Raw genomic sequence first — 129,944 nt, forward strand, 5'->3', positions numbered from 1 at the left:
TATTTCCTAATTTCCCTTTGCAAGTGTTCAAAACAGAATATGTTGTGCCCGTATCTACTAAAAATTCAACCTTATTGTCTCCCAGCTTAATTATAGCCAGAGGCTCAGCTGGGTTCTCCTCTGGTTCTCTTCAGTTGTCTAGGGTCATCATCCTTGCAGCTTCTTGCCGACTTGTCTTCAGTTTAGGGCAGTCATTTTTCCAAAGTCCCTCTTCCCTGCAATATGCACATTGATCTATCCTGAGAGGTGCATTAGGTTCTCGGTTACCAAAGTTTCTAAAACCTCCTCTTCCTCTGGCTTGTCCTCTTCCCCTGGCTTGTCCTCTTCCCCTTACTACATTCCCTGTTAAAAGAGCTATTAGACTGCTCTCTCTACCTTTATCTTTCTTTTCTTTTTTCTTTTCTTTTCTTTTCTTTTTTCTTTTCTTTTCTTTTCTTTTCTTTTCTTTTCTTTTCTTTTCTTTTTTCTTTTTTCTTTTCCTTTTTTTTCTTTGTTCTTCTTCCTTTTCTCAATTGTTATAAACTTTCCATGCTACTTCAAGCATTTTATTTAAATTTCTAGAATCCTCTCCCTCTAACTTTTGGAGTTTTCTTTTTATATCAGGTGCTGATTGTCCCATAAAAATCAAAGCCAATTGTTGTTGTTCTGCCTCAGTTTCCAATTTTAAATCAGTGTATTTTCTAGCAGTCTCCTTTAATTTTTCCAGGAACAAAGAGGGAGATTCAGTCTTATCTTGTCTTACCTCATATAATTTAGACCAATTTAAAGCCCTTGTCATTGCATGCTTTACTCCATACAGCACCCTTTTTTGGTATTGATTTAACCTTCTTCTATGCTCTATGTTATTCAGATCCCACTGGGGATCTCCCGAAGGAAAATTCTGCTCCAAAGTTCCAGGGAGAGTTTAATTCATGTGTGCTGCCTCTGCCTGTGCTTTTGCAACTTTTAAATATCATCTGCTTCTCAGTACTATCCAATAAATTATCCAATATTACCTGTAGATCATTCCAATCAGGATCCTGAGTTCTAATAATTCTAATTTTCTCTACCACTCTTCCTACCCTCTCTGGATCTTCTCTGTATACCCCTGCTGCTTGTTTCCATGCCACCAAGTCCATGATGGAAAATGGCACCTTTACATATACTGGCCTGTTCTGTCCTACTCCCTGCCTCAAAGGGGCTAACAATAGGGTTTGTTGTCTAGTTCTTCAAGACACTGGAGTATGAACCACTACTTCTTCTATCTCATCCCCTATTCCACTACTGTCTAGTTCTGCTTCAACACTTCTTTCCCTTACAAGTGAAGGAGAGAAATTCTGTCCCTGCTTTGGGGGTGCTACTTCTAGTTCTAATTCCATTTCATCCTCTCATGGTACTGTACACTTAATACACCTCTTTCCAATATCATGAGCTGAACAACAACTATTTGTTTTCTTATTTTCAGAAGTTAACGCCATCACCAAATTATCTTGACTGATTAGCTTACACTCATTCTGCCAATCTGTTCATTGTCTCAAGTAAAAGAATAAATCTACATATGGAACTTCATTCCATTTACCTTCTCTTCTACTAAACAACATTAACTGCAAAATAGTATTATAACTCAAAGTTCCATTCTTTGGCCATTTTTCCTTATCCTCCAAAACATACAAAGGCCACCAATGATTGCAATAATCAATCATCTGGCTTTTGCGTAAATCATCATGCAAATCACCCCAATGTGCTAACACCCCAATGGCGATATTTTTTGTATCCTTTCATCCATTGTCAAATTTACAGAAGTTTTGCTCTTAAACAATTTCACAAATCCTGATACCATTATGACAAAATATTCAAAAGGTAATTACCAAAACAAACCAAAGTCCACCCCAGCAATAGTTTTCGTTTATGACTTATGGGCAGACACCTAGGCTTCCAAATGCAAACGGGTTACCCTCTTAGCCCCAACCCTGCGTAGCTTTCACTGCACCTTACAGGCAGGCTTTCCAAACCAAATTCTGAAAGAAGTGCCTTACCCCTTTCTCCACTGCAACAGTTTCATCACAAAATGTTATCAGATTGGTCAAGCATTACTTCCCCTTAGTGAATCCTAGCTGACTACTCCTGATGACCTTCTTGTCCTTCATGTGCCTCTGAGTGGTTCCCAGAATTAGAGGCTCCATCACTTTCCCAGGGATCAAGATAAGGCTGACCAGCCTATAGTTCCCCAGGTCCCCCTTCTTGCCCTTCTTTGAATATAGGAGTGACATTTGCTTTCCTCCATTCCTCAGGCACCTCTCCCATTCATCATGATCAATCAAAGATTATTGAAAGTGTCCTCACGATGACATCTGCCAGCTCCCTCAGCACTCATGGGTGCATCCTTTCGGGGCCCATGGACTTATGTATGTCCAGTTTGCATAAGTATTCCCTGACCTGAGTGTCTTCCACCAAGGGTACATCTACAGACAGATAGGGGCAGCCTCACACTAGCAGGCCCTGGTCCTCATGGGGGACTTCAACCATCCTGACATCTGTTGGAGGGACGGTACGGCCCGGCACAAGCAATCCAGGAGGTTCCTCGATTGTGTGGAAGACAACTTCCTCTTTCAAGCAGTAGAGGAGCCGACGAGGAGAGGTGCCATGCTGGACCTTGTGCTCACCAACAGGGAGGGACTGGTTGGAAATGTGACACTCCAGGGCAGCCTTGGCTCTAGTGATCACGAGATGGTTGAGTTTCAGATCCTCAGGACAGTGAGAAGAGCATGCAGCAAGCTCACTGCCCTGGACTTCAAGAAAGCAGACTTTGGCCTCTTCAGGAACCTCCTTAGTAAAGTTCCATGGGATATAGTCCTAGAGGGCAGGGGGGCCCAAGACTGCTGGTTGATATTCAAGGATCACCTGCTACGTGCTCAAGAGTGTTGCATCCTGACTAGAAGAAAGAGCAGCAGGAGGGCCAGGAGACCTCCATGGATGGATAAGGAGCTGCTGAGGAAACTTAGAGGGAAAAAAGAAGCTTATAGAAGGTGGAAGAGAGGACAGGCCTCCTGGGAAGAATATAGGAGCATTGCCCGGGAAGCTAGGGACCAGGTTAGGAAAGCTAAGGCCCAGCTAGAATTAAGTTTGGCAAGGGATGTAAAAGATAACAGGAAAGGATTCTATAGATACATAGCAAATAAAAGACAGACTAGGGACAATGTGGGCCCTCTCCAGAAGCTATCAGGAGAACTGGCTACCATGGATTTGGAGAAGGCTGAGGTTCTTAATGACTTCTTTGCCTCAGTCTTCACCAGCAAATGCTCTGACCACGCCACAAAAGACTTGGAAAGCAGATGCAGGGACTGTGAGAATGAAGACCTTAGGCCCACTGTAGGAGAGGATCAGGTTCAAGACCATCTTAAGAACCTGAACGTGCACAAGTCCATGGGACCTGATGAAATCCATCCACGGGTCCTGAAGGAGCTGGCGAATGAAGTTGCTAAGCCACCGTCCACCATATTCGAAAAATCCTGGCAGTCAGGTGAAGTTCCCGATGACTGGAAGAAGGGTAATATAACCCCCATTTTCAAGAAGGGGAAGGTGGAAGACCCGGGGAACTACAGACCAGTCAGTCTCACCTCTGTGCCTGGCAAAATCTTGGAGCAGATTCTCCTGGAAAACATGCTAAGGCACATGAAAAACAACGAGGTGGTCGGTGACAGCCAACATGGCTTCACTAAGGGGAAATCCTGCCTGACCAATTTGGTGGTCTTCTATGATGGAGCCATGGAACTGATGGACAGGGGCAGAGCAGTTGACGTCATCTACCTGGACTTGTGCAAAGCGTTCGACACTGTCCCGCACGACATCCTTGTCTCTAAATTGGAGAGACATCAATTTGATAGATGGACCACTCGGTGGATAAAAAACTGGCTCGATGGCCGCACGCAAAGAGTTGTGGTAAACGGATCAATGTCCAGTTGGAAACCTGTAACGAGTGGTGTCCCTCAGGGATCGGTGCTGGGACCGGTCCTGTTCAACATCTTTGTCGGCAACATGGACAGTGGGATTGAGTGCACCCTCAGCAAGTTTGCCGACGACACCAAGATGTGTGGTTCGGTTGATATGCTGGAGGGAAGGGATGCCATCCAGAGGGACCTTGACACGCTTGTGAGGTGGGCTGATGCCAACCTTATGAAGTTTAACCAAGCCAAGTGTAAGGTCCTACACCTGGGTCAGGGCAATCCCAGGCACTGCTACAGGTTGGGCAGAGAAGAGATTCAGAGCAGCCCTGCGGAGAAGGACTTGGGGGTGTTGGTTGACGAAAAGCTTAACATGAGCCAGCAGTGCGCGCTTGCAGCCCAGAAAGCCAACCGTATCCTGGGCTGCATCAAAAGAAGCATGACCAGCAGGTCAAAGGAGGTGATCCTGCCCCTCTACTCTGCTCTTGTGAGACCTCACTTGGAGTACTGTGTACAGTTCTGGTGTCCTCAACATAAAAAGGACATGGAGCTGTTGGAGCGAGTCCAGAGGAGGGCCATGAGGATGATAAGAGGGCTGGAGCACCTCCTGTATGAAGACAGGCTGAGAGAGTTGGGGCTGTTCAGCCTGGAGAAGAGAAGGCTGCATGGTGACCTCATAGCAGCCTTCCAGTATCTGAAGGGGGTCTGTAAGGATGCTGGGGAGGGACTCTTCCTTAGGGACTGTAGTGGTAGGACAAGAGGTAATGGCTTCAAACTTAAACAGAGGAAGTTTAGATTAGATATAAGGAAGAAGTTCTTTACAGTGAGGGTGGTGAAGCACTGGAATGGGTTGCCCAGGGAGGTTGTGGATGCTCCATCCCTGGCAGTTTTCAAGGCCAGGTTGGACAGAGCCTTGGACCACGTGGTTTAGGGCAAGGTGTCCCTGCCCATGGCAGGGGGGTTGGAACTAGATGATCTTAAGGTCCTTTCCAACCCTTACAATTCTATGTTTCTATGATTCTATCTTTCTTGCTCTCTGCGGCCTGGGATTCCTGAAGGCCAGTCTTGCTAGTAAAGACTGAGGCAAAGAAGGCATTCAGTACCTCATCTTTTTCCATGTCCTGTGTAACCATGTCCCCCATCTGTTTGAACAATTGCCCACCTTTTCCCTAGTGTTCCTTTTGTTGCCTGCATACTTAGAGAAGCCCTTCTTGCTGCCCTTGACATCCCTTGCCAGATTCAACTCCAGGTGGGTTTTGGCTTTCCTAACCTCATCCCTGCATGCTCAGGAAATATCTCTCTATTTCTTCCAGCTTTGCCATCCTCATTTTCACCCTCTGTATGCTTCATTTTTGTGTTTGAGTTTGGCCAGGAGCTCCCTTTTCATCCACACAAGTCTCCTGGCATTTTAACCTGACTTCCTGTAAAAGGTGATCCTTGAATATTAACCAGCTTTCTTGGGACCATCTTCCCTTCAGGCCCTTATCCCATTGGACGATGACAAGTAAATCTCTGATCATGCCAGAGTTTTCTCTCCCCAAATTCAGGGTTGTGAGCTTGCTTTTTACCCTCCTCTTTAAGATCTTTACTCTCTCATGGCCACTGCATCCAAGGCTGCCTTTTGCCCTCATATCCTCAACAAGCCCCTCCTTGTTGGTGAATATGAGATCCAACAAAGCACCTCCTCATTGGCTTCTCTGTCACTAGGGTCATGAAGTTAATTAGCACAGGTAATTTCTTCTTGCAGAATGTAAAGCCTGATTCAAACATGCTTTGTGTTTAACCTTATCCTAGCTAGTGTGTATCAAATTGCCAATTAATGTTAGGTAGTCTAAATGTCAGCACTGTTGCATTTCTGATTTCCAAACAGGTAAAATAGGGAAGCAATTCAAAGTAATCCAATACATCATGGCAACAAGGAACAGTATTTCTGCCTGCATCAATGGAAAAATACTGAAATAAAATTCTACTCAAGTTTATTTGAGTTCAGTCACTCTTTCCTCTTCAATCTTCAGCCTTTTGGCGGTTCAGTATAAAACTAGACATTTCTTTGTGATGAGACGTCTGATGAGCTTCATCTCTTTTATGGTTAGAATCATCTAATATTGATCTTGTATTTCTATACCTTATTAGAAACAGAAGGCTAGGTGAGACTTCCTGTGCAATCTAGTTTACCCTCTATAGTCTCTAAGAATCATCATCTAATCCTGTTTATGTCCAGAACTTTTGCTGGAAGGAGGTGGCCTGATTGTCACAAGGTGTCATGGTTCATTTGGATCTCACAAATTTTTGGGGTCAACATACTCTGAATGAAACTATTTCACACACTCATTAGGTAAAAATTGAAAAGAGCTTAATCCCCTTTTAACAGACAGGTCTAACTTGTTACGTTTCTAATTTGTTACCTCATTGATTCATGAATTCGCTAACTCTAACTCCAGTAACTCCTGCATCTATGAGCAAAATAGTTGCCTATCTGATGGTGAGAGTGCTCATTCTTAATCTTCCATCATGGTGTGATCGTCCCCTGTATTATACCAGGAAGCACAAGAACCTCAGCAGTCTGGCAGCTCCAAAAGCTTTTTGGGTAAGCTGACATATTTATGCTTTCCAACCTGGAAGCTTGGTCTATATGATTTCCATAAGTTATTGGATTCTGCAGAAACTGCCAGACAGTTATTATGCAAAAATGCAGGCGTTATCAGCTGCAGGTGAAAATGGCTGCAGGATAGTCATTATCTTTTCCTGTCCATTGCGTCCTGCTGTGTCCTGAAGTGTTGCTGTGACCTTCACCTAATGGCACACCCCCCCCGAGGGGAAAAAACCACAAAAAAACCCCAAGTGATGCACAATACAGCTGCTCACCACCTGCTGACAGATACCCAGCTCGTGCCCAAGCAGTGATCGGCCCCTTCCAGCCAACTGCCCCCAGTTTATATACTGCTGAGCATGACATTCTAAGGTATGGAATACCCCTTTGGCTAGTTTGGGTCAACTGTCCTGGCTATGCTCCCTCCTGGCTTCTTGTGTACCTCCTCACTGGCAGAGCATGAGAGACTGAAAAGTCCTTGGCTTAGGGTAAGCACTACTTAGCGACAAGTAAAACAGTGTATTATCATCAACATTATTCTCAGACTAAAGCCAAAAAACAGCACTGTACCAGCTACTAGGAAGAAAAGTAACTCTATCCCAGATAACACCCGGACAGCATGGAAGATGGTGGCTATGATATCAATATGGGGAGGACCAGCAGATCCATTATGTCACATTACTGCCAAAGCGCCAAGGCAAGCACCATGTGCTTACCATGGTGAAGGTGACCACCAGATGGTTAGAAACATAAGCTGGAACCAATGCTACCACCCAAAATACTATCCTGGGACTTGAAAAGCAAGTTTAGTAGTGGCACAGCACCCTAGAAAAAACTGAGTCAGACAATGGGAATAATTTCCAAAACAACCTCATAGACACCTGGGCAAACGATCATAGAATCATAGAATCATAGAATGGTTAGGGTTGGAAAGGACCTTAAGATTGTCTAGTTCCAACACCCCTGACACCTCACACTAGAGCATGTCACCCAAGGCTCAGTCCAACTTGGCCTTGAACACTGCCAGGGATGGAGCATTTATCACTTCTTTGGTCAACCTGTTCCAGCGCCTCACCACCCTCACAGTAAAGAATTTCTTCCTTATATCTAACCTGAACTTCCCCTGTTTAAGTTGAAACCCATTACCCCTTGTCCTATCTCTAAAGTCCCTGATGAAGAGTCCCTCTCCAGCATCCTTGTAGGCCCCCTTCAGATACTGGAAGGCTGCTATGAGGTCTCCACGCAGCCTTCTCTTCTCCAGGCTGAACAGCCCCAACTTTCTCATCATACAGGAGGTGCTCAAGCACCTCCTCTGGACTTGCTCCAACAGCTCCATGTCCTCCTTATGTTGAGGACACCAGAACTGTACGCAGTACTCTGAGCGGGGTCTCACGAGAGCAGAGTGGCAGGATCACCACTTTCGACCTGCTGGTCACACTCCTTTTGATGCAGCCCAGGATACAGTTGGCTTTCTGGACTGCGAGCACACACTGCTGGCTCACGTTCAGTTTTTCGCTGACCAACACCCCCAAGTCCTTCTCCACAGGGCTGCTCTGAATCACTTCTCCGCCCAACCTGTAGCTGTGCCTGGAATTACCCTGACCCAGGTGTAGGACCTTGCACTTGGCTTGGTTGGTCTTTTTGAGGTTGGCATTGGCCCATGTCTCAAGCATGTCCAGGTCCCTCTGGATGGCATCCCTTCCCTCCAGCGTATCAACCGAACCACATACCTTAGTGTCGTCAGGAAACTTGCTGAGGGCACACTCAATCCCGCCGTCCATGTCGCCGTCAAAGATGTTGAACAGGATCAGTCCCAACACCTACCCCTGAGGGACACCACTTGTTACCAGTCTCCATTTGGACATTGAGCCGTTGACCGTAACTCTCTGCATGTGGCCATCCAGCCAATTCTTTATCCACCGAGTGGTCCATCTATCAAATTGATATCTCTCCAATTTAGAGACAAGGATGTTGTGCAGGACAGTGTCAAGCATTGCTTTCACTCAAGGAGCATGGAACTGACTGGATGTAACATATTCCCTATCATTTACCAGCCTCCAAGAAGACTGAATGATGTATTGCACTGTTAAATACCATACTGAGATGTATGCTGGGATATTCAAGCACTGGGATGCAAATTTAGCAGAAGCCACTTGGCTGCCCCTTGTCTGCTTAAAACTAGAGGATCTGCTAATCCACCTGGCCCTGCCCAAACAGAACCCATACATGCTGTAGAAGGAGATAAGGTCCCTGTAGTACACATAAAGAACTGTCTGGGAAAGGCAAACCCATTTGTAGGATTGCTTTCACTCAAGGACCTGGGTGTACTTAGTGGGTAATGCAGGAGGATGGGGAATTCCCATGTGTACTTCAAGGAGATTTTCCCTTGGGGGAAAATAGCCCATGATTTGAGTCATGTATTCTAGGAAGTATTACAGCAGGAACCACCTGAAGCAATTGAGGACTAGCCTAGTAAGAAGCTGGACAAGTGCAGCAGTGATCTAACCTGAGCTGGCTTTGGCATGGGCACCCAGTAATAACTCAGCACAAGATGCCACCTCTCCTGTCCTGAACAACCCCCATAACAGATGCATTACATAGTATAAGACCTGGGGATGATGCAAATGGTATGGAATAAGGGGTGGAAATTTTATTATGTCTGGCTAGGATGAAGTTAACTTTCTTCATATCCTGTATGGTGCTGTGCTTTGCTTTTGTGACAAAACCCCAGTGCTATTTTATTCTTGTCTTCAAAAGAAAGAGTAAAATCCCCAAATTTGGTCAATAATTTAAAAGAGGAAGTATTTGAATTTATGCCTCTCTTCTGGGTCAGGGCAATCCCAAACACATATACGGGATGGGCAGAGACTGGATTGAGAGCGGCCCTGCAGAGAAGGACTTGGGGGGTGTTGGTCAATGAGAAGCTCAACATGAGTTGGCAGTGTGTGCTTGCAGCCCAGAAAGCCAACCATATACTGGCCTGCATCAAAAGGAGCATGGCCAGCAGGTCGAGGGAGGTGATTCTCCCCCTCTACTCCACTCTCGTGAGACCCCACCTGGAGTACTGCATCCAGCTCTGGGGCTCCCAACATAAGAAGAATGTGGACCAGTCCAGAGGAGGGTCACAAAGATGATCAGAGGGCTGGAGCACTTCCTATGAAGACAGGCTGAGAGAATTGGGCTTGTTCAGCCTGGAGAAGAGAAGGCTGCGTGGTGACCTTATAGCAGTCTTCAAATACCTAAAGGGGGCCTACAAGAAATCTGGAAAGGCTTTTTCACATGGGTATGTAGTGATAGGACAAGGGGGAATGGCTTTAAAATGAAAGAGGGTAGATTTAGATTAGATATAAGGAAGAAGTTCTTCACTATGAGGGTGGTGAGACACTGGAACAGGTTTCCCAGAGAAGTTGTGGATGCCCCATACCTGGAAGTGTTCAAGGCCAGGTTGAATGAGGCTTTGAGCAACCTGGTCTAGTGGAAGGTGTCCCTGCCCATGGCAGGAGGGTTGGAACTAGATGACCTTTAAAGGTCCCTTCCAACCCAAACCATTCTATGATTCATATTCCATAATGCTGGAAAAGATGCAATTTACAGGTTGAAGATCCTAAAGTACATAGACAGCCTTCTACCTGTGCCCAGTAGGACCATTTTTGCTATCTTGCCCAAAGTAATTTTCCAGAAGGCTCTTAACTCTGAAAACAGGCTGCTTCAAGCATGGTTCTGAGGCAAAACCACAGGAACAGATTACCACAAATGGGGCACAGTGAAGAGGCAGAAAGTCAGGCTTAGGATGCAAGGACCTGGAAGCTCTACAGGGCAGCAGAGTAGATTTGATGTCTGCATATATAGGGAGTTAAGCTTTAAAGAAGCCTCAAAACCTAAGTTTTCAATACTCACAGTGAAACCACATCACAATCTGCATTTCAGATTTTCTTCTGAGATGGATTTTTACCTACTTGAAAAGAAATAACAGACTTAGAATGGGATAGGACTCCCTAAGTACCACTGAGCATTGAGATAGAGCCTTCCTTACCTGTGGTTAATCACCTTGCAAAGAGTGAGCTATGCATGGGACAGGACCAACCATAATGTGGCCCAGGGATTACAGGATTATTGTTTCCGAATTGAGCATTTCTCTCTCCTTATAGCTATGGTAGAGAGCCTTGTAAAAAGCCATCGGTCAATTCACTTGCCATTATACCTTGCTGGAGACTGCTTTCTCACTGTTATCCCACTAGTGAGAAATATCCAATAGTCCTTTGACAGTTAATTCTGCTCATTTATCCTGTCAAGTAGTCATTCAAGATTAATGGCTAATCTCAGCCACAAAAAACCCCCAACAAATAAGATAGAAAAATAAACTTGAAATCCCATTGATTATTTATAAAATGTTTATCAGAGATATAACCAAACAGTTTATGGGAAAGTGGAAATATATATGAAAGAAGAATCCATGGGATACAATTTTTCTCTCTTTAGCAGCACTGTGCAGACTTTCTCTTGCTCTTTAATCATCTCAGTGGAAAAAAGTCATCATCACCACTTTTCTTTGCAATTTGGATCCTGTATTGAATGCAGAGGTTTTTACTCCATAAAGGAACATCTGAACATAATATGGGAGGTGAAAGATATTTGAGGGAGATGACTGCATGCATCACAAATTTACTACAGTGGTTTTTTTTAGCACTGATGACGAATTTTCCTTCCTTCCACTCTGTCCTGGGTTCAGCTGTAGCAGTCATTTTTCTCCTTCTTAGTAGCTGGTGCAGTGCTGTGTTTTTGACTTTCAGCCTGGGAACAATGCTGATAACACCGATGGTTTTAGTTGTTGCTAAGTAATGTTTACTCTGACCAAGGACTTTTTCAGTCTCATGCTCTGCCAGGGAGGAGGGGAAGCCAGGAGGAAGCAGAGACAGGACACCTGACCTAAACTGGCCAAAGGGGTATTCCATTCCACAGCACGTCATGCCCAGTATAGAAAATGGGGAGACTTACCTGGAAGGCCAGATCACTGCTCGGGTCGGGCTGGGTATGGGTCGGCGGGTGGTGAGCAATTGTATTCTCTCTCCTAGTTATTTCCCTTATCATTATTATTATTGGTGGTGGTAGTAGTAGTTTTGCATTATACCTTAGTTACTGGACTGTTCTTATCTCAATCCATGGGATTTACATTCTTCCGATTCTCCTCCCCATCCCTCTGGGAGAAGAGGGGAAGAAGTGGGGGGAGTGAGCGAGCGGCTGTGTGGTTCTGAGTTACCAGCTGGGCTTAAACCATGACACACACACTACTATAGTCTATAAATCTTGGGCAATTCAGCTCTCCCCTTTCACACTAACATTATTTTTGAACTGTAAAAATTCTGATATTGGAGCACACGTGAGGTTAATTTAGGCCATTTGCCTACATAGTTTGACTATTTTTTAAAATACGAGATGTTCCATATGTGTTACACTAATTCTATGGAAGCCAAAATACTATGCATCTTCATCTATGTAGTCTTGTTTCTTAATATGTAGTTAAGGGACCAGCAGAATGTTGTTTTGATTTATAGCAGTCATTCAGGCAATAATTTTATTAAGGGATGTTAAGAGGGCAGGCACCACCTCCAGCAGCTCTGGCCCAGGACTCAGGACTTCCTCCTTCCTGGCCACTGGACCCCAGCCTGGTTTGCCTGGGGTCTCTGCCCAAGCTGAGGAATGCTTTTCCATTTGCAGGTTCATCCACTAGCAAAGATGAACACATATTCCAGAGACACACAAACACACGCAGACTGACACAAAGGGCACTGACACAGCTGGTTACACAGACTGCCACAGACAAGGCACTGTCTTCAACAGCACCTACATACAGGACCCACATAAACCAAACACAGACAGCCAAGTCCCCTTCCTGCCCTTCATCTGGTAGAGATAGAAGGTCACTAGTGAAGGCACACACACAATGCTCTGTAGAGTCACAAACATGCACATTTGTGGATCCCTTGAGTATGGCACAGCCCTCTCTGTCCATCCAGTATCCCTGCCCAGATCCCAGGCCCTCTTACCTGCTTCACAGGTTCCAATTCAATGGCAAGTCCACCTTGAAGTTTGCTAAGGAATTGCACACACACATAACCATGCACACCAGGTTTGTGGAAGATAGATACAGACACTAGGCTCACACGGGCTCTGACCTGCAGTCCTGCTCCAGCTGCTGGTGCTGAGCCCCTCATTCACCTCACTCATGATTCTTCATAGTAGCTTGTTTTCAGGACACACCCCCCCCCCCCCCCCATTCCCACCCCAGTGGCTGGAGATTAAAGACCCCCACTCACTCCAGTAGCTGGCCCTGAGACATTCACTTGCTCTGGTAGCTGGCACTACAGGCCTGGGGTGTCTACACCATGGTGTGATTCCAGTAGCTGGCACCCAGTCCACTCACACCAGTTGCCGAAAAGTAGTTTGCACCCCAGGCACAAAGTCTGCAGGACCCTCCTTAGATCCAGAAAGCTATGTCCCCTCAACTACTGAGGCTAGGACCCTCACTTGCTCCAGTAGCTGACACCACAGGTTGCAGGGTGCCTGCATCCCCAGTCTGACTCGAGTAGCTGGCACCAAATTCCACTCACACACACACAATGAGGTCTTACCAATAGCTGGCACTTAGTCCAGCATCCTTGTAGGCCCCCTTCAGATACTGGAAGGCTGCAATGAGGTCTCCACACAGCCTTCTCTTCTCCAGGCTGAACAGCCCCAACTTTCTCAGCCTGTCTTCATATGGGAGGTGCTCCAGCCCCCTCATCATCCTCGTGGCCCTCCTCTGGACTTGCTCCAACAGCTCCATGTCCTTCTGTCATGGTTTAAGCACAGCTGGCAACTCAGAACCATGCAGCTTCTCACTCACTCCCCCCTACTTCTTTCCCCCCCCCGCTCCTTTCCCTCCTGCTCCCGGAGGGATGGGAAAGACAATTGAAAGAATGTAAATCCCACGGGTTGAGATAAGAACAGTCCAGCAACTAAGGTATAATACAAAGCTACTACTACTAATACCAATAATAAAAATGATAAGGGAAATAACTAGGAGAGAGAATACAATTGCTCGCCACCCGCCGACCCATACCCAGCCCGACCTGAGCAGCGATCTGGGCCTTCCGGGTAACTCCCCCCGGTTTATATACTGGGCATGACGTGCTGTGGTATGGAATACCCCTTTGGCTAGTTTGGGTCAGGTGTCCTGTCTCTGCTTCCTCCCAGCTTCCCCTCCTCCCTGGCAGAGCATGAGACTGAGAAAGTCCTTGGTCAGAGTAAACATTACTTAGCAACAACTAAAAACATTGGTGTGTTATCAGCGTTGTTCTCAGGCTAAAGTCAAAAACATAGCACTGCACCAGCTGCTAAGAAGAAGAAGAATGACTGCTACAGTTGAACCCAGGACACCTTCTTATGTTGAGGACACCACAACTGCACACAGTACTCCAAGTGGGGTCTCACGAGATAATAAATAATTTATCACCACAGCTTAAAGCACACTTTATGCTACTTTAAATGCACATTCAAGTTAAATCAGTGGAAATTTACATAGACAGGCACTATTTTGGCAGGGGAGAGGGCCGTTTGTTTTATTTTTTACCATGTCCTGCTCAGGTTTCTGAGCACCAGGCAGACTTCCTCCCCCCTTACCATCCTTGAAGGTCCCAGGCACCTGGCCAAGCAGGTTGTGATGACTGTGGCACAGAATAGGGAAGCGTACCAGCACACAGAGCACAGTCTATAAAATCAAACAGTTAGAAGTTCTGTAGGACTTGGACCAGAACTGCTGCTGGAAAGCAAAACTTGTGATCCTCCAGTGGTCAGGGACACCTCCACTGTCATCTGCTTCTTCTAAGAATGGAGTGACTTGTATTCTTTTGCATATTTTGAGTCTAGATTATGATTGTTATATTGATATGGCAAGTCATGCATTAAGATTTGACTACCTCTGCAGATGATCCAGGTGATTAGAAACCATAAGCTAAACTGTGCTATAAAATAAGTGCTACACTAATTATAAACTACTTATAACTGTAACTACTTACTTACTTTTATACTGTAAAATTGTGCTACACTGATTCTGGTTATTAAAACACCTGTGCTACTCTGATCACAAGATTCTATGCTGATCATAAAATTCTGCTAAAAAATAAAGCTTTAATTGTAACTACACCTTAGTGTCACCATCATTCTGCCAAGGATCCCCAAAATAACTTGTCTGACCCCGTAGTGGATGGCCACACGCAGAGAATTGTGGTCAACGGCACAATGTCCAAATGGGGACCGGTAACAAGTGGTGTCCCTCAGGGGTCAGTGTTGGAACCGATCCTGTTCAACATCTTTGTCAGCAACATGGACAGTAGGATTGAGCGGTGGAGGGAAGGGAGGTACCTGGACATGCTTGAGAGGTGGGCCAAAGCCAACCTCATGAAGTTCAGTAAAGTGAAGTGCAAGATCCTACACCTGGATCTGGGCAATCCCAGGCACAGCTACAGGTTGGGCAGAGAAGAGATTCAGAGCAGCCCTGTGGAGAAGGACTTGGGGGTGTTGGTCGATGAGAAACTGAACATGAGCCAGCAGAGTGTGCGCTCGCAGCCCAGAAAGCCAACCATATACTGGGCTGCATCAAAAGAAGCGTGACCAGCAGGTCAAAGGAGGTGATCCTGCCCCTCTACTCTGCTCTCGTGAGACCTCACTTGGAGTACTGTGTACAGTTCTGGTGTCCTCAACATAAGGACATAGAACTGTTGAAGCAAGTCCAGAGGAGGGCCATGAGTATGATCAGGGGGCTGGAGCACCTCTCCTATGAAGACAGGCTGAGAAAATTGGGGCTGTTCAGCCTGGAGAAGAGAAGGCTGCGTGGAGACCTCATAGCAGCCTTCCAGTATCTGAAGGGGGCCTACAAGGATGCTGGAGAGGGACTCTTCATCAGGGACTTTAGAGGTAGGACAAGGGGTAATGGGTTTCAACTTAAACAGGGGAAGTTTAGATCAGATATAAGGAAGAAGTTCTTTACTGTGAGGGTGGTGAGGCACTGGAACAGGTTGACCAAAGAAGTGATAAATGCTCCATCCCTGGCAGTGTTCAAGGCCAGGTTGGACGGAGTCTTGGGCAACCTGGTCTAGTGTGAGGTGTCCCTGCCCATGGCAGGGGGGTTGGAACTTGGTGATCTTAAGGTCCTTTCCAACTCTAACCATTCTATGATTCTATGACTATTTTCTTCACTTCTCATCACCTAGAGGTTTGGATAATTCTACATATCTTTTCTTTTTTTTCCTAATTTAGTAAAATAAAATTTAAATTTTAATTAAGTGCATTAATTCAAAGCAGACAAATATATCAGATGATAGATAAACACTGACGAACACTTCTACTGTTATTTGCTGCTGAACTACTACTAACAGTGTGAGATATAGTGTGTTCTGGAAATAAGAGGGTCCCTCACAGACTTGCATAAAGCTCTGAGGAGGAATTTTCCTGCTCTTGTTGAAATACAATTTAAGCATTATGCTTTACCTCAGTCAAATTCCATCTTATCAACATTCAGAAAAGAAAAAAGAAAAAAAAAATTGACATAGCAAGCAAACTTATTTCATAGGGGAAAGTATTATACCAGCATACATGGCTCAACTTTAAAATACTAAGTCTTTTTTAATTAATACCAAAGAAACTGCTTCTTCACAATCTGAAGTCACATCACTACATTTTGCTCATGAGAATAACATTTACAGTCATGAGTTGCACATAAAGGATTTATTTTAAATGCTTTAAGGATAGAGTTACATCATAATTATAAAAATTACTTACAGAATTAAGTAACAGATTTAAAGTGTTCATACTTCTATATGCAGAGAAAATAAAAATAATGAAGCTGAGCTCTAAATATGAAGTCGTTACCTAATTTTAAAATGTGAACACGAAGACCTTTGAACTATACACTTACCAAGAACCATCCTAATTGCACTAATGATGTAAAATACAAAAAGCACAGCATTTTCAAGGAACCCAAAACTGCTTTTTCCATAATTCTTTTGCCCTTAAGCAACTGCAGTCTATTGTATCTGAAGATAAAGCCTCCATTTTTAAATAATTAATTTAAAGAAGGCTTATACCTATTGCAATAAGTAGAATTTTCCCCAAAGTATTTCAGTCTTTATGTAGTCCAACTTAGTTTAGGGTTTGGCACTCAAAAAAAAAATTTAATGTTTTACTTATCGATTGTGATTTTATTTATTCTTGAACAGAATGCATGGTCCCTTCAAACGCTGTATGACACATACAAGTGGAAAATTACCTTCTGTTGGCACTATGTTTGCCTCACCAGTGCATTTAATTCTACTAACAACCATTCAAACAGCACAATAAGAAAATTCACAAAAAACTGAACGCAAAATAAAACCAGAACAAAACCCAAACATTATAACATGCAACTTTAGTTTGTTACATTGAACATTCTAACCTTCTAAGCATGCAAAAAAATAATGGTCTGAATTTAAGTTTGGTGGTGGGGTTTTATTTTGTGTGTGTTTGGGGGTTTTTTGGTTGGTTTTTTTGCTGTTTTTTTTTACCTTTTAGAAAGTTTTATATGGCAGCTTGACATCATGCACACACACAATATACAACAATACTACAGCAGGTAAATGAGAGGCCAATAACCTTTATACAAAGATCCATGGCTTGTGCCATCACAAGACCTATGATAAATTTGGAAAGTAATTTGAACCCCTAGAACAAGGGACCAACATGTAGTAGTTACTAAGGTAATACAAGCACTGCATGCAGATCTGAAACATGAGCCTAAAATAAAGCCCAAAGCAGATGGCAGGGAGTGGAATTAGTCTCAAGTCTCAAAAAGGTGGTGTAAGCTATTAAAAAAAACAGCCACAAAACCAATACCACTCCCCTTAAGAAAAAAGATGAAAGGAAAAAACCCCATGCAACAGACAATGGGGACATCTAAAAACAAACAGAAAATTTGATAGTGTATAGATTATATTCTAATTAGCAAAATATGTTGTGTATTAGAGTGGCTTGCATAAAACCCACAAATGCAAGTCTAATGCTAAAAATGTTCCAGTAGACGTAAAACTCAAATATTTCAAAACAAACCTTGTATTCCTTAGATGTAAACCCCAAAATTCATTTTACTAAGTAATTAATGTATTTTGTGTGTAATCGATACACTCATTCTTGTGCCACAAATATCAACTTGGGCTCATGGAGCCAGGCTCAGCTTTGAGATTTACATGCAGGACTCTTAAGAGTCAATAGAAAGCACATAACAGATCTGCAGGATGAAAGCACTGTGTTGCAAATCTGCTCACTTTGTTCAAAACACAATGAAAATTTACTGACTCAGGTACTTAGTGCTTAAAGACTGGATTGAGAAGCTGTGAACTGAAAGACAATAGCCTGCCTTTGGTTGCCCATGATGAAATACAGGACATACATAATGCAATATAGTAGCAAGGGACAAAAAATTAAAATACTATATTTACACAATATTACCATTTAACATCATAATGAGGCACAAGCCTTAAGGCTAAAATATGAAATCAGGCAAAAAAAAATGGACAGAAAGGGACTTAAACCACTGAGTCTTTGATATCAAGAATACCCACAATAGAGGTCAGACCTCTGATCTCTCTGTCAGTACCTCTCCTGCATCCTTCCACTAACAGCATGAGGTTGGATATCTATGTATTCCTTCTTTCCATCAATAGTGTTGACTATTCACATTCTTCACATACTGTATTTCTGTGTAGTGCTTTGAAGCTTGTAGAGCTCTGCTTTAACATGACAATTCTGTTGCTGCGTCGATCCTTGTTACAATTCTGATGCTTTTAGAAGTTGCTACACTTAAAAAACAAATACCCTAACCTTGATTTACAACTATCTTGCAAGATTACAACTGTGAAAGGATTCTGCTATTGTGGGCTGCAATTTACATCCACATTCTAATGCAGACGAATGAACCACTGAGACTGTCTATAGCTCCCACTAGATAGTACACCACTGGCATGTAGAACTCTAGTGTTCATAGAATGAAATTCATGTTAACAGCATACCTCAAAGCAAGTACAACACATTTAAACTGTAGATTTGTCTGGACACCCCTCATATGGAAAAGCCAGAAAAAGAATACATTGAGAAGATGCCTTCTTGAACCAAAATGGTTAAAACCAATAGCAAAACCCAAAACAAAACAAATGAATACAACAGACTGAGCAGAAGGCAACAAATATTTCTCCTCTAAAGGAGGTCTTCAGCGTAAAAGGACCCCCCACCCTCATAAGAGTGTATTTACCATGTAAAAGATTAACTACTATTAGGTTTTTAAGTCCACACTCAAACGTCCAGGTTGCTAGGTTCTGATATTAAATGAGAGACTATTGATTGCCAATGCGTAGTCTAAAATCTTCTTAAGTAGCACATATACTGTTAAACTTGTGGCACCAAGCACTTGGGTTCTGCTAAGAAATGTGTATAACAAAACAGAGTACAACATTTGGGATTAAAGGCAGCTTTGTTGTGTGTATTTTACTGGCTTCTACAACTTGTAAACACAGGCCCTTAACCTGCATTTTCTAATTAACTGGTTATACAGATTAAATATATTTTTAACATTTAAAGCCTTTTCACTGAAAGGTGCATAAATCAAACACTTGATATCCCACTGCCCTGTGAATAGTAAAAATGCACAAGTATTTCCATGTACTGGAAGCTCTTAAGCTTAATTTGAAATAAAGTGTAGGATCACAGTAGATCGATGTTACTTGGGTTAGGCACTCCTTAGTGCTGAACAAACTGTTTAAACCTTTCAGAAGAGTCACCTCTGTCCCAACTCAGAAAACAAGGACTGCCAGTAACCAAGAAATTAATGTTACAAAAGAAGGCATATCAAAAATAGCAAGCTACACTTGCATGTGGCAGTTGAACAGGTGAGTGCAAGGTTGAAGAAAAAGTTAAAATATATGAGAAAATCTAGATTACAATACTAGATTGACTTCACACAGCTTGAATTTGCAGCTGTTTTTTGCTTTTAACTCCCTCCCACCCAAATATATTGACTTCCTTCAAGAAAAGGAGTTCTCTTATGCAAAATGTGTGATGTTCACATAAATTTGTATTATTCAGAACAAAACAGTTTTGCTGGCAGAGACCATGGGTTCACAGGGACATTTAAGCTTTCATTTAACTGAAAAACAGTCAAGTCTTTGTGTCTACAAATTTTACATTTAATAGTTCCACAAATTTGGCAGAAGTTCATGATGATGTCTAGGATGTCTTCACCAAATCATAGACATAAATATGGAAATCATCATCAAACTTGATGAAATAGACAGATGGTTTGGCTTCAACTTGATGAATGACCATGCCAGTCCGTTTTGAGCCATCTTCTTTGGCATATTCCACTTGTTTGCCCACCAGGCTGTCCACAACTTCACCTGGTTCCCGTTCTGCAGGAGGTGAATCATCTGTAATATGAAAATACAATGTACTTTGGTAGACATTTATGGATTTTTTCCAATGTACAAACCTGCAGAGCCTTCTTTGAAAGTTAAGAAACAGTCACAAGTTTAAAACACAGAGTATGTCTAAAATGAGCTGTTCAGACAAGCACCTAACTATTGCCGTGCTTCCAGAAAGTACAGTCACATTTTTTTTTATATTTTTTTTTGGGGGTAATACTTATTTCAATTTTATGAAGTAAAAATAGCAATTCAATTGGTTAGAAAAGTAAATCTTTTGACATGAAGGTTTACACACCAATTACAGAACATGTTTGTAGATATTGAATTTAAGCCCCAGCAGAACAAGGCACTGAGTCTCTTTAACAGAAATGCAGGTGTGCTAGAACTACTCCCCACACACTTTATCCAAAATGTCAATGCAAACATTCCATTACAACAAGAGCACATCTTTTCCAAGCTAAGTGTAATCTCCTTAATCATTAATGCTGTTAAAAGGGCTTTTGATTTCACGCTAGAATGGATACTATTGGGAAGTCTATATTATTTGCTTTTCTAGCAAAATCTACCCAGAAGTATCCTTAAGGACACAGAGGTAAGTAGTAGATAGTCTCAGGGAAAAAAGAGTGTATAAAAAACTTAATTCTTAAATATGAAAAGCATAAGCCTCTTTTCTGTTAAAAAATCTAAGTGTAATCTCTTCCACAATAGTATGTATATCTTTATGAGAATTAGGAATTATTATGGAAAAGGATTTTCCAGTATTTACTGCATATTTCACCACTGATTCAAGTAAAATATTTCAGAAGTTGTTTAATACAGATGTATTTGCTGTTGTGCTGTAACCTTTGATACTTAAAAAGATTCTTGTTTGTCAACTCTCTTTTCTGTTCATAAACCATAGGCCAAACAATAATACAAAGAGACGAAGCTTCCCGGAAGAAAAAAGTAACTGGCCTACTTACTGGAATCAGGCATAATGCGAAGGTCACCTTCTTTATAATCATCTAATAGTTGGTACATGTACAAGACAGGATCTTTCTCATAGGTAATATAAAACCATGTGTTCATAATAGGAGCTCGAGCCAAGACCATCCCCCTCCATTCATCTTTTGAGCCATCCTCTGTCTCAAACATATGTTCCACAGCTTTGCCAATCATTGTGTCTGCCAGGTGGGCATCACTAATTCGAGATGAAGCTGAAATGGTAGCAGTTCATAAGTATGTCCATTCAAAAGTACAGAAATAAGTCTTTGTAAAAATAATAATCTTTATCCAGATTCATGAATAAATTTGTTTGAAAGTTAGTCAATTCACATACAGAACAAATATTGTCCATTCCAGAGAGTTGAAGACCAAAGAACTGCAGAACTTGAAAAATTATTTTAACATGTTAATAACTTTTATAGACATTTTACATCATTGTACAGCCCCCCCCCCCCCCCCCAGTAATGCAAAGTAAAAAGGGAAAGTAATATAGGCCACAGCAAAGAATAGTGTCTGTGTTTTAAATATTTGTATTGTGGGGGGAGAGGAGGAAGAGAGGTTAAATCACAGAGCAGCTGTATGAAGTTATTAATGAAGGTGTTTGGTTTGGTTCCCCCTAACCCCATTCTAGAGACTGCTACTGATCTCTGCAGTCAGGAAAAACAAGAAGTTATTCCATTCAGAAATAAGCAATTACTAGGGAAAACTTTGAACTTTACAGTTTGGAAAAATCTGCAGTTTAACAATTCAGTGCTAATTCTGAAAGCCAATAAAGCCTTCTTACTATTCAAGTTATTTCACTTAGAAAATGCTTTTTTCCTCTCCGTTTGTATTAATACCTAGGGAAAGCACATGAAAAAACCTCCAACCAAACACATAATTACTGTCAAACACACAAGACAGCATAGCTAGGACATTTCTCAGCTGGCTCAGAGTTTAAATTTTAATAGAAATATCAATGTTACATGTACGTAAGCTTGTTAGGGATAAGATTAAACAAGAAAAAAATACAGAATTTACTGCATGCCATTTAAAGACAAAAGACAGCACTATGCACTCTGGTATCATCAAATCTTTGTGAAATCAAGAAAAATTAAACAGAACATTTAGATTATCTGCCATGTGATTAAAAGTAATTTAATAAAATTTAAATGTTCTGACAACATATGCGCATATAGGAAAAAACCTCTTACCAACTCTGTCTGGGAGGACTTCAAGTGCTGACACTCTTTCATCTTTGTGCAGTTCTAGTCCATACACACAATCAAATCCATCATACTTAATAAGATAGAGGGAGGGATTTACAGGAACTTGATCAAGAACTGTGCCCTTCCACTGTGTTACAGGTCCACTCCCTTCTTTCCAGCCATGCTGTATTCTGCAGCCTACAATGTTTCTTCGTGGCTGAGAAATAGGTTTGCTTGGTCCAACATTGTTTCTATGCTTTCTGTACACAGATACAAACATAACATTAAACAAGTATATACTCAAAATTCTACTCTGGACAAGAGCTTTATGCTGGCAACATATTATTATATGTTAATAAAGATACATCAAATTCTAACATGTACAGCTTTGTGCACCTTATTCAAATTAGGTTATAAAGCATATTACATTGTACTGGAAAAAGAAAACAAAACAAAAACACAACAAAAAGTCGTGGAAGACTTTCAATATTTTGTATAAGGTTGCTTTCCTAATAGCAGTTTCTAAAACTAGCTTGCTTAAGCCAACAGGACTATTTTAGCCATTGCTACACTAAACATCAAAGGTAAAACTTGTTTGTTAAAACCCTAAATCAGGCCTCAAAGAGCAATGCTACCTAACAGTAGTATACTTTTGCTACTTTGTTGCTCTCTGCAGAACAGTAAACGTAATTCCCTTACCCCAGGAAGAAGTAATCAGTGGAAACATTAATGGTGGTTGACTAAAATTCTTCAAAGCATTTGTTTTCCCTAACCTGTGTTGTCACCCGAAGGAAACTTCGCTTCCCTCTGCACTTACAGGTATCTTTGACTTCAAGTGTTTTTAAAGACACATGATAGCGACAATATTCTTCTAACATTCCATTTTAGTACAACTCAAGAAAAATGATATGCAAAGGTCACAGAAATAGAAGAGGTACTCTTTAAAGCAGATAATAAATTAAATATATTTTTTACCTTTCCTTTTTTTAATTCAACCTGCACAGAAAGATTCCTTCTGGTGAAGGTCAGTTGCTCTGATAAACAGTCATGTAAGCTATTTGACAGTTTCAACCCACTAAAACAGTGTTACACAAGTTTTATTCTACTCAAAAAAAAAAACCAAACCAACAAAAAAACCAAATGGTAACTGACAGTTCATAAAACATATGAAGAAACACGTGAACATTATGAAAGTACACTGGTGATAAATGTATATTATCTTTATTTTATCATGTTATAATATGCATATTCATTCCTAAAATGATATTTAGAGGGTTGTCTGATTAAAATTCTCACGAATCTTAGCTAATTCCAAACTAAATTTCTGGATTAGTTACCAGTTATAGTATACTTCATTTAAACGTCAATAAAATATACACATCACTAGCACGCTTAAAAGTAACATCAGTTGCAGAAAACAACATCCATCCTTAAATTAGTGACAGTGATCAAAGAGAAATGTCTTCAGGAAAAATGAAAGCTCACAGAGCAGCCCATGTATGACAGAGATCCAAAAGACACAAATAGTAATCATATCAGTAAAGTATCATAATTAGTCTTAAAGTATAATAAAACCAGTATATAAAATTAGTAATGCTAAAGTTGTAATCATAACTCTATTAAAAAACAATATGTACAATTCCTTCAGCATCTCGTCCCAGCTCCGGACTTTCATTCTCCATGAAAAGCGTAGCAGAGTTCCACAGTATCTTTTGGCAAATTTAACTTTTGTGATGATTTAACCATATCAAGAAGGTCAGTCTGCATTTATAATCTGAGTTGTCAAAGTGAGAAGTATTATAGAAATGTTAACCTCTTCCAGTTAAGAGGCACTCCCTTGCAAAGTTGGTTCTAATTTTCCACAGAAACTTGAACACATGTTAAAAAACTAGTTCTTGCTCAAGTCTTACTTTTTTTAAAAATTATAATAGTCTTAGTAATATTTTATTATGAAGAAATGAGATGAGAGATCTGGTTCTTGGGCACAATGAAAATGAGTTTGCTTTGCATGCAATTAATTTATTTAGTTTTAATGAATCTTAATTCAATTTTAAGGCATCCTCAGAGAATAAAACCAACTCCTACTGAAGATAAAAAGTTAAAGTTGAAAAAGGTAAAATAATACTGTTTAACCACAGTGTCAATTTCTCTTTCTGCCTGTAAAGCATAATCATAACATTTAAATTTGCACGATTAAGCGTAAAGCTTCAGTCATTTGAAAAAGACTACATAATTAAGTTTAAATTGGTAACTACCTTCTAAAATGCCTTGGAGAGAGCAAAAAACATAAATGCAGTTACAAATCAAGCAGCAGATACGTATACTTGCAGTTCAAGTTTTTAGTTGTCTGAAGGCTGTACTACTGGACAGCCACTCATTTTCAATTGTAGTGGTTCATATAAGCAAGAAATATGATTTTCAAATTAATAAATTGCCAAAAAAAAACCCCTTTTTTTGTGTGCATCTGAACATGTAATAAGAAAGAAAACATAGCTTTCTAACTGACTACAAATAACAGAATCATAGAATGGTCAGCCTTTAAAGATCATCTAGTTCCAACCCTTCCACCATGGGCAGGGATCTTTCACTTGATCAGGTTGCTCAAGGCCCCATCCAACCTGACCTTGAACCCTTCCAGTGATGGGGAATCCACAACTTTTCTGGGCAACCTGTTCCAGTGTATCACCACCCTCATCATCAAGAATTTCCTCCTTATATCCAATCTAAACCTACCCTCTTTCAGTTTTAAACCATTACTTTCTGTTTTGTCACTACAGGACCTGCTAAAAAGTTTGTCTACATCTTTCTTATAGGCCCCCTTTAAGTACTGAAAGGCTGCAATAAGGTCTCCCCAGAGCCTTCTCTTCTCCAGGCTGAATAACCCCAGCTCTCTCAGCCTGTCTTCATAGGAGAGGTGCCCCAGCCTTCTGATCATCTTTGTGGCCTTCCTCTGAACTCACTCCAACAGGTCCACATCCTTCTTATTTTGAGAGAACCAGAGATGAATGCAGTACTCCAGGTGGGGTCTCATGAAAGCATAGAGGGAGAATCACCTCCCTCAACCTAATGGCCATGCTGCTTTTGATGCAGCCCAGGATATAATTGGGTTTCTGGGCTGCAATTGCACATTGCTGGCTCATGTCCAGTTTTTCATCCACCAGTAGTCCCCAAGTCCTTCTCTGCAGGGCTGCTCTCAATCCATTCGGCCCCCTGTCTGTATTGATATTGGGGATTGCCCTGACTCAGGTGCAGGACCTTGTACTTGGCCTTGTTGAACCTCGTGAGATTCACATGGGCCCTCTTCTAGAGCTTATCCAGGTCCCTCTAGATAAGCTTTAAACCCCATCCTTTCCCTCAAGTGAATCAAATGCACCACTCGGTGTCATCTGCAAACATGCTGAGGATGCACTCACAATCCCACTGTCTACGATGAAGATATTGAACATTACTGGACCCAGTATGGACCCTTGAGGGACACCACTCATTACTGGTTTCCACTTGGACACTGAGCCATTGACTTTGAATCCAGCCATTAGCCAACTCCTTATCCATCTAACAATCCATCTGTCAAACCCATCTCCCCATCTCTCTCCAATTTAGAGGGAAAAATGTTGGGGGGGGATCATATCAAAGGCCTTACAGAAGTCCAGGTAGATGACATCACTTGCTCTTCCCTTGTCCACTGATGCAGTCCCTCCATCATAGGCCACTAGATTAGTCAGGCATGATTTGCCCTTGTTGAAGCCACGTTGACTGTCTCAAATCGCCTCCCTGCCTTCCGTATATTTCAACATGTCTTCCAGAAGGATCTGTTCCATGATCTTACTGGGCACAGAGGTGAGGCTGACTGGTCAGCACTTTCCAGGGTCTTCTTTATTACCCTTTTTCAAAATGGGTGTGATAATATAAAAAAGGGGGGTGTAATAATAGCTACCAGTGTACTTCATATAAGATAATAGTAACTTTCTCAAACCTCATTTTATATCAATAGAATGTTGTTTCTGTGATAAGCAGAGTAACATATATATACATAACCTTTTGAGATGCTATAATCAGAAAACTCAAAATGTTTCCTTTCTATTAGAATTATCTTCAAAATTCCACAGTTTTGTTCGTAAAGAATGGGATAACATTTCAATCCCCTGGACATTCAATATTTCAATTGCCCTACAATATAAAAAACATACAGAGCCAGGAAAACCAGATAACACCAAGCCCTAAAAACAGTTCTTGATGCATCAGCTATGCCCTCATTGTAAATGGCTCCTCAACTGCAGTAAGTTTCAGACACTCTTATTTCATAGAAATCATAAAATCATTTAGGTTGGAAAAGAGCTTTAAGAAGATTGAATGCAACTGTTAACCTAACACTGCCAAGTCCAACACTAAACCATGTCCCTAAGTGCCACATCTACACCTCTTTCAAATACCTCTAGGGATGACGACTCCACCACTTCCCTGGGTAACCTGTTCCAATGCTTGACAACCCCTTCGGTGGAGAATTTTTTCCGAATGTCCAATCTAAACCTGCCCCGGCAAAACCTGAGGCCATTTCCTCTCATCCTATCACTTGTTACCTGGGAAAAGACACTGACACCCACCTTGCTACAACCTCCTTTCAGGTAGTTGTTGAGAGTGATAATGTCCCCCCTGAGCCTTCTCTTCTCCAGGCTAAACAATCCCAGTTCCCTCAGCCACTCTTCATAGGACTTTTTCTCTAGCCCCTTCACCAGCCTTGTTGGCCTTCTTTGGATCTGCTCCAGCACCTCAATATCTTTCTTGTAGTGAGGGGTCCAAACGTGAAAATGATATTCAAGGTGCAGTCTCACCAGTGCCAAGTACAGGGGGACAATCATTTCCCTAGTCCTGCTGGCCACACTATTTCTGATACAAGCTGGGATGCTACTGGGCTTCTTGGTCACTTGGGCACACTGCTGGCTCATATTCAACCAGCTGTCAACCAACACCCCAAGGTCCTTTTCTGCCAGGTAGCTTTCCAGCCACTCTTCCCCAAGCCTATAGTGTTGTATGGGGTTGTTGTGACCCAAGTGCAGGACCCAGAACTTAGCCTTGTTGAAACTCATACAATGGGCCTCGGCCCATCAATCCAGACTGTCCAGATCCCTCTGTAGAGCCTTTCTACCCTCAAGAAGATCAACACACCCACTCAACTTCGGTGTTGTCTGCAAAGTTACTGAGGGTGCACACGAACCCTCTCATGCAGACCATTGATAAAGATATTAAACAGAACTGGCCCCAGTACTGAGCCCTGGGGAACAACACTTGTGACCAGCCTCTAACTATATTTAACTCCATTCACCACAACTCTTTGGGCCTGGCTATCCAGCCAGCTTTTTACCCAGGAAAGAATTCAGTAGACCTGGCCCTTCTTGTAGATGGGCATCAAATTTGCTAACCTCCAGTCAACTGGGACCTCCCTGGTTAGCCAGGACTGCTGATAAATGATGGAAAGTGGCTTGGTGAGCACTTCTTCCAGCTCCCTTGGTACCCTTGGGTGGATCCCATCTGGCTCTATAGACTTGTGTGTGGACTGTGCAAACTGCCATGCCATGCCCTTGCTGACACACCACACCCTATTGGCTCACCCTGGTCATTAGCACTCCCTAGGGGCTTTTTTTATATGTGTGAGGGCAGCTTGGCTGCCCTTGGTCTTAGCCCCACCCAGGTTTTTTCAGCAGCTGTCAGGTGAGCTGCAGGCTCCTAGCATCTCTCAGCTCCCCCCAAGGTTTCCCCAGTTCAGGAAACCCCACTGTGCGCCACACTAGAGCGGATCATGCCGACACCAGAGTTGCTCACCTCAGCAACTGAGTATTTATCTTGAAGGCATTAAGCTGCTAAGTAAAATCTCGTTACATGGAAAAGTTTTATTAGCAGAACCAGATCATGAAAAGTTCACAGAAATTTAGAAAATAGTCAAATGAAGCAGAGTAACAATGGTCAGTATAATTTTTCTATTTCATGGTGCCATGTAGAAAAGTTATAAAAAATAGAGCCCAAATGTTAATGTTATTACAGACTGTCACTAACAAGGGATCGCATGATCAGAGAACTGTTATAAACTATTTTTGCTCAATATTCAGACTATGAGGCACATTACTAAAGACAGAAGTTTTAAAGTACTTTCTGTACTCCTTCAAAAGCCATCATTCAGTTGTAAAATTAATTTTCTTAGGATTACAAGTGCATTGGGTATACATGGCAAGGTTTTGGTAGCAGACAGACACACACGCAACTACACCTGCAGGGGTGGCCTCTATGAAAAGAAGTCGGGGCTGCCCTGTGCCAGACGCAAATGGTTCCATCTGGCTTGGCAATGGCCCCATTGCAGGGCAAAGTTGAGCCAATCAGTGAAGTTGGCAGTGCCTTTGTGAAAACATATTGAGGAAAGGGCGAAAAAAACCCCACTAGACAGGGAGAGGAGGGGAAAAAAGTGTGTGTGTGTGGGGAAGTGTGAGAAACAGCAGAGGGAACACAACACCAAGTTCAGAAAAGGAGGTATTCCATGATGCTAGAGCAGATGTCCACACTGCAGCCTGTGTAGGACCCATGCTGGAGCAGTTGGATATTTCCTGAAGGAACTGTGGCACATGGAGAACCCACGGAGAACCCACAGAGAACCCATGCCAGAGCAGAGTTTTCCTGACAGGACTGTCTCCCCTAGAAGAGCCCATGCTGGAGCAGATTTTCTTGACAGGAACTGCAGTTTGTAGAGAACCCATGCCAGAGCAGGGGGAAAGTAAGTACAAGAGGGAAGGAACGGCAAAGCGCAACTGTTATGTACAGACTGTAAACTCCCTTCCCCGATTTCCCCTGCACCACCCTAGAGGTGGTGAGTGGTAGAGGAGTCTGGAGTGAAGAATTAAAGTTGAGCATGGGAAAGGGGGTAGGAAAGGTGTTGTCAAGCCTGTTTTGCCCATGACAGTAACTGGTAAGCAATCTCCCTGTCTTTATCTTGACCCATGAGCTTTCTCATTCTATTTTCTCCCCCTGCCCCACTGAGGAGGGGAAGAGAGTGGGTGGGAGTTTGGCCCATAGCCAAGCATAACTCACCACCAGAAGTTAGTTTAGTGTGATCGGAAATTTACAGGGGATAAGTACAGTGATAGTTAAACTGCAGATAAAACCTTCACCTCAAAGTCCTTGAACTGCCAACTACGAGAAACCTGGAGAGCATAAGGAAGATTTTATACTTACACTGTTTTGTGCACTCTTTCCTTATGCACCAAGGGTGGAAAGGATGAGAGTCAAGAGACTACTGACTGATCTGACACAGATAGGGTCAGCTTCATATACACAGATATCATCACTACCCATTGAACACTCAGAAATGCCCTTTTGCATCTGACCTATAACCATGGAACTTCCTTCAAAAAGGGTCAATAGATAACTATAATTTTAGTTAAGAGTTCAAAAGACTAATCCACACAGCTCATTTTATCCCTTCCTCAATTACTGGACAATGCCCTGCATCCTGGTTTCAGCTATAACAGTTATTTTTCTTCCTAGTAGCTGATGCAGTGCTGTGTTTTGGCTTCAGTCTGAGAACAATGCTGATAACACACCAATGGTTTTTTTTTGTTGTTGTTTCCTATTATTATTATCATCAGTATTGTTATTGTTGGTATTCTTTTTATTAGCACCATATTTACTTTATTTTAGTTGTTAAACTGTTCTTATCTCAACTTGCGGGTTTTGCATTCTTTTGATTCTCCTCCCCATCCTGCCTGGGGGGGGGGGGGGAATGAGCAAGTGGCTGCGTGGTACTTAGTCGCCAACTGGATTTAAACCATGACAGTCCTTTTTGGCGCCCAATATGGGGCACAAAGGGTTGAGATAATGACAGATCTGACCAGTGTGCTAAAACAAATTTGTTATAACATTCACTGTACTGGTTTATTAGTCAGTGGTCACAATGTTGATTTATTTCCTCTCAGAGTTGTTGTGCTTGATCTCAGAGTTGGGTTATGTCATATCTTACTTGCAGTATGCATTTCCTGTTTTGGTATTTATCACCCTTGGGGTCTGGGGTAAGGTTCTTGTTTTGTTGTACTTCATAACAGTGGCTTGTGATATGACAGAACTGCTGGTCATGAAAGTGATCTGGTATGTGTTCTCAGCATTGCCATCCCCTCCATACTTTGAGAGCCATGTAATGAGAACTATTAATAATCATACCTCTACTTTTTCTCCTCCGAGAGCCAACTAATGGAGGAGATATTCCCCCACATCTCCCCCACTAGGCTATTTACAGCAGCATTTGAGAAGTGTGAATATTTTGAATATTCTTGGGATGCTGAAACCAGCCTGGCCCTATTGCTAGGAATCAGAACATTGTTGAATATGATTCGGATATTGCTTAGGATTAAAAAAACTACATGTGGCTATTTGTACTGGGTTCAGCTATAGCAGTCATTTTTCTCCTTCTTAGTAGCTGGTGCAGTGCTGTGTTTTTGACTTTCAGCCTGGGAACAATGCTGATAACACCGATGGTTTTAGTTGTTGCTAAGTAATGTTTACTCTGATCAAGGACTTTCTCAGTCTCATGCTCTGCCAGGGAGGAGGGGAAGCCAGGAGGAAGCAGAGACAGGACACCTGACCCAAACTAGCCAAAGGGGTATTCCATACCACAGCACGTCATGCCCAGTATATAAACCGGGGGGAGTTACCCAGAAGGCCCAGATCGCTGCTCGGGTCGGTCTGGGTATCGGTCGGTGGGTGGTGAGCAATTGTATCCTCTCCCCTTGTTATATCCCGTATCATTATTATTATGGTGGTGGTAGCAGCAGTAGTTTTGTATGGTACTTGAGTTACTGGACTGCTCTTATCTCACCTGTGGGAGTTACATTCTTCCGATTCTCCTCCCCATCCCTCCGGGAGCAGGGGGAGGAAGAAGGAGGGGAGTGAGCGAGCGGCTGCGTGGTTCCGAGTCACCAGCTGGGCTCAAACCACAACAGTTCTTTGTGGCGCCCAAAGTGGGGCTCGAAGGGTTGAGATAACGACAGATCTGACCAGAGTGTGTCTAATCATATTTGTGATAAGCATTCATTGTTACTACTCATCACAAAGTTGATTTATTTGCTCTCAGAGTCATTTCGCTTGATCTCAGAGTTTCAGCATGTCGTACCTTACTTACAGACAGTATTTGCTGTTTTAGTGTTTATCAGCCGGGGGACCTGGGCTAGGGTTATTGTTTCACTGTACTTCATGGTAATAACTTGTAATACAATAGACTCATTGATCATGAAACTGCTCTGGCTTGCGTTCCCAGTGTGGTCATCACCTCTATACTTTCGGAGGTATAAAATGAAATTTTTTAGCAATTACGTATCTTTTCTACTCGGAGGGTCAACCCACAAAGGAGACATTTACTCACACCCCCTGCTCCCCCACCAGGCTATTTACAACAGCATTTGAGAGTTCTGAAGGTTTCGGATGGCCTTTGAATACCCTTGAGACCTGCCTGCTGATTGTGCTGGGGATCAGCATGTTGGCACACATATGGAGTGTGTTTTACCCATGGCCATCCCACCCTGGGAACACCCTCTTTCGTCTGATCTCGAAAGGTAAGTGGTATCGGGTTCAAATCTGGTCTGGGGTTAGACGACGATATAGGAGGACCACCAAGAGATTCTCCCTGAGGCTGGACAGTCATGAGTGGCAGGGTGTGTGGGATAGTATGGGCAAGTATCTAGGCCAGTGGGCCCCTCCAGTGCTTTAGAACTTCACCACTGAACAAGTGCAATATCCGGGAAAACAAGTAAAATGCTTAAATGAGGTGTGCTGTCGTCCTGGTTATACCAGAGAGGGACAACTCGCTGCAACGTGCTGGGGCTTGGCCTACGCCTACAGAGCCCTGCTCAACACTATCCAGCACCTTCAAAGGGAAAAAAATGTCTCTGGATATGATGGCAAAGCAACAGAAAACGCAGCTACTCCAACTCCAAGTACAGCAGCTACGCCAACCCCAGCGACAAGCAGAGCAGCTACTCAAACCCCGACAGCAATAGACAATGCAGCTCTCGGTGCTACTCAACCACCAAGCACAACAGCTGCACCAACCCTGGCAACACACACTGCAGCCACTCCAACCACAGTGACAGACACTGCAGCTAAATCAAATGGCCAATTTGTGACAATATCTGCTGCCTCTGTAAGCAAAAGCAAATGAGAGACACAAAAAGCAATCCGTGTAGCAAAGAAAGATGAAGTCCCAATGCAATTACTACATGCAACAGCATCTGAACAAGAGTTACTACTACGTGGGTCAGAGGAAGAGGAAGAAGAAGAAAAAGAAGAGGTAACTTCTCGACACCAGACCTCGACCGAGCTGCGGAATATGCGAAAAGATTTCACCCGTCTTCCAGGGGAGCACATTGTCACCTGGTTGCTCCGATGCTGGGACAATGGGGCCGACGGTCACGAACTAGAAGGTAGGGAAGCCAAGCAGCTGGGATCACTTGCTAGGGAAGGAAGAATTGACAAAGTGATGGCAAAAGAGAAACGAGCCCTCAGCCTTTGGAGGCGGCTCTTGGCAGCTGTGAAAGAAAGGTTTCCCTACAAGGACGATATTGTGAGTCACTCAGCCAACTGGACCACGATAGAGAAAGGCATCCAGTCCCTGAGGGAATCAGCCATTCTAGAGATGATCTATTGTAGGCCGGATGCCAGGAAAGCATCAGTAGATCCAGATGAAGTTGAATGTACATGACCCATGGGGCGGAAACTTACACGGAGTTCACCATCATCATATGCCCACACATTGGCATCAATGACCTGGAACGATGTAACACCACCAACAGTGGATGAACTGATTCGTCAACTCCGAGAGTTCGAAGACAATCTCACCCCTTCCATCATTTCAGCTGTGGAAAAACTGTCCCAGGAGTTCAAACATTTGACAGATGATTTATCCGATCTATCCAGCTCCCGACGTGTGCCAACCCATGTCTCAGCTATTAACAGAAGGCGCCCTACTGCTCGAGAAAGAAAATATAGGAGGTACACGCCACGGGCCACCCTATGGTTTTACCTGTGGGATCACAGAGAAGACATGAGAAAGTGGGATGGAAAACCTACCTCAGTTCAGGAGCAACGTCTGCGTGAACTGAAGAGGATAACAATGGTCAAGGATGATCCTCCCAGGAAAGCTGCTGCTCCAGTCTCTGGTGAGCAGTTTCCCAGATGGAGTGGAAGAGCTGATTTTACTCCAGCTCCTCTGATAAGGGATACTAATCCCTTTCTACAAGACATAAGAGGACAATCTTATGATCACTATTAGAGGAGCCCTGCCTCCAGCCAGGGGAAGGAGAGGGACAATTGGGTTTACTGGTCTGTGTGGATCAGAATGCCTGGCACATCAGTCCCACAGAAGTATAAGGCTCCAGCAGATACCGGTGCACAGTGTACCCTGATGCCATCAAGGCATCAAGGGGTGGAACCCATTTATATTTCTGGAGTGACAGGAGGATCCCAAGAGTTGACTGTACTGGAGGCTGAAATCAGCCTGACTGGGAGGAAGTGGCAAAAGCACTCCATTGTGACTGGTCCAGGGACTCCATGCATCCTTGGCATAGACTATCTCAGGAGAGGGTACTTCAAAGACCCAAAAGGGTATAGATGGGCTTTTCGTATCAGTGCCTTGGAGACAGAGGAAATTAAGCAGCTGTCCACCTTGCCCGGTCTCTCAGAGGATCCTTCTGTTGTGGGGTTGCTGAAGGTCAAAGAACAAGAAGTGCCAATTGCGACCACAGCAGTGCACTGGCGGCAATATCGCACCAACCGAGACTCCCTGATTCCCATCCATAAGCTGATCCGCAGACTGGAGAGCCAAGGAGTGATCAGCAGGACCCGCTCACCCTTTAATAGCCCCATATGGCCAGTGCGAAATTCAAACGGAGAGTGGAGACTAACAGTAGACTATCGTGGCCTGAACGAAGTCACAACACCATTGAGTGCTGCCGTACCAGATATGCTAGAACTTCACTATGAACTGGAGTCAAAGGCAGCCAAGTGGTATGCCACAATTGACATTGCCAATGCATTTTTCTCAATCCCTTTGGCAGCAGAGTGCAGGCCACAGTTTGCTTTTACTTGGAGGGGTGTTCAATACACTTGGAACCGACCCCACCGGGGATGGAAACAGAGCCCTACCATCTGCCATGGATTGATCCAGACTGCACTGGAACAGGGGCAAGCTCCAGAACACCTGCAATACATTGATGACATCATCGTGTGGGGTGATACAGCGGAAGAAGTTTTTGAGAAAGGGAGGAAGATAATCCAAATCCTGCTGAAGGCCGGTTTTGCCATAAAACGGAATAAGGTCAAGGGACCTGCACAGGAGATTCAATTTTTGGGAATAAAATGGCAAGATGGATGTCACCAGATCCCCACAGACGTGATCAACAAGATAACAGCAATGTCTCCACCAACTAACAAGAAAGAAACACAAGCTTTCTTAGGTCTTGTGGGAGAATGTACTGGAGAATGCACATCCTAAATTACAGTCTGATTGCAAGCCCTCTCCATCATGTGACCCGGAAGAAGAATGATTTCAAATGGGGCCCTGAGCAACAACAAGCCTTTGAACAAATTAAATGAGAGAGACTTCATGCAGTAGCCCTTGGACCAGTCCGGGCCAGGCCAGATGTGAAAAATGGGCTCTATACCGCAGCTAGGGAGAATGGTCCTACCTGGAGCCTCTGGCAGAAAGCTCCAGGGGAGACTCGAGGTCGACCCCTTGGCTTTTGGAGTCGGGGATATAAAGGATCCGAGGCCAGCTACACTCCCACTGAAAAAGAGATACTGGCAGCCTATGAAGGGGTTCGAGCTGCTTCAGAAGTGATCAGAACTGAAGCACAGCTCCTCCTGGCACCCCGGTTGCCTGTGCTGGGCTGGATGTTCAAAGGCAGGGTCTCCTCTACACATCATGCAACTGATGCTACATGGAGTAAGTGGGCCGCACTAGTTACACAACGAGCTCAAATAGGAAATCCCAGTCATCCAGGAATTCTAGAAGTCATCATGGACTGGCCAGAGGGCAAAGAATTTGGGATGTCACCAGAAGAGGAGGTGATGCGTGCTTACGAGGCCCCACCATATAATGAACTGTCAGAGAGTGAAAAGCAATATGCCTTGTTTACTGATGGGTCCTGCTGTGGGAAAGCATCGGAGATGGAAGGCAGCTGTGTGGAGTCCCCTGTGAAAAGTTGCAGAAATTGCTGAAGGAGAGGGTGAATCAAGTCACTTGGCAGAGATGAAAGCCATCCAGCTGGCCTTGGACATTGCTGAACGAGAAAAATGGCCAGTGCTTTATCTCTATAATGACTCATGGATGGTGGCAAATGCCCTGTGGGGGTGGTTGCAGCAATGGAAGCAGAGCAACTGGCAACGCAGAAGTAAACCCATCTGGGCTGCTGCAATGTGGCAGGATATCGCTGCCCGGGTGCAGAACCTGGTGGCGAAGGTACGCCACGTAGATGCTCATGTACCCAAGAGTCGGGCCACTGAGGAACACCGGAACAACCAGCAAGTGGATAAAGCTGCTAAGATTGAAGTGGCTCAGATGGACTTAGATTGGCAACATAAGGATGAATTATTCTTAGCCCGCTGGGCCCATGACACCTCAGGCCATCAAGGCAGAGATGCAACATATAGATGGGCTCGTGATCGAGGGGTGGACTTAACAATGGACACTATTGCCCAGGTTCTTCATGAATGTGAAACATGTGCTGCAATTAAGCAAGCCAAGTGGTTAAAGCCTCTCTGGTATGGAGGACGATGGCTGAAGTACAAGTATGGGGAGGCCTGGCAGATTGACTATATCACACTCCCACCAACCCGCCAAGGCAAGCGCTATGTGCTTACCATGGTGGAAGCAATCACCGGATGGCTGGAAACATATGCTGTGCCCCACGGCACTGCCCGGAACACTATCCTGGGCCTTGAGAAACAAGTCTTGTGGCAACATGGCACCCAGGAGCGAATTGAGTCAGACAATGGGACTCATTTCCGGAACAACCTCATAGACACTTGGGCCAAAGAGCATGGCATTGAGTGGGTATATCACATCCCCTACCATGCACCAGCCTCTGGGAAAATAGAACGGTACAATGGGGTGTTAAAATCTACACTGAGAGCAATGGGTGGTGGGACTTTCAAACACTGGCATACACATTTACCAAAAGCCGCCTGGTTGGTCAACACTAGGGGATCTGCCTAAAAAAAGTTCGCTTTTACTTGGAGTAGCATCCAGTATGCTTGGAATCGACTGCCCAGGGGTGGAAATGCAGCCCTACCATCTGACACGTACTGATCGAGAACCTGGTAGTGAAAGTACGCCATGTAGATGCTCACATACCCAGCAGCTGGGCCACTGAGGAACATCAGAACAACCAACAGGTGGATCGAGCTGCTAAGATTGAAGTGGCTCAGATGGATTTAGATTGGCAAAGTAAGGGTGAATTATTTTTAGCCTGGTGGGCCTGTAACCTTAAATCTTAAACTAACAATAGTGTGTGTGCCTTTAACATAGTAGAACAGTCCAAACTGTTCTAACTTGCTAACATGTAGAGAGAAAGGAATGTTTGGCTGATGGGGGAAGGAACATCATGGGACCGATAACAACTAAGGAGACAATAAATAAGACCAAGGATGCCAGCCTTCAAGATAGCAGTGGTACCCAGCGTGGAGAGAGACTGGAACAGAACAGAAGCAAGGACATACCAACTGCTAATTCGGCACTAGGACCTCGCAAGTGTGCGCAAGCACTGAGGTCATTTTGTAAACACAGTGAGGAAGACTATCAACGACCACCAAAGACCCTCACTCAGCAAGAAAGCGCATGCATAATTAGGATGCAAATATTATAATTAGTTCCTGGGGAAAGCTATGAATATGCGTGAGTATGCTAAATATGTAGCTGCTCTCGGCAAGTATCGGGCGTGCTCACCTTTGTGAAACGATTCACTTGTGCGCCCAGCACTGCAATAATGAATGCCTGCTTTCTAAAACTCCAAATTGAGTCATAGAGAGTTTCTCTGACTGACTTTTATGGTAACAGGCCCATGACACCTCAGGCCATCAAGGCAGAGATGCAACATACAGATGGGCTCGTGATCAAGGGGTGGACTTAACCACAGACAGTATTGCCAAGGTTCATGAATGTGAAACGTGCTGCAATTAAGCAAGCCAAGCGGTTAAAGCCTCTCTAGTACAGAGGATGACAGCTGAAGTACAAATATGGGGAGGCCTGACAGATTGACTATATTGCACTCCCAGCAACCTGCCAAGGCAAGCACTATGTGCTTATCATGGTGCAAGCAACCACCGGATGGCTGGAAACATATGCTGTACCCCACGCCACTGCCCGGAACACTATCCTGGGCCTTTAAGAAATAAATCTTATGGCACCATGGCACCCCAGAAAGAATTGAGTCAGACAGTGGGACTAATTTATGGAATAACCTCACAGACACTTGGGCCAAAGAGCATGGCATTGAGTGGGTATATCACATCCCCTACCATGCACCAGCCTCTGGGTGTCCTGGGTTCAGCTATAGCAGTCATTTTTCTCCTTCTTAGTAGCTGGTACAGTGCTGTGGTTTTTAACTTTCAGCCTGGGAACAACGCTGATAACACCGATGTTTTTAGTTGTTGCTAAGTAATGTTTATTCCAACCAAGGACTTTCTCAGTCTCATGCTTTGCCAGGGAGGAGGGGAAGCCGGGAGGAAGCAGAGACAGGACACCTGACCCAAACTAGCCAAAGGGGTATTCCGTACCACAGCACGTCATGCCCAGTATATAAACCGGGGGGAGTTACCCGGAAGGCCCAGATCACTGCTCGGGTTGGGCTGGGTGTCGGTCGGCGGGTGGTGAGCAATTGTATCCTCTCCCCTTGTTATTTCACTAATCATTATTATCATTGGTGGTAGCAGTAGTGGTTTTGTATTATACCTTAGTTGCGGGACTGCTCTTATCTCAACCCGTGGGAGTTACATTCTTCCGATTCTCCTCCCCATCCCTCCGGGAGCGGGGGGAGGAAAAAGGGGGGGAGTGAGCGAGCGGCTGTGGACCCACCAGCTAGATATCTTCAGGTCGCCAGCAACTGACCCTGACTTCCCTCCAATCATCACTCCAACAAAGAACGAATTTTGCAAAACCAGACAAGCTCAGCAGTGACCAAACGAGTTTGGTGGTGTCATCAGCAGGCAACGATCCAACACTACACACCGTCCCTCCTGCCCTGAAAGACTATTACAAGAGATGGAGCCTGACATCATGGACTGGATGAATTCCGCAATTTTATAGGGATTGATCCATGGACTAAGGAATGATATCTCTGTGTGTGTATGTGTGTTTATATATATAGATATATCTGAGGAGACAGGAAAAGTGATGGTATATTTAGGAAGTGTGGGACCCGAGCACGACGTAAATGGTATGGAATAAGGGGTGGATACTGTCCTGGTTTCAGCTGTAACAGTTATTTTTCTTCCTAGTAGCTGGTACAGTGCTGTGTTTAGTCTGAGAACAATGCTGATGACACACCAATGTTTTAGTTGTTGCTCAGTAGCACTTGCTTGGGGGAGTTCCCCAGAAGGGATCCATCGCTGCTCCAGGACAGGATGGGTATTGGTCAGCGGGTGGTGAGCAATTGTATTGTACATCACTTGTGTTTCCTGTGCTTTCATTTATTTTCTTGTTTTTCCTATTATTATTATTGGTATTGTTATTGTTGGTATTTCTATTAACACTATATTTTACTTTATTTTAGTTATTAAACTGGTTTTATCTCAACCTGCGGGTTTTACGTTCTTTTGATTTTCCTCCCCATCCTGTCCACGAAGAGGGGAAGTGTGTGGGGGGGTGGTGAGTGAATGGCTGTGTGGTATTTAGTTACCAGCTCGGTTTAAACCACAACACCCTGTTCCATCCTGTTGGCTCTTCCCTCCTTCATGAATTTCTGAACCTAGTTTAGGATCTCCCCTATGGCCCTTAAGTGCCAGTAGACTTGCTCCTCTTTTTCTTTAAGTGAGGAATGTAAAAGTCATCATAACTAAATCAATGACAAAGGATGCATTACTTATTCATGGTATGCTGTAACAGCTCACAGTAATATCAGCATACATTTTTAATTAGTGATTCATATCCCACTTGTTTACTATAAACATATCTACAGCTCTACTTACTGTTAATTCTCAGAGAAGTCAGTGAGCAGCACACAAAGTCATCTTGGTTTGGTACAAAAGAAAACCTTTAGCAAACAATTCTTAAACAATTAAACTAGGCTAAATTAACATAAAACTCAGTTGGGGCTTAAGTTAAATGCCTCAAAATCATGTGACTTAGGAACATGACTTAACATGCCCCATAAAAGCCTTTATGCTAAAAAATATACAACCTATTTAGGTATTTAAATAAGTGTGTATCAACACAAGAATAAAGATAAATCTAGCCACCCTCAAGTACAAAAGGCAACCCACCTCTGATAGTCTTCCCATCATACACTCCTTTCTCTGAGCGGTTGAAAAAGAACAAGAGAAATTAAATTTTAACTCTACCTGTCTCTAGACAAATAAATGTTTATCTTTGCCTTGTAAGGAGATAGACAAGACTGAATAGTGAAGAGTTCGTGGAAGGAATTAGAGCAGTTTTACATCAGGTGTTGCATCTAGGAAACAGTTAATACTAATCCAAATGTTAATCACAGAATATATTTCTGCCAGACAAATTGCTTTGGATCTATGCATGTTGTATATCACCACTATAGGACTTCATACTCAAAATATAACTAGTAGCATTTTAATAAATTTCACCTTCCCACAGCTTATTTTAGAGTTCACCTACCAGAGATGTAGCCAAATGCAACATCTAGCTAAGGTCAATCATGTCTAAGCTATTACCTCTATGTTCTCACATTTACTCATTTAGCTGGTACTATTTAGTACCAGCATTTAGCTGGTACTATTTCAAAATGTAGTAGAGAGAATACATGCCACGAATGTATAGGATAAGCAAGTATCCTTCAAACAAATAGCAGCTGCCTTATACAAGTACTTCAGTATGTTCTTTATTATTAAAAAAAAATAAAAGGTGAAAAATCCTCTTCAAAAACTAAAGCTCTAAAGAATCCTAGAGTACATGTGCCCCCCAATTTCCAGCTTGCAACCTCTTGTCTCTGAATTATAAATTACAGAATTGTATCGACAGGATAATTTCTCTCAGAGTAACATTCAAAATTATGTTTAGAACTCTACCAATGGTGCATTCTTTCCCACTGTCCTCCTAAAAGAATTAACGCGTGACTCTACACACATACACTGAATACTATTCCACATGATTTTCAAGAGCAAAATGAGTGGAACAATACAGATATATTTCTAGAACAGTACCTCCAGTTATTGAGAACTATACTTTAGGAAAGATATTGGCAACTTACTTGTGGGAGGTTCTTTTCTTCATCATGCTTGCAGAGACTCCTGCATGACCTACAATATAAATGATGGAATTACTGAACAATGAAGTGTGTTTATACACAATGTCAAAAAAGTATCTTACAGAAAAGTTCTCTTTTTCAAGTAAAAAAAATTAAACACTTCATGTTTTGACTGATCAATTAGCTCCTACAATGGAAGGAGGCTCAGAGGAGACAAGCAAGGGCTATATACTCACAAAGCTAAGTGAAGATTTAGGGAATGACTGATGAAAAACTGTTACAAAAAGCTGAACTTAACACAAAGGAGACAAAAGAGGTAGTCTTTGTTCTAGATAAATGGCTACAACAGTTGAGGGAAACAAATGGCTGTGTAACTGCCCTCGAGTTGGTAATAATAATAAGCAGCAGCAGCAAATACATATGTTCCTGAGCTAGCGAGGACAAAATGGGTGGGTGTATATGTGGCTCAGCCAAACTGAGTATAAAAACTCATTATAGAGCCAAAACTGAGTATAAAGACTCAGTATAGTGTATACGGTATAAAAACTGTACAAGTAACAGAAAGAATTTTGAAAAGAGCAACAAACTTGAGCTGATTTCAACCCACTTATTCCTTTCCAATGACTTGGGATGCCCAGCATCACAATGGAGACCAGTAATGAAATCACATTTGTATTGTAATTCAAATGTATATTGCAACTGCTATACTCTGCTAAATGTAGTTTGTACTGTGATTTAAGTAAATTCCTGTATCATTCTGCTAAATCAAAGTCCCATGTAATGTCAAATAACTTCAAAAAACCCGAAGTTGGTATTAAACATTAAACCCTCTACATATGGAATATCTAAATGAACTCAGTCAGTGTTGGACACATGTATGTTATCAGTAAAAAAAACAGTCATGTATCTGTAGAAACATGTTCAGAATTTTATCTGTGGATGTTTAAATTCACACCTACAGAGAAATACTTAATTGAGGTTTCTCTACAGATCCAAACAAATTATTTAACATTATGTTCTTGTTCCAAGCATAGCTTTGGCATATGTATTTTGAAAATTAATTTTCATAATAGCAATAGTGTCACACAAGAATTACGCACTGAAAGTGCAATTAGCCTTAAAAGTTTTCATAAATATTTTAATCTTAGGATTTTCAGATGGAGAAAGAGGATATATATCAAGTGACAGAAATGGCAGAATTAAAACAAGACTACATATATATTGTTTCCAACACTCACGCTTGTACTGAATCAATGAAAAGATGCATTTACAGTTTTAACAACAGCTGGAATTTTAAGTTTTCAAAAATGAGGCCCTCTGAGAATAGCTACAGTAAAGATTCTATTTGCAATTTTTGACTATTAAAAGACCAAATAAATAGAACTTCACTTTGAACATGTTTATAAGAACTATCAGCTAGAAATTAAAATAAAAGATATCACAAAAAGTTCGAATAGAAATCCAAAAGACCTTGGGACTTGACTGCAACCACTAAACAAGCATTCTCACGATATCATTAACCACCTCTTAGTCATATAAGGAAAAAAGTTTAAAAACATACTTCTAAAAAAAAAAAAAAAAACAACAAAAACTTGAACACAGAGATTTCATGATTTCCATTACTCGTTGATAAGACAAAGTAAGATTTAACTAAATCAGCTCAAGTAGTTAAAACACTATAGAAAAAATACCCACATGTTCAGCAGGGTGGTTCAGCACAAAACTTGTTTTTTGTCCTCTGCTCAGAGACTCTGAATCTTATACATTGCAACACATTTAGCCTTACAAAACCAAAGGAACTCTACAGGTACACAGAAGGAAGATCTACTACTGAAGCTCCAAAAACCACAAAGGGGAAGCTATGAATGCTACTCAGAATGAGTGTTTGCCCTGTTCAGTAACTGCTCACCTTAGACACCTCTTATTTTTTATAGGACTCAAGCTCTACAGCCAGATATCTTTTCTGACCCCCCGAGGAGGAAAAAAAAGATATGTAATTGTTAAAAAATTCCATTATATACCTCCCAAAGCATAGAGGTGATGAACACGCTGGGAACGCAAGCCAGACCAGTTTCATGATCAATGAGTCTATTGTATTACAAGTTATTACCATGAAGTACAGTGAAACAACAACCTTAGCCCAGGCCCCCCAAGCCGATAAACAGTAAAACAGCAAATACTGGCTGTAAGTACGGTACGACATGCTGAAACTCCGAGATCAAGCGCAACAACTCTGAGAGCAAATAAATCAACATTGTGATGAGTGACCATTAATCCGAAACAATGAATGCTTATCACAAATACGATTAGACACACTCTGGTCAGATCTGTCATTATCTCAACCCTTCAAGCCCCACTTTGGGCGCCACAAAGAACTGTCCTGGTTTAAGCCCAGCCAGTAACTCAGAACCATGCAGCCGCTCGCTCACTCCCCTCCTTCTTCCTCCCCCTGCTCCCAGAGGGATGGGGAGGAGAATCGGAAGAATGTAACTAACTCCCACAGGTTGAGATAAGAAGTCCAGGAACTAAGGCATAATACAAAACCACTACTACCACCACCACCAATAATAATAATGATAAGGGAAATAACAAGGGGAGAGAATACAATTGCTCACCACCTGCTGACTGATACCCAGCCTGACCCAAGCAGCAATCTGGGCCTTCTGGGGGAGTTTCCCCCCAGTTTATATACTGGGCATGACGTCCTGTGGTATGGAATACCCCTTTGGCCAGTTTGGGTCAGGTGTCCTGTCTCTGCTTCCTCCTGGCTTCCCCTCCTCCCTGGCAGAGCATGAGACTGAGAAAGTCTTTGATCAGAGTAAACATTACTTAGCAACAACTAAAAACATTGGTGTTATCAACGTTGTTTTCAGACTACAGTCAAAAACACAGCACTGCACCAGCTACTAAGAAAGAGAAAAATGACTGCTACTGCTGAACCCAGGACACTCACTTATGTCCAAAACTTCTCAGCTATCCAAATACAATCTCCATGCATGAAATGACATGCACCAAACTAACAAATATTTACAACAACACTGAACTAAGAGTTTGAGAGGAGACTACCCTTTTTTGCTGTCAAGTGAAAATGAGCTTGACAGCTCCTGACTGATTTCGAGAGCTTGCTTGTTCAGGTACCTAGTTCTAAACAAAAGCCAACTGAATACTGCTCAGTTTCTTGTGTTGGTAGCTTAAGGTAGTGCCCAGTCTAATACAAAGTTATGGCATTTATATGAACAACGAATACAGCCTACTTACAAGAAGAGATGATAACAAGGTACATGAAGATCCCAGGACAAGAAAGACATGGACCTGTTGGAGTGGGTCCAGAGGAGGAGAGCCACAAAAATGATCAAAAGATTGGAACACCTCTTCCTATAAAGAAAGGCTGAGGGAGTTGGGATTGTCCAGCCTGGAGAAGAGAAGGCTCCAGGGAGACCTTACTGTGGTCTTTCAATATATAAAGTGGGCTTATATGAAAGATGGAAAAAGACTTTTTACCAGGGCCTGTAGTAATAGGATCAAAGAGGGGTAATGGTTTTAAAAGGAAAAAGGGTAGATTTAGACTGGATAGAAGGATGAAATTATTTATGATGAGAGTGGTGAGACACTGGAACAGGTTGCCTAGAGAAGCTGTGGATTCCCCATCACTTGAACTGTTCAAGGTGAGGTTGGATGGGGCTTTGAGTAACCTAATCTAGTGAAAGATGTCCCTGGCAGCAGCAGGGTGGTGGTGGAAATAGATGATCTTTAAAGGTCCCTTCCAACCCCAACCACTCTAGGATTTTAACAAAATCATACTAATACTGACTACAAGCCTACTTGGCCATAATACACATGTATTTTGCACTGTCTGAATACATTAATGTCTTGAGGAAATGCAAACTCCTTCAAAATACATCTCAGCTTAAACTGTGCTGCACTTCACATCCTCTGAAACTGTAAAATAAGTTCACTGAACAGTGAATATTTCTCTCCCATAGCAGCTATAAATAGGGAGATGGAACAACACGAAATCCTTATGTTTAACATCTTTTAGTTTTATCCTTACAGAGTAAGGCCCAAACCAAAATTACTCAATGAATCTGCCTGTCTGAATCTATTCAGGCAAACTACCTCAGCAATATAGTTTTTACAATGTAAATGAAAAAAAACCCCCACAAACAACACACAAAACCCAAACACTCCCCCCCCCCCAAAAAAAATAAAGCAACAACCCAAAAAACCAAACAACGCAAGAACAGCACAAACTATTTGCATGGTCCAAGTTCTATAGCATCCAGATGATTGGAATTGTATTTAAACTTTAAAGGCGTGGAGGGGGTGGTGATTAAGATGTCACCTGTACTACTTTATTTCTCACTCTGAAAGTATTTTCATTACTACTAAAACAATATACCAATGAGCCTTGCAATCATTAGTGAGGATTTTGACATCAAGACAAGTCCAGTGATAAAGCATCATAAACAAAGTGCTTACACAGATCAAGCACATGTAACAAAGCATGTTAAACATACAAAACAACAAATCTCCCTGGCTCATGCCCTTTTAAGTCACAAGAAAACTAACTATACAATCAACTAGGTTGGAAAAGACCTTTAAGATCATCAAGTCCAACCGCTACCCCAGGACTGCCAAGTCCACCACTAAACCAGGTAACTAAGGGCCTCACCTACACATTTTTGAACACTTCCAGGGACGGTGATTCCACCACTTCCCTGGGAAGCCTGTTCCAATGCATGATCACCCTTTTGGTGAAGAAATTGTTCCTAATATCCAATCTTAACCTCCCCTGGTGCAGCTTGAGGCCGTTATCTCTTGTCCTATCACTTGTTACTTGGGAGAGATCAGCCACCTCCTTGCTCCATCCTCCTATCAGATAGTTGTAGGGAGCAATAATGTCCCCCCTGAGCCTTCTCTTCTTCAGACTAAACAAACCCAGTTCCCTCAGCCGTTCTGTCAGGGTCCGACTGGAGAAAACCCCAGTGTCAGACCCTGTTTCATTCATGATCCCAAGAGGGAAATTAAGATGCAAACGAGGTCAAGTACTGTAATCGATTAGTAAGTTTATTACAAAAAGACAATTATAAAAAAAGGGAAATTATTGTAATAAAGGGGATAGTGATAGGACAGATTGGAAAAAGGATGGAAATGAAGCAAGGATTCAGGGTGCAGAGAGAGAGAGAGAAATAGTCACCACCATGGACCCAGCGGTGTCCTGGGGATCTGTCATCATCGTCGTCAGTGGAGGGAGTTCTTCAGGGTTCGTAGCCAGTATTGGAGCAGAGTGTCCCCCAAGAGTCCATAGTAGTCGTTGGAGGTGGATGTCCTCGTGGAGGCGTCCTTCTGGAGTTGTCCCCTTGAAGGTACCCCTGGAGGTGTCCTGATGGAGCTGCCCTCATGGCGATGTACCACGGAGGGTGTCCCTCAGGGTCCATAGTAGTTGTTGGAGGTGGATGTCCTCGCGGAGGCGTCCTTCTGGAGTTGTCCCCTTGAAGGTACCCTTGGAGGTGTCCTCATGGAGTTGCCCTCATGGCGATGTATCACGGAGGGTGTCCCTCAGGGTCCATAGTAGTCATCGGTGGAGAGTGTCCTCACGGAGGTGTCCTCCTGGAGTCATCCTCATGGCAATGGCTCCTTTTCGTGATTACTTTTTCCCCCTTTTATAATGAGTTTGGGGAAGTACCTCTGTTCTTCATGTCACTTATTACATGTTCCTGGTGGACCAGTTTCCCTGGTCTTGCAGTCAGCTCTTCAACTGCACCTGTCTGCAGCAATTCTGCACCGATTCCCTAATGGACGGAAGAGTCTTAGCTCTTTCCCGCTCATCCCTCAGGCAATGGACAGTGGAATCCCAGTTCAGCTCCTCACACCCTTCTCCCAGGCAATGGATATTGGAGTCTTATCTCAACTCCTCCCACCCATCTCTGAGACAAAAGATAGGTGGAATTCCATCTCAGTTTCTCATACCAATCTTTGAGACAATGGACACCGGAGCCTGATTTCAGATCAGTCTCTCACAAGTTCCTCATAAGACTTGTGCTCCAGGCCCTTCATCAGCTTCCTTGCCCTTCTCTGGACCTGCTCCAGCACCTCAATGTCTCTCTTGTAGTGAGGGGCCCAGAATTGAACAGAGTATTTGAGGTGCGGCCTCTCCAGTGTCAAGTACAGGGGGATTATAACTATCCTAGTCCTGCTGGCTATGCTATTTCTGATACAGGCCAGGATGCCATTGGCCTTCTTGGCTGCCTGGGCAAAAGCTGGCTCATGTTAAGCAGGCATCGATCAGCACCCCTAGGTCTTTTTCCATCGAGCAGCTTTCCAGCCACTCTTCCCCAAGCCTGGAGCATTGCATGGGGTTGTTGTGGCCCAAATGCAGAACCTGGCATTTTGCCTTATTGAACTTTATACCATTGGCCACAGCCCAATGTAATGATACTAAACAACACTAGCCCTAATACCGAGACCTGAAGGACACCACTAGTGACTGGTCGCCAAGGAGATGTGACACCACTTACCACCACTCTTTGGGCTCGGCCACCCAGCCGCTTTTTTACTCAGTGAAGAATACACCTATCCAGGCCATGAGCAGCCAGGTTCTCCAGGAGAATGCTGTGGGAGACAGTGTCAAATGCTTTACTAAAGTTCAAATAGACAAGGTCCACAGCCTCTCCCTCATCAACCAGGCAGGTCGCCTTGTAATAGAAGGACATCAGGTTTGGACAATCAGGACCTGCCCTTCATGAACCTGTGCTGACTGGGCCTGATCCCATGGTTTTCCCACACATGCTTTATGATCTCATTTAGGATCAACTGCTCCATGACCTTCCCTGGCACTGAGGTCAGGCTGACAGGCCTCTAGTTCCCAGGGTCCTCCTTCCTGCCCTTTTTGTAGAGAGAGGCATCACATTGCCCAACCTCCAATCCTCGGGGACCTGCCCACTAGACCAGAACTGCTGATAGATGATGGAGAGTGGCTTGGCGAGCTCCTCCACCAGCTCTTTCAGCATTCTTAGAGAATCATAAAACGGTTAGGGTTGGAAAGCACCTTAAGATCACCTAGTTCCAACCCCCCTGCCATGGGTAGGGATACCTCACGCTAGACCATGTTGCCCAAGGCTCAGTCCAACCTGACCTTAAACACTGCCAGGGATGAAGCATTTATCACTTCTTTGGGCAACCTGTTCCAATGCCTCACCAACCTTCACAGTAAAGAACTTCCTTATATCTAAACTGAACTTCCCCTGCTTAAGTTGAAACCCATTACCCCTTGTCCTATCACTAGAGTCCCTGATAAAGAGTCCCTCTCCAGCATCCTTGCTGCTATGAGGTCTCCACGCAGCCTTCTCTTCTCCAGGCTGAACAGCCCCAACTTTCTCAGCCTGTCTTCATAGGACAGGTGACCCAGCCCCCTTATCATCCTTATGGCCCTCCTCTGGACTTGCTCCAATAGATCTATGTCCTTCTTATGATGAGGACACCAGAACTAAACACAGTACTCCAAGGGGGGTCTCATGAGAGCAGAGTAGAGGGGCAGGATCACCTCCTTTGACCTGCTGGTCAGGCTTCTTTTGATGCAGCCCAGGATACGGTTGGCTTTCTGGGCTGCGAGTGCACACTGCCAGCTCATGTTCAGTTTCTCGTCAACCAACACCCCCAAGTCCTTCTCCACTGGGCTGCTCTGAATTGCTTCTCCACACAACCTGTAGCTGTGCCTGGGAATGCCCCGAACCAGGTGTAGGACCTTGCACTTCACTTTACTGAACCTCAAGAGGTTGGCATTAGCCCACGTCTCAAGCATGCCCAGGTCCCTCTGGACGGCATCCCTTCCCTCCAGCGTATCAACTGAACCACACAGCTTGGTGTCGTCGGCAAACTTGCTGAGAGTGCACTCAATCCCACTGTCCATGTTGCTGACAAAGATGTTGAACAGGATTGGTCCCAACACTGATCCCTGAGGGACACTACTCGTTACTGTTTTCCAACTGGACATTGATCCGTTTACCACAACTCTTTGCATGTGACCATCCAGCCAGTTCTTCATCCACTGAGTGGTCCATCTATCAAATTGATGTCTCTCCAATTTAGAAACAAGGATGTTGTGCAGGACAGTGTCGAACGCTTTGCACAAGTCCAGGTAGATGACGTCAACTGCTCTGCCCCTGTCCATCAGTTCCGTAGCCCCATCATAGAAGGCCACCAATTTGGTCAGGCAGGATTTCCCCTTAGTGAAGCCATGTTGGCTGTCACCAACCACCTCGTTGTTTTTCATGTGCCTTAGCATGCTTTCCAGGAGAATCTGCTCCAAGATTTTGCCAGGCACAGAGGTGAGGCTGACAGGTCTGTAGCTCCCCGGGTATTCCATCTTCCCCTTCTTGAAAATGGGGCTTATACTACCCTTCCTCCAGTCATAAGGAACTTCACCTGACTGCCATGATTTTTCAAATATGATGGACAGTGGCTTAGCAACTTCGTTCGCCAGCTACTTCAGGAGCAGCCATGCACCAGCCTCTGGGAAAATCGAACAGTACAATGGGCTGTTAAAAACTACACTGAAAGCAATGGGTGGTGGGACTTTCAAACACTGGGATACAGATTTACCAAAAGCCACCTGGTTGGTCAGCACTAGGGGATCTGCCAACAGGGCTGGCCCAGCCCAGTCAGAACTTTTACGTACTGTAGAGGGGGATAAAGTTCCTGTGGTGCACAGAAAGAATTTGTTGGGGAAGACAGTCTGGGTTATTCCTGCTTCAGGTAAAGGCAAACCCACTCGTGGGGTTGCTTTTGCTCAGGGACCTGGATATACTTGGTGAGTAATGCAGGAAGATGGGGAAGTCCAAAGTGTACCTCAGGGTGATTCAATTTTAGGGGAAAACAGCCAATGAATTCAATGATATGCTGTTGCCTGCTATATAACACTTTTATAGCACTTAAGCTAGATGCACATCTCCACCACTCTGGGCTTTGAAAAGAAGATATGCGCTGTCATGATCATCAGCGGAGAATAAAGACATGGGAAAAAGCTGGCAGCAGCATCAGAACTGTCCTCAGGTCACCATCGACTGACCCTGACTTCCCTCCAATCATCACCACAAGAAAGAATGAACTTTGATGAAACCAGATGAGCTCAGCAGTGACCAGACGAGTTCAGCGGTGTCCTCAGCAGACAACAACCCAACACTACACACCGTCCCTCCTGCACTGAATGACTCTTACAAGAGATGGAGCCTGACATCATGGACTGGATGGATTCAGCAACTTTATAGGGATTGGTCCATGGACTAAGGAATGATATCTCTCTCTTTGTGTGTGTGTGTGTGTATGCATATATGAGATAAAAAGTGATGGTACATTTTAAAACATGGGATCTGAGCATGACATGAATGGCATGGAATAAGGGGTGGATACTGTCCTGGGTTCAGCTACAGCAGTCATTTTTCTCCTTCTTAGTAGCTGGTGCAGTGCTGTGGTTTTGACTTTAGCCTGAGAACAATGATGATAACACCGATGTTTTTAGTTGTTGCTAAATAATGTTCACTCTGACCAAGGGCTTTCTCAGTCTCATGCTCTGCCAGGGAGGAGGGGAAGCCGGGAGGAAGCAGAGACAGGACACCTGACCCAAACTAGCCAAAGGGGTATTCCATACCACAGCATGTCATGCCCAGTATATAAACTGGAGGGAGTTACCCGGAAGGCCCAGATTGCTGCTCGGGTCAGGATGGGTATCGGTCGGTGGGTGGTGAGCAATTGTATTCTCTCCCCTTGTTATTTCCCTTATCACTATTATTATTGGTGGGATTAGTAGTAGTGGTTTTGTATTATACCTTAATTACTGGACTGTTCTTATCTCACCTCGTTCGAGTTACATTCTTTAGATTCTCCTCCCCATCCCTCCGGGAGCAGGGGGAAGAAGAAGGGGAGGAGTGACCGAGCGGCTGCGTGGTTCTGAGTCACTGGCTCGGCTTAAACCACGACACTAAGGAAACAAAGGAGCTGTGCAGAGGACTTCTCTTTCTCAATTTAGAATTCCAAACATCTTGTAGAGTTTCTTTATAAAGACCTTTATTTGTAAATGTATGATGTTCTAAGTCTTACTATATCTTAACGACATCTGAGAGTAGATAAAAATATTATTATATTAATTTTTAATGTATATGTTGCTGATTATCTCCGTTAGTAGAGAATGCGAAACATAACAAAAAACCTTGCTTACACAAATTATCCTGAAACCTCTAGTACCACCTAAATAGCTTGTGATAAAAGCATGATTCGCATCAGTCATTTCCTGTCAGAGTGCCCAATTCAAAGACAGACATTTAAAAATTTCTCAACAATTTCAAGGGCAATATGTTCACACAAATCTTTAAATTGAAAAAATAGTGTATCAAGTCTTTTAGGGTCAAGTACAGTTTGGTCTCAAGCAATAATGTGACTTCAAAGACGCTAACAGTAAGAGAACAATACTGGAGAGTTATCATATTCTATAGAGCATATATGTCGTTTTATGGATTTTAGTTCATACCCTTTACCTTCTGACTATGGAACAACAAGTGCTACTGTTCTAACCAGCACATTCCATGAAATTCCATATTTTAGACATCATTCAAAATAAACTCTGTACAACTAAGTTGCCATGAATATGAATGCAGAAGTTAATACTGAAAAACAAAAAAACGGAACACACAAACTGATTTGGTTTGGTTTATGTTTCTGGGTAATAAGGAGCAGAGTCAAACTGTGACAGAACAAGTGTTGTGGTTTAAGCCCAGACGGTAACTCGGAACCACGCAGCCGCTCACTCACTCCCCTCCTTCCTCCTCCCCCCGCTCCCGAAGGGATGGGGAGGAGAATCAGAAGAATATAACTCCCACGGGTTGAGATAAGAACAGTCCAGTAACTAAGGTATAATACAAAACAACTACTACCACCACTAACAATAATAATGATAAGGGAAATAACAAGGGGTGCTGATGACACTGCCGAAATCATCTGGTCACTGCTGAGCTCGCCTGGTTTCATCAAAGTTCATTCTTTCTTGTGGTGATGATTGGAGGGAAGTCGGGGTCAGTTGCGGGTGACCTGAAGATATCTAGCTGGTGGGCTATAAAAGTGTTATAGAGCAGGCAACAGCATACAATTGAGTTCATTGGTTGTTTTCCCCCAAATTAAATCCCCTTGAGGTACACATTGGACTTCCCCATCTTCCCCCATTACCCACCAAGTATACCCAGGTCCCTGAGCAAAGGCAACCCCACGAGTGGGTTTGCCTTTACCTGAAGGAGGAATAACCCTGACTGTCTTCCCCAACAAATTCTTTATGTGCACCAGAGGAACAGCCCATTGCACCATTTGATTTTCCCGGAGGCTGGTGCATGGTAGGGGATGTGATATACCCACTCAATGCCATGCTCTTTGGCCCAAGTGTCTGTGAGGTTATTCCGTAAATTAGTCCCACTGTCTGACTCAATTCTTTCTGGGGTGCCATGGTGCCATAAGATTTATTTCTTAAAGGCCCAGGATAGTGTTCCGGGCAGTGGCGTGGGGCACAGCATATGTTTCCAGCCATCCGGTGGTTGCTTACACCATGATAAGCACATAGTGCTTGCCTTGACGGATTTGTGGGAGTATGATATAGTCAATGTGCAAGGCCTATCAATATTTGCACTTCAGCCTTCATCCGGTATGCCAGAGGTTTTAATTGCTTGGCTTGCTTAATTGCAGCACATGTTTCACATTCGTGAATAACCTGGGCAATAGTGTCCATCGTTAAGTCCACCCCTCGATCACGAGCCCATCTATATGTTGCATCTCTGCCTTGATGGCCTGAGGTGTCATGGGCCCACGGGGCTAAAAATAATTCATCCTTATGTTGCCAATCTAAGTCCATCTGAGCCACTTCAATCTTAGCAGCTTTATCCACTTGCTGGTTGTTCTGGTGTTCCTCAGTGGCCGGACTCTTGGGTACATGAGCATCTACGTGGCGTACCTTCACCACCAGGTTCTGCACCCGGGCAGCGATATCTTGCCACAGTGCAGCAGCCCAGATGGGTTTACTTCTGCGTTGCCAGTTGCTCTGCTTCCGTTGCTGCAACCACCCCCACAGGGCATTTGCCACCATCCATGAGTCAGTATAGAGATAAAGCACTGGCCATTTTACTCGTTCAGCAATGTCCAAGGCCAGCTGGATGGCTTTCACCTCTGCAAACTGACTCCATTCACCCTCTCCTTCAGCAGTTTCTGCAACTTGTCACAGGGGACTCCACACAGCTGCCTTCCATCTCCGATGCTTTCCCACAATACAGCAGGACCCATCAGTAAACAAGGCATATTGCTTATCACTCTCTGACAGTTCATTATATGGTGGGGCCTCGTAAGCACGCATCACCTCCTCCTCTGGCAACATCCCAAATTCTTTGCCCTCTGGCCAGTCCATGATGACTTCTAGGATTCATGCACGACTGGGATTTCCTATTCGAGCTCGTTGTGTAATTAGTGCAGCCCACTTACTCCATGTAGCATCGGTTGCATGATGTGTAGAGGAGACCCTGCCTTTGAACATCAAGCTCAGCACAGGCAACTGGGGTGCCAGAAGGAGCTGTGCTTCAGTGCCAATCGCTTCTGAAGCAGCTCGAACCCCTTCATAGGCTGCCAGTATCGCTTTTTCAGTGGGAGTGTAGCTGGCCTCGGATCGTCTGTATCCCCGACTCCAAAAGCCAAGGGGTCAACCTCGAGTCTCCCCTGGAGCTTTCTGCCAGAGGCTCCAGGTAGGACCATTCTCCCTGGCTGCGGTATAGAGCCCATTTTTCACATCTGGCCCGGCCCGGACTGGTCCAAGGGCTACTGCATGAAGTCTCTCTCATTTAATTTGTTCAAAGGCTTGTTGTTGCTCAGAGCCCCATTTGAAATCATTCTTCTTCTGGGTCACATGATGGAGAGGGCTTACAATCTGACTGTAATTTGGGATGTGCATTCTCCAGAACATTCTCCCACAACACCTAAGAAAGCTTGTGTTTCTTTCTTGTTAGTTGGTGGAGACATTGCTGTTATCTTGTTGATCACATCTGTGGGGATCTGGTGACATCCATCTTGCCATTTTATTCCCAAAAATTGAATCTCCTGTGCAGGTCCCTTGACCTTACTCCGTTTTACGGCAAAACCTGCCTTCAGCAGGATTTGGATTATCTTCCTCCCTTTCTCAAAAACTTCTTCCGCTGTATCGCCCCACACGACAACGTCATCAATGTACTGCAGGTGTTCTGGAGCTTGCCCCTGTTCCAGTGCAGTCTGGATCAATCCATGGCAGATGGTAGGGCTGTGTTTCCACCCCTGGGGCAGTCGGTTGCAAGTGTACTGGACGCCCCTCCAAGTAAAAGTGAACTGTGGCCTGCACTCTGCTGCCAAAGAGATGGAGAAAAATGCACTGGCAATATCAATTGTGGCATCCCACTTGGCTGCCTTTGACTCCAGTTCACGCTGAAGTTCTAGCATGCCCAGTACGGCAGCACTCAATGGTGGTGTGACTTCATTCAGGCCATGATAGTCTTCTGTTAGTCTCCACTCTCCGTTTGAGTTTCGCACTGGCCATATGGGGCTGTTAAAGGGTGAGCGGGTCCCGCTCACCACTCCTTGGCTCTCCAGTCTATGGATCAGGTTATGGATGGGAATCAGGGAGTTTCGCTTGGTGCGATATTGCCGCCGGTGCACTGTTGTCACCTCGATTGGCACTTGCTTTTCTTTGACTTTCAGCAACCCCACAACAGAAGGATCCTCTGAGAGACTGGGCAAGGTGGACAGCTGCTTAATTTCCTCTGTCTCCAAGGCAGCGATACCAAAAGCCCATCGATACCCTTTTGGGTCTTTCAAGTACCCTCTCCTGAGATAGTCTATGCCAAGGATGCATGGAGCCCCTGGACCAGTCACAATGGGGTGCTTTTGCCACTTCCTCCCAGTCAGGCTGATTTCAGCTTCCAGCATAGTTAATGCTTGGGATCCTCCTGTCACTCCAGAAATATAAATGGGTTTCACCCCTTGATACCTTGATGGCATCAGAGTACACTGTGCACCGGTATCTACTAGAGCCTTATACTTCTGTGGGACTGATGTGCCAGGCCATCTGATCCACACAGTCCAGTAAACCCGATTGTCCCTCTCCTCCACCTGGCTGGAGGCAGGGCCCCTCTAATAGTGATCATAAGATTGTCCTCTTATGTCTTGTCAAAAGGGATTAGTATTCCTTATCACAGGAGCTGGAGTAAAATCAGCTCTTCCACTCCATCTGGGAAACTGCTCACCAGAGACTGGAGCAGCAGCTTTCCTGGGAGGATCACCCTTGACCATTGTTCTCCAGTTCATGCAGACGTTGCTCCAGAAGTGAAGTAGGTTTTCCATCCCACTTTCTCATGTCTTCTCTGTGATCCCACAGGTAAAACCATAGGGTGGCCCATGGTGTGTACCTCCTATGTTTTCTCTGTCCAAGCAGTAGGGCATCTTCTCTTAATAGTTGTGACATGGGTTGGTACATGTGGGGAGCTGGATAGATCAGGTAAATCGTCTCTCAATTGTTTGAACTCCTGGGACAGTTTTTCCACAGCTGAAATGATGGAAGGGGTGAGATTGTCTTCGAAATCTCGGAGTTGACGAATCAGTTCATCCACTGTTGGTGGTTTTACGTCATTCCAGGTCATTGATGCCAATGAGTGGGCATATGATGATGGTGCACTCCATGTAAGTTTCCGCCACATGGGTCGTGTACATTCAACTTCATCTGGATCTACGGATGCGTTCCCGGCATCTGGCCTACAATAGATCATCTCTAGAATGGCTGATTCCCTCAGGGACTGGATGACTCTCTCTATCGTGGTCCAGTTGGCTGAGAGACTCATAACATCGTCCTTGTAGGGAAACCTTTCTTTCACAGCTGGCAAGAGCCGCCTCCAAAGCCTGAAGGCTCCTTTCTCTTTTGCAATCGCTTTGTCAATTCTTCTTTCCCTAGCAAGTGATCCCAGCTGCTTGGCTTCCTTACCTTCTAGTTTATGACTGTCGGCCCCATTGTCCCAGCATTGGAGCAACCAGGTGACACCGTGCTCCCCTGGAAGACGGGTGAAATCTTTTCGCATATTCCGCAGCTCGGTCGAGGTCCAGGGTCGAGAAGTCACTTCTTGTTCTTCTTCCTCTTCCTCTGATCCACATAGTAATAACTCTTGTTCAGATGCTGTCCCCTATAGTAATTGCATTGGGACTTAATCTTTCTTCACTGCAGCGGTTGCTCTTTGTTTTTGGTTTAGCTGCAGTGTCTATCACTGTGGTTGGAGTGGCTGCAGTGTCTGTTGCTGGCGTTGGTGCAGCTGCTGTTCTTGGGGGTTGAGTAACACCATCAGCTGCGTCGTCTGTTGCTGTTCGTGTTTGAGTAGCTGCTGTACTTGTCACTGGAGTTGGTGTAGATGCAGAGCTTGGAGCAGCTGCGTTGTCTGTTGTGGTCAGGGTTTGGGCAACTGCTGTGCTTGTCACTAGGGTTGGTGTAGCTGCTGTGCTTGGAGTTGGAGTAGCTGCGTTGTCTGTTGCTTTGCCATCAAATCCAGAGACATTTTTTTCCCTTTGAAGGTGCTGGATAATGTTGAGCAGGGGTCTGTAGGCGTAGGCCAAGCCCCAGCACATTGCCATGATTTGTCCCTCTCTGGTATTACCAGGAAGACAGCACACCTCGTTTAAGTGTTTTACTAGTTTTTCTGGATGTTGCACTTGTTCACTGGTGAAGTTCCAAAGCACTGGAGGGGCCCACTGGCCTAGATACTTGCCCATACTATCCCACACACCCTGCCACTCATGACTGTCCAGCCTCAGGGAGAATCTCTTGGTGGTCCTCCTATATCATCATCTAACCCTAGACCAGATTTGAACCCGATACCACTTACCTTTCGAGATCAGACGAAAGAGGGTGTTCCCAGGGTGGGATGGCCATGGGTAAAACACACTCCATATGTGTGCCAACATGCTGATCCACAGCACAATCAGCAGGCAGGTCTCAAGGGTATTCAAAGGCCATCCTAAACCTTCAGAACTCTCAAATGCTGTTGCAAGTAGGCTGGTGGGGGAGCGGGGGGTGTAAGGGAATGCCTTCTGCGTAGGTTGACCCCCCGAGGAGAAAAAAAAAAGATATGTAATTGCTATAACATTTCATTATATACCTCCGAAAGTATAGAGGTGATGACCACACTGGGAACGCAAGCCAGACCAGTTTCATGATCAATGAGTCTATTGTATTACAAGTCATTACCATGAAGTACAGTGAAACAAGAACCTTAGCCCAGGCCCCCCAGCCGATAAACACTAAAACAGCAAGTATTGTTTCTAAGTAGGTACGACATGCTGAAACTCTGAGATCAAGCACAACAACTCTGAGAGCAAATAAATCAACATTGTGACAAGTAGTAACAATGAATGCTTATCACAAATATGATTAGACACACTCTGGTCAGACCTGCCGTTATCTCAACCCTTCATGCCCCACGCTGGGTGCCACAAAGAACTGTGGTGGTTTAAGCCTAGACGGTAACCCGTAACCATGCAGCTGCTCGCTCACTCCCCTCCTTTTTCCTCCCCCTGCTCCCAGAGGGAGGGGGAGGAGAATCGGAAGAATGTAACTCCCACGGGCTGATATAAGAGCAGTTCAGTAACTAAGGTATAATACAAAACCACTACTACCACCACCGCCAATAATAATAATGAAAAGGGAAATAACAAGGGGAGAGGATACAATTGCTCACCACCCGCCGACCGATACCCAGCCTGACCAGAGCAGCCATCTGGGCCTTCCGGGTAACTCCCCCTGGTTTATATACTGGGCATGACATGCTGTGGTATGGAATACCCCTTTGGCCAGTTTGGGTCAGGTGTCCTGTCTCTGCTTCCTCCCGGCTTCCCCTCCTCCCTGGCAGAGCATGAGACTGAGAAAGTCTTTGGTCGGAGTAAACATTACTTAGCAATAACTAAAAACATCGGTGTTATCAGTGTTGTTCCCAGGCTGAAAGTCAAAACCACAGCACTGCACCAGCTACTAAGAAGGAGAAAAAATTACTGTTGTAGCTGAACCCAGGACAACAAGGAAGGAGAAAATATTTATGGCTCAATCTCTTATGACTACAAAATGAAATATTTTCCATAATAAAAAGTCAACACAAAATCTCCACTCCCAGTCAAGAACAAAAGAATTAAGCTTTTAATTGTCAGTTGGCCTGTGTTTTTTGAGTCTGAATTAATTCTGCCTAACATTTCCTTAAAATACTGTAAAATTCAGTAGCAAAACTAGGAGCCATGTTTCTGAATGCTTCTACCTTACTCTCACAGAGAAATAAAAAGGGTAACAACACATAAATAAAAGAAAACATTCTTTGAGGGTGCAGAGCAGCTGGCTGATCTACTGAAACTATACCCTGGAAAGCTGCGCTCTATTTTAACAATATCATTGATGCTGCAGACACTACTGTTGTGAAAAAATAAGAAACAGGTTTGGCTTTCCTTCATTTCTCCATCTTCAATGTTATCCTTTATTTCTCAAGACGGAACTATTAAGTCTTTTTTCCCAGTAGAGGTAGACGTCAAAAACCTGGATATTTTAGTAAAATGTATTCTTCTCTTTTAAACCTACTTTACAACAAATAAAAGCCTTTCCTTTGTAGGCTGGCAGGCAGGACAGAGGAAAACTATCTTTTTCAAAGAAGCCACCACATCTAAGTCTTTATTACTGATTTGAATTTCTAATTCCAGCTCCTTGTCACTTGACCTAGTTGTGCTTTTGATAGCTTTTTCTCTCCCAGTCTTTTTTTAAAGAAAAATAAAATATGATGAACTCACAATACTTTTTAATTTATAGCAGATTGCAAGGTCTTTCTTTCAGCCTTCAAAATCTTAATTTTAAAATCTGTAATGAAATCAATTACTGCTTTTGCTGTTTTTTTTCAAATAATTTGACCATTATCTGTGAAACTGTGATGATAAACAAGTTTTCTGTCTTTCCTGCTCAGTAGCTGCATGTTAAAAAAAAACAACACTAAACAAAAAACCAAACCACAATACACACACACACAAACATTTGTGTGTTACTGAGTTGGTTATGCAGTCTCCTAATAATGGCTACCTGGTACACTCTTTCCTAATATACATCTATAATTAGGAAACATAGAGCAGATAATTCCATCACCAGATATGTTTGTTTGTTTCCCAAAAAGCAATAAAGGCCAACTACCCACAGCCTATGAAATATGATCAGCAGAAGAAGCAACAACAGCAAAGTCAATATATATATATTTTTTTTTTTTTTTTTTTTAAGAACATGTATCCAGGCATTGGAAGCTGGACACACCCAAGCCTAGACAACAACTATGTCAAGAGTTGAGACTGACCAAATGTATATACAACTTGGAGATGTGTATCAAAAAGTGATACTACATTAATCAGACATGAGGATAAATTAAGGACTCCTCAGTTAAGATTAAACAAACTTCATACAGAACAAAGTAAAGATCTAAAGATTAACTTTTGTGTAGGGATATTAAAAAGCAAAAATGGCATCTAAAGAAATCCAAGTGTCAATTATGATTTTGCATGGTGCAAAATGAAGGTGCCTATTATAGTATAAAATATAATAAAATAACAATGGAAAGTGTGACCATCTAAAATGTCTTTCCTTTTTAATTAAGAGGATAAATAGTGAAATTTTCTACTCAACATCTAAAGTAAAATTACTTATTGTAATTCACAAAAATCACCCTCTACATAAAGTTCACACTGTGATACCTCAAATCTGCTGTAATGTCATTGTTCACTGTATGTCACAATTAGATTGTTAGACAAAATTCTTCTAAAAGTTACCTTTAAAAACCTAATGTCTAAATTTTTTTTGAACTCTCACAGTACCCAGCTAATGCTTAGAAGTCAACCATACTGATATTAAGTACCAGGTCAAAGCCTACTTTCTTTTCTGTTACAAATAGAATTCTCCTTCCACAAATACTCTGGTGGTGTCAAGAAGGAGGATGACTGATATCAGCTGGCTAAATAAAAAGTCATTGAAGCAAATGTCTAAAACTCTGCACTGGGTTTCTTCTTCAAAACTATGTATTAAAAAGACTTTCAGGAACTATTGTTGAAATAGCTAGATATTTCAAATGAGAGACAGCAAACTAACATTAATGCAAGCTAGTCACAAGTAAAAATGTTTCCGAAAGTCTGGTTCTGAAATCAAAAGGTTTCAAAAAAATCTTCCGATATCAGTTGCTTCACTTCTGAATGAATTAGGTATTTAAAAGCACCATAATGGACTATCACTTGGGTATTTTAAAAATTAATTGTGATTTCCCAATTTTATATGAAACTGCTTTGGTTTCATGAGATATCTTGGAAAGCTCCAATAAATGATGGTCAGGGTTAGATGATGTGCTGCACCATTTGTCTACAAAGTTTTTCACTGTGCAGGTCACTAGTGAGTTTTGCAGTCCAAAATAGGAAGGGCATAATTTCCTCCAGCCAAAGAACATGAAGTAATTCCAGACGAGAGAAAACAATTACAAAGTTACATTACTCAGTTAAGTTCAACTAAAAAGCAAATAATTGAACAGATGAATGAATGAACAGCATTCACTTTCAACAATTTCATCCACAAAATGCCAGAATGTAGAATTCTTAATTTGCAATTGATAATTTCTAGTCCCTGTCCTGCACACTAGTCCAAATAGAATGCACAGCTAAAATAGTCTGGCTCAGTTTACACAAGACCAAATACCAGCATACAGAACAATTCTTGACTGGTAACTTGATTTTTTGTTGTGTTGATATGTTGCTTGCTATATTGTGCAACTGTAATTGGTAGCCATAGTTACATAGTTACTGCATCTTGGACCTGGGACAAAGTGACCCTCTTAAAACAATAAGGAACTCATGGGCACAACCAGATCTTGGTTGTGTTTGAAGGATCAAAGGAGAACACCCAGGATTGGTGACACCAAAAGGATTAGTTACTTGACAGCTTGGCGAAGTGACCCTTCGATTACCTAACTTGGCAAAAGAACTAACTTTTAAGGTGTCCTAAAGTGATCAGCCTTCATTATAATACTAAAAATCATGGCCACAGGTCAAAAAGACCCCAGCCCAGGTGAAGACCTTTCCCCCGAGCATGCGTAGTAGCTAGAAAGAATGACACAGCAAATATTACAATTATATGTAGATTACAACCAATCATCGTAATGGGGAGTGTACTACCTTCTAACTTTTGTGTATAAATGCAATGAAGAAAGATGGCATTGGTGTGCTTGATTTGTGGAACAGTCCACCGAACACCCAGGCCTGAATAAACAATATCTCTCCTGAGCATGTGGAATTTACTTTTAGCGTGTTTACTGCACACCGGGCATGAATCCACTTTTCGGATAAACAGTTGCATTGCTGATAATGCTTACTACAGAGTCCATGAGATTTACTGAGATTCATTAGTCTATTGAGCTGTAAAAATTTGAATTAGCTTAACCAGTCATAAAAGGCTAACTGGTTACTCATATTTTGAGTTTCTTCAAATAAAGAATTCTTTAAAATACTTTGACTAATTATTTCAATTTACAAAACACAGAATGTAGCAACAATCTGTACATTTAGAAAAATTCTTTGGAAGTGAGATGCTCTTTCACAATTACTACCTGATCAATTTCTATAAAATAATTTAAAAAATTACAGCAAGTTATAAATATATGGTGAATATATTACTGTTTATTTTCCAGCACTTCTGAGATGAGCAAAAGAGAAATTTTTCCCCTTAGTGTTAGTTAATATGGAATATCTCTTTGGTCAGCTGGAGTAAGGTGTCGTGGCTGCGTCTCCTCTCAACTTCTTGTGTGCCACCAGCCTACTTGCTGGGGGGGGGGGAGGGGGAGCAGCATGAGAAAGAGAAGGCCTTGACATTGTGTAAGCATTGTTCAGCAATAACTAAAACATCCCTGTGTTATCAACAGTGTTTTCAGCACAAATCCAAAACATAGCACCATGCAAGCTACTATGAATAAATTTAACTATCCCAGACAAAACCGGTACAATTTCTTATATATGTCTGTACAGCTTAATTAAATTTATGTATATCCTTTCAATTCCACAGTTTCTACATGAAAACAATAATTCTTGTCTAAAACCCCCAAACAAATAAATACCCCCCCCAATCACAAGCAAACAGTAACAGCTTCATAAAGCCATGAGTACATAAGAAAATCTATAAAATAAGGACACTTTTTTACCCACTAAAAAACAACAAACCAACCTCCCAAATTCAGTAACACCTCACCTGCATCAGCTCTGGACCGCTGACCTGGCGATTTTCCAAATGGGGTCTTCATTCATCTGTGTTTAAGCGAGCAGCAAAGCTGCTAAACTAGGGTGAAAATCAGGTTCTTCCCAACTCCCAAAATATCTTCTTATTCTGGTAATAAAACAGCTACTTATAAATCCACCATCCAACCGCCAATTTGTTCTTCCTCAAATATAGAAGCACTTTCAATTATATCACTCTGAAAAACAAACCAGAAAGCATAGTCTGATTTGAGACCTGGTTAAAATAAACATTGGAGTGAAACAAAATATTTTTTCTTTCATGCACAATGAGAAGTCTCTTCATATTCTGTTATTCTGGATGCATTCAGTAAACAAAACTAATACATCAAAAAAACACTATAATGGCCTTTACAGACTATCAGTATATTTTAGAAAAGCATCACAGCTGACCAATTATGAACTGACAGCCTCCAAACCAGATTCTCCACCTGGCCAGGGATATCTTCCACAATCACAGAATCATAAAAATCATAGAATCGACTAAGTTGGAAAAGACTTTTAAGATCATCAAGTCCAACCTTTAGCCCAGAACTGCCAAGTCCACCACTAAACCAGGTAACTAAGGGCCTCACCTACACGGTTTTTGAACACTTCCAGGTACCGAGATTCCACCACTTCCCTGTGAAGCCTATTCCAATGCATGATCACCCTTTTGGTGAAGAAATTGTTCCTAATATTCAGTTTAAACCTTCCCTGGTACATCTTAGGGCCATTACCTCTTATCCTACCACTTGTTACTTGGGAAAAGAAAACAGCCACCTCCTCTCTCCATCCTCCTTTCAAGTAGTTGTAGAGAGTGCTAATGTCTCCCCTAAGCCTTCTCTTCTCCAGGCTAAACAACCCCAGTTCCCTCAGCCATTCCTCATAAGACTTGTGCTCCAGGCCCTTCACCAGCTCCGTTGCCCTTCTCTGGACCTGCTCCAGCACCTCAATGTCTTTCTCGTAGTGAGGGGCCCAGAACTGAACACAATACTCGAGGCGCGGCCTCACCAGTGCCGAGTACAGGTGGATTATAACTATCCTAGTCTTGCTGGCTATGCTATTTCTGATACAAGTCAGGATGCCATTGGCCTTCTTGGCTGCCTGGGCACACTGCTGGCTCATGTTCAGCCAGCCATCAATCAACACCCCCAGTTCCTTTTTGGCCAAGCAGCTTTCCAGCCACTCTTCCCCAAGCCTGTAGCATTGCATGGGGATTTTGTGACACAAATGCAAGACCCAGCACTTTGCCTTACTGAACCTCATACCATTGGCCACAGCCCATTGATCCAGCCTGTCCAGATCCCTCTGCAGAGCCTTCCTATCCTCCAGCAGATCAACACCCCCAACCAACTTGATGTTGTCTGCAAATATACTGAGGGTGCACTCGATCCCCTCATCCAGATCATCACGAAAGATATTAAACAACACCGGCCCTAACACCAAGCCCTGAGGGACACCACTAGCGACCAGTCGACAACTAGATGCGAAACCATTTACCACCACTCTTTGGGCTCGGCCATCCAGCCAGTTTCCAACCCAGTGAAGAATCCTCCTATCCAGGCCATGAGCAGCCAGGTTCTCCAGGAGAATGCTGTGGGGCACAGTATCAAATGCTTTACTAAGGTTCAAATAGACAATGTCTACAGCTGTTCCCTCATCAACCAGGCAGATCACCTTGTAATAGAAGAAGATCAGGTTGGTCAAGCAGGACCTGCCCTTCATGAACCCGTGCTGACTGGGCCTGACCCCCCCTGTTTTCCCACATGTGCTGTATGCTCTCACTTAGGATCAACTGCTCCATGACCTTCCCTGGCACTGAAGTCAGGCTGACAGGCCTGTAGTTCCCAGGGTCCTCCTTCCTGCCTTTTTTATAGAGAGGTGTCACGTTGGTCAAACTCCAGTCCTCTAGGACCTGCCCACTAGACCAAGACTGCTGATAAATGATGGAGAGCGGCTTGGTGAGATCCTCCGCCAGCTTCTTTAGCACTCTTGGGTATAACCCATTCGGCCCCATAGACTTGTATATGTCTAAGTGGAGGAGGAAGTCACTAACCATTTCTTCCTGAATTATGGGGACTTCAGTCAGCTCCCCATCTCTGCCATCCAACTCAAGGAACTGAGTACCCTGAGGATGGCTGGTGTGACTATTAAAGACTGAGGCAAAGGCAGCATTAAGTACCTCAGCCTTTTCCTCATCCTTAGTCACTAGGTATCCCCTAGTATCCAGTAGAGGATGGAGGTTCTCCTTGGCCCTCCTTTTATTGCTAATATATTTGAAAATGTACTTTTTATTATCTTTTATGGCAGTGGCCAGATTCAGTTCTACCTGTGCCTTCGCCTTTCCAGTTTTCTCCTTGCATAACCTAACAACATCCTTGTACTCCTCATGGGTCGACAGGCCCTTCTTCCACAGGTGAAAAATTCTCTTTTTTTTTTTCCCCTGAGTTCCAGCACTATCTCCCTGTTCAGCCAGTCTGGTCTCTTTCCCGCTGGTTTGATTTTTGGCACATGGGCACTGCCTGCTCCTTGAAGATCTCATTCTTGAAGAGTGTTCAACCTTCCTGGACCCTTTTGTCCTTTAGTAATGTTTCCCAAGGGATTTTCCCAACCAGCATCCTAAACAGGCCAAAGTCAGCCCTGTGGAAGTCTAAAGTTGCAGTTTAGCTGACCTTCTTCCTGACTTCTCCAAAGATTGAAAATTCAATCATTTTGTGATTGCTTTGCTGAAGATGGCTTCCAACCATCACATCACCACCAGTCCTTCTGTTTGTGAACAGTAAATCTAGCCAGGCATCTCCCCTAGTTGGCTCACTCACCAGCTGGGTCAGGAAGTTATCTATCTTCCACACCCTTTAAGAACCTCCTGGATTGTTTCCTCTCTGCTGTATTGTACTTCCAGCAGACATCAGGGCTGGCAATCGTGAAAAGCAGCAGCCCAGATGGGTTTACCTCTGCATTGCCAGTTACTCTGCTTCCACTGCTGCAACCACCCCCACAGGGCATTTGCCACCATCCATGAGTCAGTATAATGTACTGACCATCTTTTTCGTTCTGCAATGTCTAAGGCCAGCTGGATGGCTTTCACCTCTGCAAACTGACTCAACTCGTCTACTCCTACAGCAGTTTCTGCTACTTGTTGTAGGGACTCCATACAGCTGCCTTCCATCTCCAACACTTTCCCACAATATGGAAGGACCCATCAGTAAACAAGGCATATTGCTTCTCACCTTCTGACAGTTTATTATATGGTGGGGCTTCTTCAGCACACATCACCTCCTCCTCTGGTGACATTACAAAATCTTTGCCCTCTGGCCGATCTAGGATCACTTCCAAATTCCTGGACGACTGGGATTTCCTATTTGAGCCGATTGTGTCATCAGTGCGACCCAATTACTCCATGCAGCATCAGTTGCATGATGTGTAGAGGAAACCCTCCCTTTGAACATCCAGCCCAGCATGGGCAACCGGGGTGCCAGGAGGAGCTGTACTTCAGTGCCGGCCAGTTCCAAAGCAGCTCAAACCCCTTCGTAAGCTGCCAATATCTCTTTTCCAGTTGGAGTATAGTAGGCCTCGGATCCTCTGTATCCCAACTCCAAAAGCCAAGAGGTAGACCTCGAGTCTCCCCTGGTGCTTTCTACCAGAGGCTCCAGGTAGGAGCTCTGCGGTGTAAAGCACACTTTTCACTTCTTACCTGGTTTGTTCTGGTCCAAGGGCTACTGCATGAACTCTCTCCTGTTTAACTTGTTTGAAGACTTCTCGTTGCTCAGGGCCCCACATGAAATCATTCTTCTTCCAGGTCACTTGATAGAGAAGGCTTGCATTCAAACTGTAGTTTTGGATGTGCATTCTCAAAAACCACAATGTGCTTCTTTCTTGCTAGTTGGTTGAGACATTGCTGTTATGTTGTTGACCACATCCCTTGGGATCTGACAATGTCCATCCTGACATTTTATTCCCAAAAGTTGGATCTCCTGTTCAGGTCCCTTGACCTTACTCCGTTTTATGGGAAAACCTGCCTTCAGCAGGATTTGGATTATTTTCTTCCCCTTCTCAAAAACCTCTGCTTTATCACACCACATAATGATGGCATCAATGTATTGCGGGTGTTCTGGAGCTTGCCCCTATTCCAGTGCAGTCTGGATCAGTCCACAGCAGATGGTAGGGCTGTGTTTCCACCCCTGGGGCAGTTGGTTCCAAGTGTACTGGACACCCCTCCAAGTGAAAGCAAATTGTGGCCTGCACTCTGCTGCCAAAGAGATGGAGAAAAATGCATTGGCAATATCAGTTGTGGCATCCCACTTGGCTGCCTTTGACTCCAGTTCATATTGAGGTTCTAGCATATCTGGTACAGCAGTACTCAATGGGGGTGTGACCTCATTCAGGCCACAATAGTCTACTGTTAGTCTCCACTCTCCATTAGACTTTTGCACTGGCCATATGGGGCTGTTAAAGGGTGAGCGGGTCCTGCTGATCACTCCTTGCCTCTCCGGTCTATGGATCAGCTTATGGATGGGAATCAGGGAGTCTCAGTTGCTGCGATATTGCCGCCGGTGCACTGTTGTGGTAGTGATTGGCACTTGTTGTTCTTCGACCTTCAGCAACCCCACAACAGAAGGATCCTCTGAGAGACCAGGCAAGGTGGACAACTGCTTAATTTCTTCTGTCTCCAAGGTAGCTATACCAAAAGCCCATCTATACCCTTTCGGGTCCTGAAAGTACTCTCTCCTCTCAGTCAGGCTGATTTCGGCCTCCAGTACAGTCAGCTTTTAGGGTCCCCCTGTCACTCTAGAAATACAAACGGATTCTGCCCCTTGATAGCTTGATGGCAGTAGAGTACACTGTGCACCGGTGTCTCCTAGAGAGTTATACTCCTGTGGGTCTGATGTGCCAGGCTTTCTGATCCACACAATCCAGTAACCCTAGCTGTCCCTCTCCTCCACCTGGCTAGAGGCAGGGCCCCTCTAGTCCTGGTCATGGGACTCTCCACTTACTTCATGTAGAAATAGGTTAGAATTTTTTTCTATAGGAACACGAGTGCAACCCGCCATTCCACTGTGTCTGGGAAACTGTCCACTGGAGCAGCAGCTCTCTTGGTAAAATCCCCAGTTGTGGTTGTTTTTCCTTGTAGTTCACATACCCATTCCTCTAGGGTTGAGGTAGGTTTTCCATCCCACTTCCTCACGTCTTCTGCATTATCCCACAGGGAAAACCACAGGGTACCCCGTGGTGTGCACCTTGTATATTGTCCCTCTCGAGCAAATAGACGCTTACTGTTAATTGCTGAGATGCGGGTCTGTACAAGCGGGGAGCAGGACATATCCTCTCTGAATTGCTGGAACTCCCAGGACAGTTCCTCCGCAGTTGAAACAACAGAGGACGTGACATTGTCTTTGTATTCCCGGAGTTGGCTGACCACTTCAACCGCCATTGGTGGCACTTCGTCTCTCCAGCTCATTACTGCCAATGAGTTGGCCTACAACAACAAATTTCTGCCATATGGCTTGTGTACACTGGACCTCATCTGGATGTGTGGGTGACTGCACGTTGATTGGGTTATCATAAATCATCTCTGGCACAGGCAATTCCCTCAGGTACTGGATACCTCTATTGCAGTCCACCTGCCTGTGCGACATATAACATCTTCCTTGAAGGGATGACTTTCCTTCACAGTTTCAGGAGTCACCTCCAGAGCCTGAGGACTTCTGTCCTAGCAGTTGCCTTACCAATGCCTCCTTCCCTGGCAAGTGACCTCAACTGCTTGGCTTCCCTGCCCTCTAATTCCAGGCTACTAGCCCCATTATCCCAGCATTGGAGCAGCAAGATGATAACGTGCTCACCTGAATGACAACTGAAATCTTTTCGCACAGCTCAGTCAGGGATAGGGATGGAGAGGTTGCCTCTTATTCTGCCTCTTCTTCCTGTTCTTGTGATGGCTCTGCTTCATCCTCCTTCACTAAACGTGGCTGACTCGTGTGTCCATTTCTTCTTGTGTATAGGGGCGATTGATAACAGCACAGGTTGGTTCTCTGGTTCAGCTTCAGTGCCTATTGCCAGGATTGGAGTAGCTGCAGTCTGTTGCTGGTGTTGGAGTGGCCGCAGTGCTTGTCGTTTTGTCGTCACATTCAGAGACCTTCTTTTCCCCTTGAGGGTACTGGATATTGTTGAGCAGGGCTCTGTAGGCATGGGACAGGCCCCAGTACATTGCAGTGATTTGTGTGTCTCAGGAATTGCCAGGGTGACAGCATACTTATTCAAAGTATTTTACTAGTTTTTCTGGATTCTGCACTTCTTCAGGGGCAAAATCCCAAAATACTGGAGGTGCCCACTGTCCTAGGCACTTGCCCATACTATCCCACACACCCTGCCACTCATAACTATCCAGCCTCAGAGCAGATGTCTGAGTGATATTTTTAAATATTGTTTAACCTTAAACAGGACCTGAACCATATGCAGCAACATGATGGTTCCTAGCAAAAGGATCAGTTTGGTTTCAGGGGTATTCAAAATCTTTAAAATTCTCAAACACTACTGTAATCAGCCTGTAGGAGAAAGATGTCAGAGGGGAAAGGACTCATTTTCATTTTCCTGAGGTATGAAAATTCAGACACTCAAATTCCAAATCTGCATGAAAGTATCCTACAGACTCATCTAGCATATCAATTACTAAGAAATTTTTTCCCTAACACTAGGATTTATTAGGAGTAGTAACATCTGACATCTGGGAAGAGAGATTATAGTAAACTAGATCTGCAAACAAAAATTATTTACAACTGACAACTTCAAAGAGCACATTTCAGTGACAGATTTATCAGTCAACAGATCCCAAATCAAGCACTGCTTTCCCTCCCCTCTGATATCCTCTACATAGATTTATTTCTATTTGTCTAGAAGTGTACAGGAACAAGCAGTATTGGTATACAAACTGTGTGTGGGTGCGGATATATACTTCTACATAAAAACAAAACTGTAAATTACATCAAGATATCTTGATGTAACTCTAGATTATTAAACAGAAGTTTGAAATAATCTGAAATTTGTACAGTCCCTTGTTGACAGGGTGTCTATACAAGTGACTCTTGTTCACAATGGGACTATAAATGCTGCACCATTACTGTTAAAAGGAAAAAAAAAAAAAAAAAGCGCTAAAGTTAATCTGGTTTTCTTTCCCTTTTTAATATGAAAATATCCAGAAAAACAGTGCACTGTTTACAGATGTTTTCAGTAAAAGCCAGCATAATAAAATACATTCTACCACCACTACAGTTAAAACACCTTAAATTGTGAAGCCAAAAGAATAACAGACCAGATTATATTCAGATAAATACAGGCTTTTATCTTTAGCACATGCATACACACAATCAATTCTAGGGATCTGATTATAATATTTTATAATGATGCTGGAATTGAAAAGGTTTTTAATCTTTTTGTAAATTTTTATCTTTCAACTTTGTTTCAGCAACATCAAATGTGTGTCAACTGTGTTCAGTTTTGGTCCCCACTATACATAAAAGACGTGGGACAGTCTGGAGAGGGTCCGGAGAAGGGCCACAAAGATGATCGAAGGATGGGGAAGCCTGCCATATAAGGAAAGGCTGGGAGAATGGGGTTTGTTCAGCCTTGAGAAAAGAAGTATTGTTCCAGTATTTAAAAGGTGGTTACAAAGAAGATGGGAACTCCCTTTTTACAAGGAGTCACATGGAAAAGACAAGGGGTAATGGGCACAAGTTACTCCTGGGGATTCCGATTGGACACAAGAGGAAAATTTTTCACAATGAGAACAATCAGCCATTGGAATAATCTCCCCAGAGAAGTGGTGGATTCCCCAACATTGGACACTTTTAAGATTCAGCTGCTCAGGGTGCTGGGACATCTAGTCTAAGTCATGCTTTGCCTAGAAAGGTTGGACAAAATGATCCTTGAGATCCCTTCCAACCTGGTGTTCTATGAATGCAAGAGAAAGTACACTGTGGTTTAATTTAATTTTAATAACAATTTTAGCATAAGCAAATGGATAAATTAGATTAGGGTTTTACCATATTGTAGAACAAAAAAAAATGTTTTCTGAGAAGGTCTGGAGACAAGAACTCTCTATCAGAGCATAAAACTATGGAAGTCAATATAATTTAGGAGTTCTAAAAAAAATAATCAAAAAAACATATTGGAAGACTAATTATTAACAGGAACATTCGATTGAGCAATTATCCCAACATTTTCCTCCTTTAGGCAATACTCCAAATGTTTCAGAACTAGGTAGGTAGCTTTACAAAGGATATTAATCTTTCAGAAGCCTTCTGAGTCAATAGTTTGAACAAGTTTTGCCCAAAACACCTTCCAGCACATCCTTAGCTTACCTCCACTTCAGTTAGACATAGTATTTCAGGTGGAACACAAGGTTCATGATCTTCAAGCATTAGTGCAGTTTTATGAGAACACACGTAAACGGTAACCCTCAAAGACTGCATGTAAAGTTAATTTTTTAAAAAAGTAGACAGAAATCCTGAAAGTACTATTTCTGATGTTTCCTGCTGTACTTGTTCTTCCCCTTGAATTAGCAAGATACAGTTACTGAGACAAGCAGCATAGTTTGTTCTCTATTTGCACTAGATTTTCCTCATGATGTGCATTGTTACAGCACTCAGTCTCACTTCATTCCATTTACCATTTCAGAAGTCTTATTTTTGCAATAGATCATAGAATCACAGAAGAGTCAGGATTGGAAAGGACCTTAAGATCATCTAGTTCTTAACGCCCCCTGCCATCAGTAGGGATGCATCACACTAGATGATGTTGCCCAAGGCTCAGGCCAACCTGGCCTTGAGCACTACCAGGGATAGAGCATTTAGCACTTCTTTGGTCAACCTGTTCCAGTGCCTCACCACCCTCACAGTAAAGAACTTCTTCCTTATATCTAACCTGAACTTACCCTGTTTAAGTTTGAACCTATTATCCAAAGGTCATCCAAAACTTATAGAATTCCCATATGCTGCTGTAAATAGCCTGGTGGGGGAGTGGAGGGAATGTCTCCTTCATAGGTTGACCCCCAAGAAGGAAAAAAAAAAGATGTGTAATTGCTAAAAACTCCTATTATATGCCTCCAAAGTATAAAGGTGATGACCACGCTGAGAACGCATGCCAAACCAGTTTCATGATCAATGATTCTATTGTATTACAAGTCATTACCAAGAAGTACAGTGAAACAAGCCGATAAACGCTAAAACAGCAAATACAGGCTGCAAGTAAGGTATGACAGGCTGATACTCTCAGACCAAGCGCAACAACTCCGAGAGTAAATAAATCGAAACAGTGATCATAGAATCATAGAATAGTTAGGGTTGGAAAGGACCTTAAGATTATCTAGTTCCAATCCCCCTGCCATGGACAGGGACACCTCGCACTACACCATGTCACCCAAGGCTCAGTTGAACCTGGCCTTGAACACTGCCAGGGATGGAGCATTCACAATTTCCATGGGCAACCCATTCCAGCGCCTCACTACCCTCACTGTAAAGAACTTCTTCCTTATAACTAACCTAAACTCCCCCTGTTTAAGTTTGAAGCCATTACCCCTTGTCCTATCACTACAGTCCCTGATGAAGAGTCCCTCCTCAGCATCCTTATAGGCCCCCTTCAGATACTGGAAGGCTGCTACGAAGTCTCCACGCAGCCTTCTCTTCTCCAGGCTGAACAGCCCCAACTTTCTCAGCCTGTCTTCATACGGGAGGTGCTCTAGCCCCCTTATCATCCTCGTGGCCCTCCTCTGGACTTCCTCCAACAGTTCTATGTCCTTATGTTGAGGACACCAGAACTGTACACAATGCTCCAAGTGGGGTCTCACAAGAGCAGAGTAGAGGGGCAAGATCAGCTCCTTCAACCTGCTGGTCACGCTTCTTTTGATGCAGCCCAGCATATGGTTGGCTTTCTGGGCTGCAAGCGCACACTGCTGGCTCATGTTCAGTTTCTCATCGACCAACACCCCCAAGTCCTTTTCTGCAGGGCTGCTCTGAATCTCTTCTCTGCCCAACCTGTAGCTGTGCCTGGGATTGCCCCGACCCAAGTGTAGAACCTTGCACTTGGCTTGGTTGAACTTCATGAGTTTGGCATTAGCCCACCTCACAAGCGTGTCCAAGTCCCTCTGGATGGCATCCCTTCCCTCCAGCGTATCAACCGAACCACACAGCTTGGTGTCATCGGCAAACTTGCTGAGGGCGCACTCAATCCCACAGTCCATGTCACCAACAAAGATGTTGAACAGGACCGGTCCCAACACCGATCCCTGAGGGACACCACTCGTTACTGGTCTCCAAGTGGATATTGAGCCATTGACCACAACTCCTTGTGTGTAGCCATCCAGCCAATTCTTCATCCACTGAGTGGTCCATCCTTTAAAATGATGTCTCTCCAGTTTAGAGACAAGGATGTCATGCGGGACAGTGTCGAACGCTTTGCACAAGTCCAGGCAGACCACGTCAACTGCTTTGCCCCTATCCATCAGTTCCGTAACCCCATCATAGAAGGCCACCAATTTGGTCAGGCAGGATTTCCCCTTAGTGAAGCCATGTTGGCTGTCACCAACCACCTCGTTGTTTTTCATGTGCCTTAGCATGCTTTCCAGGAGAATCTGCTCCAAGATTTTGCCAGGCACAGAGGTGAGACTGACTGGTCTGTAGTTCCCTGGGTCTTCCATTTTCCCCTTCTTGAAAATGGGGGTTATATTACCCTTCTTCCAGTCTTCGGGAACTTCACCTGACTGACATAATTTTTCAAATATGATGGACAGTGGCTTAACAACTTCATTCGCCAGCTCCTTCAGGTCCCATGGACTTGGACTTGTGCACATTCAGGTTCTTAAGATGGTCTTGAACCTGATCCTCTCCTACAGTGGGCCTAAGGTCTTCATTCTCCCATCTGCCTTCCAAGACTTGGGCGGTGTGGTCAGAGCATTTGCCAGTGAAGACTGAGGCAAAGAAGTCATTAAGAACCTCAGCCTTCTCCAAATCCAGGGTTGCCAGTTCTCCTGATAGCTTCCGGAGAGGGCTCACATTATCCCTAGTCTGTCTTTTGTTCCCCAAGCCCATAGCATTGTATGGGGTTGTTGTGACCCAAGTGCAGGAACCATCACTTGGCCTTGTCATCAACTCTTTTTTATTCCTTAGTTCCAGCCATAACTCTCTGTTCAGCCAGGCTGGTCATCTTCCCCATCAGCTCATCTTTCGGCACACAGGGATGGCCAGCTCCCGTTCCTTTAAGATTTCCTTCTGCTAACTCCCCCCCTTACTTCTCTTGCATCATGGTGCCCTGTCTACCTGACAGGTCTGTCCCAGGGAAGGTAGGGTGCGGTTCCAGTAGTCTGTTTCTCTCTCCGACTCCCTGATACTCCTCAACCTGCTCACCTCCTCCTGGAGTTCTGTCAGATAGTGGAAGAGTTCCTCTACCTGGGTGCACCTCCCACAGGCCTGCTCACTACTGCTGTCTAATACTGGCATAAGAGTAGGGCATGCCCTGCAGCCTGACAGCAGCGTGTTCCCATCGGAGATCTGTCTGGGAAGCTGCATCAGTCATGGTGGGCACAGAGTTTAGAGTGGACATAGTCTTCTGCTGAGTGGATACCATTGCTCCCTGGTTGAGCTGGCAGAGCTACAGCACCCTTCATCCATGCCCTTGCTGACACACTACACCCTGTTCACCCACCCTGTTTGCAGTGCTCCTGTTCACTAGCGCTCTGTAGGGGTTTCTTTTATATGTGTAGGGGCTTGGTTGCCATTGCCCCCTATCCTTTAGGTCACTCTGCTCCCCTGAGGTTCCCACATGGGAACCTCCAGGTTTAGGAAACCCCCCTGTACACCATGCTAGAGCGCTCCACTGCAGATCATGCTGGCACCAGAGCTGCTTACCTCAGGAACTGAGATAAACACAGGCATTTTTAAAATGGGAGGTTTTAAATATTTGGATTTTATACAACACAGTAACAAAAACATATATTGGCACATTTTTAGGGAAGATGACTAGCCATATGCTTTTGTTACCATTGTGACCAATCCATATGAAACAAAAATACTGTAAAACTTAGTAACAATGATGAGGTAATGATAAACTTCCAGAAAGACATTTTGGTACACACCACCTGAAAAATCACTACATATTAAGGTGTCTGTAAGTATGCCTCAACACAGCCAAAAAATATATTTAAACACAATGAATGTTAATAACAAGTACCCGTCTCTTTTGCCTTCACAAGCTTTCAATAGCAGTAGTTGATTGGAGGGACACCTCTCTCACCCTCAAACAGGCAGCAGTGAAATATGGTTCATTAATTCTAAGGAGCAAAACAATTCAAGATGTGGGACAATTCACTATTAATTTTCAAAATCTGTTTCCTAAAGAATAGTAAAAGATTGGCTAATAGTTACTTGAAGATAATGTAAACTCGACAGAGAGCAAGAACTCTACAAATAATTTTAGACAAATTTGCATCATTCCAACCCACTAGTGACTGATCTCACTATTTAAACTGTTCAGAGAAGATTCCCAAACCATCAAGAGAAAGAATCCTTCCTTCTGCAAAGCAGAGAACTATAGAAACCTTCAGAAATATTACTTCAGTAAAATTTGGGAACATTTAAACTTCCATAAAATATTCTAGAAGAGCTCCACAATAACCTTTCAAGTTGCAGCCTTATTTATGTATTGGAGAGATAAGTCACTAAAGTTAAGACAACACAAAATAACTTTTATACTTGTGTATTAGATACAATCAACAAATTAAAACACTTCTCTGAACTTTAGGAACTTGCACAGCCACACCCGGATGAATATATCCATATACACTAAAGCTGAAGGACCTTCACAATAGCACTGGAAATGCAGATAAACCAAAAAAACCCCAAAACAAACTAATTCCTTCCCCTCCCCAAGCAAACAAGCTAACCAGAGGCCAGCTAATTTTTCCATTTGTGGAATTGCAAAAAAATATAAGACAAAAGACAGAAAGGGTATGACTAACTCCACTTTCATCAGAAGAAAGCTGTGCTTATATAATGTATTATCTATTTTTCCATCCTTTGCTTTTCATATAAAATGCAGGAAGAATTTATTAGGAATATAACCATTGATGGAAACAGCATTCAGACCAGTATTGCTGTATAGGAATTAGATCATCTCTGTCCAGAGCTTTTCAGAGTTCTTGATCTTCTCCTGATGAATAGACAGAGGTGCCTGAAAAAAGGATGATCATCTTGGCTGGTCCAGTTCAATAGTTCACAAATTATGGCTTCTCCCATTGTGTTGGGCTTTTGATAAACTGGAAACTCTTTTGGAACATTTGATCTGTCTTCTTCATTCTATTTAATTGTATGATGCTCTGTAAGTCCCTGCAATTCTTTAGAGAAAGAAAAAAAGATGAGGAAAGTCCTATAACCCAATACAGAAGGAACCACACCAGTTGTTGGATATCAATACACAGAGCAGTAATACAAAACTGAAGTGATGAAAACAGTACAGAAAAATTAAAATTTTGAGGTAATAGGAATGGAAGTGGGAAATTACACAAGCATACCATATTCAGACAGTGATGGGGGGAAGCTCATTTTAATTATAGGTTTCTAGTGTTTTCCCTTCCAACAGCTGGGAAGAACTAGTGAAACATTTATCTATATATAAACCCTTAACACTCATGTAAATTATGTAGGACACAAACGATATGGAATAAATGGGTGGAGATTGTGTTTAGTCTGGCTGGGACTGAGTTAATTTTCCCTGTAGCAGCCTTCACAGGGCTGTGCTTTGTAGCTCGCCAATGTTATGGCTACTGCTGACCAGTACTTGCACAGCATCAAGGCTGCCTCTCAAAACCCCCCTCATCCACCCAAAAGGTCAAGACAGTGACCCAAACTGACCAAAGGTATATTCAATACCATATGACATCATGCTCAGCAATAAAAGCTAAGACAAAGGGGGTGGGAAAGCATGTAATATTATTTAAGGCATTTGTCTCTGAAGCAACCACTACACATACTGGGACTATGCTTAGAATAGAATATTTCCAACTGAAAGGGAACTATAACCATCATATAGCACAATTCCCTGACCACTTCAGGGCTGACTAAAACTTCAAGCACAGTATTAAGGGCATTAACAAAATGCTTCTTAAACACCAATAGGCATGGATCATTGACCACCTCTCTAGGAAGCCTGTTCCAGAGTCTGACCAAACTCTCAGTAAAGAAATGTTTCCTAATGCCAAGCGCTTACCTCCCCAAACACAACTTTGAACCATTCCCATGTGTCCTGTCACTGGATACCAGGGAGACCAGCACCTCCGTCTCCACTTCCTCTCCTCAGGAAGCTGAAGAGAGAAATGAGTGTCCTTAGCTGTTCCTCATAGGACATGAATTCCAGCCACTTCACCAGTTTTGCTGCCCTCCTACAGATGCATTCAAGTACCTTAACATCCTTCTTAAATTGTGGGGACCAGAAAAGAATCATAGAATATTTGGATTGGAAGGAACCTTTGATGATCACCTAGACACCCACCCCCCAACATGGGCAGGGATACCTTCCACTAGAATGGGTTGCTCAAAGCTTCATCCAAACTGGCCTTGAGGGTGCACTCAATCCCACTGTCCATGTCACTGACAAAGATGTTTAACAGCATCAGTCCCAATACCGACCCCGGAAGAAAGCTACTTGTCACTAGCCTTTACTTGGACATCAAGTAGTCCATCTGTCAAATCCATGCCTCTCCAATTTAGATACAAGGATGTTGTGCAGGACAGCATCAAATGCTTTGAACAAATCCAGGTAGATGACATCAGTCACTCTTCCCTTATCCACCAATGCCATGGCCCCATCGGAAAAGGCCACCAAATTTGTCAGGCACAATTTGCCCTTAGTGAAGCCACATGGGCTGTCACCAATCACCCCCTTATTGTCCATGTGCCTTAGCGTAGTTTCCAGGAGGATCTACTCCATGATCTTCCTGGGCACCGAGGTGAGACTGACAGGCCTGTAGTTCCTTGGGTCTTCCTTGTTTCCCTTTTTAAAAATGGGGGTTATGTTTCCCCTTTTCCAGTCAGCAGGAACTTCACCAGACTGCCACAACTTCTCAAATATGATGAATAGTGGCTTGGCCACTTCATTGGCCAGTTCCCTCAAGACCCGTGGATGCATCTCATCAGGTCCCATGGACTTGTGCACCTTCAGGTTCCTTAGATTGTCTCGAACCTGATCTTCTACGGCAGGCAGTTCATTCTCCCAGTCCTTGCCTTTGCCTTCTGCGACTAGGAAGGTATGACTAGAGCTCTTGCCACTGAAGACCGAGGCAAAAAAGTCATTGCATACCTCGGCCTTCTCCATGTCCCAGATAACCAGGTCTCCTGGTTCCTTTCAGAGAGAATTCACATTTTCCCTCATCTTTCTTTTAGTACCAATGTATGTATTCAAGCTTTTCTTGTTGCCCTTAACATCTCTGGCTAGATTTAATTCTGTCAGGGCTTTAGCTTTCCTCACCTGATCCCTGACTGCTCGGACAACTTTTCTGTATTTCTCCCAAGATACTTGTCCTTGCTTCAACCTCTGTAGGCTTCCTTTTTGTGTTGGAGATTGTTCAGGAGCTCTTTGTTCTTCCACACAGGCCTCCTGGTGTTTCTGACTGACTTGCTCTTTGTTGGGATGCATCACTCCTTAACTACACACAGTACAGTCAAGGTAAGGCTGCACCAACACCAAATACAGTACGATAATCAACTCCATTACCCAGCTGGTGTTACTGTGTTTGATGCCCCCCAGGATGCAGACTGCCCTTTTGGCTGCCAGGGCACACTGCTGACTTCTACTAAGCCTACTGTCAGCCAGCACCACCAGATCCCTTTCTGCAGAGCTGCTCTCCAGCCACATTTCTCCCAGTTTATACTTGTGCCTGTGTCCTGGTTTCAGCTGTAACAGTTATTTTTCTTCCTAGTAGCTGGTACAGTGCTGTGTTACGGCTTTAGTCTGAGAGCAATGCTGATAACACACAGATGTTTTTAGTTGTTGCTAATGAGACCAAGCCATTAGGCCTTAGCTGAAATAACTTTACTTTTTAGCATGAGTATGACTCAGCACTTAAACATGACTGCACTCACTTAGCAGGGGGCCCCTCTGTGGGTGGGGACCTGCCCTTCTGGTGAGGCATAATAAGCAATGTGTTAGAACTCAGGCCCGTAGGCAGCTTGCATCTGCTTCTGTAAATTGCTTCTAAGCAGGGACGTCCCTAATGGCAAGATATGATAACAATTTGAACGAAGAACTAAGCACTTAGCTTGCAGGTATTAGCAGCTGATCAGTAATACTAAGCTAAAGGTAAACAGCTGTAAGAATCCTGATTAATACTAACCAATAGACTGTCATTGGAGCCCTAACCCAAGTGTGCAGTAAGATAAGAGAACTACAGTTATTTAACTTACCAAATTGTATGCATGGATGCTTTAGATAAAATTATATCAAGATGGAAAAGTAAAGTATAAAAAAACCCCTGAAATTTACTGTGCTTTGGACCTGCGTATGGAGGTTTAAACCCCCATGTGCTCCTGGCGCCAATAAAGGTCTGTGCTTTACTTTACAGTGTGTACTGGGGAGTGATTTCTTTGAATCAAGTAATGCTTACTCAGACCAAGGACTTTTCAGTCTCTCGTGCTCTGCCAGTGAGGAGCTGCACTGGGAAGCCAGGAGGAAGCAGAGACAGGACACCTGACCCAAACTAGACAAAGGGGTATTCCATGCCACAGCACGTCATGCCCAGTATATAAAATGGGAGGAGTTAACTGGAAGGCCCAGATCACTACTCAGGTCAGGCTGGGTATCAGTTGGCAGGTGGTGAGCAATTGTATTGTGCATCACTTGTGTTTATTGTTTTCTTTTCTTTTTCCCCTTTTAGCTTTATATTCTCTCCCCTTGTTATTTTCCCTTATCATTATTGTTGGTGGCGGTAGTAGTAGTGGTTTTGTATTATACCTTAGTTACTGGACCGTTCTTATCTCAACTTGTGGGATTTACATTCTTTTGATTCTCCTCCCCATCCCACTGGGAGCAGGGGGGAAGAAGGGGGGGAGTGAGTGACCGGCTGGGCTTAAACCACGACAGATAGGCTGGAGAATTGGGCAGAGAGAAACCTAATGAGGTTCAACAAGGGCAAATATAGGGTACTGCACCTGGGGAGGAAGGACCCTAAGTACCAGTACAGGTTGGGGGCTGACCTACTAGAGAGCAGTTCAGCTGAGAAGGACCTGGGAGTATTGGTGGATGTTAAGTTGACTATATGCCGGCAGTGTGCCCTTGCAGCCAGGAGGGCCAATAGTATCCTGGAGTGTATAGGGAGGAGTGTGGCTAGCAGGTTGAGGGAGGTCATCTTCCCCCTCTACTCGATCCTGGTGAGGCCACATCTGGAGTACTGTGTCCAGGTCTGGGCTCCTCAGTACAAGAAAGACAAGGAGCTACTGGAGAGGGTCCAGCAGAGGGCCACAAAGATGATCAGGGGTCTGGAGCGTCTCTCTCACATTGTGGGAGCTGGGCCTGTTTAGTCTAAAGAAGAAAAGACTGAGAGGGGATCTCATTAATGCATATAAATATCTCAGTGGTGGGTGCCAGACTCTTTTCAGTGGTGCCCAGCAACAAGACAAGGAGCAATGGCCATCAACTAAAACACAGGAAGTTTCACCTCAACATGAGGAAGAACTTTATGTTGAGGGTGGCAGAGCACTGGAACAGGCTGCCCAGGGAGGTTATGGAGTCTCCCTCTCTGGAGACATTCAAAACCCACCTGGATGCATTCCTGTGTAACCTGCTCTAGGTGGCCCTGCCTTGGCAGGGGGGTTGGACTACATCATCTCCAGAGGTCCCTTCCAACCCTAATGATTCTGTGACAAACAAGTCTCACCATGGGTACTACCCAATAACATGGTGGGGTTTTTTTCCAGACTAATAACAGAATATTCACTCACTGCCTATGATGTTAATACAAATCTCAGCCTAAAGAGATTAGCAAATTTAAACAGTGAATATCTGCATTAACTGTCAATGTTATAAAATGTACCATCAGCAAGGCACTGAGAAAATTTAGCATCATATTAGGAGCTCTAACTACAACTAACTATATACATTTAGAAATTTGAAGGGTCAGTGAAAAATACTTCTTTGAAGTCAAGTGTTGGTTGTAGAAAAGTAGTAGAGCTTTAGAAAAGAAATCAGAGCCCTGTAATAATGATAATTTAAATATTGTAGTAGACACCGAAATCATCAGCAAGGGCAAATGAGAAAACTTAAACTGCTTACTATACTTTGTTTTTTGAGTTTAGGGTTTTGGTTTTTTTCTTGCAAAAGATTAAATCCCCTCAGCATCACATCACCACATGTTATTTTCTGTTTATGTACAGGTCTTTCAGATTTTTGGTGGAAAGCAAGTAACATCCTGCATAATTAAAAAAAAAAGAGGGGGGCAAGGGAGGAATAGAGTTGTAAAACTGAAGTCCCTTCCCAGAAGGAGAGGAAAAAGCAGAGAACAGTGATCATGATACTGCTGGTGGGTTTTAAGAAGTGGAGGAGAAATGCAGAAAGACAAACAAGTGGCTCAGAAACTAATCCATATTTGCATATCCATGAAAATAAATGAGAAGCAGAAGATCTTAAAGAAGTATTTAAGAGGACTAATAACTGTTTTGAATTATTTAGTGAAAAGTTATTTACTGGACTATGGCAAAAAAAAAAAAAAAATGTACTTTCAGAGAACACCTGCATGAGTTTGTGAGTATATTATCGATTTTTGCTCAGAAATTAGTGAGACTGGTTTAAGCCAAGGAATTTATTTTAACTGAGCCGTGAAAAACAACCTGTAGCTCAGACAGTATTCAATGCTCATCCCCCTTTGCTAGAGTGTTTATTCAGAACACAAGATAGCTAGCATATTGAGAAAACAACAGTCCTCTTGTGAACTGGAGCAGTGTTTGATAGAATTTACCAACACCTAGAAGTAATTTACAGATGTGAGAATTAAGCAGAGAAAGAAGGTAATTTTGTTATTGTACTTCAAAAGATTATATAACTGGAAGGACTGCCTATGGACAGGCTTTGAGGAACTGCCTCTATGGACAAGCAAAATGCATACCTCAAACATTTAATTCCTCATCCTGTATTAGCAGAGAGGTGAAAAACTATGGCAAGAAGAAAGTTAAGACTAAGAATGAAGACCATCTTGGAATCTTTTTTCCCCCCCCCCACCATACCTTGCTTGTCCTACAGAAAAAGTGCATTCATTTCTTTCTTTGATAATAAACTTTTAGAAAAAAATCCTGCTTCTAAATTATTTTATTTATTGTACATGCAGCACAAATGGAAAAGAAATGGGAAAGTACATTCATCAAGATAGGACTTTAGAGTAAGAACTTTTGTCAGGGACAAGAGGTAGATCCTCCTCCTCTTAGCTTGGAAAAAAAAAAAATAAATAAATAAATCTTCGCAGAAAGCTTTATGTCTGACCCAAACTAGATTATGTCTTCTATTTCCTGAGACTTTGCGTAAATATAGGTAGTGGTAATTAAAAAAAAAAAAAATAAAAATATTAAAAAAAAAAAGTTGAGGTTGGGTTTTTTTTTTCTTTTGGAAATACCCATACTTATTTGCAGAGAGACAGATCAAATTATCTTCTAGTACTTCAAATAAGGTTGAGTCTACTGAAGTGCAGAGAAAAGGAGAAAACAGAAACCCAGAAAGGGAAAAAGTCAGGATCTCTGAAAGCAGTGTATCCCTTATAAACAGGTGAGGCTTTCTAGAAGTCTATCCTATAGATAAACAGAACACACAAAAACAGACACCTCTACATTTCATGGTGCGTTGGGTTTATGTGGCAAGAGGTCAAGGACTGCCCCGTGCCTGTCACAACCAGTTCCAGCCTGCTCAGCAACAGATCCACCACAGGCCAAAGCTGAACCAATCAGCAAAGCTGGTGGCACCTCTATGAAAACATATTTTAAAAATGGGAGAAGACACCAAAGGGAGAGGGTAGAAATGAACAAAAAGTAGTAAAAAACAGAGGGAACACCAAGGTCAGAATTGAGAGAGCTCCATGGCAGAGCAAATATCCCTGAAGGAACTGCAGTCTGCAGAGGACCCATGCCAGAACAGATATTCCTGAAAGGACTACAGCCTGTAGAGAACCCATGCCGGAACAGAGAAAAAGCGAGAAGGAACGAGCAGCAGAGAGAAGCTGCTATATGCTGACCATAACACCCCACCACCACCACACACTACATCACTGAAGGGACTGAGCGTAACTTGCAGGCATAACAAAGGGCAAGGAGAAGAGTCTGGAATGAAGCTCAGTCTGGGAAAATGGGGAGGAAAAGTGTTTTCCCTAAGCATGCTCTCCATAAGTCTAATGTTTGTTTTGTTTCAATTTCCCAATACCTAAATTAGTAATTTTTATATTTATTTTTATATATATATAAAAATTGGCAGTAAATTAAATTCCCCAAGTTAAGTCTGTTTTGTCTGTGACAGTTAATTGGTAAGTTATCTCCCTGCCTTTACCTTGACCCACAAGCTTCCTTGCTCCTGTTCTTCCTATTTTCTCCCTCCATCCTGCTGGGGGAGGGGGTGAAAGAGTAGCTGGGCGAGAGTTTGGCTGTCAGCCAGGGCCAACCCACCACATCCCTGTTTCATATTTAAACTTGCTCCATCCAAACAGTCTCACAGAATTGTGGTTAGAAGCCTCAGTATGGCTGACAACTAGGATGTTTATTCACAGCAAAGAATCCTGTCCCAAGTCATTACCATTTAAAAATGTACTTTTCATCCAACATTGATAAAGCTACATCTCTAATCATATGAAATAAGATAAGCTTGCCTCATCATCCTCTCTGTACAAGCCAACACTGCTATAACTGAGAGTAGGAGTGAATACCACCCCCCCCCCACACACACACACACACTTTAAACAAGTGAACTGTTAGGACAGCACAGGCTGGGATCTACCCAACTAGAGAGCAGCTCTGTGGAAAGGAACCCGGGGGTCCTGGTGGACAACAGGATTGATATAAGCAAACAGTGTGCTGCTGCAGAGAATGCTGGGTTACATCAACAAGGGCATTGCCAGCAGAGATAAAGATGTCATTATCCTACTCGGCGCTTGTCAGGCCACACCTGGAATACTGTGTTCAGTTTTGGTCCCCACTATACAAAAAAAGATGTGGACAGGCTGAAGAGGGTCCAGAGAGGGCCACAAAGATGATCAAAGGACTGGGAAGCCTGCCATTTGAGCAAAGGCTGAGAGAACTGGGTTTGTTCAGTCTTGAGAAAAGAAGGCTCAGGGGACACCTCATCACCATGTTCCAGTATTTAAAAGGTGGCTACAAAGAAGATGGGGACACCCTTTTTACAAGGAGTCACATGGAAAAGATGAGGGGCAATGTGCATGAGTTACTCCTCGGAGATTCCGACTGGACACAAGAGGAAAATTTTTCACAATGAGAACAATCAGCCATTGGAATAATCTCCCCAGGGAAGTGGTGGATTCCCCAACATTGAATACTTTAAAGATTCAGCTGGACAGAGTGCTGGGCCATCTCACCTAGACTGTACTTTTGCCAAAAAAAGGTTGGACCAAATGATCCTTGAGGTCCCTTCCAACCTGGTATTCTATGATAAGTACCCAATGGTCTTCAGTTTCCAAATATGTCAAACACCTGCATACTCCCTAACTCTAAAAGCATTTAAGAGTCAGATTTTTTTAAAAGTATTTGCACCACACAAGAGACAGAATTTTCTGTTGTTTTTTGAAGATACTCCTGTCAGAAGGAACAGGATAGGCAAACAACCATCCAGAAGTATTCAGATGTAGCTGTCTTTCGAGTACAAGATGTATTAGACAAACTACACCCTCCAAGCCTTGTTTTCATTATTTGTGTAATTCCTAGAAAATTAAGAGAGACTTTACTCTCCAAACATTTTACAATTCAAGCTGAAGACCATATATAAGTTACAGACATACAGAAGAACAGACAAAATGCTCATCAGTATGATAGGTAGCTATCTAAGCATACCAGAGACCTAAGCACTGTACTGAATTTTAGTAGACATGTTTGACACAGCATTTAAAAAAAGTCAGAAAAAAAAAAAATTAACATAAATGTGTTGTGGGCAAAAACAGTTTACTGATTTTCATGGAATTTCAATAATTTTAATTAATTAGAATCATAGAATGGTTTGGGTTGGAAAGGACCTTAAGATCATCTAGTTCCAACCCCCCCGCCATGGGCAGGGACGCCTCACACTAGACCATGTCACCCAAATTAATCATCAATTAAAAACTTCTAATTACCAATTTTGTTACTGAAACTTTAAAAAAACCAAACAAAAAAAACCCCCATACTCTCAGAAATCACAGAATGGTTCAGAATGGAAGGGACCTCTGGAGGTCATCTGGTTCAATATCCCTGCTCAAACAGGGACACCTAGAGCCAGTTGCCCAGCACTATGTGCAGATGGATTTTGAGTATCTCCAATGAGACTCCATCATCTCTCTGAGCAACCTGTTCCAGTGCTCTGTCACCCTCACAGTAAAAATAGGTTTTCCTTATGTTCAAATGGAACCTCCTGTGTTTCATTATGTGCTCATTGCCTCTTGTCTTGTCACTGGGCACCACTGGAAAGAGCCTGGCTCACTCTTCATTACAGCCTCTCTTCAGGTATTTTTATACATTAATAAGATTCCCCCTGAGCCTTCTCTATGCTAAACATTCCCAGCTCTCTTAGCCTTTCCTCATAGGAGTGATGCTCTAGTCCCTTAACCATCTTCACAGCCCTTCACTGGACTTTCTCGAGTATGTCCATGCCTCTCTTGTACTGGGAAGCCCAAAACTGGACAAGGGAGTCCAGGTGTGGCCTCACCAGTGCTGAATAGACCTCATAGCAGCCTTCCAGTATCTGAAGGGGGCCTATAAGGATGCTGGGGAGGGACTCTTCCTTAGGGACTGTAGTGGTAGGACAAGGGGTAATGGCTTCAAACTTAAACAGGGGAAGTTTAGATATAAGGAAGAAGTTCTTTACAGTGAGGGTGGTGAGGCACAGGAATGGGTTGCCCAGGGAGGTTGTGGATGCTCCATCCCTGGCAGTGTTCAAGGCCAGGTTGGACAGAGCCTTGGACCACATGGTTTAGGGCAAGGTATCCCTGCCCATGGCAGGCTGGTTGGAACTAGATGATCTTAAGGTCCTTTCCAACCCTTACTATTCTATGATTCTATGAATATAAGGGAAGGATCGCCTTCCTTGACATGTTGGCAATGCTTTGCCTAATGCAGCCCAGGATACCATTAGTCATCTTTGCCACAAGGGCACATTGCTGGCTCATGTTCAACCTGGTGTCCACCAGGAACCCCAGGTCCTTTTCTTCAAAGCTGCTTTCCAGATGGGTGGCCCCCATCATGTACTGGTGCATAGGACTGTTCCTCCCCAGGAGCAGGACTTGGTACTTCCCCTTGTTGAACTGCATGAGGTTCCTGACAGACCATTTCTCCTGCCTGTTCAGGTCCCTCTGGGTGGTAGCACAACCCTCTAGTGTATCAGTCACTACTCCCTTGCTGAGGGTATACTCTGTCCTATCATTCAGGTCATTAAGGAAAATTTTGAACAGGACTGGACCCAGTACTGACCCCTGGCGTACACCACTAGTTACTGGTCTCCATCTAGACTTTGTGCCACTGATCACCACCCTCTGGGTTCAGCCATTCAGCCAGTTTTCAATCTACCTCATCATTCCTAGCCTCTGCAAAATTTCTCCTTCCCCCTATTCATTATCCAAACCCATCACCACACATAAAACAGTCCTGAATCCCGAGTTCCCTATGTAACTTTGGGTGTAGCCTATTAAGATGACAGTTCCCTCTGAATGTGTACCTCAAACACCAGAGCAAAGAGGAGACAGAAGACTGTTGGAACAGGAGAGCAGGAGCTCGAGTGGTGGCCTGAGCAGGGGCCGAGAGGTCTGACTCTAAAAGGACTGCTACCAGTAGAGGAACCACCACACACTGTTTCAGAGAAGACTCTGAAAACAAATGAGAGATCAACCAGTAACCTTAAACATAACAACACATTTTATTGGAGCTCTTTCATCCTAAACTGTTTCCAAACTTGCAGATACAAGCAGTCTTAAACTTAAGCAGACAGATTGGCTCCCCAGAACTCTGACAATAAATCAAACAAACAAAAAATTCCAAAAAGGAACTAGCCAGGTTGCCACACGCCACTGATCACTCCCAGGAAATGGAACTGTAGGGATTGAATCCAAGGCACTTCAATTAAAGTAGCTGGCACTGTTAGTACAAGGGGACTATCAGCTACAACGTGGTCAAAGAATAGGATCTGCATACAGCTATACCAGAAGTGACAGTGAAAATAAAGAGATTACTTCAAAGATGGCAAGTGGACTCAACAACTAGTCACAATGATTAAAATGTTCTCACTATAAATAGCTAATAAGTCATCCATGTAAGAACAACTGGAATATTGGTAAACAAAGAGATAAAGTTATCCTCTGTTCCAGCTACCACCTGCAACTGAAAGTGTAAAGCTTAGCAGCTCATCTGCATGTTAAGCTTTGTTGAAATTCATAGAGCTACTCTTAATTTTAAGATCTACTCTCACCACTGTCTACCTGTAAATGTTTACAGTACACTAACTCTTGTTTTACAAATATATCTCCAAGAAAATCCCATCATAAAAGGTAATTTAACAGTACATCTCAATCACCTTGCAATAACTGCAAATAGTAGAATGCAATTAGGTAACATTTAAATCTAATATAGTCACCACAGTTAATGACAACATTTTAAAATGGTTCCACAACCTGGTGAAATACATACAATAAAGTTTCCAAGCAAGCAAGTCAAACAAGGCCTCACATAACATGGATTTACAGCAGTTTTACAACATACATTACACAAAAGAAATATAAAAAGACAATCTCCAATGGTAGAAACATTCTCCTCAACCTCTCTGATAGCCAAATCAGTTCACCTCCTGAATTCTGCATGCCATCACCAAAATCACATTTTAGATTAAGACAAAGTTAAATCCAACCACTGTCATGTGCTGAAAATAGTAATAAGTACTGTATATTATTCAATTAAATAATTTCACCATTACTTGAAAATTACATTAGTGATCCCAGGCCCATTTTTCACTGCTCATAGATAAAATACAAATTAGTTAACTAATTTGTTTTAGTTAACAATAGTTAAAGAGTAACTGAGTGCTGCACAGTCCACTGACTTTTTCATCTAGAAGTATTACAGTTTGCTTAAGAGCCATGATGTGAATATAGATTCCAAAATGCAATTTGGATGATTCCACTTAAGTTTTACATTGTGGTAAACTCAATACTATAATTTAATTTCTCCTCCAGTTAATCAAGACTTGTTAATGGAGGGTGGAAAAAGTGGAAGAAAAAAACCCACAGATTAAAGAAATTATTAATATATGATACTTAATTCTAGCATTAACATGCAGTAACTACTTGATCTCAATAAACCACTATGATTATGCTATGCCGGTGCTTCTCCACTAGAAGCTTACAAAGTAAAGTAACCAAAGAAAAGTTAGGACATTACTTTAGGGCACTGCTCTGATAGAAGTCCTGAATCATAGAATCAACTAAGTTGGAAAAGATCTTTAAGATCATCAAGTCCAACCATTACCCCAGGACTGCCAAGACCACCACTAAACCATGTCACTGAGGGCCTCATCTACACGGTTTTTGAACACTTCCAGGGACGGTGATTCCACCACTTTCCTGGGAAGCCTGTTCCAATGCCTGAGCGCCCTCTCTGTGAAGAAATTTTTCCTAATATCCAATCTAAACCTCGCTTGGTGCAGCTTGAAGCCATTACCTCTTGTCCTATGGCTTGTTACTTGGGAGAAGAGACCAACCCCCACCTCACTACAACCTCCTTTTAGGTAGTTGTAGAGCGCAATAAGGTCCCCCCGAGCCTTCTCCAGGCTAAACAACTCCAGTTCCCTCAGCCATTCCTCATAAGACTTGTGCTCCAGACCCTTCACCAGCTTTGTTGCCCTTCACTGGACCTGCTCCAGCACCTCAATGTCTTTCTCGTAGTGAGGGGCCCAGAACTGAACACAATACTCGAGGCGCGGCCTCACCAGTGCCGAGTACAGGGGAATGATCACTTCCCTGGCCCTGATGGCTACGCTATTTCTGATACAAGTCAGGATGCCATTGGCCTTCTTGGCTGCCTGGGCACACTGCTGGCTCATGTTCAGCCAGCCATCAATCAACACCCCCAGTTCCTTTTTGGCCAAGCAGCTTTCCAGCCACTCTTCCCCAAGCCTGTAGCATTGCATGGGGATTTTGTGACACAAATGCAAGACCCAGCACTTTGCCTTACTGAACCTCATACCATTGGCCACAGCCCATTGATCCAGCCTGTCCAGATCCCTCTGCAGAGCCTTCCTATCCTCCAGCAGATCAACACCCCCAACCAACTTGATGTTGTCTGCAAATATACTGAGGGTGCACTCGATCCCCTCATCCAGATCATCACGAAAGATATTAAACAACACCGGCCCTAACACCAAGCCCTGAGGGACACCACTAGCGACCAGTCGACAACTAGATGCGAAACCATTTACCACCACTCTTTGGGCTCGGCCATCCAGCCAGTTTCCAACCCAGTGAAGAATCCTCCTATCCAGGCCATGAGCAGCCAGGTTCTCCAGGAGAATGCTGTGGGGCACAGTATCAAATGCTTTACTAAGGTTCAAATAGACAATGTCTACAGCTGTTCCCTCATCAACCAGGCAGATCACCTTGTAATAGAAGAAGATCAGGTTGGTCAAGCAGGACCTGCCCTTCATGAACCCGTGCTGACTGGGCCTGACCCCCCCTGTTTTCCCACATGTGCTGTATGCTCTCACTTAGGATCAACTGCTCCATGACCTTCCCTGGCACTGAAGTCAGGCTGACAGGCCTGTAGTTCCCAGGGTCCTCCTTCCTGCCTTTTTTATAGAGAGGTGTCACGTTGGTCAAACTCCAGTCCTCTGGGACCTGCCCACTAGACCAAGACTGCTGATAAATGATGGAGAGCGGCTTGGTGAGATCCTCCACCAGCTCCTTCAGCACTCTTGGGTATAACCCATTCGGCCCCATAGACTTGTATACATCTAAGTGGAGGAGGAGGTCACTAACCATTTCTTCCTGAATTATGGGGACTTCAGTCAGCTCCCCATCTCCATCATGCAACTCAAGGAACAGAGTACCCTGAGGATGGCTGGTGTGACTATTAAAGACTGAGGCAAAGGCAGCATTAAGTACCTCAGCCTTTGCCTCATCCTTAGTCACTAGGTTTCCCCTAGTATCCAGTAGAGGATGGAGGTTCTCCTTGGCCCTCCTTTTATTGCTAATATATTTGAAAATGTACTTTTTATTATCTTTCATGGCAGTGGCCAGATTTAGTTCCATCTGTGCCTTCACCTTTCTGACTTTCTCCCTACATAACCTAACAACATCCTTATACTTCTCATGGGGTAACTGTCCTTTCTTCCATAGGTGATAAATTCTCCTCTTTTTTCCCCCAAGTTCCAGCAATATCTCCTTGTTCAGCCAGGCTGGTCTTCTTCCCACCAGTTTGATTTTTGGCACATAGGGACTGCCTGCTCCTGCGCCTTAAGGATTTCATTCTTCAAGAGCATCCAGCCTTCCTGGACCCCTTCATCCTTCAGTAATGCTTCCCAAGGTGTTCTGCCAACCAGTGTCCTGAATAGGCCAAAGTCAGCCCTCTAAGTCTAAGGTGGAGGTTTTGCTAACCTTCTTCCTGACTTCTCCAAGGACTGAAAATTCAATCATTTTGTGATTGCTTTGCCCAAGACAGCCTCCAACCATCACACCACCCACCAGTCCTTCTCTGTGAACAGCCGGTCTAGCCAGGCATCTCCCCTAGTTGGCTCACTAACCAGCTGTGTTACAAAGTTATCTTCCACACCCTTTAAGAACCTCCTGGATTGTTTCTTTGCTGTATTGTACTTCCAGCAGACATCTGGTAGGTTGAAGTCCCCCATGAGAACAAGGGCAAGCGATCGTGAAACTTCTCCCAGTTGTTTGAAGAACACTTCATCTGTAGCTTCATCCTGGCTGGGCGGTCTATAACAGACACCAGGATATCTGCTTGATCAGGGCGAAGGCCAACCTTCACCCACAAACTTTCAGCCTTCTCACTCATAATATTGAGTTCAAGGCAGTCAATGCACTCCCTGACTCCTGGCTATCAATGTGTACATGCTTTGATTAAAGACTCTGTTTTTAAACATAATCTTTGAAACATTTACTCTGAGTTACGGTAACATATGCTTAGAAAGCATCAGAAAGTATCACATCCTTTGCACCTTGAGCATTAACCCTTAAATTAAAGCCTAGATATGTGGTTCCCCAGCAGATCATTTTAGATGTGCCCAAGAAATACAAACATTATTTTTACTTTATATCATTAAAAAACCCCAAACCAAAAAACAAAGCACACCACCACCACCAAAACCCCCACAATAAAATATAAGCTATTTTCATCGATGGGGGTACTCTGGATAACCGAGGTTGGGAGGTGCTGAACTGAACATTTGTTTTGTGTTAGGAGAGAACAGAAACATGCTGTCTTGTAGTTCAGTATCGCACTTCAGTTCATGATGCTATTACCTTTTCTTTTTTAAGAACAGAAAAAACCCTGCTCCTTTTAACAACAAAAAATCCCACACTTCCGTTTGTGCTATTGTCATCACAAGAGCAAATTAATCTGTGACAAAAAACTAGCAACACAAAGAGATCCAGCAAGTGTTAATTCCAGTTTGATATCACGTGATCTGTGGAGCTATTTAAGATACTGACAAGGAGATACAGAGAACGCCAAGAACCCATAAAAAAACCCCTATACTATGGTTTTTCACTATACAATGCCTATTCGAACATAACTAGTTCAGGTCTTTTTTATAAGACTCTGCCGAGTTGATACCTTATACCGAACTACATCCTAAAATGAAAGAAAAGGCACTAGATCATTTTGCAAGCATAATACAGTATTTCTTCTCCGCCAGCACTTCGGTGCACCAGCCCCCTCCCCCAAAGAGATACACGCATTCCAATCAAGCATTCCAATCAAGCCTCTCTCAGCAGGGCTCAGCCAGTTCTCCCCCCTCCATCCCTCCTTCCAAACTCCCTCTGATTTTAGGTTTCATTTTGTTGTAAACAGCAAAACGAAAGGAGAAAGCCTCCAAAGCGAGGATCCTTACCCTTGAAATCCCGCCATGCACCCAATAAGGGTGATTTTTTTTTTTTTTTTAATGGGAGAAAGGGGAAGAAACAAAAGCCTAAAATGGAGGAGAGGCTAAGCGGCACAGACAGAAGGAGAAAGAGGAGAGTCTAGTGAAGGAGCAGTGCGACCGTCAGCCATGTTGTGTGTGTTGGTCCAGTATTTACAAACCTGCAGCTGCAGCAGCGTTTTGAGTCTGGGAGAAAGGGGAAAGAAAGATGAAGAGGGAGGAGAGAGGGAATGGAGGGAGGAGGGGAAAGCGGCAGCAGCAGACAAAGGAACCCAGCAAAGCGCGAGCAGAGCGCGCGCATATACACACGCACTCCGAGTATCCCAGACAGCAGCAGTGGCGTGTGTAACCGCAGCTCTCCCAGCTCCAGCCTTTAGCTACTGCAGCGCGGCCGAGCCCCGCCACTGCTCTCGCATCCTCTTCACCCCATTTTCTCGGGAGAGGAGCGGACGGATGACAGGGCAGAGGCACATCTCCACCTCTCCCAACGTGCGCTATCGAAAGGCTTATCTGCTGGGAGCCCCTCGGTGGGCCCCAGCCCACAGTACAATAGCTCCACAGAGAGAAGCAGAGGTGCAGCTGCGACCCCTCCCCTCCAGCAAGGGACTATGTGGAGGTGGGGTAGATACCGAGAGGGACCGTGCCAAAGGAAGACAGCAGTGCCCCGGAGCCCGGCAGAATGGGGGTTGGCAAGGAGCCGGTGCGCTATGTGGGAAGGGAAAATAGAAACGGCAACACAAGCCCGAGGGTCCCCACTCTCGTCCGCCTCTCACGGCGTGCGGGCGGGCCCCTGAGGCAGGCAGTGAAGAAGAAAGGGTAACTGAGACGGAGCGCTGCAAGCATATAAATAACGTCAGCCTCGGGGGAGGGAAGGGAAAGCTACGAGCAGTAGCTCCAAGCTCATTCCACAGCGCCTCCCTCCGGCTCTGCCCGGTACTAGGCTAGGCTAAGCCAAGCCAAAGGCGGTGCGACAGACTGCGCTTCCCTCCCCCCTCCCGCCCGCATTCGCTACTCACCTGCTGGGGGGATGGGCGCCTGGGAGTACCAGGGGGATGGTCAAGGAGCGTTAGCGATGCAGTTGCAGCAGTCCTCTTGTCTCACTAGGCCACTCAGATTCTCTGCAGCAGCAGTAGAGACAGCTGTTCCCCTTGTCTCGTTTGTCCGTCACCACTGCTGCCTCCTGTTCGCCTCTGCCACATTTAGATCTTCCTCTCCGTACACGAGCTCCACCACCAGGATAGAGGCCTCCTCACCTTCCTGCCAAATAGTGAGCTTACCGCATCGAGACGTTCAAAACACAGAGCCGGACACCGCCCTCCTCCCCTACACCAACGCGCAGGCGCACTGCAAATTCCGAACTGCGACAAGAGCGCAGGAAGCGATCCTCCACCCAGTCCACCACTACGCGGTAGCACGCAAGCGCGCTCGTAGTTGCCGCCGCTCGTCCCCCTCCCCCTCCCCCTCCCCCTCCCCCTCCCCCTCCCCCTCCCCTCCCCCTCCCCCTCCTCCTCCTCCTCCTCCTCCTCCTCCTCCTCCACTGCCGTCTCCCGGCGCTTCGTCGGTGGTTGTAACGGAGGGTGGTGTGGGGTCGTCCGCAGATGGCTGGCTGTTGGCCCTACTCCAGACGCAAGCCATTAGGCCCTGGGGTGGTGAACGTCTGCTTTTCTCCTCCTGTCCACCTTTTCCCTCCCGATGCACTCCCTGACATACAATGCTAATTTACTGAGGGTGCACTTGATCCCCTCATCCAGACTGTCAATAAAGATATTAAATGAGACTGGCCTGTCATGAAACAGAGTCTTTAGGGTGGCTAAAAGAATCAGAGATATTAGCAAAAGTAATTTTAAGAGAAATTTATAAATGTGTGATTCAACAGAGTTTGATGGCAAGGTCCTCTATTACATACAAAAAAAGATTCTGTCACAATTGGAAATTATTTATACAGGATTGGGTTAACATGATTTATAAAGAATTGAATTGAAATAATGTGTATAGAAACCGAAAATACGAAAGAATAAGGGAGATCTTCCTGTTGACTCACGAGACTCAGACTAGACCCCCCTTGCTTTCTAAACTCTTGACAGAGCCTAGGTGTGGCTGGATCTACTCCTAGTCTCAGACTTGGACAACGGTTTATGTCTAATGGAATTTAAAAGGAAATCGAGGTAGAGGGATTGAAGGTGAAAAGGATAAGGGAAATCCTCCTGTTGAGAGAGACAAGGAAGTACAAAATGAAATATAATCCTTTGTAAATAAAAGCTTGGTGGCTTTGTAACAATAGCAATGGAAAGTATCTTAGGTGAATATTTCATAATAATCAGCCAAAACCGGACTAGTGGTTGCTGACATAACAACAAAACTTTCCAAACCTAAAAAGCCCAACCAAAAGAACATAATAAGGATTCTTGTGTAAGATAAATCGTTGTAGCTGACATGGTTTTAGAACCTTATGACCTCCGTACAGTATTTATTGTAAGCAAAACAGGACTGTAGATAAAGAGTATCTGAAACTAGCAGATGTTCAGGATGTGCTGTAGCTAAGTTAACTGATAAGTAGAAGGACGGGGAGAAATCACTCACTTATGTCAGCAGTGTTACCGAACCAATTAAGCTGGCATAAGCATTTATCTACTACGCATGCTTCAAAGACTACCAGAACAAGAGTTCAAGGAACGGCCAAGTGATGAAGATTGTTGGAAGAAGTAAAACGACCACCAAAGACCACTACCACGTTGTTATGTGCATGCGAAAATGGGCGTGGAATTATGTAAAATGATTCTCGGAAAACTAATGAATATGTATGACGTTTACCGGAAATGTAATGAATATGTATGTTAAGCAACAATATAATCACGGTCTGTTTGATGCTTAAAGGGGACACATTAGGAGGAGATATCCCCTGTGTCTCCCAGCGCTGCAATAAAGAATACCTGCTTGTCAACTTGTTCGTAGTAAAACAGGACTGGTAACTCAGGCACCTTTAAGACAGGCAATGGGACCAGAGAGTCAGATGAGAATAAAGGTGAATTTTTCAATGGGAGATTTAGATGCTTGGAAGTTAGCTGTGAAAGACTATCGAGATGATCCAATAGGAGTGGCAAAAAGGTTTGAGTTGATTGTTAAAAGCCAAGATCCTGACTGGGAAGATATAGATGTAATGCTGGATGCATTAACTGAAACGGAAAACCAGCTGGTGTTAAAAACTGCCCACACTCATGTGAGTGCTCAGGTTACTTACTGCAGGACCATTAGCAGGCAGAGTGGAAGACCATATTCCCACCACAACAGCAGGCTGGGATTATGATGAGCCTGCGGATTATGCCGCTCTGAAAAGATATCAACATTGGATAAAATTTGGATTGGAAAATGCAATTCCAAAACCAGTAAATTGGTCAGCCCTATTTGTTATAAAACAAGGGCAAGCCAAAACACCGACTGAGTTTTTGGACAGGTTGAGAGAAGCAATGCGAAAGTTCACTACATTAGATCCCTCCTCAGAGGAAGGGAAGCACCAGATAGATAGCCAATCTATTTTTAGGGCAATCATCAAAAGATATTAGAAAGAAGCTTCAGAAGTTTAAAAAACCAGATAATCGTGATATAGAAAAGTTGATTGATAGAAGAAGCGTGGAGAGTGTATAGAAATCGGGAACAGGTAGAGAAGAAAAAGCTGGGTTGTGCCATAGCCATGGCTACGGTGGCAGCTTTGGGACAAGTAGAAACCGGTAGAGGGACTAATATGAGAGGACAAGGCAGAGGCAGAAGAGGAATGTCAGGCAGGGGTGGAGGAGTAAATTCTTCTCCTTTGGGATCGGAGCAGTGTGCATACTGTAGGGAAATTGGACATTGGAAGCAAGATTGCCCTAAGCTAAAGAATCTCCATGTGGCTCCAGTGACTGAATTGGAACTAGACTGACGGGGACCTGGGGAATCTACCCTAGCGGATCCACTGGTTAAATTAAAGCTAGGGACTAGAGAAAAGGAGGTAGAATTTTTAGTGGATACAGGAGCAACCTATTCGGTGTTAAATCAGAGTTTGATTCCATTAAGAAAAGAATTTGTTACAGTTGTGGGAGCTAGTGGCCACCAAGAAAAAGCGTTTTTTCTGAAACCTTTAGAATACAAATTGGGAAAACAGATAGGAATGCATAAGTTTTTATATATGCCAAATTCTCCAAAATCTTTGTTGGGGTGAGATTTACTAGAGCATTTGGAAGCAACTATAACATTTAAGGAAGGAGAAATGGAATTAAGAGTTAAGGATGAACAATTAATTGAAATCCTGAGTTTATCTTTAATTCAACAGAAAAGCGAAAAAGAGGACCTCCCTGAAATAGAAGAAGTCTTTAATCAGGTATATCCGGGGGTATGGGCATCTGAAGTTCCAGGTAAGGCGAAAAATGCTTTGCCTGTTAAAGTGGAAATAAAAAGGGGGGGCCTGCCCAGTTTGGATAAAACAATATCCCTTAAAATTAGAGGATCGGGAGGGAATCAAAGAAATTATTGATAAATTTTTAGAATATGGATTGTTAATTGAGTGTGAATCAGAATATAACACCCCTATCTTACCAGTAAAGAAATCTGATGGAAAAAATTATAGGTTAGTTCAAGATTTAAGGGCAGTCAACAAAATTGTGGAGGATATTCATCCAGTAGTGGCTAATCCATATACCTTGTTAACTAAACTGAACAATAACCAAAAATGGTTTACCGTCCTGGACTTAAAGGATGCATTCTTCTGCCTGCCCTTAGCCAAAGAAAGCCAAAATTTGTTTGCTTTTGAATGGGAAAACCCCAATATGGAAAAAAAAAACTCAGTTAACTTGGACAGTGTTACCTCAAGGATTTAAAAACAGTCCAACGATTTTTGGAAACCAATTAGCACGAGAACTCGGAAAACTAATGAATATGTATGACGTTTACCGGAAATGTAATGAATATGTATGTTAAGCAACAATATAATCACGGTCTGTTTGATGCTTAAAGGGGACACATTAGGAGGAGATATCCCCTGTGTCTCCCAGCGCTGCAATAAAAAATACCTGCTTGTCAACTTAAACTTCGTTGGCGAGTTCTTAACGAGTTTTACGAATCATGAGTCACGAGGTTCAGATTGGATCCCCTTGCTTTCTAAACTTCCTCTCGGAGAAGAGTCTAGGTGCAGCTGAATCTAGACTTAGTCTCAGACCTGGTCAATGGTATTCATCTAAAGGATTACAAATGTAATTTAGCAGCATTTTGTATTTTTTCAAATGAATCACAGGACTTCTAACAACACTTGATTATTGAAGCTAATATACATGCACTTTAAAATTAAGTATCTAAACTAACATGGCACACTAAGATGGAGATATGTGGATATATAGATGTATATATGTATATACACATACGTATGTTAAAAATTTCCCTTGGGTGCAGTGAAAAGTAAAAGTATAGTACAATATGTCAGCTTTCTCAGCATTCCTCAACAGGTGAAGGGTTGAGTGTCAGTGAGCAACGGTAACAGCACAGGCAAATGATTCCCCTATTTCATAAACTTGAGAGTTTACAGATTCTGAGAGCTGTTTCACTGAGAGAGAGATAACTGGTCGCAGCTCACTGCGGTCCAGGAGAGCTCAAAGGGTCTCTCTCTTGGGACCACTATTTATAGGGTTGTGAGATGATTGGCTGTAGTCAGTAGTAAATTTTCATCCTGACCTCAATTCCATGTCGGTTGTTTCAGGTTGTCAGGGAAAGATTTATCATCCTAAAAGAACTCCTGGTATGATCAGGGAGTATCCGACCTTCCTGGTATCTGTGTGCCCCTTCCCACCTTTGCTAGGTAATTAGAATTCATGGTACAGCCAGGGAGCACCCAGCTGTCTGACTCCCTGCATCTGTGCAAAGGCTGGGACCTAACAGGAATTCTTGGAGAAGCAGGGGGGTCCAAGAAAGATGGGGGGATGTACCACCACATGGCCCCAATACTGAGCCCTGGGAGACCCACTAGTGACTGGTTGCCAACTAGATGTGACACCATTCACCATGTTTCTGTCATCAACTTCTTCAAAGTTATTAGGCATCAGTAATTCATGTTTCTCTTAGATATGGATCCTTCAGTTAAGGAAACCTCTGTTCTTGCAAAATATCATCTTAGTTGATCACTTGTCCTTAGTAGGGGTGTTGTGTGAAAGGGTAAAATAATTTGGCAGAAAATAAACCCCCTTGCTTTCCAGCTGGTCCTCAGATATTAGAAGGGCTGGGTGCAGCTAGGCTTAGATTCTGAGTGATGCCCAATTTGCCACTATCAGTCCGGTCGCACTCAATATATTGAATAATCACGATTCCGGATGCACTAATAGTGCACTGCACCTTCAGTCTAATCATGCTCACGAACTAGCACGGCCACACTGTCGTGTTCAATGAGAGATTTATGGTTAGCTACTTAAACAGTGCAGTTTATTAAAGCAACAGATACAGGTTCTTGTGGATTGCCGGTGATAAATACACTGTCTGCAAAAGCACGTGCAAATAATAAGGTATACAACCACATGACAAAGTTATGAATAATACAGCCTGGCTTTAAAGTATAAAAGTAAAAAGTAACTCTATATAGAGATTCCTAATTTTCCTGGGGAAGCACTGGATACAGTGCAAGTCTTACCCAAAGGCGTCCCTATGGGGGGGAAGAAAGGTCCAGCCTGTCGACTGGTCCCAGGAGTTGAGAGTAGTCAGCTGATGGGGTCTTCCTCGGCTCGTCCACGATGATGTCTTCCCTAAAGCCCCCACTTTTTGGGTCATTTTTATACTTTTTTTTCACTTTCAAGGTGGAGCTTGAGTGACTCTAGTCATACATACCTTTATTGTTATTGGTGTAAATTTTCCTCGCTTCGCTTTTAAAGGTATATGACACAAAAAATTCAAAGAGCATGCTCAAAGAGGGGTGGTCTCACTTTGGAGGCGGGTAGCATTGGAGGTGGAGGTGTGTTTTCGTATTGAAATGCATTATAATGAAGCAAAGTTCACACAAAGGACAGCATTTTGTCAAAAGATGACAGACTGTTGGCTCAGGGCAGCAAGTATGCAGCTTATCAGTTTTAAGTACCACCTAGTTCCCATCTCTGCTGGTGTTATGACAGAGTTTGGCCGCAGAATCTCTACTCTGCTCCATCCTCCATCAAGCAGTGTTGTCACGGGAACCGCTGTGGAGTGAATTCCTGGCATACCACGTGCAGCTGCATCTTACCCTGAAAGTCTGTTTTTCCTTTATGTGTGAGCAATGCTACATTTTTAAATATAAGTTTAATTTCTAAATCATATTCAGTAATTATCCCACATATTCCACCCCATGACTATAGTCACTCAAGCTTCACGATACTTAGAGGGAATTGGGAATATCCCATATAGTCTTTGAGTGAGGGTTGTCGAGTCCATATATATCTTGTGGGGATATCAAATGAGTTAAGCGTTTCATCATAATCCAAAGCCTAACATATAAAGCAATTGTCAAAGCAAAACATAATATAGTGAGCATTAGCAAGATCACAACAGGGTGGAGCATCCTGTTGAGAATCCCTGTGGCGGTTGGTGACCATCCAAAAAGAGTGTCCCACCATTCATGTCTTCCGTCTTTCTTGACTCTTTCTAGCACTTGATGGACTTCTTCCGCATCATGGTGGATGGTAATTAGAGTCTTTTGTCCACTCTCTTTGGCCTGGATCAACAACTGCTTCAAGTCATCATGGTGGAGCAGCTTTTTCACTAACTTAAGGTTCATTCCGATAGGAGCGAGTAGTAGATCATTAGTCAGTGTATAGTCAGATTGCAGCAATTGATGAGATGTGACAGGAGCTGAATAATTAAAGTCGCATCCAATAATGTTAGTAAAGTTACAAACACAAAGGTTCGAGTGGTTATTTATATCTATAACAATGTCGTCTATCAGTACAGAATTACAAAGAGTTCTCATACAAGCACATCCTTTTCCAACATATATAAGCACAGATTTTTGAATTTCATTGGGATGTATTTCAAAATGACAAACATTTTGTTCAGTGTCAAGACAAATGTCTTGCACTTTAATGGTATTACTCTCACAAATAAATCCTTGTTGGCTTCGTGTCATGCATGCATCAACATCGACAGTTTGCCATTTATTTTCGTATTGTGCCCATACTCTATGTTCTATTGGATAAAGTATAGTCCCGTGGTGATTCAACCCCAGCACAATGATTGGGTATATAGTGTATACCGAAGCATTGCGTATCGTTAAGACAAAAGCAGTGACTTTACTCTCAGTGGGATCGTAAGTGAAGTTAACCAGGTACCACCAAGACTGAAATTTCCTCTCAAATTCAATTGCATTATCCCATATTATTTTCCAAATTTCAGTGGGCGAGGTGCCTTCTTCGCCTTCCCTTATAATTGCAGCTGTCATTGATTGCATCCACAGTTGGGCTTGGATACAACTGAGAGCCAGAGAAACATTGTCTTGGGCTACACCAAGTGCATTTATGATCAGTTGGTGGTCTTTTTCACTCATTTCTTCCCATTGAGGTAATATATTCGATAAAAGCCATTGGTGAGTTCCCAAAGCTAGAAGAGAGGACCGTCAAGGATATTTCAATTTGTTTAGATCACTGGTCGTTGTGACTAGTTTATTGGCAAGTACTTCAGCGTCTATGCTATTTAAGACTCCTAGTCCAGTTCCTAAGATACCGGTCACATCTCTCTTTGGTCGTCTTGAGGGGGTGAGGTTTCGTCCATTTAACCATGCTGACCACCCTGCATGAGATGTACCCAGGAATGGTGAGCAGGTGGGTTTGATCACAGAGATGTTAATCTGCATTGATAGTTCCACCTGCTTGAGGGAATATGATGGGTTAAACAATATTTGTTGTTGACCAGTATTTTTGATGACATAAGGACCGATATTGAAAATGTAAGGAGTTAGACTAATAGGAGGCCGAGTAAATATACTCTCAAAAATTGGTTGGGGTGTGGGTTCCATGTCTTCTACATTTGGCACAGAGGCTGTTGTCATGGTGTTAATCTTGAATTTAAAGGATAACCCTATGCTGTTTTGTGCCCAGAGGCAGACCACAAAGACTGGCTGGACCAAAGTAAAATTGGACCAACAGTCCCATCGCTCCTCAGCACAGGTTTTTATTTATTTCTCCTCAGGTTTTATTTCAGTTACGGAGATTTGAGTTACTCATTGGTGAGTGGATCCATTAATAACCCTGCATCCTACCTTTATTTGTTCTCCCACTGCCCCCAGCAACTGTGGAAGTCTGTTTGTGCTATCCCAGCCCCACTCGTTTCCCAAGTACACCTCCGTCCCGTGCATCACCACCGTTGACAGATTTAAGCCTTTGTTAGAATTTAATCCCATGCTCCCTGTGTATTTTATGTGAGCTTGAGACCAGGGCCATTGCAGGTCTATAGCGAGAAGGACCTGCATTGTTAAGATAAGACATAATGTCGATGATACAATTCATTGGTTCATTATCTTAAAACCTGGGTTTGCAAACAATCATGTACAACAGAAATAATATTACAGCTGAGTGACAAGATTCCCTGGATGCACTCAAGGTTAGCGTAGGCCAATCCGTCCATCCATGTGCAGTTCATCTAGGGTTCCTATGAACACAAAAAGGGAAGAGAAACATGCTCGGTCTTATTTGACCGACAGGGTTAAAAAGAAGGTGAGATCCACCAGGTGCTAATCCGGTGTACCTTTCCTGAACAGTCTTTGGCTTCCCATGCATAGGGATTTTTGGGTGTAACTAGTACCATTGGTACTGTTCCAATCTGGGGCATCTTCACCATCTTTGGTCACATCAGGACAATATCAAATCAATCAAATTTTTGTTGCTATTGCAAATATTTAAACCCTTCTCCTCCCACTCCTTGCTTGTGTTTTGCTAACAGGCAGGGTACTCAACAAAACAATCACACACTAGCTGTATAATATGCACAGTTTATTAAAAATGCACACTAAAGCAAACAAACACTAAAGCAAACAAGCACACTAACATGAATCAGGTATATATATAGTAAAAAAGCACAATAAAGTGAATCAGATATACATGTGTATAGCACAGAGGAAAATCAGCAATGCATCAAATTGTTACTGCATAGAGAGAACAGTGAGTAAGAAGAAATACATCACCAATTACCACCTAATCTTCATCATCCAGGCCCACACTTCAAGCTGGGAAGCCCCATTGCAGCCGATGCCAGGAGTCTCAGGGAATTGGGAAAGTTCCTACATGGTGCGTCCACCCATAGGTGAGGCTTCGGATTCGGCTACAAGAGGGTCCTGCTTTTATATTCTTAGAAAAACAGCCGGCTTTATGTCATCTCTGTAATTGTTTACTTGTGGGGCTGTGCAGTTTCTCATGATCTCACTGTTGTCCATGACGAGAGCAGCAGCCATGTGCCCCGGTGCGGCCAAGTATGAAGGTCATAGAACGGCTGCTTTTTCTGACAGTCACAATGAACATAAATATATATTCTTTATCGTATACACTCTGTCAAAAACATATTTTGTTACATCTCTCATAGTCATGAGCAGGGATTAACTCTCAGCTAGGTTCCCATTCATTACATTGAGTCCTTTGATACCCGATCACGACGGAGACACATGAGAGAATTTCTCGCAATTGGTACCATAGACAGCAATTTCATACTGTTAGTAAAATAAGGATAACAATTACCATGATTAGTGGGTGAAGTAAAATATTCAGAAATTTCATAGCAGAGGGTGAGAATGCTGTAAATATGTTCCACCAGTGGTGAACACTGAGTTGTTCAATCCAATGCATGAAGTTCACCAAATGATTCCCTACAGTTACTGTTTGCATTTGGTGATTTACACATTAAAACTGGGTGACTTACATTAAATTGTACTATTTTTCAAGCACAATATTAATCAGCACATTGTACCAATTCAGGAGATAAGAAGATCCAATTAGTTTTTGGAATCCCCGATGTCGTGGTTTGAGCCCAGACGGTAACTCGGAACAACGCAGCTGCTCGCTCACTCCCCCCCTTCTTCCTCCCCCTGCTCCCGGAGGCATGGAGAGGAGAATCAGAAGAATGTAACTCCCATGGGTTGAGATAAGAGCAGTCCACTAAATGAGGTATAATACAAAACCACTACTGCTACCACCAATAATAATAATGATAGGGGAAATAACAAGGGGAGAGGATACAACTGCTCACCACCTGCCGAACAATACCCAGCCAGACCCGAATACCGATCTCAGCCTTCCGGGTAACTCCCCCTGGTTTATATACTTGGCATGATGTGCCGTGGTATGGAATACCCCTTTGGCTAGTTTGGGTCAGGTGTCCTGTCGCTGCTTCCTCCCAGCTTCCCCTCCTCCCTGGCAAAGCATGAGACTGAGAAAGTCCTTGCCTGGAGTAAACATTACTTAGCAACAACTAAAAACATCGTTGTTACCAGTGTTGTTCCCAGGCTGAAAGTCAAAAACACAGCACTGCACCCGCAACCAAGAAGGAGCAAAACAACTGCTATAGCTGAACCCAGGACAGTATCCACCCCTTATTCCATACCATTCACGTCAGGCTCAGATTCCACATTTTTCAATATACCATTGCTTTTGTCTTTTTTATATATATATAAGTACACCCACACCCCCACACAAGGAGAGAGATATCATTCCTTAGTCCATGGATCAATCCCTATAAAATTGCGGAATTCATCCAGTCCATGATGTCAGGCTCCATCTCTTGTAATAGTCTTTCAGGGCAGGAGGGACGGTGTGTAGTGTTGGATCGTTGCCTGCTGATGACACCACCAAACTCGTTTGGTCACTGCTGAGCTTGTCTGGTTTTGCAAAATTCGTTCTTTGTTGGAGTGATGATTGGAGGGAAGTCAGGGTCAGTTGCTGGCGACCTGAAGATATCTAGCTGGTGGGCTATAAAAGTGTTATAGACCAGGCAACAGCATACAATTGAGTTCATTGGCTGTTTCCCCCCAAAATCAAATCCCCTTAAGGTACACATTGGATTTCCTCATCTTCCCGCATTACCCACCAAGTATATCCAGGTCCCTGAGCAAAAGCAACCCCACGAGTGGGTTTGCCTTTACCTGAAGCAGGAATAACCCAGACTGTCTTCCCCAACAAATTCTTTATGTGCACCACAGGAACTTTATCCCCCTCTACAGTACGTAAAAGTTCTGATTGGGCTGGGCCAGCCCTGTTGGCAGATCCCCTAGTGTTGACTAACCAGGTGGCTTTAGCTAAATGTGTATCCTAGTGTTTGAAAGGAAAGTCCCACCACCCATTGCTCTCAGGGTAGTTTTTAACAGCCCATTGTACCGTTCGATTTTCCCAGAGGCTGGTGCATGGTAGGGGATGTGATATACCCACTCAATGCCATGCTCTTTGGCCCAAGTGTCCATGAGGTTGTTCCGGAAATGAGTCCCATTGTCTGACTCAATTCTCTCTGGGGTGCAGTGACACCACAAGACTTGTTTCTCAAGGCCCAGGATAGTGTTCCGGGCAGTGGCATGGGACACAGCATATGTTTCCAGCCATCCGGTGGTTGCTTCCACCATGGTAAGCACATAGCGCTTGCCTTGGCGGGTCAGTGGGAGTGTGATATAGTCAATCTGCCAGGCCTCCCCATATTTGTACCTCAGCCATCATCCTCCATACCAGAGAGGCTTTAACCGCTTAGCTTGCTTAATTGCAGCACATGTTTCACATTCATGAAGAACCTGGGCAATAGTGTCCATCGTTAAGTCCACCCCTCGATCACGAGCCCATCTATATGTTGCCTCTCTGCCTTGATGGCCTGAGGTGTCATGGGCCCACCAGGCTGAAAATAATTCATCCTTATGTTGCCAATCTAAGCCCACATGAGCCACTTCAATCTTAGCAGCTTTATCCACTTGCTGGTTGTTCTGGTGTTCCTCAGTGGCCCGACTCTTGGGTACATGCGCATCTACCTGGCGTACCTTCACCACCAGGTTCTGCACCCGAGCAGCGATATCTTGCCACAATGCAGCAGCCCAGATGGGTTTACTTCTGCGTTGCCAGTTGCTCTGCTTCCATTGCTGCAACCACCCCCACAGGGCATTTGCCACCATCCATGAGTCAGTATAGAGATAAAATACTGGCCATTTTTCTCATTCAGCAATGTCCAAGGCCAGCTGGATGGCTTTCACCTCTGCAAACTGACTCGATTCACCCTCTCCTTCAGCAGTTTCTGCAACTTGTCCCAGGGGACTCCACACAGCTGCCTTCCATCTCCGATGCTTTCCTGCAATAGGGCAGGACCCATCAGTAAACAAGGCATATTTCTTTTCACTCTCTGACAGTTCATTATATGGTGGAGCCTCTTCAGCATGCATCACCTCCTCCTCTGTTGGCATCCCAAAATCTTTGCCCTCTGGCCACTCCATGGTGACTTCTAGAATTCCTGGATGAGAAGAGACGACAATGGACCCTACACGATCCAATGTGAATCAAGCAGAAGCCACTTTATTGTTCCCACGATCCCTTTATATACAGATTTTTCTATCTCTACATGCGGTCATGCGCCTTTTGATTGGTAAAAGCCCTCTTGCACGAGGCAATCACGTGGCTCGGTAAGTGTCCTTATTGTTTCATCTAATTCCTGGTGTTCTTCCCATGTATCCGACGGCAGATGTTTTCTTCCTCTTATCTTCTTCTTGGTATGCGGCTGCATGCTTAGATGAGGCCCTCATATGGCTGGCTCATCACGTGTCCACTGTCCTCCAATTGCGACCCCACAATTCCCCCTTTTTCTCTTTGAATCAGCCAAACTTTCTTCAAGGAATTAGTAATCATGTTAGACACTCCCTTTAAGATACAGGGAACGATTAACAATACAATCACAATTATACTTAAAGTTACAATGCCTTGTTTACAAAGATCTAAAAGCCATCCCGTCATGCCCCAACCCCTTAACCACTTATCTAAACCTGAATTGACCACCGTTAATTTGTTCATGTTGTCTTTCATCTCTTTGAGACTTTTATGAATTGACTCCGAATGGTCAGATTCATACAACAGATCCCTTCAAAATTCTCACACCCGTGACCCTGTGCTAAAAGCAAAAATCAATTGCAGCTCTATTTTGCAAAACAGCGTGTCTTGTGCTATCTACATCAATAAATGCTTGCCTAAGTACTTCTGACGTTAAATTTATCTGCTTTGCGGCCCAACACCCTAACTCAGTCACATCTCCTAATGCTTTTGCTGCAGCTACTCCAGGTGCAAACAAGGAGGCAATAACTCGAGACGGCACATCCCAAAATTGTACCTGATCATTACAATCGGGCCTCAGTTGTATCCTTGTTGACAAGTAATATTGAGCTCAATAACTTAAACAATATGTCATTTGACACATATCCCTTGAACCATTGTGACCTTCTACCCCGTGCGTGCCCTAGAACTTCAACAATACCATCTGACCCCACAATACTCACAAACGCACAAACTCCAAGGCTCCCAAGTTCCACAGTTATGGCACGGAGTCCTTAGGTGCTGGGCTGTTTTCGGGTGGGTCATGCAACTTTTCTTGCCATGGCTTTACCCACTTGGCTGGTATCCATCTGGTTCCTGTATCTGTAACAACACATGCATATCCTCTTCCCTATGTGATTAATTAAATGGTCCTTCCCAGGCCCCTGTTATCCCGTTTTTAATCATTACCTTGCATTGTCTGCTCTTAACTTCTTCCAACCTTCCTTGTACACAAGCCCTGTGTTTTACCATTGGTGGCACCAAGCTATCTTGTGGCAATCGTAAGAAATTTAACACATATAGGACTTTGTTTAATCGATCTGTTGGTGATATAGCACTTTCTCCCCCTTTTTGTTTTTGAAGCAAACGCTTCAATGTCTGATTCATACGTTTGACCATAGCCTGACTGGTAGGTGAATGGGGCGTACCTGTCACGTGAGTAATGCCCCAGAGCTGGAAAAACGCTTGCATGGAATGAGCTACATAGCCAAGGCCGTTGTCAGTTTTGATTTCTCGTGGCACGCCAAGGGCCGCTATAGCCGAATGCATGTGATGCTGCACATGTTTGCTAGATTCTCCAGTCTGAGCTGTAGCCCAAACTGCAAGAGAAAAACAATCCAGGCAGACATGCACAAATTTTATTCACCGAATTCTGGGACATGTGTAACATTCATTTGCCAAATTTCTAAAGGTCCAGTACCACGAGGATTGACTCCAGGAGCCAAGCCTCCGGTATACTGTTGACAATCGGGGCATGACTGGACAATGCCCCGGGCATCTGATTCAGACAGCCCGAATTGGCGGCGCAGTACTTTGGCTGGCTGGTGGAAAAAATCATGAGACCGTCTGGCTTGCGCGAACCAGTCTGTTGAGGGAGCCGCCCATAGCGGCACTACCAGCTTGTCGGCTCTCCGGTTGCCTTCCACTAAGCCTTTGATTATTCCTGTGTGACTCCAAATATGGATGATAAAATATTCACATTGTCTTTCTGACAGCAATAGCCACAACCTCCAAAATAGTTTGTACAATACCTCATTGTTTATCTCTTTCAGCAATGCTCATTCTATACGTGATACAACTCCTACTACATACAGTGAATCACAAACAACATTGACTGGTGTTGTCTTCCATCGAGCAAACGCTTCTACCACGGCTCGCAACTCCAAATGTTGTGTGGAGCCTTGACAGTCTGTTAAAACTACATCACGCCATTGCCTGTTGGCCTGCCACGTGATGGCAGCTTTTTGAGATCTTCCTCCTGCATCTGTAAAGACTGTAACACCATCTACCAGACGTGCAGAGCGTCTAGGTCGCTCTTCTATTTGACAGGAATGCAGTACACTAAAAAACTTGTGTGGTGGATAGTGCACTTTTACTTCACCTGAATAATCCAGCAACGCCACTTGCAATAAAATACACTGGCGCAAAGCCCAAGCTAAATATTCTGCCACTAAAGGTATTATGATAAAAGATGGTTCTTTCCCTGCTATTTCAACAATTCGATTTCGCCCCCTCATGATTAATTGTGCTAGCGCCTCCATTCGTGTTGTAACTGTCCACTTTGACTGTGCCGATAAAAACACCCACTCTAATAACCACAAGGGATCTCTTCCAGGAATCCATTGCAGTATTACAGCAAAAGGGTGCTGCTCACTATTGATTATTGCTAAACCTATCCCATAATCAGGGTTCCAGCGATGGGTGTAGGCCTTACTAACTTTTATGCTAATCTGCTGCAAAGCCTCTTTGGCCTCATTTGTCAACGTCCGGGGTGTGTTTTCACCACCTCCCCCCAGAGTAACCTCATCAGAGGTGCCAACTCCTCATTGGTAATACCACATAGGTCCTCACCCAGTTTAAATCTCCTAACAATTTTTGTACATCATTCAGGGTGTGGATCTCCATCTGGAGTTCCACCTTTTGAGGTTGAACAACTGCTTTGTCGATTTCCCAGCCAAGATACTTCCATACTTCTGTTTTTTGTATTTTTTCAGGGGCCAATTGTAGCCCATTTGACTGCAACACATTTTGTAATTCAACAATCAATTGGTCTCCATTCAGCTGTTTTCCGGCTATCAAAATGTCATCCATGTAATGATAAATAAGCAAGTCTGGATGCGCTTCACGTACTGGAGTAAGTGCCCAGGCCACGTAAACCTGGCACATGGTCGGTGAATTTTTCATGCCCTGCGGTAACACTACCCAGTGGTACCTTTTCATAGGTTCACTTTTGTTTACGCTCGGTACAGAAAAAGCGAATTTCTGATAATCTTCTGGATGCAGGGGAATGGTAAAAAAGCAATCTTTTAAATCGATAATTAAAATGTCCCAATTTTTCAGAATCATATTTGGGGAGGGTAATCCAGGCTGTAACGCCCCCATATCCTCCATGACCTCATTAATTTTCCTCAGATCATGCAATAGGCGCCATTTGCCACTTCTCTTTGGAATTGTAAAAATTGGGGTATTCCAAGGGCTTGTGGTCGGTTTAATGTGACCTTTCTCTAATTGCTCCTGTACAAGATCTTGAAGACGGGCGATCTTTTCGCTAGTCAGCGGCCATTGATCTACCCATACTGGAGTTTCTGTTTTCCAGGCTAGTTTCAATACAGGCCGCCCCACATCAATGGCCGCTGCTAAAAACTCTCGCTGCTGGTGACTAATTTCACCCCCAATTGACTTAATGCATTGCGCCCTAAAAGGCATATCGGTACATTCATTACATATGGGCGTATGCTACACATACTCCCATCCCTCAACACACATTGAATTATGGACTTGCTGATTCTTGTACTTTGCACTCCACCCACCCCCATAACCGATACCACTGGCTTTTCCACTGCCCAATGTGCTGGCCAAACGTCTTGGCTAACAATAGTGACATCAGCACCAGTGTCGATCAACATATTGATTGTGCAGGTATCCCCTCCAGGTTGCCTCAACTTCACCTGTTCTGTAGGTTTTGTGTTGCCAATTTCCATTGCCAGATAGATATTCGCTTGACCCGTGGAGCCAAAGCCACATGTGCCTCGTACGTGGCCTTCAGCCAAAAGCACCGCAGACTTAAAAGGTACTAATTGCCCAATTTTTGTACCTTTCAGGATGTTAATCGGGGGGGAGGGTGTCCATACCATAATAGAAATGACGCCTGTGAAATCTGCGTCAATTATCCCAGGTAATACGAAAAGACCTCTGTGAGTCACGGATGAGCGTCCCACAAGGAAGGCGCTCAGCCCGTGACCCAGTGGGCCCCTCATATTGGTAGGGATACATGATACCTGTGAATCAATTAGTGTCGACTCTACTGCTGTTGCTACATCCACTCCGGCGCTTCCTGCCGTGGCGGCGAGGATGCCATCCAGGCAGCCTGAGACCTCTTTTGTGCCATGGCACTCGGTCCCGGAGCACTCAGTCTCCCGTTTCCCAAAGGGGTTCCATCTTTTTTAAATTTAGAATGACATTCTATTGCTCAATGCCCAAACCTTTGACAGTGGTTACACGTGCCTCCAAAGCCTTCCCCTTGATTCGTATGATTTTGCCCGGTTTGTTTTCGAGCCCTACACTGCGCTTTCACGTGTCTGACTTTTCCGCAGTGATAGCACTTGGGGCCCCAATCGCCCTTGCCCTGCTGAGCAAAAGGTTTAATAGCTGCTGCAAACGCGGAAGCCATATAGGTTGCTTGCTCTTCAGGTGTACCCACTCGAGAACATGCCTCCACCATCTCCACAATACTAGAATTTTTTGGTAAAGCCATTAGAATGCGTTTGCATGTCACGTTAGCATTTTGCACAGCCAATGACATTAGTAATGCCTCACGAGCATGATCGGGAATAGGTGATCTTTCTAACGTATCTCGTAAGCGGTCTAAGAATTGCATGTAAGACTCATTGCTTCCCTGTTTTACTGCAGTATAGGGGGGTGTTACCTTACCATCCTCAGGGAGAGTTTTAAGTGCGTCTCTCACTAATTGTGCTGAAAGCTGCAGCACTGCCGGGTGTAATCTGGCCTGGCATTGTGCATCAGCAAAAGGCCCTTGTCCTGTAAGCATTTTAAAAGTTGCTACGCATAATGGATCTCCCTCTGCATGGTCTAGGTTTGCGATAACAGCGACACCTATGGAGTCGTGCCACCGTGAGTGCCACAAAAGTTCCTGTACTGGTGTTAGTAACATCGCCATCAGCTGTCGACTATCAAAAGGAGTCAAAAGATTAGTAGAAAATATGTTATCAATAAATGTTTGCGTATATGGAGAATGCAACCCATACTGTTGTACTGATTTTCGCGCTTCCTTTATGATTTCCCAACGAAAGCCCTCCCAATGATTAGGTCGCTGCGGCCCCCCCCCGGTGTCGTTCCGCCAGAATTACCGGGAATGCAGCGGGAAGGAACTCTCCTTCCACTAACGCATTCTGAATAATCCCTCTCCATTGTCGTGTCGGGTCCCCGTCAGTTTTAGCAATTTTGCCTCTCGCCCCCCCCCCCCAAGGCCTGGAGCTTCCCGCAGTTTCGCCTCTCGCCTCCCCCCACCCCCTGGAGCTTCCCGAGTTTCGCCTCTCACCTCCTCCTCCCCCGTGTTCTTCTTGAGCAATCTTATCTCTTTCCAAGTCCTCTAACTTTCGAAGTAGTTTCTACGTCCAGTCCAGTTCCCTGTGGGGCTCGAGCGTGGATGATTTTCGTGGAGACGCTGGTGGGGGAGGCGTGGACGGAGGGAGAGGTGGAAAAAGTGATGGCTGGCTCTTGGAGTGAGACGGGTCGGGGGGGACGGGCCGTGGCTCTCCCCTGCATGGCTTTTCTACGCAAGGGTCGGGAGGCAGCGATACGGACCAGGATTCATCCACTTCCATCCCCTCGTTTTTCCGGGGATCCACCTCGTCCTCTGTCAGAGGTGCCGACGGGCAGTGGGGGAAGGGACAGGGAGCCAATCGAAAACTTTGATCTTAGACGATGGGGGCTGTAAAGCTATAAAAGCTCTGGCAGCAGCTGATCGCTCTGCCCTTATCACTTGAAGGGTCGTTAGAATCAGCTTCCAAGTTGTTGTTAGTCCCTTAGCTTCTTTGTTGCCGTCGCTTACGGCATCCCATAACCATTCCCCAACCTTTTCCCAAGTTTCGACCTTAAAAGCGGACTGTGGATCTGGGGGGAACCCGTTCTCTCGGCACCATATTAATAAGTTTCGGAGCACAAGCTCATCGTGTTTAATTCCTCTCTTAGAGAGTATATGTAGGAGCAGTTTCACAATCGCACTTTCTTCCTTTGTTACACTCTGCCCCACCTCTTATTACCGGCTGCTCACCTCTAAGGGTGTCCCGTTGCAACTTACATTCTTTTTCTTCACGGACCGTCCTCCGATCCGTCCCGACTCCAGTCCCGCTGGCTCGGCTCTCCAGCCGGTCCTCTCCTTCGGGGTTGCTCCCGGTACTATCGTATGACGATCACGTCGGGGTCACCAACTGAGGAGAGACGACAATGGACCCTACACGATCCAATGTGAATCAAGCAGAAGCCACTTTATTGTTCCCACGATCCCTTTATATACAGGGTTTTCTATCTCTACATGTGGTCACACACCTTTTGATTGGTAAAAGCCCTCTTGCACGAGGCAATCACGCGGCTCAGTAAGTGTCCTTATTGTTTCATCTAATTCCTGGTGTTCTTCCCATGTATCCGATGGCAGATGTTTTCTTCCTCTTATCTTCTTCTTGGTATGCGGCTACATGTTTAGAAGAACCTCTCTGATGGCTGGTTCACATCGTCTTATCTTCTTCTTGGTATGCAGCTGCATGCTTAGAAGAGGCCCTCATACGGCTGGCTCATCACATGTCCACTGTCCTCCAAATACAACCCCACACCTGGATGACTGGGATTTCCTATTCGTATAATTAATGCAGCCACTTACTCCATGTAGCATCGGTCGCATGATGTGTAGAGGAGACCTTGCCTTTGAACATCCAGCCCAGCACAGGCAACCGGGGTGCCAGGAGGAGCTGCGCTTCAGTGCCAATCACTTCTGAGGCAGCTCGAACCCCTTCACAGGCTGCCAGTATCTCTTTTTCAGTGGGAGTATAGCTGGCCTCAGATCCTTTATATCCCTGACTCCAAAAGCCGAGGGGTCGACCTCGAGTCTCCCCTGGAGCTTTCTGCCAGAGGCTCCAGGTAGGACCATTCTCCCCGGCTGTGGTACAGAGCCCATTTTTCACATCTGGCCTGATCCGGACTGGTCCAAGGGCTACTGCATGAACTATTTCTCGTTTAATTTGTTCAAAGGTTTGTTGTTGCTCAGGGCCCCATTTGAAATCATTCTTCTTCTGGGTCACGTGGTATAGAGGGCTTACAATCTGACTGTAATTTGGGATGTGCATTCTCCAGAACATTCTCCCACAACACCTAAGAAAGCTTGTGTTTCTTTCTTGTTAGTTGGTGGAGACATTGCTGTTATCTTGTTGATCACATCTGTGGGGATCTGGCGATGTCCATCTTGCCATTTCATTCCCAAAAATTGAATCTCCTGTGCAGGTCCCTTGACCTTACTCCGTTTTATGGCAAAACCGGCCTTCAGCAGGATTTGGATTATCTTCCTCCCTTTCTCAAAAACTTCTTCCGCTGTATCACCCCACACAGTAATGTCATCAATGTATTGCAGGTGTTCTGGAGCTTGCCCCTGTTCCAGTGCAGTCTGGATCAATCCATGGCAGATGGTAGGGCTGTGTTTCCACCCCTGGGGCAGTCGGTTCCAAGTGTACTGGACGCCCCTCCAAGTGAAAGCAAACTGTGGCCTGCATTCTGCTGCCAAAGGGATTGAGAAAAATGCATTGGCAATGTCAATTGTGGCATCCCACTTGGCTGCCTTTGACTCCAGTTCATATTGAAGTTCTAGCATGTCCGGTACAGCAGCACTCAATGGTGGTGTGACTTCGTTCAGGCCACGATAGTCTACTGTCAGTCTCCACTCTCCATTAGACTTTTGCACTGGCCATATGGGGCTATTAAAGGGTGAGCGGGTCCTGCTGATCACTCCTTGGCTCTCCAGTCTACGGATCAGCTTATGGATGGGAATCAAGGAGTCTCGGTTGGTGCGATATTGCCGCCGGTGCACTGTTGTGGTTACGATTGGCACTTGTTGTTCTTCGACCTTCAGCAACCCCACAACAGAAGGATCCTCTGAGAGACTGGGCAAGGTGGACAGCTGCTTAATTTCCTCTGTCTCCAAGGCAGCAATACCAAAAGCCCATCTATACCCTTTTGGGTCTTTGAAGTACCCTCTCCTGAGATAGTCTATGCCAAGGATGCATGGAGCCCCTGGACCAGTTACAATGGGGTGCTTTTGCCACTTCCTCCCAGTCAGGCTGATTTCAGCTTCCAGTATAGTTAACGCTTGAGATCCTCCTGTCACTCCAGAAATATAAATGGGTTTCACCCCTTGATACCTTGATGGCATCAGAGTACACTGTGCACCGGTATCTACTAGAGCCTTATACTTCTGTGGGACTGATATGCCAGGCCATCTGATCCACACAGTCCAGTAAACCCGATTATCCCTCTCCTCCACCTGGCTGGAGGCAGGGCCCCTCTAATAGTGATCATAAAATTCTCCACTTCTGTCTTGTAGAAAAGGATTAGTATTCCTTATCACAGGAGCTGGAGTAAAATCAGCTCTTTCACTCCATCTGAGAAACTGCTCACCAGAGACTGGAGCAGCAGCTTTCCTGGGAGGATCATCCTTGACCATTGTTCTCCTCTTCAGTTCATGCATCCGTTGCTCCAGAGCTGAAGTAGGTTTTCCATCCCACTTTCTCATGTCTTCTCCGGGATCCCGCAGGTAAAACCATAGGGTGGCCCGTGGCGTGTACCTCCTATATTTTCTTTCTCGAGCAGTAGGGCGCCTTCTGTTAATAGCTGAGACATGGGTTGGTATGCGTGGGGAGCTGGATAGATCGGATAAATCGTCTCTCAATTGTTTGAACTCCTGGGACAGTTTTTCCACAGCTGAAATGATGGAAGGGGTGAGATTGTCTTCGAACTCTCCGAGTTGACGAATCAGGTCATCCACTGTTGGTGATATTCTGTCATTCCACGTCATTGATGCCAATGTGTGGGCATATGATGATGGCGCACTCCGTGTAAGTTTCCGCCACATGGGTCGTGTACATTCGACTTCATCTGGATCTACGGATGTGTTCCTGGCATCCGGCCTACGATAGATCATCTCTAGAATGGCTGATTCCCTCAGGGACTGGATGCCTTTCTCTATCGTGGTCCAGTTGGCTGAGCGACTCGTAATATCGTCTTTGTAGGGAAACCTTTCCTTCACAGCTGCCAGGAGCCACCTCCAAAGACTGAGGGCTCGCTTCTCTCTTGCAGTCGCTTTGTCAATTCCTCCTTCCCTAGCAAGTGATCCCAGCTGCTTGGCTTCCCTACCTTCTAGTTCGTGACCGTCGGCCCCATTGTCCCAGCATCAGAGCAACCAGGTGACAATGTGCTCCCCTGGAAGACGGGTGAAATCTTTTCATATATTCCGCAGTTCGTTTGAGGTCTGGGGTCGAGAAGTGACCTCTTCTTCTTCTTCCTCTTCCTCTGACCCACGTAGTAGTAACTCTTGTTCAGATGCTGTTGCATGTAGTAATGGCATTGGGTCTTCATCTTTCTTCGCTTCGCGGGTTGCTCTTTGTGCCTCTCGTCTGCTTTTGCTTACAGGGGCAACAGACATTGTCACAAACTGGCCATTTGGTTTAGCTGCAGTGTTTGTCACTGTGGTTGGAGTGGCTGCAGTGTCTGCCACTAGGATTGGAGTGGTTGCAATGTCTATTGCTGGGGTTGGTGCAGCTGTTGTGCTTGGGTGTTGAGTAAGACCAACAGCTGCATTGTCTGTTGTGGTCAGAGCTTGAGTAGCTGTTGTGCTTGTCACTGGGGTTGATGTAGCTGCTGTACTTGGAGTTGGAGTAGCTGTGTGTCGTGGTTTGAGCCCAGCCGGTAACTCAGAACCACACAGCCGCTTGCTCACTCCCCCCCCCTTCTTCCTCCCCCCGCTCCCGGAGGGATGGGGAGGAGAATGGGAAGAATGTAACTCCCACGGGTTGAAATAAGAGCAGTCCCGCAACTAAGGTATAATACAAAACCACTACTGCTACCACCAATGATAATAACGATTAGTGAAATAACAAGTGGAGAGGATACAATTGCTCACCACCCGCCGACCGATACCCAGCCCGACCCGAGCAGTGATCTGGGCCTTCCGGGTAACTCCCCCCGGTTTATATACTGGACATGACGTGCTGTGGTATGGAATAACCCTTTGGCTAGTTTGGGTCAGGTGTCCTGTCTCTGCTTCCTCCCGGCTTCCCCTCCTCCCTGGCAAAGCATGAGACTGAGAAAGTCCTTGGTTGGAATAAACATTACTTAGCAACAACTAAAAACATCGGTGTTATCAGCGTTGTTCCCAGGCTGAAAGTTAAAAAACACAGCACTGCATCAGCTACTAAGCAGGAGAAAAATGACTGCTATAGCTGAACCCAGGACACTGTGCTGTCTGTTGTGGTCAGGGTCTGAGTAGCTGCTGTGCTTGTAGTTGGCATAGCTGCGTTGTCTGTTGCTTTGCCATCAGATCCAGAGACATTTTTTTCCCTTTGAAGGTGCTGGATAGTGTTGAGCAGGGCTCTGTAGGTGTAGGCCAAGCCCCAGCACGTTGCCATGATTTGTCCCTCTCTGGTATAACCAGGATGACAGCACACCTCGTTTAAGTGTTTTACTAGTTTTTCCGGATGTTGCACTTGTTCAGTGGTGAAGTTCCAAAGCACTGGAGGGGCCCACTGGCCTAGATACTTGCCCATACTATCCCACACAGCCTGCCACTCATGACTGTCCAGCCTCAGGGAAAATCTCTTGGTGGTCCTCCTATATTGTCGTCTAATCCTAGACCAGATTCGAACCTGATACTGCTGAACTTTTGAGATTAAACGAAATAGGATGTTCCTATGACGGGATGGCCGTGGGTAAAACACACTCCGTATGTTTGCCAACATGCTGATCCCCAGCACAATCAGCAGGCAGGTTTCAAGGGTATTCAAAGGCCATCTAAAACCTTCAGAACTCTCAACTGCTGTTGCAAATAGGCTGGTGGGGGAACGGGGGGTGAAAGAGAATGCTTCCTTCGTAAGTTTACCCCCCGAGGAGAAAAAAAAAGATATGCAATTGCTAAAATATTTCATTATATACCTCCCAATGTATAGTGGTGATGGCCACGCTGGAAGCACAAACCAGACCAGTTTCATGATCAATGAGTCTATTGTATTACAAGTCATTACCATGAAGTACAGTGAAACAAGAACCTTAGCCCAGGCCCCCCAGCCGATAAACGCTAAAACAGCAAATAGTGGCTGTAAGTAAGGTACAACATGCTGAAACTCTGAGATCAAGCGCAACAAGTCTGAGAGCCAAATAATCACCATTGTGACGAGTAGTAACAATGAATGCTTATCACAAATATGATTAAACACACTCTGGTGAGATCTGTCGTTATCTCAACCTTTCGTGCCCCACGTTGGGCGCCAAAAAGAACTGTCGTGGTTTGAGCCCAGCCGGTAACTCAGAACCACACAGCCGCTCGCTCACTCCCCCCCCTTCCTCCCCCCGCTCCCGGAGGGATGGGGAGGAGAAACGAAAGAATGTAACTCCCACGGGTTGAGATAAGAGCAGTCCCACAACTAAGGTATAATACAAAACCACTACTGCTACCACCAATGATAATAATGATTAGTGAAATAACAAGGGGAGAGGATACAATTGCTCACCACCCGCCGACCGACACCGAGCCCGACCCGAGCAGTGATCTGGGCCTTCCGGGTAACTCCCCCCAGTTTATATACTGGGCATGACGTGCTGTGGTATGGAATACCCCTTTGGCTAGTTTGGGTCAGGTGTCCTGTCTCTGCTTCCTCCCGGCTTCCCCTCCTCCCTGGCAAAGCATGAGACTGAGAAAGTCCTTGGTTGGAATAAACATTACTTAGCAACAACTAAAAACATCAGTGTTATCAGCGTTGTTCCCAGGCTGAAAGTTAAAAAACACAGCACTGCACCAGCTACTAAGATGGAGAAAAATGACTGCTATAGCTGAACCCAGGACACTGTTTCACAAAGAGTTAAACCAAGATTTAAAAACATAATGAAGCATATTCATTCTCATAACTCTCACTAAAAGAAAAATTAATAATATAGTTTTTACCGAGAGCAAAGGCTTTTTTATCATTAATAAGTTAAATAAAAAATAAGTATATTATTTATTTCAACTTTATATCATCCTTTTCAATTTCTATTTTTCTATATGCTTTATAATGTACATAATATATTAGTATAGTACTACATGTAAATTATTTATAAATAAGTAAATTACATATATTGGAAGTGTGTGCTTGAAAAGTTTTTACTGATCAAGATGTACAATCAAAAAAGTTTGGAGAGCACTGATCTAGAAGATTCTTTGGGGACTTCTAGGAATAAATCTACAAATCTTGTGCCAGAATCTGATAGGAGTATGATAAATACTTAGGTAGCAAATAGTGATGTTTATCAAAACAGTACCTCTGTGCAATTAGAGGAAACATGCAAAGATGGGCTCTTTAGGGTGTAAAAGTAACAAGTGATGCATATGCGACAGCCTTTGAATTTTCACAATGTTTCCAACCTGTGCAAAACCTGATTTTTATTTTTGTGCAACTGAGTTACCTGTCAAGACCAGATGCCAGTAACTGTCAGCTCTAAATGTTCCATGTCTTCTCTGTAAGCAATGTTAATAAGTGAGAACTCTACTCTCCTGTCAGCTTCCATAAAGGTGAATATATAGATGAGCGAAACCGTAATATGTATTTAAACTTTTTATCTTCTCCATTTTATTTAAACTTCCCTAAATCAAAATTAATATAATTCATGACTTTCCGATATTAAGAAATGCTGTGAAGTGAAGAAGTTGCTATGGAAAATGCTGTTTCCATAAAAAAACCCTCTGAATCTAAGCACAGCAGTACTTTTAAGCAGGATTTGGATTATTTTCTTTGCTTTCTCAAAAACTTCTTCCGCTGTATCGCCCCACATGATAATGTCATCAATGTATTGCAGGTGTTCTGGAACTTGCCCCTGTTCCAGTGCAGTCTGGATCAGTCCATGGCAGATGGTAGGGCTGTGTTTCCACCCCTGGGGCAGTCGGTTCCAAGTGTACTGGACACCCCTCCAAGTAAAAGCGAACTGTGGCCTGCACTCTGTTGCCAACAGGATTGAGAAAAATGCATTGGCAATATCAATTGTGGCATCCCACTTGGCTGCCTTTGACTCCAGTTCGTGTTGAAATTCTAGCATGTCTGGTATGGCAGCACTCAATGGTGGTGTGACCTCATTCAGGCCATGATACTCTACTGTCAGTCTCCACTCTCCGTTAGACTTTTGCACTGGCCTTATGGGGCTATTAAAGGGTGAGCAGGTCCTGCTGATCACTCCTTGGCTCTCCAGTCTATGGATGATTTGTAGAACTCGTTAAGAACTCGCCAACAAAGTTTTAAGTTGACAAGCAGGTATTCTTTATTGCGGCGCCAGAGAACACGGAGGATAGCTCCTCCTAGCATGTTCTGTCAGAGCATCAATCAAACCATGATTATATTGTCGTTAGTCATACATATTCATTATATTGTATACATATTCATGAAGTTGTTTATACATGACATCACATTCCTCGAACATTCTTCCCGCATGCACACTTTATTATGGTAGTGGTCTTTGGGACCTTTGGTGGTCCTTTCTTCATCATCTTCTTCTTCATCACCTTATCTTTTCCTTGAATTCTTGTTCTGGTAGTCTTTGAGGTCTGCACAGTAGATAAGTGCTTACGCCAGTTTAATTAGTTTGGTAAGACTGCTGACATAAGTGAGCGATTTCTTCTTGTCCTTCTACTTATCAGTTAACTTAGCTACAGCACATCCCGGACATCTGCGAGTTTCAGACACTCTTTATCTACAGTCCTTATTTTGCTTACAATAAATTTTGTGTGAAGGTCATAAGGTTCTAAAACTATGTCAGCTACAATGATTTATCTTATACAAGGATCCTCATTATGTTCTTTCGGTTGGGCTTTTTAGGTTTGGAAAGTTTTGTTGTTATGTACAAAGCCACCAAGCTTAAAGTTACTTAAAACTGAATTTTCTTGTTTGCAAAGGATTATATTTCATTTTGTACTTCCTTGTCTCAATGGATCAGCTTATGGATGGGAATCAGGGAGTCTAGGTTGGTGCGATTTTACCACCTGTGCACTGTTGTGGTCGCAATTGGCTTGGTATCGGTCGGTGGGTTGTGAGCAATTGTATTGTGTATCACTTGTGTTTATTGTTTTCTTTTTTTACTTTCTCCTTTTAGTTTTATATTCTTTCCCCTTGTTATTTCCCTTATCATCATTATTATTAGCAGTAGTAGTAGTAGTTTTGTATGGTACCTTAGTTATTGGACTGTTCTTATCTCAATCCATGGGATTTACATTCTTTCGTTTCTCCTCCCCATCCCTCTGGGAGTGGGGGCGTGGTGGTGATGAAGCGGAGGAGTGAGCGAGCGGCTGCGTGGTTCTGAGTTACTGGCTGGGCTTAAACCAGGACAGTTCTTTGTGGCGCCCAAAGTGGGGCTCGAAGGGTTGAGATAATGACGGATCAGACCAGAGTGTGTCTAATTGCTTTTGTCATAAGCATTCCTTATTTCAGATTAACAGTCACTCATCACAGTGTTGATTTATTTGATCTCAGAGTTGTTGTGCTTGTTCTCAGAGCTTCAGAATGTCACATCTCACTTGCAGCCAGTATTTGCTGTTTTAGTGTTTATTGGCTTTGGGGCCTAGGCTAAGGTTCTCGTTTTGCTGTATTTTACGGTAATGACTTGTAATACAATAGAATCAGTGATCATGAAACTGATCTGGTATGCATTCTCAGTGTGGTCATCACCTGTATACTTTGGGAGGCATATTATGGGAATTTTTAAAAATTGCACATCTTTTTTTTTTTCCTTCCCTCAGAGGGTCAACCTGTGAAGGAGACATTCCCTCACACCCTCCGCTCCCCCACCAGGCTATTTACAGTAGATTCAGGGAATGTTAAAGATCTTGAATATCCTTCCAATGCCCTTGAAACCTGCTTGCTCCTTTTGCTGAGAAACAGCATGTTGCTGAATATACTCTATTTTGCCTACAGCCATACCGCTTTGAAAACACCCTATTTCATCTGATCTGAGAAGCTAAGCAGGATCGGGCTCTGTTCTTGTCTAAGGTTAAACGACTATTTAAGAATACCACCAAGAGATCTTCCCCAAGGCTGTACAGTAAGGAGTGGCAGGGTGTGTGAGATTCTATGGGCAAGCTTCTAGGACAGTGGGCCCCTCCAGTGCTTTGGAACTTCAATCCTGAACAAATGCGAAATCCAGAAAAAATAGCAGAACACTTAGACAAGGTGTGCTGTCATCCTGGCAATACCAGAGAGGGACAACTCACCACAGTGTGCTGGGGCTTGGCCTATGCCTACAGAGCCCTGTTGTGTAAGGAGCAGGAAAAAGATGTCTCTGGAACTGATGACAAAGCAACAGACAATGCAGGTGCTCGAACTACCAAGCACAGCAGCCACTCAAACCCTGACAGCAACAGACAATGCAGGTACTCGAACTCCCAAGCACAGCAGCTACACCAACTCCAGCGACAAGCACAGCACCTACTCAAACCCCAACAACAGGCAATGCAGACACTCCAACCACAGTAACAGACACTACAGCTAAACCAAAGGACCAATCCATGCCAGTATCAGTTGCCACTATGAGAAAGAGGAAAAGCAAACGAAAGCCACAAAAAAAACCTCATGCAGAGAATGAAGATGAAGACTCAGTGCACGAACTACAGGGGGAGACATCTGAAAGGAAGGAATTAGAAAAGGAAGCAGAGTAATAGGAAGATGTAACTTCTCAAACCCTGACCTTGACTGATCTGGGGAATATTCAAAAAGATTTCAGCCGTCTTCCAGGTGAGCACACCATCACCTGGTTGCTCCGATGCTGGGACAATGGGGCTGACAGTCATGAACTAGAAGGTAGGGAAGCCAAGCAGCTGGGAACACTTGCTAAGGAAGGGGCAATTGGCAAAGTGATTGCAAAAGAGAAACAAGCCCTCAGCCTCTGGAAGCAGCTTTTGGCAGCTGTGAAGGAAAGGTATCCCTACAAGAACAATGTTATATGTCACCATGGCATTTGCCATTAAACAGAGTAAGGTCAAGGGACCTGCACAGGAGATTCAATTTTGGGGAACAAAATGGCAAGATGGACATTCTCAGATCCCCACAGATGTGATCAACAAGATAACAGCAATGTCTCCACCAACTAATAAGAAAGAAACACAAGGTTTCTTAGGTGTGGTGGGATTCTGGAGAATGCACATCCCAAATTACAGTCTGATTGTAAGCCCTCTCTATCACATGACCTTGAAGGAGAATGATTTCAAATGGGGCCCTGAGCAACAACAAGCCTTGGAACAAATTAAACGAGAAATAGTTCATGCAGTAGCCCTTGGACCAGCCCAGAATGGGCAAGATGTGAAAAATGCGCTCTATACTGCAGCCGGGGAGAATGGTCCTACCTGCAGCCTCTGGCAGAAAGCTCCAGGGGAGACTCGAGGTTGACCCCTCGGCTTTTGGATTTGGGGACAAAAAGGAACCGAGGCCAGCTATACTCCAACCGAAAAAGAGATACTGGCAGCCTATGAAGGGGTTTGAGCTGCTTCAGAAGTGATTGGCACTGAATGGGCTGGATCCCAGTGTTTGAAAGTCCCACCACCCATTGCTCTCAGTGTAGTTTTTAACAGCCCATTGTACCATTCGATTTTCCCAGAGGCTGTTGCATGGTAGGGGATGTGATATACCGACTCAATGCCATGCTCTTTGGCCCAAGTGTCTATAAGGTTGTTCCGGAAATGAGTCCCATTGTCTGAACGAAATCTCTCTGGGGTGCCGTGTCGCCACAAGACTTGTTTCTCAAGGCCCAGGATATCGTTCTTGGCAGTGGCGTGGGGCACAGCATATGTTTCCAGCCATCCGGTGGTTGCTTCCACCATGGTAAGCACATAGCGCTTGCCTTGGCAGGTTGGTGGGAGTGTGATATAGTCAATCTGCCAGGCCTCCCCATATGTGTACTTCAGCCATCGTCCTCCATACCAGAGAGGCTTTAACCTCTTGGCTTGCTTGATTGCAGCACATGTTTCACATTTGTGAATAACCTGGGCAATAATGTCCATTGTTAAGTCCACCCCTCGATCACAAGCCCATCTATATGTTGCATCTCTGCCTTGATGGCCTGAGGTGCCATGGGCCCAGCGGACTAAAAATAATTCACCCTCATGTTGCCAACCTAAGTCCATCTGAGCGACTTCAATCTTAGCAGCTTTATCCACTTGCTGGTTGTTCTGGAGTTCCTCAGTGGCCTGACTCTTGGGTATATGAGCATCTATGTGGCATACCTTCACCACCAGGTTCTGCACCCGAACAGCGATATCTTGCCACAATGCAGCAGCCCAGATGGGTTTACTTCCCTCCCTTCATTCCTACCTCCCTCCTTCCTTCCTTCCTCCCTCTATCCCTTCCTTCCTTCCTTCCTTCCTTCCTTCCTTCCTTCCTTCCTTCCTTCCTTCCTTCCTTCCTTCCTTCCTTCCTTCCTTCCTCTATCCTTCCTTCCTTCCTTCCTTCCTTCCTTCCTTCCTTCCTTCCTTCCTTCCTTCCTTCCTTCCTTCCTTCCTTCCTTCCTTCCTTCCTTCCTTCCTTCCTTCCTTCCTTCCTTCCTTCATCTTCGTGTCCTTTCCTTTCCCTTTTTTCCTTCCTCCATCCCAGTCTCATTTCCTTTCCCTCCCTTCCTTCCTTTCCCTCCCTTCCTTCCTTCCTCCCTCCCTCCCTTCCTTCCTTCCTCCCTTCCTTCCTGCCTTCCTTCCTTCCTCCATTCCTTACTTCATTCTTCCATTCCTTCCTCCATTCCTTCCTTCCTTCCTTCCTTCCTCCCTCCCTTCCTTCCTTCATCCCTTCCTCCCTTTCTCCCTTCCTTCCTTCCTGACTTCCGTCCTTTTTTCCTCCATTCTTTCCTCCATTCCTTTCTCCATTCCTTCCTCCCTTCCTTACTCCCTTTATTAGCCGAGAGAAGAACACATAACCACTCTAAGGAGGTTATATGTGGTGCTTTATTTCGAGGCCCCGGGAACCAGGGGTACCCACCCAAATCTGGTTCCCAAGACCGTCACAACGCGCCCGCAATTTATCCTACTGAGATTTCACAATCTAATGTGTATTCAACAGGTTACATCCTCCTCTCATACATATGTATTTATAAATTGCACCATCTCCTGATTACATCATCAGTTGTTTCTGCACTTGCGCAGCCCCCTTCTGGTGGTCGTCAGGATGAAGTAAGTAGTCTTCCTCAGATGAAGTAAGACGTCTTCCTTGCTATGTCCTTTTTACCTTTTAGAGTCCTGGATAAATCCCAACGATTATGCTTGCGCCAGTATTCTTCTCTCTCTCCTTGACTGGTTCTTAGTATACAACTCTGTTTCTTAACACAATTAAAAGTTCTACTTGAATAATCTTTAAAGTACTGTTCCTACCAAACCACCACCTTATAAGGATATCGCTTGAATAGTCTCATAAATCTACGTCCACATCCTAGATACTAGGCTTTTCTGACCTAGTAACAAACTTAACAAAACACAAATCAAACAAATCAGTGAGACTAAATACTATATATATATATTGATTAAAACTTGATCAAACTTCTGTTAATCAAATGTTATGATTTCTAACACCTTCCTTCCTTCTTCCTCCCTTCCTTCCTTCCTTCCTGTCTTCCTCCCTTTCTCCCTTCCTTCTTTCCTTCCTGCCTTCCCTCCTTTCTTCCTCCATTCCTTCCTCCATTCCTAACTTCATTCCTCCATTCATTCCTCCATTCCTTCCTTCCTCCCTCCCTCCCTCCCTTTCCTTCCTTCCTCCATCCCTTCCTTCCTCCCTCCCTCCCTCCCTCCATCCCTTCCTTCCTCCCTCCCTCCCTCCATCCCTTCCTTCCTCCCTCCCTCCCTTCCTTCCTTCCTCCCTTCCTTCCTGTCTTCCTTCCTCCATCCCTTCCTCCCTCCCTCCCTCCCTCCCTCCCTCCATCCCTTCCTTCCTCCCTCCCTCCCTTCCTTCCTCCCTCCCTCCCTTCCTTCCTCCCTCTATCCCTTCCTTCCTTCCTTCCTTCCTTCCATCCTTTCTCCTTTCCTCCCTTCCTTCCTGCCTGTGTCTTTCCTTCCTTCCTCCCTTCCTTCCTCCCTCCCTCCCTTCCTTCCTTCCTTCTTCCCTCTATCCCTTCCTTCCTTCCTTCCTTCCTTCTTGCCCTCCTCAATTCCTTCCTTCCTGCCCTGTGTCCGTCCTTCCTTCCTTCCTTCCTTCCTTCCTTCCTTCTTCCCTCTCTCCCTTCCTTCCTTCCTTCTCTCCCTTCCTTCCTTCCTCCCTCCCTTCCTTCCTTCCTTCCTTCCTTCCTTCCTTCATTCCTTCCTTCCTCCCTCCCTCCCTTCCTTCCTTCCTTCTTCCCTCTATCCCTTCCTTCCTTCCTTCCTTCCTTCCTTCTTGCCCTCCTCAATTCCTTCCTTCCTGCCCTGTGTCCGTCCTTCCTTCCTTCCTTCCTTCCTTCCTTCCTTCCTTCTTCCCTCTCTCCCTTCCTTCCTTCCTTCTCTCCCTTCCTTCCTTCCTCCCTCCCTTCCTTCCTTCCTTCCTTCCTTCCTTCCTCCTTCCTTCCTTCCTTCCTTCCTTCCTTCCTTCCTTCCTTCCTTCCTTCCTTCCTTCCTTCCTTCCTTCCTTCCTTCCTCCCTTCCTTTCTCCATCCCAGTCTCCTTTCCTTTCCCTTCCTTCCTTTCTCCATCCCAGTCTCCTTTCCTTTCCCTTCCTTCCTTCCTTCCTTCCTTCCTTCCTTCCTTCCTTCCTTCCTTCCTTCCTTCCTTCCTTCCTTCCTTCCTTCCTTCCTTCCTTTCTCCATCCCAGTCTCCTTTCCTTTTCCTTCCTTCCTTCCTTGCTTCCTTCTTCCTTCCTTCTTTCATTCCTTGCTTCTTTCCTCTTTCCTGGGAATTTTCCCAGGAATCCTAGAATTTATCATGGACTGACCAGAGAGTAATGATTTTGGAATGTCACCAGAGAAGGATGTGTCATTTTCTGTATGTGAGAACGTGAGATGTGGCGTACTGAAGGCACTGACTCGGGTCGGTGAGGATACTGAGGCAAACTTTATTACAATCAAGCCCCTTTTATTCTCTCATTCGGTACCTTCTCAACATGCCCGGGCATGCCACGCTTTTCCTGTTTCCCAACATCCTGGCATATCTGTCTCCCAACATCCTGGCTTATCTGTCTCTCAACATCCTGGCTTATCTGTCTTTCAGCATCCTGGCTTATCTGTCTTTCAGCATCCTGGCTTATCTGTCTTTCAAGGCTTATTTGGTATCAGGGCCTCATAGCTTGTATTCAGAGTGTTACTCAAGCTCATCATGCAGGTCCTGTTGCCTTCACCTCCTGCAGTGAGAAACAATGTCTGTCATGGATTAAGCCCAGGTGTAAATTTGAACTACACAGTTGCTCACTCACTCCCCTCTCTTCTTCCCCTCCCCCTCCCCCACGCCCCCTGGCAGGATGTGGAGGAGAATTGAAAGAATGCATCATTTACTGATAGGTCCTGCTGTATTGTCAGAAAGCATCAGAGACTGATGGCGACTGTATGGTATCCGCTATGATAAGTTGCATAATAAGGGTGAATCGAGTCAGTTTGCAGAGTTTGAATTATTAAACTGTTCTCATGTCATCCCATGGGGTTTACTTTTTTTTTCTTTTCTCCTCCACACACCACTGGGGAGTGTAGGTGTGGAGTGAGCAAGACAGCTACACAGTACTTGGTTGCTGGCTGGGCTTAAACCATGACACTGTGCCATGGAGTCCATTCCACTGCAGTTTTTTTCTTAGAAATGGGTACGATTGCTGTGTTTATCCATGTCACCTGCTATAATGAGCCTGTGTTCTTTCAGTGAGTTACCTTGCTACTCATCACATGTAAAGAAATCCTTCTTTTCAAATAAACTTATAGCAGCAGTTCAGCTGTAACTGTACTTACGCTAAAATCTACTTTGACAGTGAAGATACTGCAATAATTTCTTTCAATCCTAATATTTTTTTTCTCATTGTGTTAGCAAAGTAAGAAGCTGTAAGACATCTGCCTAGGGATTGGAAGACAGCAGGGTTAATTTTATAAGAAGTTTCACTGTTCCTGAAACCCAGGGAAAAGGAACATAGATTGACTATACCCCTTTATTTATTATAAAGAAAATGTAACATAAGGGCTGGCTTACAGTAGAAGAACATGGAATTGGTTAATATAATTTTCTTTTTTTTTTTACTTTAAGGACAAAACTTTAGTTTTGTTATGCTCTTAAATTTTAAGCATTCCATAAACATAAATAGCCTTTGTTATAATATTAAAAAAAATTATAATAAATGCAAGCAACTTGTCAAATGTACAACTGATCATAACAGTCTGCAACTACTCCAGCTATTCATATGCTGTCCTGGTTTCAGCTGGAACACAGTTATTTTTCTTCCTATTAGCTGGTGCACTGCTGTGTTTTGGCTTTAGTCTTAGAACAATGCTGTTAACACACCAATGTTTTACTTGTTACAAAGTAGTGCTTACCCTGATCAAGGACTTCTCTGTTTTTTGTTCTCTGGCAGTGAGGAGGGGCACAAGAAACTAGGAGGAAGCACAGCCAGGACACCTGACCTGAACTAGCCAAAGGGCTGTTACATACCACAGAACATCATGCTCAGTATATAAACTAGGGGGAGATAGCTGGAAGAGGCCGTTCCCTGCTCAGGGACAGGCTGGGCATTGGTCAGCCAGTGGTGAACACTTGTATTGTGCATCGCTTGTGTTTTCTGAATTTCTATTTCTCCTTTGTTGTTGTTCCTTATTATTCTAATAAGTCAGGGGGCAGCCTGCCTCACCATGGTCTTCACCATGGTCTGCAGGGAATCTCTACTCCAGCACCTAGAGCATCTCTTTCCCCTCCTTCTTCACTGACCTTGGGGTCTGCAGAGCTGTTTCGTATATTCTCACTCCTCTCTCTGCTGCAGTTTTGTAGCATTTTTTTCCTCCTTCTTAAATATGTTATCACTGAAGTCCTAACACCATCACTGATTGGCTCAGCTTTGGCCAGTGGCAGATCCGTCTTGGAGACGGTTGTCATTTGTTCCATGGGATACAGGGGAAGCTTGTAGCAGCTTCTCACAGAAGCTACCTGTCCTGAGTTCAGCTATAGCAGTCATTTTTCTCCTTCTTAGTAGCTGGTACAGTGCTGTGGTTTTGACTTTCAGCCTGGGAACAACGCTGATTGATTGATAACACCGATGTTTTTAGTTGTTGCTAAGTAATGTTTACTCCGACCAAGGACTTTCTCAGTCTCATGCTCTGCCAGGGAGGAGGGGAAGCCGGGAGGAAGCAGAGACAGGACACCTGACCCAAACTAGCCAAAGGGGTATTCTGTACCACAGCACGTCATGCCCAGTATATAAACTGGGGGGAGTTACCCAGAAGGCCCAGATCACTGCTCGGGTCGGGCTAGGTATCGGTCGGCGGGTGGTGAGCAATTGTATCCTCTCCCCTTGTTATTTCCCTTATCATTATTATCATTGGTGGTAGCAGTAGTGGTTTTGTATTATACCTTAGTTGCGGGACTGCTCTTATCTCAACCCGTGGGAGTTAGTTACATTTTTTTGATTCTCCTCCCCATCCCTCCGGGAGCGGGGGGAGGAGGAAGGGGGGGAGTGAGCAAGTGACTGTGTGGTTCTGAGTTACCGGCTGGGCTTAAACCACGACACTACCCCTGTAGCCCCACCCAGGACCAAAACCTTGCCATGCAATACATGTATGTTGAGGAATGGGCATATTCAAGACTGCATTCCATGTTCTCTGGGTGCACTACCAAGCTCAGCACCTATTTGGGTGTTGCCATAGCATTATGCAATGTAGTTCTAGCTAATTACACAGAGATTACACCAGATTTTTGAAAGGGCATAAAAAAGGCATAAAATCTAAAAAAAACATGTTGACAATCTACATGAATTCAAATTTCAACACAAAAATGTGCTAAAACTTTGTGTGCTAAGACAAAAATACCTCAGGTATTAATATCTGTTTTAGGACAGTTAAGCAGAGACCAAGCAATGGGCTATCCAAGTTTGACATAGGTACTTCTCCAAAACAAAGCTTATAAAAGGTATGTCTATGCGGTAGAATATGTGTAAAAAGAACCTTATAAAAAGTTCAGTCTAAAACATTGAAATGCTGTGGAATTATAGTGGGTAGAAGAAACTTAAAAAAAAAAAAAAATCCAAGTTAGTCCCTGCCTAATTTTGATGTACGTCTAAAACATTTGTTGCATTTTGGTTTTATTTAAAAAACATCTATATGTAAAAAGAGTACATCTTTAACTCTGTTATAATTAGAAGAGGCTTTCTTAAAGGCACTGGACTCTTTGTAGTATTACTTGCATCGGATCTTTTTCAAAGAGATATTTCTTCCCAGTGTTTGTCAAGAATCGAAATTAAATGGACAGTGACTAAACTAGAAAGCCAAACTAGTTTTGCTGGACATATCTTGCTACCTTTAATATCATAACTCCACCATAACCATAGTAAGGAATGCCTTCACAAATAATGTGATTCAGACCTAAATTTCTTATGTAAAAAATGAAGTTGTGCAAGGATAAGAAAGACCCAGTTTTGAAAACTTAAAAAGCTTTAGCCTTTCATTCTTCTTTTAATTTTTCCTTAGCAGTTCATCTAAAGGGTGATTTACACCAGGTAGAGACAATATAAGCAGCAACCAAGTTGTGCAAGATAGTAGTTTCTGGGTTTTTTTAACTTTTTGTCAGTTCCTGTTCTGACTCTTGTGGAAGGCTGCTATAAGGTCTCCCTGGAGCCTTCTCTTCTCCAGGCTGAACAAGCCCAGCTCTCTCAGCCTGTCTTCACAGGGGAGGTGCTCCAGCCCCCTGATCATCTTCATGTCCATCCTCTGGACTCCCTCCAACAGGTCCATGTTCCTCTTGTTGGGGGCCCCAGACCTGAATGCAGTACTCCAGGTGGGGTCTCATGACAGTGAGGTAGAGGAGGAGAATCACCTCCCTTGACCTGCTAGTCACACTTGTTTTGACGCAGCCCAGGATGTGATTGGCTTTCTGGGCTGTGAGTGCACATTGCTGGCTCGTGTTCAAATTTTTAATCCACCAGCATCTCTAAGTCCTTCTTCTCAGGACTGCTCGCTCTCTCTTTCCATAGATAGATATAGATATATAGAGATAGAGATATAGAGATATAGAGAGATAGAGATAGAGATAGAGATAGAGAGATATAGATGGTATAGGTACAGATAGATAACCTGTAGGAATTGGGAGTCATAATTTCTTGACTCTAACTTGCTGGCTATCATACTGATTTCAGTATGAAACTGAAAGTGGAGGCAAGAAGATGTGAGGCAAGGAGGGTGGGAGCATGCAGCTCTTAGGGGTGGTGGAGCAGTGTCAGTTGTCATTATGTATTACCAGTTGAAGCATGGATTGGGGGATTATTTTTAATGACTGGCTTTGCTTGGCAAGAAGAGGTTGTGTGTTTAGGTGTATTTATTGTGATGCTGCTCAAGATGACTAGGAAAATGTACAGGAAGGTCAATTTTAAACCCGTGGTTAGGAACTGCCCTCAGAGGAGAAACCAAAGGGACAGTGTTTAACAGTGTGGCTTGCCTGAGGTACAGGTTTTTATTTAAGTTGTATAATGGCAGTCATGAGATGAAGATGGATGGATGCTGTTGGCAGCATGGCTTTACTTGAACTGAAGAGCTGCTGGCAGGTTGGGGAAGGAGTACAAAGCATGCTTCTAAGCTGCTCTACTTGGCACACAGGAGCCTTATGAGCAGGTATTAGGTAGATTAAGTTATTACATTAAAACTTCAAGGCAGCTCAGTCACCATCTGGTGCTAAACAAGTGCATGTGTGTGTTTGTAAGTCGGGGACAGGGCCAAGGGGAGAGGCTC

General features: G+C 44.0%; 1 protein-coding gene and 1 long non-coding RNA gene across 5 annotated transcripts; one reads left to right on the forward strand and one right to left on the reverse strand.

Moving 5' to 3' along the window:
- Positions 1–17,121: 17,121 nt before the first annotated feature.
- LOC115618977 (spindlin-Z) lies at positions 17,122–92,429 on the reverse strand. 4 transcript variants are annotated; one of them, XM_030510992.1, is made up of 7 exons: positions 92,325–92,429; positions 75,099–75,346; positions 61,943–62,165; positions 40,627–40,675; positions 22,172–22,425; positions 20,957–21,190; positions 17,122–19,997 (listed from the first exon to the last, which is right to left on the reverse strand). In XM_030510992.1, the coding sequence occupies exons 3-7, from the start codon at positions 61,992–61,994 to the stop codon at positions 19,798–19,800; spliced, it is 789 nt and encodes a 262-aa protein (XP_030366852.1). In that variant the 5' UTR covers positions 61,995–62,165; positions 75,099–75,346; positions 92,325–92,429; the 3' UTR covers positions 17,122–19,797. The 4 variants fall into 4 exon arrangements, with proteins under 4 accessions (XP_030366852.1, XP_030366850.1, XP_030366854.1 ...); XM_030510990.1 differs by lacking the exon at positions 75,099–75,346; XM_030510994.1 differs by lacking the exons at positions 75,099–75,346; positions 92,325–92,429 and adding an exon at positions 67,243–68,090.
- Positions 41,143–52,058, forward strand: LOC115618979. The gene is made up of 3 exons (XR_003994888.1): positions 41,143–41,153; positions 41,346–41,348; positions 51,954–52,058. It is a non-coding gene; the product is annotated as an uncharacterized LOC115618979 (long non-coding RNA).
- Positions 92,430–129,944: the final 37,515 nt, after the last annotated feature.

This window comes from Strigops habroptila, chromosome W (genome assembly GCF_004027225.2).
Source record: "Strigops habroptila isolate Jane chromosome W, bStrHab1.2.pri, whole genome shotgun sequence".
Taxonomy (NCBI): domain Eukaryota; kingdom Metazoa; phylum Chordata; class Aves; order Psittaciformes; family Psittacidae; genus Strigops; species Strigops habroptila.

Excerpts from the sequence above, each read along its gene's own strand:
- LOC115618977 (XM_030510990.1), bottom strand. The coding sequence starts at position 61,994 with ATGAAGACCCCATTTGGAAAATCGCCAGGTCAGCGGTCCAGAGCTGAT. Across the intron at positions 40,676-61,942 it reads GCGGTCCAGAGCTGATGCAG|GTCATGCAGGAGTCTCTGCA; the intron begins GTGAGGTGTTAC and ends TTTATATTGTAG. Across the intron at positions 22,426-40,626 it reads AAGAAAAGAACCTCCCACAA|AAAGCATAGAAACAATGTTG; the intron begins GTAAGTTGCCAA and ends ATCTGTGTACAG.